The sequence below is a fragment of the Gavia stellata genome, chromosome 8 (assembly GCF_030936135.1).
Source record: "Gavia stellata isolate bGavSte3 chromosome 8, bGavSte3.hap2, whole genome shotgun sequence".
In the NCBI taxonomy this organism is placed as follows: Eukaryota; Metazoa; Chordata; class Aves; order Gaviiformes; family Gaviidae; genus Gavia; species Gavia stellata.
Genome location: NC_082601.1, coordinates 31334383 through 31449491, shown reverse-complemented (window position 1 = coordinate 31449491; position 115109 = coordinate 31334383). Strand labels below are relative to the sequence as shown.

Here is a 115109-nt window from a genome sequence, read left to right as displayed (position 1 = left end):
TGCCTCTTCAGGACTTGGGCCTGTTGTAAAACTGGAGGAAATGAAAACTCATTGTTTGATCTGGAGGAAGACACTGCCTTCTGGAAAGTATAAGGAGGTAAGTTTCATTTGATTGGGTTTCTATTTTTAAAGTTACATAAGGTTATTTGCTCTTTATTTGGCCAGAGTTTTGCAGTGGCTACAGTCACTTCCAAGTTGCCTTGTAAAGGGAAATGTACCAAAGGTATATAAGGTGTGCTGGATCAAATCTGTATTTTAAAGGGATTGCATAGAAACATAGGGTTTTGCAGCTTCAGGGCCACAATGAGAAATTGTGCCATACATCATATACAAGTTAAGAAAAAGTAGAAAAGAGAGACTCTACAGATGCTGTTTGCAGCAGATTATGAAAATAATAGGTTCATAAAGATGCATTTTCAAATAATGCCACTGATACTTACTGTGCGATTCCTTTGATTTACTTCATAGCATATTGTAACGTTAGCACATGGAAAGGTAGGATTTTCATGACGATTGCTGTATTATGGAACCCAACACTGTTTCTTATTTCAACCTTCCACATCTCTGTGAATCTTTGAATAAATTAAAACATTTTAACTCTCAAGACTGTCACAAAACTGTTTACTGTAAATTTACTGATTTCCAGATCAAATTTAGGAGCTAATGTCCACCTGAACTGATGGTAGCACTTCAGCACACATAGCCAGTGAAAGAGAATGTATGTGAAGGGCGCGTTAAAGAGCAAGGGATTTGGGGCTCAGAACAGATTTTGGGGAAAAGCATTTTATTAGACTAAAACACTTCCTTGCAATCCCCAGTCCTAATATTACCTAAACCAAACTAAAAGCGGGCTTGCTCATGTTCTGACATCGGAGACTCCTACCCTATAGCAAGCATACATACTTGCTGTAATATATTGGTTTTTAAATTTATCATTTTTGTTTTCATAACTGTCTTGATGACTGTCTGTTAATTTTTTTTTTCATCTGTTACTAATAGCTAAAGATCAACCAAAAAGAAATTTAACTTTCCCCTGAGAAGAAATTACATGGATTTCTCCTTTTAACCTAAAGGAACCCTTTGAACAGAAAGCCAAATACCTCAAACTCATCCTAAAAATCTCTTGACAGCCAGGTGGAATATCTGCAGTTCCCTAATCCCTTCCTCACAGTGTACTAGGATTGATGCTAGGTGTTTATACAATTAATATTTATTTTTAATTTTAGCATTATTAATGGTTGGTATTTAAAATGGTTTTGCAAAGACATGTAGTTGGAAAAGTTACACACATCCCACTCCTTCTTTTTAAAACGCCCAGGAATGTCACTAAAGAACTGGAACCGTGGATTGAAGGTTAATGGTTGACGCATATCCCAGCTCTGAAAAGAAATGTCTGTGACCGTATGTAAGAGTGCATGTGAACTAATTTAACATGGTTGATTTTGCATGTGCGTGACAAAACTGCTACAAAACTGCCTTTCCTCTTTTATCAACAGAGCATCACAAAAGATGCAGCAGTAGATGTTGGTTGTGGTGTAAATCCAGCTGCAGATACGGGACGGGTTTGTATCCAACCGTTACGGCCTGGCTACGCATTTTACCTTTGAGTTATGAAGGACAAAGTGTTACTGATTCTCAGGTAAGTTTGTAATCTCTTCGTGCTTTCTTGTATGGTTTTATTCAGGTGTCATCCAGTGATTTAATTCCAAGTGACTCTTCATAGGATATACAAGGCGGGCGTGGATCGGTTTGCAGGTTTAAGGCCGCGCCCTCTCCCCTGAGGCCCGGTTAGGGGCTCTTTGCCTCCCAGCGCCGCTGCCGCCTCCCCGCCAGGCGGGTCGGTGGGCGCGCGCGAGGGGCTCGGCCCGACGGCCGCTGGCGCCCGCGCAGCCGTTGGCGGCCCCTGGGCTGAGGCGGGAGAGGGCGCGCGCGTGCTGCCTCTTGCCTCCTCTCGGCTGTGAGGACGGGAGAGACCCGCAGGACGGCCGGCGGCGGGACCCGCCTCCTCCAAGCAGTTTGCCGGGGCACCACTCCCTCTTCTGCCTGTGCTGGCGGGCCGGTCTCTCTCGCAGTTTATTTAAATGTATAGCATTCGTAATGCAGTTTATTTACATGCTTCAATTTAAAATTTGTCCTGACAAAGCGAGAGCTGGTCTGGTCATACTGTGAAGTGATAAACCTTGGATTTTTTTCCCTTGTAAGTGTAAACTTGGATAGATAACTTGAGGGAACGGGCAAGATCAAAAATCTGTGATCCTTTTAGTCTTCGTGTTTATTAGTTAAATATTTTGCCAGTCTGTGATAATGTGACTTAAGTCTCAAGGAACAATTCATTAACCTGTTTGAATTAATCGAACAAAGGTAAAGACTGAAGCAATTTCCTCAGCTTCAGAGATAACAAATCCTTATAATGAAGGATTGTAATGAAGTAATTAAGTAATGAAACTTAATTTTAAAAAGTGTGAGAAAGTTCATGTATTTTTTGGGCATTGCTCTTTATAATGTACAGGTTCATTCTGATGATGGATAAAGAAGCAACTGCTAAATCATCTACCATTTTCACCTCGGATGTTAAAGGACATATGAAGAAGAGGCATGGAACATTACAAGCTGCAAAACAGAATGCTTCTTTAGCATCTAAAATCAAAACTAAATTAATAAGTGAGTCCTGTTAAAATAAAACTGAAGCCATTTACTGTACTTAGAATGTATGACTTCAAAAGGAATAGTAATTGTATTTAGCGTGACTTGCTGGATTGCTGCCTGTTAAAAATATTATTGTGGTATGTTGAGAATTTTAGGAGAGTCTGAAAATTAAAACACATGATTGTAAGTTGTTTATTTGTCTAATTTTCTGAGTATTTTCAGTGCTTGCTCTTTGGCATGCTAGTGTTTTTTAAAAGAGCATGCTCAAGTGCATTTCTAACATCCATGTCCATTTGGGGCATCTAAACACTGAGGTACCATAATCAGTAAAATCAATGACCTTCTAAAATATAGTTGCCGTAGTAAAATACCGAGTATTCCCATTTGCAAAATGGGATTTATATAAAACACTTTACTGAGTCATTTGCTGAATCAAGGAAAACTACAAATATTAATCTGCTAATTTAATCACTTGCCAGAAGGTGCTTTGTTTTTCCCCGTAAATCAGGATTAAAATCAAACATAAGTTTGTCTTGGTAGATGGTTGAGTTTTGTTTTGTTTCTGGCTCTGACAAAAACAGCAGTATGGAACATCTCAGATCCTCTTCTGCAAAAGGTAGGGAAACTATAAATGTGGTGAAACACCGCTATTTCAGGGCTCTGTAGTTTAAGCAGCATAGTTAAGTGAATGTTGACTTCTGCTTCTCTTTCTGCGATTGGTGTGGCAAGAAGTTTTGTTGTTTGTATATATATATTTACTTTTTTGTTGTTGTTTGTGTGTGTGTATATATATATTTGAACTTACTGTTAAAAATACTAATTTTCAGTGAAAAATAAACAGTATAGATGAATAATGCTAATGTCCTTTAGAAATCTCCACACTGCAGTAATACAAATAATTCACTAAGCTGAATAGTAATTTCAAAGCATAATGTTTGGATTAACAAGGTTCCACTGTTGTTGCATGTTTCCCAAAGCAAAGAAATAAGGCCTTGCAAATTTTGAATTACAGATCACAGAAGTAATAACATAAGACAATGAAGAGATGTGCTTGGAGCAGATTTCAAGCTAACCTTGCTCCTTTTTGTGCTATAAAAGAGTATGGTCAGACTTGTCTCTACTTGAGTTCAAGTTAACTTTGTGTATATGATGAATGTGAGGCAAAAAAAATCATCTTGGTAATATGCAGTGTCACTGTTAAGCTCCTAAAACATTCTATAACAAATATGAGTAGGCAGGTTTTCATTAGGACAGTGGAAGGTATATTTCTAATTTAAAGCTTTTATCTTTCGGTTGTCAAAACTCACATTTATGCTCGAAATGTTTGAATTTTTAATTTGTAAAATGTATATTTGTTTTTTAGAAATTTGGAAACATTTTTATGCCTGTGAAACTATCAATTTTTAAATGCTTTCTTCTTAAAAGAACCTTATTTTTAAAAATCCAGACTAGAGCACAATCAGTGCATGAAATAAACTTGAACTTGGAAGTTGACCAAGTAGTCATCAGAATGACAGCCAACAGAAACAGTTTTGTATTAGAAAGTGTTAGGCTTTGCTATTGTTCCTCCAAAACCTACAGATAAAAACATTGTAATATAGTGATAGTTCATGCAGACAGCACCTGGAATTGAAGCTGTTGAAAATAATACGATTTTGTCTCTTTTAGATAACTCATCCATGTTTAAAGTATCTTTAAAACAAAATAATAAAGCATTAGCTGTGGCTTTAAGTGTGGAGAAAGAAAATTCTCGGAAGCTAAAGAATGAGAAGATTTTTCTTCAAATGGAAGTAGAAAAGCTGCAGCTTCATAATATCTTGCTTCGTCGAAAACTAAACTGTTTGGTATGCTGCACATAATATCATTTAAACTTGGATCAGCTAAACCAAGCTTTTATCTTTTTGGAAACTTAATATTGCTTCTTAAAATGGTGGTTTAAAATGTACATCTCAGATTTGTGAAGTTATATCATCTGATAGTATAGTATTCACATTTGATTTTTCTTTCATAGGATTTTTTGTACTTGCTATTTTGTCCATCAGTGTATACGTCTATCCATAACTATTTTAGTGTCAGCTTCACCTTTATATTTACAGATATTGAGATGGTATTAAAAATCAGTTTGTGCTCAATTGAGTGTGTGTGTAAAAAAAAAAAAAAAAAAAAAAAATTACAATGTAGATTCACCTTTACATCTTGTCTTTTCTTAAGCCAGAAGCCACTTAAAATATATTTTTAAAATTACTTTCTCTTTTACATGCAGAATAAAACTCTTATAGAAATAGAAGCATTTTTGAAAGATAACCTCTTAACTGCAATAGAAATAAGCAGTCCTTCTGAGGTAAGATGTTTTTTTGAACTATTACCGTATTGAACTCATTTTCCAGGATAATATTTTCAAAGCATCTAAATGAGTGCTATGTTGAAATCATATATGCATTTTAGAACATTTACCCCAATTCCTTAAACTTGGGATGAAACCCCAGTCTAGTGAATTTTGCTGTTGCTTGCACTAAAAATGTAGGATTTAATCTTGTTTACAAAGTATCTAAAAGTTAAATATCAGTTAGCCCTGACAAAGTCATGTGGTTAAAAAAAAACAAGCACGTGGTATGTGGTATTCGTCACCCGTGAGCAAGCTACTTGCCTTCCTTGCTTAGTGTTGCAATAAACATCTTGCGTGTGGAAACTTTACCAGAAGACATAGTCCACGTTACTCCTTGTGTCATGGCAAAATTACAGTTAATTTTTTAAAAAATATTTTTATTGTCTGTTCTGAACAGTTGCTTATTGTTGGTCTGTACTTCTATATGTATAATGCACTTTGCATTAGTTATAGCTACATTTTTATACATTGCTTTGGGATGCAAGTAGGTTACAGATTTTGATAAGTTTTGCTACAAAATATTATTTAAAATTATTGTGTGTGTTTGACTATCATGCACTTTTCATCAGTACTTCTGTTTTTTGCCCATTCATTTTTTTTTTCCTGTGGGTATTTCTGATACTTAAAACATACGAGAATATTCAACAGTTTCTACTTCCCCCCTGTTCTTTTGAAAGAATCTTCAGAGTTCTCTTCCTCTGTCACCTGGTCCAAGTAGCCCTGCTGATGACCAGTTCAAGAGTAGATGTCAGTCTGCTAGGTAGGTTGTTATATTAAATGTGGAAGTTGATAAGTGTCTGTGGATTTTTTTTACAACTAATCTTTGTATATTGTCCTAGGTACTTTTGAGGTAATGAGAAACAACTTCCTGTCTAATTCAGAAGTTACCTATTTGTGACTTGGAATTTAGAGAGAGAGAGAGAGAGTAGTACACAAAACTTGGGTTTGAATAACTTGCTTCTTTCTTCATGGAATCTCACCAGCACAAAGCAGGATTCTCTATCATAAAAAATACATTTTCCTCTAACACAGAACCAGATTTCATACTTGAGTGCTTGTTTTCTGCTTTTATACATTATTAAGGGAATGTTTTAAAGAAGTCCCAAGTGACTAGTGATAGTACAAGAGGAAATGGCCTCAAGTTGTGCCAGTGGAGGTTTAGGCTGGATATTAGGAAAAAATTCTTTACTGAGAGAGTGGTGAAGCATTGGAACAGGCTGCCCAGGGAGGTGGTGGAGTCACCCTCCCTGGAGGTGTTGAAGGAACGTGTGGACGTGGCATTGTGGGACATGGTTTAGTGGGCGTGGTGGTGTTGGGTTGATGGTTGGACTTGATGGTCTTACAGGTCTTTTCCAACCTTAATGATTTTGTGATTGTGTGTGAAATGAATGTTATGTCATAAAATGTAATAAAAATCTTCCCAGTAAAATTTCCTCTTTTCAGATCTGTAGAATTGCCAGGGAAGCTTCCTTTAATTGCAACAGCTAATGCAAAACAGCAAGATAGCCCTTCTGTGTGTGAAATACCAAATTCTTATAAGTGTACCACTATTTTGTCAAAGGAAATGCATTCAGATCAAGTCAAGTTTGCGTTATCAGTGCTTTCTGGTACAAATAATAAAAAGTTAATTGAAATAGACCCGGTGGGAACAACCATTGACAAAAATATATTTTTAAAAGGTATGATGTATTTCTGTACAGGTGATGTATTTTTCAGAGCTGAGAATTAGTAATAATTCACTACTTGATGTGCGATACAGGAAGTATAGTAAGATTCCTAAACTAATAAACTAACAAAAAATAGAATGCTCACCCAAAGTGTAGGTGTTCTGACAATCACTTGTAGAATAATGTTCATTGAAATAACAGAGCTGAAAGGTAGCAAAAATAATGTGAACACAACAAAACTTTGATAAGATAACCAAATAATAGCTGAAGTAGCTATAGAAAAATAAATTTTTATTTATACCCAATTTCAAAAGTCCAACATTGATAAAATATGAAATTAGTTCTAGTTAACTAGATTATTAAGGACCAACCACAGAATGTGTGTTCAGTTAAAAAAAAAAAAAGCAGTTTGTAAATTTCCATGCTTCCAGTCCAGCCTTCAGTAATCTGTCTTATTCTGATAACTGTAGTCTATTCTTTCTTTCCCCAAGCTGCTGAATTTTTTGTCTGCAGAAAATCAATTATGCACAGAACTAACTTGCAATAGTGCCTTCCTGGCTCATGTCAAAAATACACAATCTTTAAGACAGTCTGAGGAGCTTACAAAACAATATCATGATAGTTCATTGCCATTCTGTGGAAATGTGATTGAAAGAAAGAAACATGCAGTACTTCATAAGCCAAAAAGTCAACCTAATATAAAGCATTTTGATAAAAATGTAGCTCAAATAATCTGCCTCATCATGGTATCAACAGCGGCAGCAACACCAATGACGTGAATTTGCAGGAAAGTTCAAGTGACTTGTCTCATATTATTCCTTCACCTCTTATATTTAGCAATGAAAGTAAGATAGATTTTAAGAAGCTGCTTTTTACTGACAAGATGAAGCCTGAAGAAACTGTTTATGATGCTGATATGGAGTTGACCGCAAGTGATGCAGGTGAACTACTCACAGTTACAGCAAAAGACAAACATAAATTACACCGAAATAAAAACAGTAATGCCAATTGTGATAAAATATTAGCAAATTTCAGAAAAATAAAATATTCTAAGAAGGATAAAGAGAAAATTAAAAGCAAGACTGAAGTCAGTTCAAATTTGTATGCAGAAGAAAGGCACACTAGGGCTGACAGTAGTGAAGTTTCAAAAACTACTGACTTAAAAACTCAGCTATTCCAAAGTCAGACAGAACAGCTACCTCCAGGAAATTCTGTAGGGAAACAGAGTTTGCTAAATATCAGCAAATATTATCAAGCACAAAATTGTCCAAGTAAAGCTAAAGATACTAGGAGGACATACCAGGTTAACTTAACGAGTCCAAGAAAACAGGAGACAATTAAAGAAACTTTCTCAGAAACTTCTGAAGACATGGAAAGCAAAATACAAAAAGCAGACTCAAAGTCATCTATGAACAAGATCCCACCAGAAGGTTACTGTGCTGAAATTTTACCATTCCAAGATAACACTTCTAACCTACTGCATTTACAGTGGGACTTTCTGCATACAAATGAGAAACATAACACACGGAAAATAAACAGGAAATCTTTTCAAAACCCTTCTAAAATGAACAGAGCAAAATACTGTAGAGAGGAAAATGGGCAGTATGGAGAATATATTTCAAAAAAGTCTCAAACAGAGATAGACCAACATGACAGCATGAGAAAACAAGACCAGAAGAATATTACAAAGAGAAAATACAACAAAAAAAGTAGTTACAGACAAAGTGGAGAAACTGAAAGTGACAGCATTCTTAAAACTACTCAGAAAGTAGACCAAAAGAGTAGCCATTTTTCTCCAGGCAGATTAAAACATACATTGGCAAAGGCTAGCCGGAAAACGTATGTAATACGAAAAGAAAATCTTACACAGTTCTCACTTTGTAAAAATGAAGAATTAAAAAATAAGGACGCATTGCATGTAGAGGCTGTTCGTGGAAATAAAGTAACTGAAGCTCAGCATATGCAGGTAGCTTTAGTTACCCAGAATGGTGTAGCTATGAATACACCTCAAGCTAAAGAACAAGTTGATGATGATTTTAATACATTAAAGAAAGTAGATTCCTCATCAGTGGCACATAAAGCTGCTCACATTAGTAATTCTCCTGATAATCAGATAAAGCGCAAACAGAGGTTTAGTTCTGATGTTACTGAGACCAGACCGGAAAAAAATTATTTCAGGCATATTGATCAGGGGGGACAGAATATTTTGGATGACCAGGAAGTCCATAATGAGATAGCTTCCTTTATGAGCAAGTTAAAGCCTATGGTTCAAAAATCAGAAATTTTAACATTCTTACCGGTTGAATGTTCTAAGGATATGCCATTACATGTAGATAGCATTTTCCAGGAAGGTCTTTCCAATGTGGAGCTCCCAGCTCTTGATAACCACAATGCTTCTGTGAACTTCTCTATACTGAAAAACTCTGAAGTCTGTGGGGAAAATGATCATAATAAAGCACTGGATGCTGGAAAAGCAGAACAAAAGCTGGATCATATTTCTGAAGAGACTTACAAAAAGACTCTCACACCTTGTCATGGTAAGTATATGAATGAGGAAAAAAAAAATGGCATTTTGAATTAGGTAGTGTGTGAAATAGTGGTAAGGTATTTTCTCTTAATACTATCCTAGTCCTATTGCGTGCTTAGAGTGGATAAAACAGGAGTGGAGAAAGGTAAGACTGAAAGTCACTAAAATTATTCATATTCTGTATCATATATCAGTCACAATATCTTTTTTAATTGTGGTAACTAATATCCTTGTTACTTTTCAATATATTCCAAGATGATATTTAGTTGGGCAGAGGTAAGTAGTCTACATTCTTGAGGAGCAATTGTAGTTGGAGCATGTATTCATTTTTCAAAGAATGTAATGGAATTGAGAAAGTTGAGGATAGAAAGGATACAATAGCTTGAGCTTTTATACAAGGGAAATAAGAGTGAATTACACTCCTCCCTTCATAAATGGAGACATAGCTGAACTTAAAGATTTCATTTGTATTTCTTTAGAAACATTACAATTCAACAGGAATTCTGAGATCTAAAAAAAGTTCTTTGAGCAGATTTTCTCTAGAATCTACCTATGAGCAAACTTTCATGTGACAACCTCTTTTTTAAGTAAGATGCATTAAGAAAATCAAACTTTAGAGTAGGCTGGAAGATAGGTTTAGAATCTTCTATCACACAATGAAATTACTGTAAAGGAGCTAAAGGAATGTATGACTAACACATCTGTGCTAGAGTTTAAATACGCTTTAAAATGTAGCTTTGAATTTTCGTAGCATGAGGGGTCTATTTTGTAAACACATTTATTCTCAACAAGTTCCTGTTTACTTCATTGTCTCTGAAAATGTCCCAACACCTAGACAGTTTCCCAACTCAAATTAATGGTTTGAATCCCAAACTATCAAGCAAATACTGCCTTGGCTTCATGTGAATGCTAGGACACAATGACAAAAAAAAAACCCTCCTATTTTACATGACCACAGAGTAGGAATACTGGCAGAATTAGACCATTGTGTGAGGTATTTGTCCTGGTGATTTGCAGTTGCATCATCTTATCTTTGATTCCTTCTTTGGAAGGTAGAAAAGGATCCCATAATTTTAATAGCTTTAATGATAAATTAGTAAACCCTTGTGATCAGCAGTATCAAAGACTACTGACATAAAAAGCAAGCTAATCATTTGATCTTCATCCATTTAAGCATAGTTCAAAAACGACTTCATTTTTCATTTTACATCCAAATCCGTATCTTGAATTAAAAGAAAGCAAGGAAATGCCATCCTTTCTGATGATGCCAGGTCTTCTGATCACTACCTTGAGCTGTATGTAGAAATATACCTTGAAAGTCTCCTGTAATGCAAGTCTCTATATAGTTAGATCTATATGAACATAAATATTCACACTCACAGGCATCCATCTTTCCTAAATAATGCAGACTTATAGATGTCTTAAAACTCTTACTGCTTAAAAAGAAGCTGACCTGATCTCTAACCTTAAGCTTTAGGAAAAGCTCAGAATAACGGTTTACTTTCACTTTAAAACTAGTACAAATCAAGATTGATTTGTGAGGCAGCCAAACTTGTGAGGCTTTTCATGATCGGAGAGCCCTCTCGTTTAAACCAAATGAGCATTGCTCTTCCTTAATGAACACCTTCAAAAGACAATGCTTTTTCTTTTGCCTTCATAAATCAGGAGGGACTTGCTGCAAGCACCCCAAAGTCACCTTAGTATGTCTCTAATACTTAGAAGTAAAGTTAGCAGAAATCCAATGAAGAACCTCTGACTTTATGTCTCTGCTTAACACATTTCAGAAGACTATTGATGAAATGATCAGTCTAACCCACTGAGATATTTTACTTGATCTCAGCACAGAATTCTACTACAGGGCAATAGTAATTCAGCACTATCAGCTTGACCATCAGTTAAGAGTGTGTATGCTAGACTGTACAAAGCATTCAGATGCTATAATAAGGAAAGAAGATCTTAACTTTTTTGACAGCTATGTAAATATACAGTGATAGAATTTATTAGTCTCAAGATAGGCACAACAAAAATTCATCATTTATCCCATATGTATATGAATTTCCTCTATGAGATCAATAGCATCCATTTGCTGCCACAGAGGATTAAAGGTAAAGTGTTCAAACTCAAGAAGTGAAGATAAAAGAGTTTTAAATTCAGTTGCTTTGAAAAAACTACATTCCAAATGTTCTCATCTGGATGCAGTAGATCTAAAACTTGACCTGTATCAGTGAGGAATGCACATTCTTGGAAGAACTTTTAAGGGATACAGATTAAGATTATTTATTTCATCTTGGATTGCTGTCTGCATTAAATCTTAGTGCTTTTCAGAGAGACTATGATCTATAAATGGTTTAGAGTTTTTTGAAATGTGGGCTAAATAATAATTTCGATAATTCTCCCAAGTTCTCAAAATATTTGTCTCCAAATTAAATATTGATTGTTTAGTCTGGCCTTCTGAATTGGTCTTAAAGGATTACAGAAAGCTGACACAAATACTGCTGCTTCTACCAAGGCTGGTTACTTTTTTTATGGAGTATTCCTCCTGGACACGTTCAGTGGTTCAAAATACAAGGCATTGTAAATAGTTCGGTACTATACAGTTTCGAAGCTAAGGACTCTCACTTTGTCACCTTGCTATGCTCCTTTTATGCACATAGGCCCAAAGAGCAGGCATAAAGTTGGAAAATGCAGTACTAGAGAACTCTTACACAGGTTGAATCTTCAGAGTAATCATGTATGCCCCCCCCCCCGCATTCAAAGCCATGAGCTGTGTACAGTTTTACTTTTTTAAATGCAGTAATTCTTGGGAGTCTTAAGAAGCTAGCTGCTAGCTGCAAATTACAGTGCTTACCGGGCTTTCTTAAAATGTACCAAGGGCCATGGCAGACCTCAAACATCTCCAAATTTGGGTAGGTTGAAAGATGCTGTAGTGGCATTTTCTTTGATCATCTATCCCATTTTTTGTTGAGCATCTTTAGAGTAGGAGCAGTAACCAAAGTACCTGAATTAATTAAAAATAATTATGAATTGAAAGGTTACTTAATGATTCAGAAAACATTTAAAATGAGGCATATAAACTACTGTATTCACAGGGAGAAAAGCTTTGCAAGACTTGACAAATACTAGTATAGGATCTCACACTTCCTTACCAAAATCCCCCAAAACTTTAGAAGAAAACTCAGCAGCACCATCTAGACGAGGAAGAGCCACTATTTGCTACAAAGAACCCAATCTAAACTGGTAGGTACATGTAAATTAGGGCTTTTGTTTGTTTTTTTGAGTACATAACTATCCCCAGTAAAGATTTGCTATTAAAACTCTGAAATAAACAGTTGAACTAGCTCTTTCACAAATCTCTATTGCAAAGATACTTCAGTGTTGATATAAAACATTTCCTGTTAGCGTGGCAGGATTTCCAAGTGCCAAAGTAAGACACCAACAGTATTCAAGTCTCAAAATTTAAATATAGCATATAATATAACTTTTTATACTAGTAGTGAATAATGGTGAATTCTTAATGTTTATCATTATATAAACCCTTTTAGAGGTGGACAATTGTAAATGTTAAACTTGAATGTATACTTATAATATATATATTATACATTATATATATAAAATAATGTCCTTGTAATATTGTCAAGTGGCAAGATAATTTATGCACTAAATAATAATTTGTGCACTATTGTATAATTCAGTCATTTTGCTTTAACTAGCTGTATCTAATATAAGAAATTATTTGAGTTTAAGATATATTAATTTGATAATAAGTTATTTACCTCTCAGTGTTCTTAGCAAATTTAGTGGCACAGGATTTCCAAGATTGTTAAAAGACAAGACATAAATTGTGTAATAACTATTGAAATTTAAAAGAGGATTTTAAAGCCAAACTTCCATTAAGAAAATTAATATATTTGCACTTACATGAATAGATCTAAATCCCAATGGACCTTTAAGTTGATTACTTCTCAGAATATTCTGAGAGTTTTTTGCCACAAAGTTGGTTGGGGTTTTTTGTTTGGTTTGGTTGGGGTTTTTTAAGTATAACATTGATGAAAAATTACGCTGTGTTGTTTGTGCATTAGTAGAATGCATATTCATGAGGTAAAGACAGTGTCAAGATTTCCCTGTAATAGTGTTGAGAGTGAAAGGATTATAGCAACTTACTTTATGACAAAGGTGTAAAAGGAATATGTCTTCCTTTTCTGGCAAAACTGTGGAAGGAGAAGAAAATAAATCCACAAACTGAAAAAGTGAGCACAATATTCTCATACACCCTCAAAATATTTTTGTTTACCTCTTTAAGTAAGCAAACAATTGAACCAATGAGACTGAGGACAAATAGGAGCTAAAAGTAATGTAGGAAGTGTCTTTTCACTTTACACTGGCTTTTCAGAAGTATTTATGCCAGATAGCTTATAAAAGAAATGCAGAGGGTTTAGAGTTACATTTTTCTTTTACTAATTGAATTGGATGCTAAAATGCTGTAATACTATAATATTGACACATTCTCCTCTTTTACTCCACAATGATAAGGTTCTGTATTTCTGGAGAGAAACAGTAACTAATAACAGAAAAAAATGTGGATGTCACTCAGGATTTTAGATTACTGTCTCCTATTTATATTTTATTGTCAAGTATGCAGTCCTGAATGGATGCTGTTAAGCTTTGGGTTTAAATTATTTCTGAGTTTTCTCTTGTAGGAATAAGTTATGATTACTCACATATTGATATAATACAGGCCACATAGAAAGACTACTATTTTTAGCATTATTTTGAAAACCAGTAGTTATCTATGCCTTACTATTTCAGACATATTTATTTTCCATAAATTTAATTTCTTTAGTGTATCAAGATTTCACTGAGAGTATTTAACATTTGGAATTGTTATTATAATTACATAATTATTGTAATTATCATTACATAGGTGCTTGGTGATATTCATACATGATGTCTTTTATTTCTTTTGTTTACAGCAAATTAAGGCGTGGGGATCGGTTTACAGATACACAATTTCTGGATTGCCCAGTCTATAAAGTAAAAAATAAAAGAAGTTTTAAAAGTAAATCAAAATTTATTTGAAGAAGACAAGAGAATTGCCTTTACAAACAATACTTCTAAAATGGGTACAATTTTTAATATATATATATATATGTTTAGCGGTATAGACTGCTTATTGTTCTTTGATTAGTAAAGATCTTCCAAAGTGGAATTTCCTGGAAAGGAGCCCCTATAAAAAGGACACAGAATACTTTACTGAGGAAGGCAAATACAGGTTAGGCTCCAATCTTGTGTTTTGCATTTCTGGTCAGTAATTTATAATCTGTTCAAAGGGTTTGCAGCACTTCTTAATTTGTTAGAAAAGTGTGCATTTTGATGAGAATTGAAAATAAATCACCTTTGGGAATTTTATTGTGAGTTTTTCATATTTACCATGAGTAGAACCATTTCTCAGTGCTGGCTGGAACAGACACAAGCATCCCAAATTTTGATAAAACTACTGAAGTAGATGGAGACAGTCCCTTTTTTTAGATAGTTGACTTTTGGATTTGAGAGAATCATACTGAAATTTGGTTGAGGAAGTCTCATTTTGAGGAACAGTAGAGAGAAGTCTAGTGTCCAGGGTATGTGCCAAAGGCAGCCAGAAAGAAAATAGCACTGCAATAGAAATTCAGTGGTAAATAGGATCCAGACAAAGCAACACCTTAAGTTTCCAACTGAGAGAGTGCTAGTATGACGACTAAACCGCATCATACCATTCAGCTATCAGGTTTTCGTACTGCTTCCCCTCTGGATTCTCATGAATCACTTCTGCATTCCATAATGCACTGTCAGCTGACAAACAGTTTTCTGGCATTATCTGAATCGTAGAAGCTGCCAGCTGCAGGCTATAGCTCACAGCCCACACAGCTTTTACAGATTACATCAAATAAGGTTCATGTTCATTTTGCAACCAAGATAGCCATAGCTCATTTTTAATGAGATACAAAGAAGTTAACTTTCTGGTTATAGAAGGTGGTTCTTCACAGTATGCAGTTATGTTGAGGAATTCCTTAGTACAGGAGTAGATGTTATTAGTTTACATGGGCTTAAAAATTGATTGGCCAAATTAATGGAAGAAAAATCTATGAGGAATTATCAGAAATGCCATTTCTGGCACAGGATGTCCTTGAATTGCAAATTGTTGAAAGCTGGAAGAGTTTTCTGGAGAAGCCTTACTATGCATTTGACCAATTTTTTTACTCCTTGCAAGGGCATTCACTTTTGAAACTTTCAGAGACCAGTTCTTTGGTTAGCTAGACCTTTGGTCTGATACAGTACACCTCTTGAAAAGAGGTGTAACTGATACTCTTAAATTTATAATATATTCTTAAAAATACCAAACCAACTCTACTCTTTGTACTTCGTTGTAGCTTCCTTTCTAACCTGGGAAGTTGATGGAGAAAATAGTCCTGGAAACTGTTTCCATACATGTTAAAGACAAGAAGGTGATGAGTAGTGAGCATTGATATATAATGGTGAAATCATGCTTTATTAACCTGATAGCCTTCTACAATGATATAAGTAGCTTGGTGGGTGAGGGGAGAGCAGTAGATGTTGTTTGTCTCTGCTTTAGTAAGGCTTTTGACATTCTCTCTGATAACATCCCACAGACAAGCTGACAAAGTATGTGTTAGTTAAGTGCACAGTGAGGTGGGTTGAAAACTGGCTGAACTGCCAGTCCCAGAGGGTTGTGATCAGTGGCATACAGTCCAGTTGGAGGCAAACACTAGAGCTCCCTGCGGTTTCACATTGGTGCCAGTGCTGTTTAACATCTTCATTAACAACCTGTTATGATGGGACAGAGTGCAGACTACAAAAATTTGCAGTTGATAAGAAACTGGGAGGAGTGGCTGAAACTGGATGGTTATGCTGCCATTCAGAGGGACCTGGACAGGCTGGAGAAATGGGCCAAGAGGAATCTCATGAAGTTCAACAAGGGGAACCTACATCCTTCTCCTGTGAGTTTCCAGAATTTCAGCTCCATATTTTGACAGGAAAATGAGTTGTACATATCAAAATTTACTCCTGGATATAGCTGTCAGATGTGTCCATTCTACATGTAAGTCTTGAACCGTAAACAGTAAGAGGCATAAAAGCATTATTAACAAATATTTAAGTAATACCACAATTGTTTTCTGTTGTGGTTTTTTTTTTTTTATGATGGTCTGTAGCCTCAAGGCAGCTTACCCAAGATCCTGTAGAACATTCTGTATATGAATTTGGAGTTAAATATGCGGTTAGTGAGGTAGTGTACATAGGGGACCTTTATACCCTGAACAGAGAGCTTGTCTAGCTGTGGTTACCAGTTCCAGAGACCATGCAAAGATTGTGAATGTACAGCAATAAGGACAGCCAGATGTTTTCATACAAAACCTCACCAGAAAAAAAAGTACTCCATCACTATGAAAATTCTTCCAATATGAAACTTAACTTATCACCCAGGCAATGGGATCTGTATTGCAAAACAGAGCTGTTAAAATTACTATCTGAGAAGTTTCAGCAAACAGACTTTTTCTTTCTGAAACATGCTGTGTATGTCACTACATCAGCAAGACCATTATGAAGAGGTGTAGAAATGGTTGGGAAGATAGATTCTATACTGATTCAATGTTATTTAAAAAATAATTACACATAGAATATTTTTATACGTTCTTTCTTGTATTTTTTACCAAGTTTGTAAATAATTGGGTTTTTTAAATTGAAATGTTCTTGCTAGCTTTCACTGTTTATCAACATCACCAGCTGTGTCATTAGCAATCCAAAAGAACTATCTGTTACAACTTGTGTTCCCTGTGCTGTCACTGCAGCAGCAAATGTGGTGGTTTTTTAAATGGTGGTTTCTCTCTAGCTAGAAACAGAAGCACATGCTTAATTTTCTCAGAAAAAAAATTAATTTTTTTGGAGATGGTCTTAGTTATTTTTTCAGTGAAGGTCCTGTTGTTCCACACAGCCTCAGGTGTTACCAGCTAGACCATTACGGTGTTCCAAATAAAAGCATGTAATTTTCAATAAAAATATAAAGCCTAGGGCTTTATGCCTTAGTTTCTTCTATTCCTTTTAGTATAGATATCTTTCAAAGTAACAAAGGATAAAGAAAATGACCTGAAGATGCGTAGAAGTTATTTTAAGTAACTCTGAAATTGTTGCTACTGTCCTTCTTTCCTTGTTTTCTCCATCCTTACTGTTTTTGTTGCTCAAATTGATGTTCTATACACAGAGAAAATTTACTTTGTTATTTTTTAGGATGCAGTTCTTTTAATTGTTCTGCAAAATGGTCGCTTACTTTAGGTACTGCATAAATAATGTTACATTGCCTGTTGAATCTTCACTAAATGCGCTTCTTTTACCAGATCAGTTGATATATTAGAAGCTCTTGCCAGGAAAAAGATGTAAAAACAGCTCATGATATTCCAGACAAAAATTAACGTGTAGCTGTCACGGGGATTAAGATTAGTTTGCTGAGGATAAGGTAATTTGAGCTTCTTTCTATAGCTTCAAAGTTGCTTTTTCTCATGTTTATTCAATTTTTTTTTTTTTACATTTAATATTTTAGTTTACCACTAATAAAGATTTTGTTTGTTTTAAAATTTGTAGGAAAATCAATTCTGTATATTTACATTAAACAGGAAGAAGAAAATATTTATGACTCTGTAAATCCTTGCTTGCACAAGCAGCCTTTACAAATGCTTATAATACCTGGAGGTTACTGCCGATTATTTTGTCAGTGCAAATTTATGCAAAATTCCCATTGGGCTCATAATCACCATATTGCTGGATTTTATCACAATTTAAAATTATCTTTGGAGATTTTATTGTTAGAAGGTAAGAGCAGTTCACGTTGCTAATGTTGCCACTTTGCTCTGGAGGAACATATGTGCCCTTTGAGAAAGTGTGAGGTATGTCTTAGTGTTCGAATATACCTTAAATGGACCCCGTAAATGAATTGTGTGGTTCGCTCTAAATGTTAAGAACAAGTGACTTGTAGCTTTTTGGGGCACCGGAGCGCAGCTTCTGGCGGCGGGGCGCGGGTGCCCCCGCGAGCTCCCCTGCTCTCCCCGCCCGCGGCTGCTGTGTCCGTCCCGCTGCGGCGCGGCCCCGCCCCCGCCTCCCAGGGATTCTCCAGCTGCGGCTGCTGCAGCTGCCCGGAATATCCTGCCGCTGTTGATTCCGGCTCTGGGGTACAATGTCTCTGCAAGGGGCGGCGGGGGCTGAGGAGCTGATTTTCTATGTGAATGGGAGGAAGGTAAGTGTTGCCCGCAAAGAGTGTGGAGAGAGGGGGGCTGCTGTTCCAGAAGTAACCCCGAAGGGTGTGGGCACAGTTTTGGTTTCCTCAGACTTCTTCCTTATGAAAGTATAACCGAATTCTCACACGAGCCTCCAGAAGTATTCCTTCCCATCTCCTCCTTGCTGGGTGAGAAGCGAATCAGCCTTCTCCAAGTATTACTTTAGCTATCTAACACTCTTCTGTGTACAGCAAGTTCTGTTAGAAGGGGAGAAGCACCAGAGGAGGACAAAGGTGATTACAACATCCTGTTTTAGCTAACTCTGCTGCGTTTGGGGGGAAAAAAATGTGTCAAAGTGAAATGGACTTTCAGCTCGGTATCAAATTTGGCTGGTGAGCAAGCTAGTTTTTCATTTGTACGTGCCTGGCTTCTCATCTTTGATGGTATCAGAGAAGAGGCATCGGATGGTATCAGATTTTCAGAGGCACAACAGAAAGTCAGCAAGGCTTATGTGCCAAAATACGGACTGTTAGCTAACACAAAGATAATATTGCAAGAACAAAATTAAACTGGTTGTTGATTCAGTGCAACTGGAAGGAACTAGCTGATTCTAAGCAACGGAATAAGAAATCCTGTAATCGATCAAGGATGTAGGCATTTCTGTTGCTCTCTGTTGTTAGTCTATTGCAGCAAGTGAAAGGTTATATAAATAAAGCTAGAAGAAAAGTGGTTCCAGCTGATAGCCTTACAGGCTTCCTCTGGTGTTCATTCCAGTAGGTTAAAGTGCCAGGGAGACTCTAAAATCTGCAAATCATTAATTCTTTATGCTAATTGTAGCAAAGTTCTGCTGCATTTTTATTTCTAGTGTGGCTGAAGGGAAATTCCCTCAGTATGACCTTTCACTGAGTAGCAGTTACTTTTAGTAGTTGCAAGGTGCCCTGGCCCTTCTTGCCTGGAAACATATCTGTCTGAGAAGGAATTTCCAGAAGGAGCTCAAATTTTCCTGTGATCTTTGGCAATTAGTTTAGTTCTATGAGAGGGAACCAGAGAAGGATTCTCTTCTGGCTTTGTGGGAATGTAGTCTGAATTTTGAAAAGCCTTGGTTTCTTCGTTAAACCTTGTTTTTCATTTCTTAATGCAGATAATAGAGAAAAATGCTGATCCTGAACAAATGCTGTTGTCTTATCTGCGAAAGAGACGTATCCTTTTCTTGTCTGTTCCCTTAAGTCACTCATTTGAAAGCCTTATTTCAGAAAAATTCTCATAATTGATAATTAAAAGGTGATTTACCAGGTTAAGAAAGTTGTGACTCCCTTAAGATAAAACAACTTTATTAAATAGTGTGTCTTTCTTAAGTCAAATACTCTTCAGTGAGCTGCTGTATTGTTAGCCTAGTTTCCTAAACAAAGTTATGCCATCACACATGATGTGTATATGTGTATCTGTGTTCCTCCCCTCTCCCCCCATAAAGAAACCTAAGAACCTTTTAGCCAGTATACATAAAGTTTGACAGAATAGGAGTCTCCAAGTTTTGTAAAAGTCTCTCTCCCAGGAAATGGGAGATCTCGTGATGAGACCCAGAGTCTGCTGGAATTTTGAGGTAATCTATTTTTTCTTATGATAAGAACTCCAAACAGATTTCTAAACTCAAAAACCAGGTTTAATAGTAAGTAAATATGAAGAAGTATGTTTTTAAAACAGAAAAAAATTGAATTAGTTAGACAAGACAGAACAGAAGTTGGGAGAGCTAGAGCTCTCACCCTGTCAGTTTTGTCTTTGCAGACAAAGTTCTTTCCTCCTGTCTTGGTTTCAGTCCACAGCTCAGTGGCTTTCTGGGTTGCTACAAATCGTGCAGCACTTGCTCTGATCTTTTCCTATCTTTCTCTTCACCATTTCAGAGGCCTGACTGTGTCTGCTCTCAACTGTTCTTAGGAGTTTTCCAAAATCTGCTGCGCCACAAGCTTATTCCAAGTGTTCATGAAGCTGTTGCGTAATATTCTGAACACATGTGTAGGGACTTACAGCCAGGAGCAGGGAGCAAATGTGGGGAAGAGCTGAATCTCTCTTTTTTGCAGCTTCCTAGACTGTCTCGTGAAACATACCCTGACAGGGCAAGTGATGTACCGTATACTATAGAATTCACACAGGAGAGACTTTTTATATTTGCCTAAAAAGAAAAACTTAAGTCAAAACACGTTTGTTACTGGTCAGTCATAAGAAGGAGTCTGGAGCAGAATAGGTTGCTGTAGTTATGGTGCTTATGAAATTATTCTTCAGTAATTTGAACAACTTTGGACTCCATCGGACTATAAAAAGTAGAATCATAGAATCATTTAGGTTGGAAAAGACTGTTGAGATCATCGGGTCCAACCATTAACCTAACGCTACCAAGTTCGCCACTAAACCATGTCCCTAAGTGCCCCATCTACATGTCTTTTAAATACCTCCAGGGATGGTGACTCAACCACTTCCCTGGGCAGCCTGTTCCAATGCTTGATAACCCTTTCGGTGAAGAAGTTTTTCGTAATATTCAATCTAAACTTCCCCTGGTGCAACTTGAGGCCATTTTCTCTTGTCCTATCACTAGTTACTTGGCAGAAGAGACAGACACCCACCAAGTAGCTCAGTACCAGCCCTATCACAAGAGTTCTACTTCATCGGTTAAAGCCCATTGGTGAGTGAGATAATGTAATTCTGCACTTCTTCTGACACCTTGAAAAATCATTTAACCTTTCTTTATCATTGTACCCTGCTTATAAAATAAGGATAAGATTAACTTATTTTCAGGAGCTAGTTGGTTTCACCATACAGTTTAAATGTCAAATTGTAGAATTCCTGCCCTCTGTTGCTTAGGTCTGTATGATGGTGTGCCATGTCCCGAGATGTGCCTGCCTGTCTGTGTCTGAGACCACTTTGTTAGCCAGATAGAGGAACTGATCCTTTTCACAGCAAGCCTCCACACATAGTTGAGTTAACATAGCTAGGGGGACAGCTAACTTTGGTAAAGAGACAAAAATTAATGTCAGGGAACAAAAATATAGGACAGGAGTATCTTATGCTGATGTTGCCAAACTCTTTATAATGTGAAATGATTGCCTGAGTGAGCGTGAGGAACTTTAGCATCTTCTAGTAATGTGTTTTATAATTGCAAGGTACAGTATAATACCTCTGTAAGCATCCTGTCATCTTTTTTTTTGAGACTAAATGCCATAGGAATTGGCATATCAGATCACTGTTAGTAACTGGAAGGCCCACTGTAAATTAACAAATAAATAGAAGTGCAAGAAGGGAAGAAACTGTATCTTAAAACATATTTGCTTTATCTGACAGGTTAGGATGACTGTGAAAGGACTCAGTAAAACACTTTACAGTGGAAAAACTTGTAGACCTTAATTAGATAAGACCTTAAAGCAATACATGCATCTCAAAGCTTTACTGCAAGTGAGGAGCGCTAACCCACACATTGACAAACACTTTTTTCTTTTGACAATGTGGTGTGAAAAGAAGGTGGCCTGTTTCCCCTCTATCATTCCTGGTCCCTGGTAGACAGTTGGAGCAGGTAATGTTGGGAAGAGGAAGGACAGAAGAGGAGGAAGAAATGGGGAGTAAGGCATCTTCCTTCTGGTGGCTGTAGAACATTAAATTAGCTGTTTGTCGATTCACAGCTTCAGATTGGCCGCTGTTCCAGATTCACAGAAACAAGCACTTCTCTCATAAGTGTGATCTTTCAGATGAGATGCAAGGTTAATAGCCTGATTATAAATGGACCTTCTAAGAAAAACTGGGATAGTGGTTTTAGTGTTTTGCTGGAACGTCACATATATAGCTTTTTTGCCCATTACATGTTTTTTCCTTTGATATTTTCACTTGGAAAACTATTTTTCACTTACTCTTTCTGTCCCAACTTACTCCTCTTTCACAAGAAGTCAGAGTCAAGTTTTCTGTTCTCTGGGGAATCAGATTTTGGTCATGTCATTCCTTAGCTTCAATCTTACTGTCACTGAAAATTTTAATCCAACGTAGAAAGGAGTCTGATACATATGCTATCATACCAAATCAATTCTATGTTCCTTAGCAGTTCAGGAAGAAAGGTGTCCTCAAGCTTTTGAGCAGAATAAAGACCAAAATGAAACCTGATAATTTTTTTCCTTAATGGCAGCATTTTCAGTCCGTCTTACAGGAACTAAGTATGGCTGTGGAGGAGGTGGCTGTGGTGCCTGCACAGTGATGATATCAACTTACGAACCAGCTTCAAAGAAGATACAGTATCCTTAGCAGAAAATTTTGAAAATGACACAATTTTATGACTGCAGATACCATTTCCAGATATGAAACTGTAAAAACAAAGTTGTAAAATCTGTACTTAATAGTGAAAGAATCCAAAGGAAGCATCACTTTAATACAAAAGAGAATGCTGTAAAAAATACTGTTCATTCAGCTGTGTTGTAAATTTGCTGAAATATCGTGCTCAAATGCTGAATTTGCTCATATATGCTGACAGCTTCTGCAAGGAGTTTTCTTTTTAGGAGGCATACATTTAACACCCTTTGTATTGACCACTGGAATGTGGCTTCTACCTGCAGCTCTGTCATATGACTGATGAGAAGATAGGGTAGGCAGAAGTTTGAGTCTTGCCAGCACTTTAATGCTGAACTCTCTCCCTACACCCCACCCACAAAAAGAAGGACTTTGAAACTCAAAACCAGAGTTTCATTAAACTAAAAACTGGAATAAATTACTTTTAAATTGAGAAAACTCCAGTCAAATTATTAAACGGTAACATTTCATTATCAATTGAATATTTTTTAGGTGGGGAAAAAGTAAAAAAGTTCCAGTTGTTCCTTCGACAATTACATTACATTGGAATGCAATGCAAGTGAAAATTGTTGAAGTTATTATGAGTTGAAATTAAAACAGTCAGAATGACACTTGAAAAGAAACATTTAAACTATACTAAACCAAAACATTTTATTGCTAATGATTAAAAGCTTTGAAAAATTTTCATTTTGGTATGTTGTTGCTATTTAGAATGATTATTTATTTTACATCAGAATTTCCTTTGGGTCAGAAATTTGATTACGAATTTTCAGCAGTTATTCTTTGCTTCCCGCAAATGACTACACCAACGCTCCCTTCCCCATCTTCCTCCTCCAAAACACACTTGACAGGTTGCTTGTGGGCAAGAGAGACAATAGGGCAATTAGAAAAGACTAAAGTATTAAGGAAGGTATAAATTCGACAGAACTGTCCTCATAGGTACAGTTTTTATACTGGGGACAAGACACACAGCTAGTAAGTGGTCCCTTCTATAAATCTTATTCTATTCTCATTCCAAATGATAATAATGAATGCTTTGTAAGTATAAACTGGGTCTTGATTGACCGCAAAATAATGCTAACTCATCTTTATTATCATAAGATAATATTTATGTTCTTTATTCTCCTTTATGTTCCAAAGACATTATTCAGCAAATGCATGTTTGCTTCCCATTTGCTCCTTGTACGGTGCGGCAGTCACCACAGTGGAAGGTGTTGGAAGTACCAAAACCAGGGTTCATCCAGTTCAGGTGAGAGTACAGTATCACTGTGAAAGAGGATTACTGATTTCTTCCTTTGTATGGGCTCGCTTGAGTTGGCAGTGCTTTTAGGGCATGGGAATTTCACACGATGATTATTCTCCTTGCTAAAAGATAACAGAAGTCAACACAAGTTTCTGCTGGTTGGTTGATCAAGGCTGATGAGATAGGACTCATGATAGATCTTGCTTTAATACCAACAGCCTGATGAAATAGTTGGTATGTAAGAATTGTTGGAGTGGGTCAGGCTTGTGCTCTATTTGGGATAACGGCTCATCTTGGACAATGTCCTTTTAGCTGATGTTTTAGTATGAATGCAAAAAAGACAGAAGTCCACTGAAGGTTAATTAGCTTCCTTAGTAAGATGTGCCTGAGCATCACACCCAGAATAATTATTCTCATTCGAGATTGCTTAAATTGTTTTACTTTAAAAGTCCGATACACTATGAAGACAACATTTAGTATGGCATCTATCATTTAAGAGAGAGCTCATCAGAATGGTGATGTACACTGGAAGGAGTGCTATTTGTAGTGTTTAATTTCAGGAAAGGCTTGCCAAGTGCCATGGCTCCCAGTGTGGTTTCTGCAGCCCTGGAATGGTGATGTCCATATACACTTTGCTAAGAAACCACCCAGAACCAACTTCAGAGCAGATGATTGCAGCTCTGGCTGGTAAATATTGCCACTTTTTAATTTGTAGGTATGTCCTTGAACCATTTTCTTCAGATACGTTGTGTATGTGAGTGCATGTCTGTATGAGTACACATGCATGCATGTATGTATGTACTCTATACAAATTGTGCTTCCCAGCAGAGTTGGTACTGGATACAGACCTTGTATTGCCTGTTATTCTTTTCTCCTGGAAAGTGAAGTGTGGAGCTGTGGATTGTTTCAGGGACAGGTGTTCAAAACATCCCCATATGTGTCTTTTGAAGTGCTTTAAATCAGACGTGCAAAAATGATGGCATATCGGAGAAGTAGCTGCATCTGAAGGTCTCTGAGATCCCATTACGTCTGGAGTTGAGGCTGTCATAGGCATCAAAGGAGTCGCCTTTGTGGTAGGAATAAAACAGTCAAATAAGGTAGACAGATGCAGACCATCTTTGCTTAGGGAAAGTGTGAGCATTTATTGCAGGTAAAATAGTCTTCTGTCATCTGTTGTGCTCTAGAGTCACAGTGGAGCCAAAGGCATTTCCTGTTACTATGAGGTGAACTTAGATGGAGGTGTAATGCTAGCCTTCTTCACTGTTAAGTATAAGTCAGGGGGAAGGAGAAAAACATTTTGAGTGGGTGAAGAATATTGTACGATCTCTTATTCTCCTGCATACTAAGCTGTAGTCAGCATTCCCTCTAGTGCAGCTCTCAAGTATTTCATACTCCCCTTAAAACAATAGCCTTTTTCCTCAGGAGCTGCAGGGTCCTAAGTCTTGTGACATCGATCTTTTTTTCTCTTGGAGAGCTAACACTTCTCTTTAAGCTTCAAAAACGCAAACCTCATATGAAGACATGACATTTTAAAGCCACATGCTTTAGAACAAAGCTTTTTCTTACTGATTTTCTTTTTTCAGGGAACTTGTGCCGCTGTACTGGATATAGGCCGATCCTAGATGCCTGTAAAACCTTCTGTAAGGTAAGCAGTAGGGATGATAGGAATACTAGATTGTGCCCATTAGTGTATATATGTATACAAACCATCAAGATTTTCATTAAGATTATCTCTTTCCTTTGTTAAGAGATGGAAGGTGTATAGTGGCCTAACCCATTACAAAAATTGATCAACACAAATGAACTTGGTGTCTAGCCTGGATTATGAATAGTAATCTGAAGTAACTCCATGGTTTTTACTGTGGGTCAGTACTGGCATAAATAAAAGCAGAATTTGGATTGATGTTCTTAGTAATTTATCATGTAATGCAACATGTCAGAAACCTACAGTGAAAGAAATGGGAGATGAACAGTGGATAAAAGAAATAAAGTAGACCATCTATGCGTGCTCTCACAAGCTCAACTGAATTTCACATAGTAAGAATGATTCCGTATTAAGGACTTCAACATCCAATGATTTTAAGTTATTTTTGAATATCACTTCTTTAACACATAGTCCTTCCAATTTAGCTTATTTTTAAACTTAATCTAGAACCGTATTGAAATATAAAGAGACACTCTTATTAGCTAAAGCAGGCTTTAACACATTGCCATTCTGGGCAATATTTCACTAATGGAATATTCTGACTTTAGGAATCCGTTTGTTGTCAAAGGAAAGCAAATGGAAACTGTTGCTTGGATGAGGAAGATGATTTGTTTGACAAGAAAGAGAAGGTAGGGTTTTAAGTATTTTACCTATCTATTTAGATATAAAAATTAGAGAAAGAATATTGCATGGCTTTTTTCTTGTAATTAAAGTAAATGCAGTGTACTCTGCCATTTTAGTCCTCCACCTTATTCACCTTACATAGTATCATTTGTAAAATAAGATATTTTATTATTCCTCACAAGAAATTTGGAGATATTTCTAAAAATTAAGGATTGTTTGTGTATATTTGTATGAGGAGGCCATAATGTGGCAGATAGTTGGTATAAGGTAGTTTGGATCTCCAGAGCTGAGATTTGAGCAGTTCTTCAAGTTCAGGAACATTAATAGTCTCAGCTCTACTCATACAGTGTTCATCATACTGTGCAAGGAATCAGGGCATATGTGGAACTGTCTTAAATCAATGATTAGCAATGATCTGAATATAGGCACTGATCTCTTAGGAATCTAACTGCTGGCTTGAGTCTGAAGAACTGATACACTTTTAAAAATCAGAGTCATGATTGTAATTTTATATGAAACCTCTTATCCATACGACTTTGTTCTCAATTTTCTTTCAATAATATCTGATCTACTTCTTTGCTTTTTGAGTACTGTAGGTTGGCATGAGACCAGCTACTTTCTTATAGTAGGACTACAGGAAGACTGTAGTTAGTCCTTCAGTTGCTTGCCTCTACACTGTCATTTGTATTAGCAGTGAATTTTGAGAAACTGTTATGAACACTTCCTTCACCTCGACAGCTCCAAATGATGCATGGTAATTTAGGACCAAATCCAAATGATATTGGAATTACTAATTTACTACTGACTTCAGTGGGACCCTCATGGTTTGTTTTTGGTTTTGGTTTTTTTTAATGGATTTAATGATGAGAGAAAATTCTTGGTATTTGCCTGTTTTCTCTCTTTTTAAGGTTTCTACCAGACTATTTTCAACAGATGAATTCCAGCCCTTAGATCCCACACAGGAGCTTATATTTCCTCCAGAACTAATGGTAATTTTTGCTGCTTATAGATTATTCTTAGGCTCTGTCTTCTCCTTAGTAGTCCATAGTTCAGAACTCATTCTGAAGTCCTCCTTAGCAGTAATTCATCAGAAGAAATGTCATAACATTTTAATACAAATCCAAAATTATATTCCTTTTTTTTCCAGTGAGATTATTGAATATTCACATACAAAACCCAATCATATTGGGAAAATTAAGTGGCAGAGTTAGGTATTAGGTGAGAAGACTAAGAAGTAACCTAAATTGGGTTTTCAGTGCAGCATATGAAGATACAAATGCTTCTCAGCAAACTGAATGGCAAACACTTTTTAACATTGGCAAAACAATGAGTTTTCCCCATTTTGTGGCTTAATAGTTTTGTTGGTATTTTCTGTCAAAATGTCAGCCTCAGATAGCCACCCAGACCAGGGGGTGTTTAGCCCCAGTGATTAAAGTATGACAAAGATATAGGCAGCTGAATTAAGGGCACTGGAATTGAAAGTGTCAGGCATCCTTAATTATTGATAGCAGTATTTGCCACAGAAAAACTGAAAGCTGTTTGCTTTACATTATTGTCAATCTATAGATTCAAAGCCAAATTCTCTGTAAATAGCTGGCTGCTTACAGAGAAAGGTTGATAGCTGTGGGACAGGGGTTCTTGACCATGTGTTTGTACCACCACTAGTTCACAAGCTATTTCCAAGTGATCAGTGAACAGTGCTAGAAAAGCGAGACATCCACATGCGTGCTTAATCTAGAAAGGGATGCTGCTGCCAGTGTCATTGGTGACCTCCAAGCAAGCTAAGTGTGCAAACACCTCCCTAAGTATTTTTTATCACTTTTTTAATAATTTCAGCAATTGCAGGATCTATTCCTATATTTTTTGCTTGGGGGCTATTTATTACCAATCTTGTTTATTAGCCCATTGGAATGAATTGAAGATGTTGCACCCATGCAGTCTAGAAATTCACCACTGCGCGAAGAGCCAGCATAACAGTCCCATTTCTGTCCAGTTAAGTAGAACTGCCATTGTTTAAGAACTTCTTTTGACTTCCAGTCTAGTGTCTGTTAGACCTTGCACCTGTCTATATGTCTAATTATTTAAATCTGCCATATTTCCCTCTCAGAGAATGGCTGAACATCAACCAAAAAGAACTCTGTTTTTTCATGGGGAGCGAATGACATGGATTTCTCCTGTAAGCTTAGATGAATTACTGGATCTGAAAGCTGCCCACCCCAAAGCACCTCTTGTGGTTGGGAACACCAGTGTGGGTATGTATACAATCAGAATGGCTCCTGTTGCCATAGTTCCAGTGTGCATGGGAGGAGTGGGACTATGTTTATCATTCTTTTTGCATTTTCATCCTTAAGCGTGCTCTCCACTATGTTGGAGTTGTTATTATGGGAAATGTCTTTTGTCTAAGTCTCTTCCTATCTGGTAGGACCTGAGATGAAATTTAGAGGCGTGTTCCATCCAATTGTTATTGCTCCTGCAAGGATCCCGGATCTGAATGTGGTGAAATGCACGAGTGATGGTCAGTAGACATTACTTTGTTCAGACATAGGAGATTCCTCTGCAGTAAGGGATGCTGCTCCATTCCATAGTGCTGAAGGTGTGAAGTGCTATGCAACTCATTCCTAAGCATGGAATTTCCCCGGTCAAGGTGGCTATGACCACCATCCCAGTGCATGTTACAGTTTTGTCTTCATGACACAGTGCAGTACTGACCAGCAATATTATTTTGGGCCCCATTAGTCATAATAGCGCAAGGGTAATTATTCTGGTAATACTGGTTCTGGTGCTAAGTCATGCAATATTTGCTTTGTGATCTCTGTACCATGCTGTGCTGTAGAGCAGAGAGAGACCCATGCAGAAGCATAGAAAGAGTTAGCAACATTGCATGCTTGTCTACATTAGAAAAAAAGGCTGTGATTAAACTGGCATAGCTAATATGCATTAACTAATCTTGTTCTCAATCATAACAGCATTAATTATTGTAGATTAATTACTGTAGATTAAAATTTTGTACCTCAATTTATATATTTAAGATAACCATGGATATTTTTTTAGTTAAATTTAGACTAGGTTTTAGTTTTTAAATAAATTCTATTGAAAATTAGAAATTCTATTGAAATAAGAAATAACAACTAGAAATAGGTTTACTTACCATAATAGCCTAAATTAATTAAATCTAAATTACATTGTGGAAGTTTACTGCCAAAGTTTTAAGGAAAATCAAACCCTCTCTCTGATGAAAATTACTTGCTTTATGCCTGAAGCCACTTTTTTGAAGTGGTAAACTGTATTTGACAGTTCTGTAATTGCATTTAGAGTATCTTCCTCATTTCAGATCACTCATCCACTTCTAGTCAATGACTAGTTTGTTCTTAGCTGAAAAGTGGTTGGGAATTGAAAGGAAGCGGGGAGAATGTCTACTGCTGCTTTTAATCGATAAATAAAACCTAGTTATGAGAAGGTGAGACTTACTAGTTCTAAAATGAGAGACATGCAGTTTAGTTTGCCAGCCAGAAATAGTATTTCCTCTCTTTAATCAGATTTAAATGTAAAACATGTTTTGATTAAATTTTTGTTTTAAAAACACAAAATTTAGTATATAATTTGATTTAAATTTTTGATTGAATTCCAGTGTTCATTCAAAACATTAATACATTACATAAATAAAGTCTATTAATAATTTTGAATAGAAAGGCACTATTTACCATTTATAATATTGAAATTTTTATAAAGTATAATCTTAAAAAAAAGTATAACTACTCAAATAAATGCATAGTTATAGGTTGTCTTTCTAGTGGGAAAAAAAATACCATATTCAGTGTTAGGACTGTTTGGGGTTTTATACCTTAGGAGAATAACTAGAAAGCAAAGCAAGATCAAATTATAATGAAAATCAAGTTTAAAAATAGGAGGAGCCTGTTGAAAGCATTTTGAAGCTGACTCAATTTTGGGTGAAACATCACCTAAACATTTACTCAATCAAAGTTGGTGCAAGGGAAACAGTTGGAATGGGCAGCTGGAAGCAGAGAAGTAGTAGAAGTGGTGAGCTATTAGCTCAATTTCATCATTTCATGGAATTTTACCCTCAGTCTCCTGAAATGAAAGGTCACAGTGCCTTTAATATGCAAAGGCCCCTCTCCTTATATCTGCCTGTATTCCACATAAGCAGTCCTAGCTCTATAGTCTGAACATAGTTTAAAACCCAGGCAATGAAGTAACATGCGCATTCCACTTTCATGATCTTTTGGTTACAGGTTTAACTCTGGGAGCTGCCTGCAGCCTCTCTCTAGTGAAAGACATCTTGACACATGCAATCTCAGAGTTTCCTGAAGAGAAGACAAAGGTTTTGTGTGCTGTCTTACAGCAATTAAGAACTCTGGGTGGAGAACAGATAAGAAATGTTGCTGTATGTTGTGTGTTACTTGCAATAACAATTGTAACAAATTGTAACGAATCTGAAATTGCTCCTGACCACATGTAAAACTTGCATTTTTAATTCTCTTTTTAGCAGTGAATTTTCAATCAATACATATTTTTTGAGCTTTCGATATGTATAAATTTGTGTACAGTCTGCATGTTATATTGTCACTTAACATAAAAATGTGAAGGTGATGGAGAAAGGTGACATAAATTTCTTTTTTTCAAGTCATTAGGTGGAAACATCATAAGTAGAAAATCAACCTCAGACTTGAATCCTGTTCTGGCAGCTAGCAACTGTATGCTCAATCTGGCTTCAAGAGGTAAGCAGAGATAGCCTCTCTCTATAGTAGTGCCAGAGGTACAGGATCCTGTTGTATGTCGAGAGGGGAAATAACAACAGGTGAGCATTTCTTAAGGGACCCTTTTCCCACTCTCATACAAGATCACATCTGCAAGAGAAGCAATTTGCAAATGAAAAACATGTGAAAGATTCTCATGTCAAGGGTAAGCATTCAGACCAACCAGATCACTTGTGCTTCTGTGGGCAGTGAATTGCTATAAGCACTCATAAAACCTCACAGATTGAGCAACTGCGTACTACCTCCCCACCTCTCTGGTAGTTTTTTTCTGTAATTGGTGCTTTGCCCTGGTTTTAAGATCACTCTCTGGCCCTGAGAAGAACTCTGGCTTCTTGTTCCTCACAGATACTTCTGATACAGGACCTTTTTCCATGCCCACTTCCTCAGTTTCCTTCCATCACTGTAGATATACTCCCCTCTACCTGCTCCTTTTCTTGTGCACTACCTTACCATTGGAAGGTTGATGAAATTATTGGTAAACGCGAGCTATCTGGTGGCCTGGAATTGCATGCTCTCCCTTCTAGACGGCTTATGTCCTTTTTGCCCTTAATCCAGACAGGGTGCATGTTGCCATTTCAGAACATGTAATACTCCACTCAGCACCCTGAAATACACATTCTTTAAGGGATTGTTTCTGAGCCAAGATTTCTTGGAACAGATACACAAAAACTTACGCTGTGTGATTTCCATGACTTCTTCCTGCATAGTTTGGCATGGAGAGGAAAAATACCTGTCCGAATGTTATTCTGACAAGTGAAAGTACAAACATTTGCATCTTTCTTTACCAAATGGTAGTCAGTGAAACATAGGAAAAGTGGATTGTTCAAGAAAAGGAGGTTGCAGAAACACCATTAGTTCTTAGTATTTATCTTAGATCACAGTGTAAGAGAAAATGCACCTTTCTAGATGCTGGCAGGCTCACAGGTGGGATTGGACAATAATCTTTATGTATGTAAACCAAGTGTATTCTAGATGGAATTGCAAAGGCAAAAATCCAGAAACACCAGTCCTGCTATTCCTAATAGTGTTATTTTTCTGATTCACACTTCAGCAAAATAAAATTCCTTTACTAAAGCTTTGCTGTCACACTAGTTACAATTGAGGAATGCAATTTTAATGCTAAATGATATTCTAGGATGATCAAGTTACAGTGTCATCATCACATGTAACATGAAAAACATGAAGAAAATAACCTTGCTGTAAAGCAGCCAGTCTTGAAGTATCGTATTGTGTTCATTGAATGTGAGGGGAGTATTTTAATATATGAACCTTTTAAAAATGGCACAGAAGATTATCTGGTTATAGAAAGTTTTGGGGTAGGTCAGGGCTACTGCAAGATAAATATTGTCTAGTAATAAGAAATTATTTATTTAAAAATGCATTGGACCCCTTAGGTAGCATGTGAAAAGTACAAAGGACACAGAAGACTAGTAAAAAATTTTGAAGTCAAAAGAATTCGACTTCATCTGTAAATACACATCATTAAATTGCATACTGGTGAATCACTGTGAATTTCCATCTGTACAATGTTTATGCCTCTGTGTTCTTGCAGAACAACAGTGCTACTTGACAGTTGTGTTATGGGTACAGTTGCAGTCCTACTAACAAAACTCCTTGAGCCAATGGAGCTTGTTTCACCAATGAATCAATTGTATGTGTTACAATTTTAGAATAATTTTAGAATTTTTATAATTTTAGAATCATCGACCAAAAAGAGAAGGGAAAAGGCAATAGCATTTATTCCCTTCTGGACTCCTAGAAGCATTCAGAAGCTCAGAACAACAACAACAACAACAAAATTTCTTTTTTACTTCTGCAGCTGTTCTCTCCCACTCAGTTTTCTTCCTCATTCTTTATGTTTTAGAAGGAAAGGTAGTGATGACAGCAGCTGCAGAGATTTGGAACAGATTCACAGGAATGGGGATGGGATCATTGTGACAGTATCAGAAGGGAGGATTACGGAATGGGGATTGATCTCTGGGTACTTTCTTAGGACTCCATTGTTGTGATACTATGGAAGATGGAGCAGTCCTTTGTATTTGTAGAGCATATCACTGATAATTTGTTATGTAAACTCTGCAGTTATTATTTACTCAGGAAGGCTGCAGGTATTTCTTGCCATTTAAAATATGATTGATGTATGTTAATTGCACAATTGTACAGAAGTTTCTGGATTTGGGATTTTTTTTAGGAAGAAAGCGACAGATTCCTTTGAGTGATATTTTTGCAGATGGAGTTGGTAATAATACCATTATGCCAGAAGAGATCTTAGTCTCTGTCCATATTCCCCATTCTAGGAAGGTAAGTTACTAGTGTGTTTAGATTTTCTTTATGCAGAGTTGAAGACTGTTAAATAAAGAGCAGGAGGGGGCATAATCCCTATGTTTAAAGTAACACTATTACTGCTCACTTTCTGAATTCCTCACATTTGATCCTGTCAGTGCCATACTATCTCCCAGTTTCAGCCAAAACTCAACAGGTAGTTGGTGATATATAAAGAGTGATATTCAGAAAAAAGTTTACCCTAAAATGACAAGGGCAATAGCAGTTGTCTAGACCCCCTACAGAGAGGGGTCTTGGACAAGCTGCCATAGTCCTCACCAAAGCAGGCTGCTCACCTGTGGTATGGTTGTCTTCAAGGTAGGTAAAGCATTGTCATCTCTTGAGGATTTTTCTTAAAGTGAGATAAGATAGGACACGTGCGTGGTACTTCCATAAAACTTGCTGAACTGAATAATAGTCTTTAACTGGTATTGTGTTTGCAAGAGTGGATATGGGATCTCATAAGAGAATTCTGGTCATATTTATGGGTCATAATTATGGGTCATAATTATAGGTTATGTTACTCTGGGTCATAATTATGGGGCACAACTATGTGTCATGTTATCTGAGTACTCAAGTTGGCAAAGCTTTGAAGCCTCTAAGCTTTTGGTCTTGTTATAAATGCAACTCCACTCCACAAGATCCCTGTCTTCCAGCTATCTACCATGAAAAAATCTAGGTCATCTGAACTGAGTAGATGATGGAGGATTGGGTATGGGCTGCCAGAAAATCAAAGATGGTAAAGCTACTGAAAGGTCAAGAGAAGAAAGTATATGGTCTTGAATGCTCAGGAAGTTGAATTTGTGCTCTTCATTCTTCATTCTCTTGCTTTACTTAGTGCAATAACAAGTTCTGCTTTCAGATACTTAACATGTCTGCAGGTTACCTACTTCTGTCTGATCTTGCTCAGGGGGAGTATGTCTCTGCATTTCGACAAGCACCAAGACGGGAGAATGCTCTACCAATAACCAATGCTGGAATGAGAGTCCTTTTTGAAGAAGGTACAGACATAATAAAGGATTTAAGCATTTTCTATGGAGGTGCTGTCTCGACCACAGTCTGTGCAAAACAAACCTGTGGGACACTTATCGGAAGGTACAATTTCTCTGCCTTTTCTATATTTCTGAATAAAGGGACTTTGAGAGGTTGGGTGTACTTCCTTGGAGCATGAAAGTACAGAAAGATTTCACTTGCCTGGCTGATGCCACGTATGTTCAAGTGAATGATCTGGTCAAACCTTAATGATGACTTTTCAGGATTGTTACATTTTGGAGTCTGCACATGGGTGAAAAGAGATATGAGATACGAGCTGTATCTCACGCAACTCCAGCGTGAAGAGAGATATGAGATACGAGCTGTGAGATAGGTGGATGAGGTATACGTAGTCAGTTGTGCACCTGAATCCAAGCATTGGTAAATGATGCTGTATTCTGTAAGTTTGATAATCCCCTCATATCAGTGTTCTCAAGTTCTTCAGTTTGGCTCTAATAGATACAAAGTTTGAGAACTTCAGAGGTGCCCAATAAACCTAGGAGCACAAGTCAAGCCTTAGCCTTTTCAACATGTCTTCATCAACAAGACCCTAATAATCTCTGAAGTTAATGCCTAACGCTCCCTCCTACTTTGCAGCATCTTTCCAAGGTTTGGAGGAAAAAAATTACAAATCATTCAAGCAGTATAAACCCATTTATCTAAATGGAGTCCCACTGGACTGTTTTATCATTTAATATGCAACTGTTTCACTAGTTGAAGTACTCATTTTTTGCTGCTTTACATGATTAAATTTATTCTAACAGATTTATATTTTGATATCTAGGGTTGTGTAACTATGGAAAACTAAATGTTGAGATACTTCAAGGATACAGGCTTGACAGAAAATGTAACAACTATCCAGCACTAATCAGATGCCTTGAAAGCACCTACAGTTTGCATCAATATTGTTATCCTCTTTTCTTCAAATACAGGACAGTATCTGCAGAATAGTGATAATCTGTAAGACTGTTAAATCAGCTTTAAAGCTGTAAGAGGTTTTATTTATTTATTTATTTTTAAAAGGCTGGCATAGCAGTCAATTCCATTGACTTAAGGGACCTCGCTTCTGTGAGCAACATTGACCTACACCGTTTTCAAAATTGCAGGCCATTACTAGAATCAATATTTTGGCTCCATTGTGAGCAGGATTATGCCTGTGGTCCATGGTACAAATGTATTACTGCAAATTGTATTTATTTTTTTGAGTCCTGGTCTGATTGTATCTATTATTCTTCCTGACAGACACTGGAATGAACAAATGTTGGATGAAGCTTGCAGACTAGTTCTTAAAGAAATTGGTCTTCCAGGCTCAGCCAGTGGTGAAAAAGTAGACTACAAGAAAACTTTGATAGTCAGCTTCTTCTACAGGTTTTTCCTGGAAGTATTGCAGTCATTAAAGACAATGGTAAATTAGTTCTCCGTGTCTGCTTTTGTGCAAGCAAATGAAAGGGGTTTTTCTATCTGTTGATGCTTGCAATTTGTACAATGTGCTAAATACTGTCTTTGAGGTTCAGAGCTACAGAAGAATGTAAGCTCATAACTCCCTAAGAGATTTAACTTTTAGGTGCTCAGACATCTTTACCTTGGACATTAGGCTTTAGAAAAAAATGAACTATGTTAATGCAACAATATATCAGTATTGAGCTCCCAGGCCCGAAGAAAATATACTGAGGTCTTACTCCATCTGTCTGTAGTTCAAAACATAAATAGCATAGAAATAAAGATTTTGCAAAGCAACTGTAGGTGTTAAATCAACCCTCCTTCCTGTATGAGTTGTTGACTGGGAGAGAAGGACTCTAAAATTTCACTTCCCAATACATTCTAGGTGTAATTTACTTATTTTTGTCTTAGATCTTTTTGTATGGGGAAAAATACCCCTTTTGCCTTTTTCTTATGTTACCTTGAGCTCTTTGCTCTGCATTACCATTACTAGGTAATTTACTGTTACCAGGAGTGATTCTGTGCCAGTTTTGATCAGACCTCAGAACAAAGCTCTTCTGACTATCCCTGCTTTATGTTGCTTACTTTAAACAAGCACGTTTGTTGAATCCAATATATTTTTAAATATTATTCAGTGAAATCTCAAAACTCTACATTGTTTTAAATTTGTTATTTTAGAGCCTTTCTCGCTTGTGAGGGTCTTGATGGAATTTCCTTTATAAAGAGTTTGTATTTGGCGATTTTGGTTGTTACCTTTTTTAATTTGAATGTTCAATATGTGAGTTTTAATAGTAATTCACTTGCTTTTTAGGATCCTTGCCACTATACTGGTATACCTATGGAATACAGGAGTGTCCTACAAGATTTCAAAACCAAAATGCCCCAGAGTATCCAAATATACCAGGCAAGTGATTTTTATCCTAAGATTGTTCTGTGCTTTACAAGACTTGGTAAAAAGTCACGGTTCAAGCATGACCCTTGCTGTGATGCTCAGGTACAAATTTTCAAAAGAATTGAAGGCAACAGGCTCTTACTGGTTGATTTTAACTGTATCTCAATTAGAAAAACCTTGTCTGTAAAAATAGACTTATATGGGTATACTCACCTCTTTTAAACAGTTCTTAAAAGATAAATATGCTGAACAAACTCCATTGTCAGACTGCTTAAACTTGGTATATTGCAGTGTGCAACCCAATTGGAACAAAAATAGAAGAAAATAAAAAAGATTGAAAAGCCCAAGTCTATAGCTCTCACTATAGTATTCTTGTCTCAAGATACACTTTTCTTAAGATCTCAGAGGGCTCTTAGGTCTTACTGTAGATTTAGGAATCAAGATGGATTTTGTGATTGCTATCTGATTAAATTAACAAGAGTGTTCAAGGAGAAGTCAGCAGTAGAGGGCAGCAAAGAACACCTTTTGGATTTTCTGAGGTCACCCTTGTAACTAGATCATGGTGGAAACTCCTGCAGGGATTTTGATACCCTCAATACGTAAGTAAAATCCTCAAGTTTTTTAAAACCTAAAGAAAATTCAAATGAAATCTAAGTAAACATCTTTTTTCATTTTCAGATATTCTTGAGACTAACATTTTAGCTTTAAATACTTTAAATTTGTGCAAGTTGTTACCTTCAGCTTCCTTCAGAGTTATCGTCAACAAAAGACACTACAGACTTACAAAAGGTGCCAGGATCAAAGGAACTAGTTCTTTATGACTTTTAGCAATTTATTCCCCACCTGCAAGAAAGTGACTAAACAACAGAAATGGAAACAATTTGTTATTCAGAACAGTTGGCACTGAGCAACAGAATTTATTTTGAAACCCAGAAAATCTGTTTTTTCACTTTAAATTTCTATCTAACTTTTGCAAGTACCTATCTTCTGTCTGGAGTTCTTCATCTGAACATTATTGAGCTTTTAAAATTAAGGAGGAAAAAAGAATGCGCATCCTGAAAGATAAATACCTGGTCATTCTGTTAGTGGAAAAGTTGAGATGATTTGGCTGAGACAGCGATTTGAGGAACTTTAGGCAGTCAAGTGAAAAATGTCTGTTCTTGGCCTTGGGCTAATAGCAGACAGTGTGCCAGAAAGTGCAGGAAGTAGAAATGTGTAGCCAGAACTTATGTGCTGGAAGCTATAGAAGAAAAAAGGTTTTGGTTGTGAGCAATTAACTAGTTCTAAATGTGGAAAAGGAAAAAGTTAGTGTGAACACTGACCCAGAAATTGGAAAAGTGTTCTGGAAGTTGGCAACAATTAATCGGTGTGCAGAATTAACTGGCAACTCTTTGTTTCAGGAAAGACTTAGCAAAATAAGGTTAATAAGGCACTAAATTCATACACAGGTGCAAGGAAGTAAAATTGGGAAGGAAATATTTAAACATGTTCTCACTGATTTACATTGATCAGTTGCAATCTTTCAGCGAGGAAGACAAATCCAAGAAATCACTGGAAATAGCTCAAAATACAACACCAGACACTGGTAAAATACAGAGCAGAATCTTGTGAGAATAATTTGGAAAATTATGAAAGCTTCATGACACCAATCAGTAAGGGAGGAAACTGTCATTCTGAAAAAGAAGTGCTGTTTGTATCACTTTGATGTAAATGATTAAGGAAAAAAATCCAAGTAGACAAACCTGTGCAAGGTTCTCAGAAGGCTCCTTAAGAGAAGAAATTGAAGAAATTCCCAGGAGCAGCAGTCAGGTCCTGCATCCACATTTGTTTTCAGTATTGAACCAGAAGATGATAATATGAACAGTTGTCCCTTCACCTAATTTTCTCATTACTGTAAGAATAACATGACTATTCTTTTTTTAACTGTTTGGGGGTGGGGGATGTGTATTTTTGACTGTACAGGACATAGAGGCGAATCAGTCTCCACAGGATCCTGTAGGACGGCCTGTTATGCACCAGTCTGGAATTAACCATGCCACTGGTGAAGCAGTTTACATTGATGACCTTCCTTCTGTAGATGGGGAGCTCTTCCTGGCTGTTGTCACTAGTTCCAGAGCTCATGCTAAGATTGTGTAAGTGTTCGAAGTGTATCTGAAGAAAGTGTTTTTATGAATTGCTGTCTGAGATTGTTGGAGCAGACTAATGAGTTATGTGTATACAGAACAGCATGCCTGATACTTGCACTGGCTCAGGTGCTGGAAGCAATATTGTCGCTCTAGTAGAAGGCTCTGTTTGGATTTAAGTGTCTCACTCCATATTACTGTAGTAATAAGGTTGAACTGTTTCTGGTCCACAAGCCAGCCTAGAGCTAGCCTAGGTACCTCCACAAAGTGCTGAGCTGTGCAGTGCAAGCGGGCACCGAAACTCAGCTTTACCAACATAGCTTTGAAATCTCAACTCTATTATGAAAAAGGAAAATTGTTTAAAATGTAGGAAACAGTGTTGCAATGTTGCATCAACAAGATAGCAAAGCCTCTATGAGGCCTTATAGCAGAAGTAGTTGGGAAGAGGATTCTATTTTGAAAAAAAACTGTTTTCACTTATGTTTTCATACTGGCAAGGTACACCTATTCTAGCAGTTTGTTCAACATTCAGGTACCAAAATGCACATATCCAAGTTGTCTGCCCAGCGTTCAAGCACCAAGATATATACAGGTGGTCTGATCAGGATTAATTGTGATGACAGAGAGGACTGGGGCTGCTAGTCCTTGTCATGTTATGGCTTATTCTTAGGTTGGTGGTAGTATGCTGGGTTTGGATGTGCTCTTTTTGGTACCATCAAGAAGGTAACATCACCCCCGTCTCTGTGAGTCAATAGGATTTATTCACTCTCCTTTGTCTTCTGATCTGGGTGTCCAGAGAAGATGCCTGTAGGTATGCTGGCACCTTGATGACTTGCTAAACTACATGCTATCAAAACAAGCCATTCTTTCTGATTCTTCTACACCCACACATTCCCATTCATTCTCCATTTCTTGCCATTTCTATTATAATTATACGAACTCTCTGTTTGTAGATGCTTATTTGTATCAGTTTGATAACTGTATAGGCTGTGAGGTCTTAGAAAGTTGCAATTGTAGCATCATAATTGTGCAGTGATTTTTATTAAATCAATGCAGTTCAGGCGGGATGATGGGACGATGATTTCCCTGTTGCATCTGGAGTATTTCCTAGAAATGAACCAGGCTAGTAGAATTTTAAATTGCCTTTGACCTGCACTTCTTTGCATGCCAGAGATAGAAGGAAAAGACATGTCTGCACCTATGAGCAGATCCTGGCAGTACAAGAAACACACCTCTGTATTCTGTTCCCTTTCTCTGTGCAACGCTTTGTAAAAGCAATGAATTACACTTCTCTCTTCCCGTATCCCAATCAGATCTATAGATACTTCAGAGGCTCTAAAAGGACCAGGTGTGTTCGATATCATAACAGCTCATGATGTACCTGCTACAAACGAGTTTTACTACTCCGATGATCCGGAGATTATATTTGCAAGAAACAAGGTATTACTACAATCTTTTTTGAACTGATTTTCTTCATTTTTACTGATTTTCTTTAGATTTTTATAATGAAATTTTACTTGCTGACTTGAATTTCTGTATTTTGTGTATGTCAGGATTTAGGCATATAAAAAGGTAAATTCTTACAATTTTTCCCACTCCCTTTTCAACTTCAAAATAGCTGATGTGCATTATAGTCTGCCTAGAGAAAAATATATAAATCAGGAGAATACAGATTAAACCTCACAAAATGATTGGAGTTTTTGGAAGAGTATATTTCATTGAAAGTTTGGCTCCAAAATCACTTACCCATTTTTGAATACTGTGTTTTCCTTGATTCCCCACTTATACCGGCATTTCTAATAATTTGTTAGCTTCATGGATGATCTAAAAATATAGAGATACTAAGTCAAAATAAAATTCTAAAAAGAAAGCGTGAATAGTGGTTACGCAAAAGAATAATATCACCAGCACATATGGGAATAATTTGAATCCACTGTTCTATTAAGTCATGTCTATTTTACAGGTGATTTGTGTGGGTCAGATTGTCTGTGCTGTGGTTGCGGATTCAGACGTTCATGCCAAACAAGCAGCTGCGAAAGTGAAGATAGAGTATGAAGTGCTGGAACCAGTGATCTTAACAATTGAGGTACTAATAACTTCTTCTCTCTTGCTTTTTTATTGTTTTATCTATATAATTAATGGAAGAAGCAGTTCACACTCTTCACTTGGTTTTTAAACATGATTTTCTAAGGAAGCAAGGTGAATATGAACATCCAATTAATTTGTCTGTCAGTCTCCCTATAAATAACTTCTCAGTCTTTTGGATCATTTTGACCACTTGTGATAGATAGGCAATAGTCTCAAAGGTATTAAGATCCCACAACTTTCATAATAATAATAAACATAAGAGTAGAAAAGGACTCTCTTAATGTTCCCAATGAGGAAAAGGCAACGAGCATGCTGGTTGTTTATAATTCTTTTGGTAGCTACCAGTTGGTCAATCAATGTGTGTATATTGGCTGAACGATTAGCTCCTGATTATCTGTAGCATTTTGTATCTGTTGTCGGGCTAGCAATCCAACAAAGTTAGGCTGGAGATGTAGGAAGTGTTGCGGGAATGTGTGAGGAAAGATGTTAGGGATATAGAACATTTTAAAAATGTGATGTGGGAGTCATAGGGGATATGGACTTATGCTGGGTTAATTAAATGAGTGGAAGTAAAGAACTAAGGATGCATTTGCAGGGAACCAGCATTAGTTCTGGTAGTCACTTTACAGCTTGTTTCCATAATGTGTGTGGGGTGTGACAGAACAGTCTTACTGGTATAAAAATAGAAGTAGTCTCTTTTTAAAGACTGGCAAATTTTACTAATATTTCATTATAGTTGAAACTCCAATGAAGTCTTATTAGAAATAAAGCAAATCATACTTAATAAGTAGATTCTACTTTTACTTAGTCCTTGTGATTTCTTCCCCTCTTAATAGCATCCCTTTTTGGATGATGGGGCTGCATTCTTATTCTGTGCTCTCATGGTCACTTGCTAGATGTATGAGAGGGAAGAGCAGGTTGAATAAACTGAATGCATTTCCTTCAGAAACTGCTATCATCAGTAAGACAAGATACATCAAGAAAAAATTGGTGGAATGGAATACACAAACTCATCAACAATGACAGTAAAGTGATGAAATACAGTTGTTAATTGATTTTGATAGCTGGTGGTTCAAACCTCTGAAGAGAATGGTGTTTCTCCTCAGAGTAAAATGCCACAACAAGCTGAGAACCTTTAAAGTACTTTAAAAAACTATTTCTATTTTTCTCCACTGCAGGAAGCTGTAAAGCACAATTCGTTCTTTGAGCCAAAAAGAAAATTAGAACAAGGAAATGTTGATCAGGCATTTGAAACTGTTGACAATATAATTGAAGGTAAACTGCAGAATACATTTGGTGAGAAGTTGTTGTCAGTATTTGGGTTTGTCTGTCTGTTCTTCAAGTCCCAGTTCTACCTTTTTTCCATATAGCCATTAGGCCTGAGAAATTTCATGGTCACCTGGAAGAAAGTGTGATTAAACCTAGATGTCTTGTGGTCCTGCTACTACCTTCAAGCTTTCTGCATCCTCTGTCCTTAAAACAGGATCGTGGAATAGTTAGGTTGGAAGGGGGTCATCTAGTCCAACTTCCCGCTTAAAGCAGGTGCAGTTAGAGCAGGTTACTAAGGGCCATGTCCAGTCAAGTTTTGAATACCTCCGAAGACGGACATTCCACAAACTCTACAGGCACCTACCTCTTCCAGTGTTTGACCACTTTCATGGTGAAACTTTTTTTCTTGTATCGAGTTGGAATTTCTTATGTTCATTGCCTCTTATCCTTCCACTGTGCATCTCTGAGAACAGTCTGGCTTGCTCTTCTCTATACCCTCCCATTAGGTAGTTACAGACAGCTATAAGATCTTCCCTTAACCCTTTTCTTCTTATGGATGGATAAATCCCGTTCTCTCAGCCTCTTCTGATACGTCCTGTGGTCCAGCCCCCTGACCATCTTGGTGGCCTTCTTCTTGACCTGGTCCAGTATGTCCATGCTTTGTTTAATTTATCTATGTTTTATTTAACATTGTCACCACTTGTAGGCAATATTGTTCTGCTATTAATCAAGTTCTATTGATGCCACTGGAACAAGACCAATTTAATCCTGCAAGGAGTTTCATCTGTGTTTGTATTTTAGATGTTGCTCCTTCACACAAGAAGTATCATAAGATTTGACACTGATTACCATAATTCACATTATGATGGTCAGTTAGTTCTTTCCTGGTTCATTTCTTCTGTCCTTTTCCCTTGGTAACACTTTTGTTTTTTTCTTTGGATCAGGGGAGGTTCGCATTGGGGGACAGGAACACTTTTATATGGAGACTCAGAGTGTGCTTGCTGTTCCAAAAGGAGAGGATAAAGAAATGGATGTGTATGTGTCAACACAGCATCCAGCAATTATTCAGGTAATAAAGAGCATTCTCAGAGAAAGTGGTTGAACCTGTGACAATAGAGCTTTTAAAGTTTGGTTTGCAAATCCATCTTCACAGTTTAGAAGCAGTAGGAACATGAAATTGCCCATCTGGATTATCCAACAACAGCTGCTTTGTACTGCTGTATCCTGATAAACACTGACCACTACACTGTGAGGATAAGGAGGAAGTAAAAGTCTCTTATTTCCCTTTAAACAAGGTACCTCATGCCTGTCATGGTTTAACCCCAGCCAGCAACTAAGCACCACACAGCTGCTCACTCATTCCCCCACAGTGGGATGGGGGAGAGAATCAGAAAAGTAAAAGTGAGAAAACTCGTGGGTTGAGACAAAGACAGTTTAATAGGTAAAACAAAGGTCATGCACACAAGCAAAGCAAAACAAGGAATTTGTTCATTACTTCCCATCAGCAGGCAGGTGTTCAGCCATCTCCAGGAAAGCAGGGCCCCATCATACATAACGGTTACTTGGGAAGACAAACGCCATCACTCCGAATGTCCCCCCTTCCTTCTTCTTCCCCCAGCTTTCTGTGTTGAGCATGACATCATATGGTATGGAATATCCCTTTGGTCAGTTGGGGTCAGCTGTCCCAGCTGTGTCCTCTCCCAACTTCTTATGTACCCCCAGCCTACTCGCTGGTGGGGCGGTGTGAGAAGCAGAAAAGGCCTTGACTCTGTGTAAGCACTGCTCAGCAGTAACTAAGACATGCCTGCTTTATCAACACTGTTCTCAGCACAAATCCAAAACATAGCCCCATACTAGCCACTATGAAGAAAATTAACTCTACCCCAGCCAAAACCAGCACAATGCTTCACTATTGTAGGCACGAAAATCTCCCTGTGGAATGCTGAGGCTGCTCCATTCCGTTAGCTTTCCATTGAGGTGAGGAGCAATCAGGACCCTGCAGAGTCAGAGTCTCTGAGGGTTTGATCAGTTCTAATAGCTGTAGGTGAGATTGCTGCTCCATGCCAAAATCATAATCATAGAATGGTTTAGGTTTGAAGGAACCTTTAAAAATCATCTAATCCAACCTCCCTGCCATGGACAGGGTTATCTTTCACTAGATCAAATTTCCCAAAGCCCTGTCCAACCTAACCTTGAACACTTGCAATAATAGGGCATCCACAACTTCTCTGGACGATCTGTTCCAGTGTCTCACCACCATCATTGTAAAAAATTTCTTCCTTATGTCCAATGTAAACCTACCCTCTTTCAGTTTAAAACTGTTGCCCCCTGTCCTGGCAGTACAGGCCTTGGTAAAAAGTCTTTCTGGTTTTTATAAGCCCCCTTTATATATTGAAAGGCTGCAATAAGGTCTCCCTGGAGCCTTCTCTTCTCCAGGCTGAACAACCCCAACTCTCTCAGCCTTTCTTTGTAGGAGAGGTGTTCCAGCCCTCTGGTCATTTTCATGACGGTAAATGGTAAAGCAAACGCTGACATAGCGTATGGTCTACATAGCAATAGCTGCAGTGCATGAAACTGATAGTATTTCAGACTCAACACTGTCATTTTGTGTTCAAAGCCTAGTTCAGTTCCTTTTATCATTTCCATTATTATTGTATTGCCAACAGACAAGAAGCATGAAGAAGTTTGTGTTTGAGGAAAATTATTTGAAGTAAGAATATTCCTGACACTAGCAAGACCTTAGATTATTAAATAAGAAATGGTTTTATTTAAAATAAAATTAAAAATTAAAATAAAATTCATGATCTTAGTAATAAAAATAATTAAAACTGTATTGTAATTCCTTTTTCTTATACCTGAAGCTTCTTACTGTTTATCTTAGTGTTATCTTACTGGATAATGAAATCCAATGGTATTATTCTTCACTCCTGTCCATGGTGATTTCACAGTTCCTATGGTAGAGATTTTAAATGTGAACATTGCTGAGTGTTGTTATCTTTTTCTTGCTTTTTAACCTAGGGTAAAGGAAAAAATATTTTCATCTGATCTAGAAAAAACAAACCTAGAAACATCTATGGAATCCTTTCCTAGAAAAGGTTTTTATTTCAGAGCCTAACTTTTAGGATTAGTTTGAGTTGGCATGTGAGATTAAAACTGGTTTTACAGGAGATGGTAGCTGCAAGTTTAGGCATTCCAGCCAACAGGATCATGTGCCATGTTAAACGAGTTGGTGGAGCTTTTGGTGGGAAACTCCTGAAAGCTGGCTTACTGGCATCAGTTGCTGCAGTGGCTGCAAACAAGTAAGTGCGGTATGCGTGTATTGGGATATGAAGAGAAAATGGGGTGAACAAGTTTTGCATTTTGGCTAAAATGCTTTCTCCTTTCCCAAAATTGCTAGCCAAAAAGTCATAAAATCCTGACTCTTCACATTTTATGACTGTTCAGTGCATTTCTTTGTTTTGTTTTGTTAGACTGCTTATGTTAAGCAGCTCTAGCCTCGACTAAATTAATGGCACTTGAAGAAATTGATATTAGCAGAAGCTAGAAATATTCTTGAAATGACTGAGCATTTCAACAGGACCAGTCCCTAACCACTGAGGCTTTCTATGTACATTCAAAATATGACATTAACCATCCAGATGTGATCTTCACTGTCACAGCAGGATGCAGCAAGAAGAGTTCATGAGTGGAACTGCTTTTAAGAACAAGTAGTTCAGTCCCCAACATCTTTCAGACAAAATTAGCTTAAATCTATTAGAGGCTATGTTTTGCTAATACTACTTGAATTAGTTAAGGAACCTTAACACATAAAGCTCCGTTCCCCACCCTCCTAATTTGGCAGGACAGTACTGGGAATTAGCTGTCAGCGGATAGTAACCTTTTTTATAAGCATAACCAATTTGCTGCAGAATGCACATCAGGCTACATCCTATCTTAGCCAAAATGATCATCTAAACGCTCAACGCGTTTCTCGTTACTACTGTCACTGTTTTACAAACTGCTCTTGGTTATTTTTTGGCCATGTTATCTGTGTTTTGGATTAACCAGGCCATGCTGAAGATAATCTTTGTATAGTTTAAACAATCTTTTTTTTTTATTGTTAGGATTTTATTTTACATCTTATGTCCATTTTTTCAAAAGTAACTATTTTAAATGGTGTATGCATTTGTAGACTAATTTTCATATTTTTATTATTATCCATGGTTTGGTTTTATTCCAGGCACCTATTTCAGTGCAATTCTGAATAGCTAAGAGGCGACTGCTTGTTGCTTAAGGTTGAATGTTGACTGCTGTTAGCTCATTTAACACAATTCAGTCTTAACACTGAAATAACAATTTCTTCAGAAGAAGTTTGCACTGAGTTATCTCATTGGCTTTCAAGACATGAAATGAAAATTCTGACATGATTGTAAATGCAAAAGATATGAACTCTGGACATAGCTTTAAGCATATATTTAAGCCTATTAAAGTTAAGTTTAATCTAAATGTATATTTATATGCATGGCTAGAACTGGATACATGATGAATAGACATCTTGTTATTAACATCTCATATTTTGACTGAAATTTGACTTTTGTTGATTTAGAACCAACAGGGCAGTCCGTCTTATTCTGAGCCGAGGGGATGATATGTTAATCACTGGTGGCCGACATCCTTTTATTGGTAAATATAAAGTGAGTGCCACAAGAATTCAGGGAAAAAATACCTGCCCATATTCTGTGAATAAGTATTTCAGTGTTACTGGTTAGTATTTGTCCTATTAATGAAAATTAGTATAATCAACTCAATTTTAAAACAAAACTACTAGCCAGGAAGCCAAGAGATAAAGTTGCTGTACAGCCATTTCTCTGCTTCTGCCTCTATGTCTGCAGGGGTTTGGTTTGTTTTTTTCTAGTCCCTTTGTGTCCTTTTCCTTTTATATTTTTTACTATTCTTTCTGTCTTTCTTTCTGGGAACGGGAAGCCAAACTAGCTCAGACTTCTTCTGCAGAGGTTTATTTTAAACCATCCATATGGTTAGGTTCACACAAAGGAGCAGCTAGTTTTTCACAGAAACAGTGTCATACAGGAAATCTCACGCTATGGAGCAAATTAATCTCTTCCCTGCTCATGCATTGTCATCAGTCATAACTATTCATTAGGACAATTTCTGCTTTCTTTTCCATCTCTACTTATAGGTAAAGTAAGAGAGGTTTTACAAGATGCTTCCCTTAAGTTGAAAATGAGCTGTAGCTCATGTTGAGAATTCAGGAAGTATTAGTGGCAACAGGTGAAAAGAGAGATGTGAGATAAAGATAACGTTTCTTCATTAAGAAAAACAAATGTCATACTCCCTCTGCCAGACACTGTTCTTAGAGTCAGAGCGGGATTTGACTTTGTCTACAGTGAACATTCCTAGATGATACACTTTATCAGCCACCTCATGCAATACACAAGAAGCCACTGTGCTTCCCTGCTTCCTCCTTTCCCAGTGGGCTGATGTTGCTTGTTATGTGCAGTACTTGTACAGATCACAGATGCCAGGTGGGAAAGTCAATCTCTTAGGAACATCCTTTCTTTCTCTCTTGCCCTTCTATAGTTTCAGTGAATGCTGCCCAGAAATTAATAGTGCAGTATGACCCTAATTGTGTGGGTTACATTAATTTTCAAAATATACAGGCACTGAAGAAATGAATGAATGCCAAAATTTAAATAGGTTATTGTTGATCCTTCTAGGTTGGCTTCATGAATGATGGTAGGATCAGAGCTGTGGATGCCAAATATTACATTAATGGAGGATGCACGCCTGATGAATCTGTCCTGGTAAGCATTTTATAAGCTGACAAATCTTATAACATGGAGGAATCAGCTGGAAATGATGAAGGCCAAATTCTCTTGCACATGTATTGTTAATCATTTAGCCTTTTGATGTAGGGACTGTGGGTTGTTGGAAAATCTACATCTAGTAGTTTAACCTTTCTTTTTTCAGTTCAGTGAAGCACTATGCTACTTTTTTATATTTTTCTACGCATTCACTTCATGAATGGTTTCTCAGGCTTATTTTGCCATTATAAACATGTCCACTAACAATGTATTCCTTTTAAAATACATAATACCTGCGTTTGTGCCTGCCTAAAGCTTTATGTCTACAAGGCAGGGAAGACCTTTCTTAGCCTTCAGAAAATTCATAGTGATAGTTGTCCTGTTACTATCTCTATACATTTCTGTACTGGGTCTGCATTTATTGTGCTGTATACCTCAGTTCCTCACTTATAGGTCTGCGAAGTATAAAATGATACTTGCTTTAACATCAGTCACTAGCTGTCTGTGTTTTCATAGGCTATTCTAGCTGTAACTGAAATGTTTGTTGAGGTCACTACCCCTGGTCTGATTGTCATTGGATACCTATGGGTATTTTCTGCACTCTGAAATGTGTCAGTGTAACTGCCCATGCTATTGTTGCCTAACCTGGTTCTGAAAAATAACCTGAGTTAGAAAAAATCCATTAAAAGCATGTACATTAATGCAGAACACATGTCAGAACCATCTTAAAATTAAATTCTACAATGATACAGTGAAGCTGGTGGTCCTAGAATTGGAGGCAGTGACAACCAGCTGAGTAATCTTTCCATGCAGCTCAGCTGCAGCTCGAGTAGCACATGTGATAACAGCCTAACTCTCTAATATCACTCTCTAATTTATTAGATCAATAACCAGTGGTCAGCTGCATGATTCCATATGATTCTATCAGGATAGCATTCATAATTCAACACTTTTAAAAGGAGAAATAGGTTTATTGGAAATAAAATTATAACCTTTACCAAACTTACAGTCCATTTTTTTTTCTGGATCAGTGTGATCTATCTGTGAGTTCCAAAATACTGAGACAGTATTTTGGGATTTATTCTTTTGTTAGAGAGGACCTTATTCTATGGGAGCCTAGCCCTAGAGAGGGCCAAGATGCTTGATGCTCATCGTAATAAAGATTTTTTTTTCATTCTGCAAATAACATTTCAACTTACATTTCCTAACTGAAAACGTTAGTATTATATGACATTATTCATATGCATAGTTACTACAGCAAAACTATCTTCAGTTGTTTCTATGCAGAAATGTGGGAACAGTAGGAATACAGGCTTAAATTTGCCTTTCTGAGAAATCTATTTAACATTGAAGAGAGCCAGTGGCCTCTTCATGAGGCATCAAAACACTTTTTAACTTACTTATTTTGATACTGACTCCTAGAGCCTAATTTGAGGTATCTAATATGGGATTTTCCTTTTCTTGTGTTTTTGTTTTTGTCATTTGAAATGTCTAGAAGAAAAATGTAAGACCCAGAAGACACTGTAGACGGCAGTACATATGCTTTCTGGTGGAACTAAACCTTAATTGTGAATTTCCATAGGATGTGATAATTCAGAATGCTTTTATCAGTTCCTTTCTTAGCTCCTATCGCTTTAAATCTAATCTGCCTATTTTTAGTTCTGTGTGGCTTTTGATATCAAAGTAGGAGTAAAATCAATCATAAAATGAAGTATCTGTTACATCCTTAACTAGTGACTAGCACTCAGCTACTGGTAACATCAGCTGTGTTCTGTAGATATCAAAAAAGAACTGAAAACTAATAGGCTGCATGAGAAATGTATGAATAAAATCTGTATGTGTGCATAAGAGTATTTTTATTGCCAGTGATTGACAGAAACCCAATTTTAAAGCTAATTGTCTCAAGTTAAGGTCTTTATATGAGATGAGGAAGATTTAAACGTGAATTTGAAAGAAACAGTCTTCTGACATTTAACTATACCTGTTTGTCCCCTACTTCAGGTAGCAGAAGTATCCTTATTGAAAATGGACAATGCATACAAGATTCCCAACTTGAGATGCTGGGCTTATGCCTGCAAAACAAACTTGCCATCAAACACAGCGTTCCGAGGGTTTGGCTTTCCGCAGTCAGCATTGGTGACAGAAACTTGGATAACAGGAGTTGCAGATAAAACCGGTTTATCACCAGAAAAGGTGATGAAATATAGGCATCTTCTCTCCTGAAATTAAGTCTATGCAGTTGGAAAGTTAAAACCTTTTAGATTAGCTCAACTGTTTGAACAAATCTTTTCTAAGTCAAACATAATCTGTGCTAAAATTCGTAATTTTTTTAATCAATGTCTGGTTGTTGAATGAATAGCATGCTCTTACAAACTGGTAATTGTTCAAAAAACGTATGGTAATCTTCTTGTTGTCTACTAGTCCCCTCAGATGGTCAGTCTGCCTTTAACAGGATTGTGTGATAGCTGTTAATTTTATTATTTCAGATTAGGGAAATAAATATGTATAAGGAAAATGAGCAGACACACTTCAAACAAAAGCTTGATCCACAAAACTTAATACGGTGTTGGAATGAATGTATGGAGAGATCTGCATACTACAGTAGGAAAACAGCTGTCAATGAATTTAACAAACAAAATTACTGGACGAAAAAAGGGATTGCCATTGTACCAATGAAGTTCCCGTTTGGACTAGGCACTCGTTATCTTTCTCAGGTTAGTTTCTTTAAAGAATAAGTGAGCTAAGCTTTTTATCCATAGAAGATTACAGTTACTCTACCTTAGGATACAAAATGTGTTTATCTTTCAACTTCTGTAAAACTATCATCCTCCTAATGGTTGTTCCCCGAAGGCTACGCTAGCTTCTAGCTCTCTTCAAGCTGAGATCAAAGTTGTTTGGTTTTCAGGACCCAGGCAGCTTGGACCCTACCTACTTAAAGGCCAGTCCCATCTCTTGTGATGTGGTATTGGTATAGATGAGTTGAACACTTCTACGAAAAATTTTTGAAGACTGATGGTTAAGTGTTCATTGGATAAGTTATCCATGCTAGAAATAGCTCTGAGCTTATTCTTTCTGACCATGGGGGTACTATGGGATGCTGTTCTTAAAGACTTAACCCTTTGATGTCATCAAAGACTTAAGTTTAAGGAAGAAAAGGAGGACAGTAATATTTTTGGTCTTTGTATTTTGTTTAATGTAGGTGTCCAGTGCTTCTGGAATAGACAGTATTTTATCAATTGAAAATTAATTGACTGGCTTGTATTATATCAAACGGGCTGTCTCTGTTCAAGAATAAAGTCACAGGGTCTTTGTAGTCTACAGTGCTACTTCCAACTGAGTCCAGGAGGAAAATCTCATTCAGAACCTTCCTGTTGTGTCTAATGCTGACAGCCTGCTGAACCCATGCAGTTGAAAAACCTGTGTCCAAAGGCTCTCAAACATCAATGAGAGAGAAAATGGAACTTGCAGCAATTTGCATGTACAGCTGCAAGATAATTCGAAATACACTTCAAAACTGTGTCTGTCTCTTTTGATTCATCAATTCATCACCATATACAACACATTTTTCACTAGTCTAATCTTGATTTTGTTCTTCTTTTTTAGGCTGCCGCTCTGGTTCATATTTATACTGATGGATCCGTGCTTCTGACACATGGTGGAATTGAAATGGGGCAGGGTATTCATACAAAAATGATCCAGGTAACAAATGATCCAAACAACTATTACCTTGTGGTTTATCTGTCATGCAGACAAACAGTGTGAAGGTTTTCTTCTTGGTTGGTTAGTGTACCAGTAGGGCAGTTTCTTTATCAGCATAGCCACTGCTTCTTTGCATTGATAGAGTCAGAAAGAAAAGATGCCTTCATTAAGAGTCATAGAGACAGCAGGAAGAAAAAAAAGATTTTTTGTTTTTTATTCTTCCAATGGTTCTTCCAGAGGCTTATTAGAAATAAGATTTTTTGGGGCTGATCCCATAAAACCCATGGTAAAAGAAGATAGTCAGTATTCAGATTAGTATACAGTCCAGATGATATTATTATGATCATATTTGTTTAATGGATAATTTAGAGACAGATCTGTAAAGATATTTATCAAGTCAATGAAAGCTTGGGATCTAGGCCTGCATAATTTGCCCTAAGTCATACAGGATATAAGCAGCAAAATCAAGAACTGAATGTTGGACTCCAGAGTCTCAATCCAGAGTTTGAGTACAGCTAAAACATTGCCCTTCTTTTCTGTTTCTTTGTACTGACAAACTGGGCAGAATCATTTCAGCTGGAGGTTGGAAGAGGACTTGCTAAAACTTTATCTTTCCTGGTATCGCTGACTTCTAGCAAGTACTGGGGAACTGTTGGAGTGTTTAGAATGTTTCTAAAACAGAGAAGAATATATTATTCTTCCTGAAACAGGTTGCTAGTCGGGAATTGAACATCCCCATGTCATGTATTCACTTCTGTGAAACGAGCACAACAACTGTTCCTAATGCATGTGCCTCAGCAGGATCTGCAGGGACAGATGTCAATGGCATGGCTGTGAAGGTAAAGAGTAGTATTTAGTTTAATAAAACACCCTATCCCTCATGATATTTGATGCTGGCCAAACTTTAAGCATTAGTGATCCCATAGAAATAAAATCTGAGATTACCAATAATACCACCGGAGATTGCCAAGAAGAAACATGACTTGTTCGGTTTCTCAGTCATGGTGCTTACGAGTTTTCAGAGCACGATATGAGCTTTCCTCAAAAGGCTTATGTTTGACAAAATCCTTGTTTCATCTAACAAACTAACTAGTCCCATACAAATCTTGTGTCCTGTTCATGTTCTAAATCTACTGATTCATGCAGATTCCAGCACTTGTAACTTACCCTTTATAAGGTTTTTGTCTATGCAGTTAAAATGACACCTCCTACCATACTTTTTCAAACCAAGATGACAGTAAAGCATATACCAATTAAGTACTAACTAGAACATATCTTGACTAGTAGCAAACATATCTGTGTTAATTTTGTGTTATATTCTCCTGACTTCTCACCAGGATGCTTGCCAAACTCTTCTGAAACGCCTGCAGCCTATCATCAACAAGAACCCAAAAGGGACCTGGAATGACTGGGTAAGACATGTGAATCCTACTGAATGCATTTTGTGTGCTTGCAGAAACTGTGATATATGTATTGTAGTCTATCAGTCTGCTCAGCTTAATAATCCTAAAGTTAAAAACAGCAGAAACAGGTTATTTCACAGAAAGATGGAGTGTAGGTGCTTGGTTTAGATATGTGGGAAACAATCCCCAGATCATATCTAGTAGGAAAGGAGGGGAAGCTATCTGTGAATTCACATTTGGAGGCACAGAAGTTTTTAATATACAAAAAATATCAGTCTGTGCAATAACATAACCCAGCCCTACTTATCCTCAGACAAGCTGTTGCCAAAAGATTGTCAGGGTATATGTGTACAGGGACAGTTTTCCTTCATGCTGTTCTTTATTTTTACCAAATCAATAAAGAGAAGCCTTCTCACCCTCTTCCTTCCATCTCTCTCCCATATGCAGTATATTACAGAACTGCAAAAAAGGTAGCAGGAATCCTTGCTTCCATTGCTCTAATATGTAATTAGTTATAACATTAGTTACATTTGCAGTAGAGTAGTACAGAAGTAGTGTTAAAGCTATTTATAGAAATGGCCCCTGTCTGGTGCCCACTTGAAACTGGAATAAAATTTTAGAGCTAGAAATGGAATTTTCTTAACTAAAAAGCTTTCTGCTATAATAGCAACTATTTTTATGAAGATATGACTGGGAATCTAGTCCTATGTATTGAGATGTTAAAAGAAAACCTGTTTGTTATGTCTTCTTATCCAGTATGGCTTGTTATCTACGGCCTAATGAAAAGGACAATCCCTGCCTTGAGGCATTTACATATCCAGTGGACTAGGGTGTTCTCAAGTGATTAAGTACTATAATAACTGCGAAAATGTAAATGCTTTCTTGGCAGTAGTAATTGGTAGCAATAGCAAATAATGTTGAAATACATGTGGTAGCTTGATAACTGACAGCTATATATGCAAAGATAAAATCCAGTTCTCCTCTAAGAGGTGCCAAATAAATTTGGATAATTCAGACACACCCAAAATATGAGCAGAAATGGCTGACCTAAGAAAGAATGTTAATATATGCAGAGAAGTAATTATACATCTTGCAAAGTCAGTAAATTACAATTCATTAAAAAATTTTTAGAAAATTAAATAACTTCTTGACATGTAAAGTGAGTAAATCTAACATGAGAATCACTGAAAGGGAATAGATATAGGACCTCATACTGTCATTTTTACCACTGGCAGAAGAACACTGCAAAGAGCATTTCTCTTGTCAGCTGTCATTTTTGTGCAAATAGGTCATGCAGCTCTTTTATCTCAGTAACTTATCAACCAGATCTGTTCAACTGACAAAGAGGGATCCATTTCTATTGAACTTGAGCAGAAAAATGGAGCAGGGCCCTTTCTGACTGTGGCGTTACCAGTAATAAAGATTCTGCAAGAACACCACTGTTGACAGGTCTATTCCTTATTATATTGCCAAAAGAATTCAGATTGCTCATTGAAAGGAGGTTCAGTTCTACAGTATTAGGCACCATGAGCAGCTAAACACACTTAACTCCACAGGTCTTCCTTTCTTTACAATTTGTTAGTTTGTTTTTTAAATAAATATATGTAAATTAAGTAAATATATGTATGCTGTGTTCCTTCCTGACTCCTTCCTTGGTTTACCACAAACACTGCTATATTTTACAGATTAAAGAAGCTTTTGAACAGAGTGTGAGTCTTTCAGCTACTGGCTACTTTAGGTAATATATTTTTGTTCCTTAAAAATGCATAGGTTAGATCAGGACTGATTTCTGAAGATAGCCAATGCCGTGAACAGAAGATCCTGTCCAATAGTTCTTTGTAATGGCTCGGCTTATGTTTTATGTTATTCTTTGATATATGGGGGGTTGGAGTATAAAGTTTAAGTGCTAATTTATGCCTAGCCCTGTGTGGACTCTCTAGAAACTATCAAAAGAATGTTTTGTCCCATCTTTGCTCCATGATTCAGCCATTAGCAAACCAGAAAGCATCCAGAAACTGACTGCTGTGCACAACAGTAGGTGTGCAAAGTGGGATATAGTTTATTTACTTGAGGCTGTATTGCTATAAGCTATAAAATATTGTTGTACTACAAATTATTTACACTTTTACGCACAAACATGATCACACTGAGATGCATGACAGGAAGTATGTATGAGTGGCAGCATTAGAATATTTATCCAGCACACACCTGTAATTAGTAACCAGGTGCACTTGTGCAAAATTAGGACCATTTAGTTCTAGATCTGAACCTTAAGTTAATTACTCTTGAGAGGAAGGAGAATTTAAAACAACTGGTTGACTTTAAGAGAAAGCTCATGGTAATTTTTTTAAAAAAAACTAACTCGGGAATCACATGCCATGATTCAGCACTAATTGAAAGCTAGGGGGGTACTTAGTGCTCACATGAGAAGTGGGGGTTGCACACTGTTGCTGGTTTTGGAATCATTGTTTTGACCTCTTTGCTTCTGGAGCCTCAGAAAATTCCCACCATATATACTCATAGATGTGGATTTATTCACAACAGAATACTATTGTAGGACACAGTAATCTTAAACACAGTTCCCAGTGCTCTCTCTCAGTGCAGTCTTGTGGTCCTTTTTCTCTGAATTCTTTCACAGCGTTTATAAAGAACCAGAAAGGAAAAATTCCTGTGTTATAACTCAGGTGGGATTCAAAGCAAAGCTTCTCTCTTAGCCTGCTATGCCTTACATCTTCTCTCCCTCCACCTGTATTTACATACTTATCAATAGCAACTTTTCAGGTATTCAGGCAGCCTGGAGTAAGTTGAAGAGGCACTTCACAAATCCATACTTATTTAAAACACCAATAAAAGCCCAAACAAAATGTCCCTTCCTGCTGTTAAGTCTGCTGAAGTATGTTTTCTGCTTATGCAGCCCTTTAGGAATGTTGGTATCTCCAAAGCAATGAGCAACAGTCATACTTTGCTATTGACATTTAATGGTGTCCAAAACCATCTGCAGATCCCTGAGCCTCAAATCCTGTATTGATCTAGCTCTTATCCAGTCATATTCGCCACATCCAAGAAGCTCCAAGCCAGCTGAGGTAGATGGGATGTAAGAAGATGAATATGTGGATTTTGTGTACCCTTTTTTCAATGCTCAGTTCAATGCTCTGAATTATACTATAACTGTTTTATGGGGTATAATTTTAAATATTCTCAACAAACACATTTCAGTCATACATGATCAGAAGATATGCCTTGGTCACATAGCTCACACGGTTGGGAGATACCGCATTTCACTGCCCTCTTGTGTCCACTGAATTTACCCCATCAGTCCTGACTACTATAGTCTCCTCAGTCAGTTCCACTCCCTTCTAAGTAATTACAACTTTATTTCAATATTCCTGTTTTAACCCTTTCACTCATTCTGTAGGCAGTTTCTGTAATTTTAACTCTTTCATTTATCTGCTGTAACTTATTCTTTCATAGGTCCTGACCAGTTTTCCTCCCTTTTTCTGAATTCCCTTATGTGCTATTACCTCAGCAACCATTACCTTAAATTTGCATTCTGTACTTGATTAGTATATTTCTGGGATTATGCTGGTTATAGACTCCTGAACTGAAATAGCTTGCTTGTCTGCTAAATTTTATATAAATACCAGCTCCGTCAAACCTAAACTACTAGTGCTCTGTAGGATTTCATGGAACTTAACTGTTGGGGTTCTGACCTCTTATTTAAGATTTCACTTGAAGTAGTTTCAAACTTTCATGTGCTCATCTGCTTTGTTACGATGCAAAAATTCATTTATTTTCTCCTTGTGGACTTTGTTTCTTCCATCAGAGGTTACAGTGAAAACATGGATTGGGAGAAAGGGGAAGGACAGCCATTCACATATTTTCTTTATGGAGCTGCTTGTTCAGAGGTTGAAGTTAACTGTCTGACAGGAGACCACAAGGTGATAACTGAGTGTCATAGAAGTTTTGCAAATAATGTGAATGAGGTTTATTTGTCTCACTGGATGCTTCAACAACCATTCAGGTTTTGCATTAAGTCACCTGCCTTCACATGATAGTAAATATATCAACAGTGTAAATGCACATTACAGGTGAAGCAGAATGAAAGCTGTGCAGTGTTAACCAGCTTTTGGCACATCTTTATTAATGTCATATGGGTTCACCTTTTCGGTTATGGTAGACATCTGACATGTTCTTTGTTTGTTCTCTCCCTGTTTGCCAGAAAACAAATTACACCAGAGCTAAATATTCTATTTCCAGGCTTTTGACCATCTAGACAGCTAAATGTCATAGACTGCTGATCACATACCCTCTATCTGTACTTATTTATGTGTGGATTTCCTTGTGCAATGGGAAAAATCTGGCAGGGCTGTCTCTGGCTAAACTTCTGTAACAGTTGAGACAAGCCTGTTTTGCTTGTAATGGGGTATTGGAAATTACTTTGAAATTGTGTACACAGAGGGGCCTATGTCTTAGCATATATTATGCCACTGAATACCAACTCTAACCCACATTATGTTCTAATGCCTCCACTCCAAGCATGTCAGTAATATGCATTTGAATTTTATTGACAGAACCTCAGAACAGACATTGTTATGGACATTGGATGCAGCATAAATCCAGCTGTGGATATAGGACAGGTATGTGCCAAGAATTTTCTGTTGTCTTATTTCTATTACATTGATTGCCTTATCTGAAGTGAAGATTATCTCATTAATTCAGAAAACATTAATTTCTTACTGGATAGTGTTAAAAGTCCTAGATTGTATTAGAAGGTCCTTTACTTGTAGACTTGCCCCATTTGAGTCAGTGTCAGAGCTTTGTAGATGTCAATGAAACTTGAATTTTACCCATGGTGTCAACCTGTAGTACTTCCTGCATGTATATATGCCCACTATCTGCGGGACTTAAATCCTGTTTGTGATCTACAGTCTCCAAATTGTCCTGTTGTTTGACCTGCCTTCCCCACTTCATAGCAGGGAAACACCTTTCTTCATTGCAGGCTGATCCACAGATCTTATCACTTCATCATGAAAGCATTTGTCTCTGCCTGGTATGAGGGAGGAGTGTGAAAGCTTTTCCCATCACGGTAGCCCAAAAATGTTGAAGAATCTCATTAGGCAAACAGGAAAGAAAATTGTCTTCTAACAGCTAGTGATACAAATCAGTTCTTGCCAAAGTTTTACCCATTTTACCAAAGATAAGAATGTAAATGCTATTTCTTTTCTTATTTAAAGATTGAAGGTGCCTTTGTTCAAGGCATTGGACTGTACACAATGGAGGAATTAAAGTACTCTCCAGAAGGAGTCCTCTATACTCGGGGTCCAGATCAGTATAAGATCCCTGCTGTTTGTGATATTCCAGAACAATTTAGTGTTTCCCTGCTGTCATCTTCCCAAAATCCTTATGCCATCTATGCATCCAAGGTAAGCAAACCATCACAGGGCCTAATTCATAGATCCCAGGACAAACAGAGAAATTACTCTGATTTAAAACATATGTAAGTTTTCAGTTCCTCTTCTTTAGCATTTCAAACAAGTGTCCATAAAATTGTTTTATTTACGCCATCAGGGAAGCTAATATGAAAAGATATAATGCGGGATACTGCTGCATATCCTTCATGGTTGGCAAGTAGTAATTTTAGGATTTTGTTAACAGATTATACACAGAAGCTGCAAGCCGAATTTAAAACCATACGTTTAAAATGTGGTGGTAAACTGAAGGGTTAGAATAAAAATACCAAAGAAATTGATGGAGAAATCATAATGATAATGAGAGTGTGCAGCTTATGTATGTGTGTTATGCAGTAAGAAATAGGACAGTATGTGTGTATTTATGAGAGATTGGCTCAAGTATTCACAGAATCACAGAATCACTAAGGTTGGAAAAAACCTGTAAGATCATCAAGTCCAACCATCAACTAACACCACCATGCCCATTAAGCCATGTCGCACAATGCCTCGTCCACACGTTCCTTCAGTTGGTATAATCATTGCTTCAGTTTACACCAGCAAATATTCTGGCCAGTTGCATGTAAGTAGTAATGGTAAATCAAGATGAAGGTAATTCTGCAGATTACCAGCTGTTTCAAGTATTAGGTATGCTTGTAGAATACACTAAAATAAAACAGCATGACAGGAGGAAAAAGCATATTTTACAGCAAAAGTTATTAAAGAACAAATAGGTCTTTTAAAATTATTTAAAGCTGTCTCAGTAATACATAATTAGAAAAGTATTTGTCTGAAAAAATATCATCTAGGTGAAGTAGTTAGATAGTTGATTTGGAGCTGATCTAGAGAGATGATACTAATACCCCTTTTCAAACAGAGCTTTTATCCTTTTCTGTGAATTTATCTCCTATAATTAACCTTAAAATTCACTCTGAGAAGGTTTGATTCTGTCTTCATGCACCATGTTTGGGGAAGACATTTCGGTCTCAGATTTTAGCAAGGAGATCAGTAAGTTTCAATTGCAATATCCCAAACCAGTCTAGATTAAAATGTTCAATACCACAGCACTGAGAGAACTATGGAATAAGGGTGGATTTGACCTATCTTTGAGATAAGGAACAAATGTGAATCTTATGTCAGAAGCAGTGAGAGGATGTGAAAGCCCACTGAGGTCAGTGGTGTTTGTCCACAGGGAATTATCATGAGTTCAGGCTTTGTTTCTTAGTTGTATCTGTACCTGGGTTTGGGTTGTTTTTATTTTATCTGCCAGATATTCTAAATTTCAGTTTAGCAATGAGCCAAAAAGATTCTAAAATCAATAGCCAATATTTGAAATTAACCTTTTTAGCTCCCTGGAAGCAGATACTATCAGAAGACTTCGTGTGAGCTAAGCTTGCTTCCACTAAATCTAAAATAAACTTCGTTACTGAAGGACAAAATAATTTGAGTCACTGACTTTTAAGATTTTTAGTTTATATTGATATGGCATGTACTCCTCTCATTTGCTCGAACCTACACCTATTTGACAACATTTTTTTTTTTCGTTTTCAGGGGATAGGTGAGGCAGGACTTTTCTTGGGATGCTCTGTGTTCTTCGCTTTGAGAGATGCAGTAACTAGTGTGAGGAATGAAAGAGGACTGAAAAAGGCCTTTGCACTGAACAGCCCTCTGACCGCTGAACAAATACGGGCAGGCTGCGCAGATGACTTTACTGAGATGGTAATAGGAAGGTGGGGGAAGGGTCTGTTTAAGTATCTCTGGGTAGAATTGCATACTGCTTTTGGCACCCTTGAATGGTGTGGTGCCTAATGATGTCTCCAATTGGTCATGCTTTGTATGCAGCAATATCATATGGCTCCTTGTAATTGAAATGTCTGGTAACAGGTCTCACTCACACAAATTATTCCAACAAAAGCCATTCAAGTATTGTATTGGAATTTCCCTGATTTTGTATAATCTTTTTTTTTTCTTTGGAATTTACATAATTTTTACAATCCCCTCTTTCCATGAAGCCTTCTCCTTTCTTCTGTATGTCAAATCCCATAGAGGATTAAGTAGCTCCTCTTATTGATATGAAATGGATCAGCCTCCAAGCTTCTTCAGTCTCCTTCCAGGTGCTTTACCCCACTGACTTGCACTCTGGCACTGTCAGCTCATTCTGGTACTCCTTGCTATGCCCAGTACTCTTTGGGAGAAAAATAGTTAACTCAGAGCTAACAAAAGGCTACAGAAGAAAAACAAATGAGGCAATACACTTCTTATAATGCTGATCCTTTATATTCCATGTTTTCTGCAACTGTTCACTGTAGTCATGTTCCCACTGCTATTACAATTCTTTTTCTGCGTAAGTTTTTATTTAGCCTACAACATCTGTGAAGCAAGGTCCTTGCCAGCGTATAAATCCATACCGTACTCTGAACCTCTGAGGGTCTGCCATGGAAATTCTTGAGCTCTCACTCACAGATTACTCCCATAGTTTTTCTGTGGTCGTGGTGGGGCATCATTGGCCCCCAGATCAATAGGTCCATGGGCATACTGTCATCGCAGGACCTTGTGTCAGGTGAGGTCCACCAGTGCAGAGACCATGCTTCTCCTGTTTGACCTTGACCCCACTTATCACTGATCTTCCTTCCAGCCATCTTGTGTAGGTATCTCCTGCTGAGTGACTTGGAGGCACCTGATAAGGACAATATTGGGAGCTTGCCAATCAAACAATATTAACAAATCACTTTCTTCATTTCTTTCTTGTTCTTTTAGATGACAAATGATGACTCTGCTTCCTCTACTCCTTGGGCCATATCTGTGTGAATGACAAACCAGAGTGCACAAGACCTGAATGGAATGGAATGAAAAACTGATTTACTGCCCCAATACACACTAATCAACACACAGATAAATATATTTTCTCATTTTCAGAATAGAATCAGCTACCAAAAATATGCACATTACATCTTCTACCCTTATATTCCTTCTCCATTCGGTATATTCATTACAGTACTTTGCTTAAATTACTGCATTTAATTGCTAGAAATACATCTCCTGCATTTGAAGCATATATATTCAACAAGAAAGATCTGCTGAACAGCTCAGCTCAAATGCTGCAGGAGAAGAAGTAGTAAAGTTGCTTTAGATTCTTCTGGCACAGACATCTTTGTGTTAAAACCTGCAAGAAACAAGAGTTATGATTTTCTTTTGCTATGCCAGGCAAATTGCTATGGCTGACTTACATATATAGGAGATTAATTTTATCCCAAAAGTTGGAAGAGTCATTTAGTTGTAATTTCCACTGGAAGCTTTCTTTTTCTCATGGAGCATGCCAAAAGCCTCTGAACTTAATGGGAAAACTCACATGGAGTTCAGCGTGCTTTGAATAGGAGACTGAATGAACCTATCTCTGGAAAGGATTCTCAAGCAGTGCTTAATCCTGTGCTCAGGAGTATATTGAGCCATGAAAGTACAGTTAAGAACTTTCTTCCACTCTTGGCCACTCCTGTGATAAAGAAGATGGAATGATAGTAATGAGATCAAAAGATGATCTGCAAAGATCAGTCATCCGATGCTGCCTAGAGTGCAGTGGGATTAGACCACACCCAAGTAGTAGCAGCTGGAGAAAACAGGAAAACATAAAGCAGTAGTCTATTAAATGGTAACAGAAATTCTGGTGTTATTAAATTTGAAGTATGTATATATTTTTAATCTAAAATGAGACCAAGAAATTACATAGACTGTATCAAAGTTAATATATTATGAAAGCTCTGGCCACAATACTCAGATTTCGGCATCAGAATCCACAGTATTGAACTGACAGAACTTCAGCCTTTCCTCCTCCTGAAGTGCAAAGCTGAGATTTCAGTTCTGTTTGCACACACACAAATACACAAATCTCCATGGTATTTGAATTTGGGACTTTGAGCTGGGATACGTCCTAATACAGAGAAAACACTTTTTTAGTAAGTGTACAGAAGTTACCCAAAGTAGCACCTGAAAAATCGCAGCAGGTTCTTTGGTAAGAAATTAGAACTGGGAAAATAGGTAGTTTGTACATTCAATGTGTGGTTTCAGTGAACCTCTGCATCAGTTATTCCTTGCTGAGCGTGGTGATTGCTCTTCCAGTTACTCATAGGTCAGGTTGCTCCAGAGCCATGAAGACTGCCATTTGTAATGAAAATAAATGGCTGTAATTTGTTTGACATGTCAGCCTGCAGGCTCTTATTATTTCACTGCTCCTCAATTTTCCACAGACTATTTTCTCTTCTTGCCTTCCATACCTTTTATAAGTCGATACTGTATCTGTGACAGAAATCAAGTTAGTAGGTTAAACTGTTTTTGCATTGGCTATTAAGATATGAAATCTTTATTGTTTCAATTTGTTTGTCTCTCTGTAACCACTATGAGTAGGTGAAATTCAGCTGCTTAAACATAGGTGTCTAGACCATTTTAGATGTCATAAGACAGCAGAGACATAGGAGAGCACAGGACTGGAAGTTATAACCTAGTAACTGGAGGCCAGGCAGGTTTTAGCAAATCATCTGAAGTAGCACTAAAAGTTGGTTTACGCCGCTGAAGCCCCACTGGGTTTTACTTCTTTTTCTTCACTTTCTTTGTATTACTTTGGCTTTTATATATTGTAAGAAAGTTAATAAATCAAATTAAATGTGAATGCTGCTGCCATAACTAGTTTTTCTGGTTTGAAGCATCTTCTTAAGTTTCACTGCATGGGCTTGTTAATCACAGCTCACAACCCCACGTGTCGATAACAGCTGCAAAACGTGAGTAAATCCTGGGATATGCTGAAGCAGGGAGCATATAGGTCTATTGAACTGGGGGAAGGTGCATTGTCTGTTGTTCTCGTATGTACCTAGGCATCAGCACAGGTGCTGGCTAGTTCCAGACAAGTCAAATCTTGTAAAAATCATGGCCCAACCCTTGCAGGCAATGACATCTCCCCACATGCAGCGCTGAGGTGTTTGTTCTAGACTCGCACTTTTTTTTCTGCAGTGCGGATCACACATCTGCTTGTCAGTATTTCTCAGTTATTATTAACAAAGATTCCTTCCTGCCTCTTTACAAGTGGCACTGTTGTCTGATTGTCTCAGTAAAATCTATACATGTACCAAACATGGGTTGTTGGGGTTTTTTGGGGCTGAAACATATTAAGGTGTCTCCTGGCTTTTAGGTGTTTGAAAAACTGCATGGAAACATCAACAATTAAACATCCTGACAGATGAGACTGTGGCTACATGGGATATTATGAAAGAGATTTTCTTAGACTATACAAGCGTTAAAGAAGGGTTTTTTTGTTACATTTTTAATATTGTTTAAAATGTGCAGACTCAGGGGGCTAGAAAAGCAGAAAGGTTAGGGCTTCAAAGGCACTGACACGTTGGATGGCTGCTGACACATTAAGGTGCACTGTACAGAAACACCCAAACTGGAGAGGGTTGAGAACTCTTTCTACTTGTTTTCTTCATGAAAGAAGTGTTTGTATAACTATCCACCCTCAGCACTCCCATTCTGTGTGTGTGTAAGCTTAAACACCTAACAAAAATACTAGGTTCTGGTTTGGAGACCTAATACTCTGGACATTAGATATTGGACTGCCAAAATCTAGTATTGGGTCTGGTTCTTTCTTAGTCCTTTGAACCTGCATCATTGTACCTACAACACATGTGCAATACTACAGCAGTGCTGCAGTTGGCAGGACCCATTAGGGCTTTTGCCTGTAGGACCTACTGACTGACATCACTTCAGTGTTTGCATTGTGGTAGCTCTCAGGCATACTTTAGGGGATAAAACACAAAAGAAGCAGCATATCTCTGCTGAGAATAATTTTTTTTCCTTCTAATGGGGAGTGGTAAAAGATCTGGGTCTGACTGCTTTGTGCTGCAAGCCTACGCTGACTCTAAATGAAATAGAGACCTTTGCTGTAAAATGTAAAAATAGTAAATGAAACAAAAGATGTATGTACACAATGGAGACTTCTGAAAGACATATACATAAGTCCTGTTTTAAAAAAAAAAAAAAAGAGAAGGCTAGCTGTAATAAAGCATTTAAAGATTAATGACCTTGTTTCCTGTATGCGCATCCAGAGAAATGGATAAGAATCTAGAATCCCAAATCTGGATTTGGGATTTCTCTCCCTAAGAACATGGTGTGTATATATATATCTTATAATGGCACCCGCAGCAGTCAGGGTATCGAGCTGGCATGGCACAGAGATAGCCAGAAGGAAATTTTAAATGTGTATGTAGTAATAGTCTTGATTTTGCTAAAACTTGGTCACTCTGCAGGGAAAAAAATATAGATAGTTCAGGTTAGTGACAAGCTAAAATGAGAAGCATGGCTCCACAGCTTAGCATTTGACATCCCACAGAAGTGGGTAATGTTGCACGTCCTGGATTCTAGCTTCAGGCATTCCTATGTATTCTAAATTCTTCAGTTACTGGATAATATAAAAAAACCCGAGGCCTGGCAGTTGTAGCTCAAACACAGAAGTCCCCCCTCACAGATAAGTGCCTTATCTCTTAGATTACAGGGTTAGAATTAGAGGGGCTCAAATTCTTTCCAGGTTATTTCAGCTCACCACAAAAGTGTTGGGGTGGGGAGTAGGTGTAGAACGTTTGGTGCGTTAATCCCTGAGAAATGGCATACATTACACTGGCTCCTCCCCATCTATTTAATTTGATGCTCAGTCTGCAAATAAATTCTGCGGGACAAAGCAAACTCAGTTGACCTTTAAGAGCATATAGCATTTCATTGATTTTGCTTGATGTCTAAATCTTTATTTTTCAGACTTTAATGCAACAGCATGGCTTGCTCCCAACAATCAGATGAGCTTGTCTTTTACGTGAATGGCAGGAAGGTAAGTTTTTAAATGCCTTTTTTTTTTTTTTTTTTTGAACAGCAGTGCTTTAATATTTACTGTTCATATTCAGGATGCTGTTACTCTGGAGCAACAGTTTATTCATGGATAATCATCTCTTGTCTTTGATCTTCCTTATAGCATCCTGCTTTCTACCACAGTTTTTACATAGTCTGAGTGACTTTGTATCGCCCCTCATATCACAGAATTTTTTAGAATTATAATTAGTTAGCTGTTTACTAAAACCTTACACTAATATGCTCTTGAAGTTGATATAGTTGGAGTAAATACATCACTAGTAAAAGAATATGCTGCTTACTAATATTGTTTCAGTAATTAATCAAAAGAAAATAAGTAGTTAATTTTTTTCTGGTTTTGATGCCAAAAGCTCACATTTCATTTTTTAAGACATTTTGTCACCTTTTCTTACTTTGCAGGTCAAGTGAATAAGAATTCCTATTAACAAAGACATCACCCAAAATATTTTATAAGCTGAAATGAAGGAATTTTATTTCTTTGTTAAAAAACAAACAAACAAACAGACCTTGCTACAGATATTTTTCAGTTGTTTGGTCAATATTTTTAAACTCACGAGAGAGGGTACTGGCTTTTTTTTTTTACCAGGTGAATTAAGGAAAAGTAATTCCATTTTTTTCTGTCAATTATGTTTTATCTGTCATTACATACCAACTGTGCTTAAAGGCATACTCTGAAACCTTATTTCATTTTGCAGTTCCAAACAAATTCCTGAGCTGGTTTGTGTTGTCTTACACCTGGTAAATTGGAGCTTGCTGCTGATATAGCAGAACTGTTGAGAAAAGCCTGAGGTTCAGTCTCTTTTCATTCTGCAGCAATGGGTCCTAAAAAATGTTTTCAAAGTTGTTTGTATTATCTTGTCTCCAGTAAGTTGAAGCATGCCAATGATACAGCAAGATTCTTGAGACAAGGCTAAAGCAAGTCCTGCGTAAGCCCCACTCATACATGCTAAACTTCATTACATTGAAAATATACTTAGTTACATATCCTCCCTGATCTTCTTATACTAAGATTTTCCTCTGCTTTTATGCTGATGGGTCTCTGCAAATGAAAGGGTTAATATCAACTTCAAGGAGGTAAAAATACACAGAATTTTCACACACACAAGTCCATGGCTTTAAAATGAAGGAATTTCTGATTCATGCTGATAAGAATCAAGGAAAGATCTTGTCCAAAGACACTTTTCTTTCTACTCTTGTCCATCCAATGCTTACTCAGCCTCTCTTCCCTTTCAGTTCTCTGAGTAAACTATTATTTCTATTCCTTTAAAAGGACATATTTGACCAATACTGCTTGACCCATTCATTTTTTTATCTTCAGATTGTAATCAAGTGACAGGATCCTGTTGCTGAACAAACACACCACATTAATCTACAATCACTGCATTTCAACATCATAGTTAATCCTTGTGAGAAGATTATATTATATCCCTCTCTAACCCATAATCTCTTTTTTTATTTCATAATGTAGGTAATAGAGAGGCAGGCAGATCCTGAAGAATTGCTGCTGTATTATCTAAGAAAGAAGCATATCCTTTTTTTGAACTTTGCTTTTGAGTTATACAATTCTGTAAATTACTGTGACTGGGGATTAAGATGATTTGTTTCACTTTTCTTTGGGAACCAATGTAAACAGAACAATAAGTAGAAATAACACAACTCTCCTTGTATTTGTTCTTGGCAGAGCAATTCAGTGCTGTATGTGCATTGTGAGTTAGTTACATGGCTATAACATTGTAAAGTTTGAGTGTAACTCTTCTAAATACTGCCCAAATCTTCTTTACAGCTTCCCAAAGCACAAAAAACCTTGCAGTGCATTTGTGATGAAAATAGTAACTAAATAAATCAACACAGAACTACTTCCATAGTAAATAATTTATTTAGGCCCTAGTCCTTCAAAGAGTTTTGCATAAGCTTATCTTATTATCTTTATTTTCTGTCATTTGAGACTCTTCAGGTTGCTAACTGCTGTCAGGGCTCTATTGACTTCCGTGGCGGTTATCCCAGCTAAGAAGCTGCCATGCAGGTTATAAAGTTAAGCAAGTGTGTTTAGCTTTGCTGTTGAGAGCCTTCTATACAGGAAGAAAAACAACATTAATTTAAGGATTAACTGGAGAAGGGCAGTAGTAGAAAGTAATTTATTAGCTGCAGCTTTTTTATTAGCTTGCATTATGCATTGTCCAAGCACTCAGTGGAATAATTAGCAACTCTTTAACAGTCAAGCAGTGTGATATGATTAGTCATATATTGATTACCAGTGGGAATGCACCAAGTGAATAAAATTCCACTGCGTTTAAAGAAATCTAGAAACATGGGGAAATCAGATGGAAGACACCATCTAGTACCTAAGCAAAATAAATGCAAGTGCACACACCCAGTGGGAAGAGTAATAGGACTACCTATCATTCTGAAAAGGAGCTAAAATGAAAGGAAATGGTAGGTTCCACTGGACTGCAGGCCACTGCAACATCAGGAGGAGGAGGTTGTGATTTGAGGGTTGAGCCTTTATACTGAGGCACATAATGGGAGGGAGTCCTTCCATACAGAATTTAGGTGTGTGCACTTGGGTATTGTGCTCCATTTTAAGTTACTATATTCCTTGGATGTTCAGGAAGCAGCACTGGAAGCATGCTGAGATCTGCTGGTACTGTTTTGCAAATGCAAGATACAGATAATTATGTGTAAGGATTAGGAAAGTATTATGAGTAAGGCTAACAAGAAGACCTATTGCTGTATTTGTTCAACCCATTCCACTTACAGGGTCCTGTTTTCAGTCTTTTGGGAATTTACCAGGTATTGACTGTAAAGACTGAAAAACTCTGTATTGGAAGTCTGCCTCACTCATTTCTCTCTCTGTCCTGACCCTTCTCATCTCTTTATGTGCTCCAGGACAAGAGCAAATGGCCTCAGTTGCACCAGGGGAGGTTTAGACTGGATATTAGGAAAACTTCTTCACTGAAAGGGTTGTCAGACATTGGAACAGGCTGCCCAGGGAGGTGGTTGAGTCACCATCCCTGGAGGTATTTAAAAGACATGTGGATGATGCGCTTAGGGACATGGTTTAGTGGTGGACTTGGCAGTGTTAGGTTAACGGTTGGACTTGATGATCTTACAGGTCTTTTCCAACCTAAACAATTCTAAGATTCTATGATTGTATTTTCATCTATCTTGTACACATTTTCTTTTCTCTGGAGCTATCTAGTCAGAATAGCCCTCCAATTGCACATAAAACAAGGGAGACTTAGAAGAATATAAAGAAAAATAACTTCTGAATGTTGTAATTTTTTTTCTTTAACGGTGTCCTTTGCAGTCCGTCTCTCAGGTACAAAATATGGCTGTGGAGTAGGAGGCTGTGGTGCCTGCACTGTGATGATATCCACATATGATCCAGTTTCCAAGCAGATACAGTATCCTTGCAATGATATTTGGAAATAGTAATTTAGTGTTTTGAGAAAACTGACATTCACTAGGAAGTATTTGGTTTCTTTCCATTTAGATGGATTTGGGGGAGTTCTGGTACATGTTTATAAGCCTTACCTATAGACTTGCTCTACAAAGGTGATTACAGGGTTGGCCTCACTGTCACACAGTAACAGCAATTTAGATCCTCTCTCTTCAAGCTTTGAAAAAAAACAAAGCAAAACAAAACAAAAACCCAACACCAACTCCCCCCAGTTTTCTGGGGAAATTGTGTTTTTGTGTTCTTTATGATTTGAGATTTCAGCAGCCCTTTTGTCATCTGACTCTTGTGCTTATTTGAGGATATGTCACTGTTAATAAGTCTTCACTAGATGTTTCATGTAATCGTTAATAAAATCTCCATGGACTTCAGCAATAGACACATTACATAGTAATTGTACAGTTTTGCCCACAGCCAAGTTAGGAGTTCTACTTTCTTTCTCTCCCTGGCTCTTGAAACTTTGTTCCATTAGAAATGCTGTGCCTGACTTCATCACATCTGGCTCTAGACTTTGGGTTTCAACAAAATATGTAGTACTGGTTTTCTTTTTTTTTTTTTTTAACTTAACCTTCCACTTCTTTAATTAGAAAAGCTTATCACTTAGTGCCTAAGTCCCAGCTGTAGGAGCAGGATGCACAGTCTCATGGTCCAAGTGCAGGATTTCGTACGCTTGCATATCCTTTCCCCCATGTCTTTCTGCTCTATCTGCGCATTCCTAGATTAGCTGGAGTATATATCCTTTCCGTCTTCCTCCCTGGACCCATATGACAAACCTTTTTAACACCACAGTTCTTCTTCACACCTCAAAGACATCATCCTGCCAACTCCTGCCTTCTCCCCATATGCTCACTGCACGGTGCTGCCGTCACTACTGTGGAAGGGGTTGGAAGCATAAAAACCAGGATTCATCCAATTCAGGTGAGAGTAAGCTGGACTGTATAGGGCTGCAAGATAATGAAATTTTCCTGTCCTATGTCTGTAATGAAGCTGGGATCTGTGAGAAGGTGCTGTGAGTCTATGCAATGTAGAGTCTCTGAAGGGATTCTAGAAACTCTGAATTTTGTCTGATCTTTTTAGATGAACAGGTGTTTTTAGGAATTAATACAGCAATTTCTGGGTTGTAATTGGCCCTGTATGGGGCATGGAAGGAGCTCCTCCTAATGTACTACCATGCAAGGAGCACATCACAATCTCCACAACACAGGACTATCCAACTGTATGCCATGTAGGATACCAGCTTTCAGAAGGGGATGGGGTAGAACAAAGAGCATCATTTTCATTTAGACACCAGCATGGCATCTGACCATCTCATTGAGGACAATGTACTGCGTATGTTGTAGTAAAGAATGGGTGACTCCGGGTGGCAACCAGACTGACAAGTATTAAATGAGACACATTTTCTCTGTGTGCCAGAGACCTCCCTGGGATTAGGTTGGCTCTTTAATTCCTCCATGCTGGCTTGTCCCTGAAAAGCACAGTCTGACCACATAGATTTAAGAATGTTTTCTAAACATCCTCTTTTTTCTCAATATTATTTTTGCAAGGGCCTGGACTCTGGGACTGATCTGTGCTGAATCTCTGGTTGAGGAGATGTTCTGTGTTCTGTCCTTCATGGCTAGAAATACATAACATAAGATTGATGTCTAAACCGAAAATCTTGGGTCTTATTCTGTTCTCATATAAAGGAATTAGGATCATGAGGGTCTAAACTGGAGCGAGTATTATCCTTTAACTAGGTGATTGCTCTGAGCATTTTCATCATGAATGGTCATATGGGGATAGTCAAAATGCTGCTAGTGGCCTACAGCTAGTAGATGACATACCTGAAGATGGCTATTCAAAAAGTCAGTGAAGCCATATCCTGGATTCAAGGCCTGTTGTTCTGTTTTGTTCTAGGAAAGGCTGGCCAAATGCAATGGCTCCCAGTGTGGCTTCTGCACCCCTGGAATGGTGATGTCCATATATGCTTTACTGAGAAACCATGCGGAACCTTCCATGGAGCAGATAATTTCTGCTCTGGATGGTAGGTTTCAGACAGTATATTGTAAAAAGTATAATAAAGGGGTAAATGTTTGATTGCCAAGGTCATAAGTATGATTTGACTCAAAGAGCAATAGATGATGTTCCAAAGTGGTATTTTGTCATAGCCGTGGTGGTTTAAGGACATCTCAAAATCATAAAAAGGTGGTTCACACTGGAGACTTCAAATGGGATACACAGTGGCATTTAGCACTGGCTAAATATTTCTGAAAATCCCTGCATTTAGGACAGCATGTTTTTATAGCCCTCCTACACCAGCAGTCTCAATATAGTGCAATATGAGTACAGTGTTATATACAGTGAAAAAGTAGGTTCTGTTTTGTCTGCAGTGTAAGTACTCACCTACCAGTAATATGAAGTCCCTAATACAGATTGCAGTTACAGGGGAAATAGATTATATGACGTTTTAGCCCACTGAAATATTGATTGCTTTTCAAGCAAGATTTACTACAATAGGTGAAGTAACTTCAACTCACTTTCTAGTCCCAAGTTTGCTAACACTCCTATAGCTCCCAAAATAATTGACTCCTCCCACCAGAATATTCTGACTTCATAAGGGAAATGCCAGAAACTCCAGTAGAGATTTTACTACTGCTATTAATTGTATATGAAAACTGCGATAGTGATGGATGGCAGTAGATTTTTGATTGGATTATAAAACCCAAAGACTGTAGTGGTAGTAGTAATCATAGTATTTACTTTTGGATGCTTTTCATAATTTGATTTTTTACATACATTCGTAAAAATAATTCTTATTATTATTAGAAATGGCCTTTAAACTAATAAATTTTAATCATAGATCATAATGACAAAGTAATATTTCTTATTTTTACAGATGTGATTTTGCCCATTTGAGAGCAGGGACATAAATATCAGCATTTCATATCTACAGGTTTGATGCCAGACCATTCCCAATTATGCCGGTGCTCCCAAACATTGTTCTGATTATCACATGTTTTTTTCAGGTAATTTGTGCCGTTGCACAGGCTACAGGCCAATTATAGACAGCTACACATCTTTTGCTAGGGTAGGTCAATATTTTCAAATGTGTTTCTTATTTTGGGACAGTTGGTGGTATCTGAAAAGGCTGAGCCTCCTTGAAGTACCTAGCTGGAATCTAGCTTCATTTGGAAATTCTTTTTGGTTGAGCCTTTGGAAAATCTAGCTCTTTTCATTTTTAAATGTGCTGGGCACTTACAGCTGCCACTGACTTTAGGTTTACATGTACCCTTTCAATGCACTTAAGAATCCTTTGTGCCAGTTCCAATGACTTGATCCTGGCACCACTGAAGTAATTTTGAGTTTTTTCCATTTACTTTATGGATACTTGGGTACTCAAAGGGAACTCTCTCCTAGGGGCCTTAAGAGGTCTCCTGGAGCAACTTCAAGTGACTGAAAAAATCTGCTTTGGAACAGGAAGAATCAAAATATTAATTTACAAATAAATCACAAAGCTGCTTCATTGCTTTTATAGAGTAGGATATGATTTCTTTAGGAGCCAACATGTTGCCGACTCAGAGAAACCAGACAATGTTGCTTGGGTCAGGAAGAATGTGTGTGTTCATCTTCTACAGAACGTCAGGTAAGTTACATTAGATTTTTTTTCATTATCTCCTGTTGGCATTACAAAATTTGTAGAAAAGGGCCATCTTGAACTGTGGCAGCAGCTACTTTTGTGTCCTTGGGCATTTAGCCCAGACTGAACTCCGTGCTCTGTGCTCTGGGTGCTGCAGAAAGGTAGCACAAGCATATCTGCATTGCTGTGTAGTCAGAATGCAGACAGGTTTGATCTATTTAGTGACATTTTCCAGTGACAGTGTGGATCTCAGTATTAAACATTGAAGTCTACTTTGTTTTGTGAGGAAGAAAACTGTTGATCAGAAACACCTTTCTTAAAAAATCTGGTCTTGATGTGAAGTTGAACTCCCTTAACAGAAGTTCTGCAGCCATCAGCATGGCTTGTTTCTGAGTGCTTGAGACACCAACTCTGAATTTCTGAAGATGAAACAAAGCTATTTGTGTGCAATGTCAGTTTGTACTTGTAAAGCTTTTCATAAGTGTTACTGTATGGTAGTGACTGAAAGATCTTCAGGGAAGAAGTGTCTCATTCTTCTGCATTCTATAGTAATTGATAGATATATTGGTATTGATTCTAAATGCACATTGTTTTATTCTGACTCTACATACGCACATTCTAAAATCATGTCACCTCATTTGTGTTTCTTCTGGCAAAGGTTCCACAATTATTATGTATAAGGTTACACATGGGAACTCTAGTACACATAAGGCCTTCAGAAAGGTCCTCCATTCCCTATGTGCATCTCAGAACTTGTTGTCTTTATCCACCTGCAAGAAGAGGCTAGAGTGCCCTAATATGACTCCATCTTGCTTCATGATGAGGAATTGAACTCCTTGGATAAATTTCCTCTGACACAAAAACTTTAAGGAGCCTCTAAAGTAAGATGTCTTTGGTGATTGGAGGAAAATTTGTTTTTACAGTGAAAAGCCTTAGAGCCACAGGAGTGTGACTGGATGTGTGTGTGTGTTTGTATATGTGTGTATTGTCTCTGCCCCTTTAAGAACTCAAAATTGTTGTCCAGCTGCTGCCAAGGTTGTCTGAAGCATGAACCTGGCAATGCAGCAGTTGCCAGTTACAAAACAGCACTTACTTTGGGTGCTCTCTTATTTAGCTTTCACTGATTTTCATTCCTCATAGTTGCTTTCATCCAAGTTAAATAGCTGGTGCCTAATTACTGTGAAGATCAAGGGAGAGCCAGAATTTTTTGCCATGTCATCAATGGAGTCTGTCAGTAGACTAGGTCATCCACAGCCAGATCTTATAGTTACCATGGCTGCGATCTGTTAAGAGTGCCCAGAGATAGTGACTGTTTGGGGAAGGGATAAGAGACTTCAGACTAGGATATGTTGATCTCTTTTTGTATTCAATATACTTGAGACCTGTTTTGCTACCTGGTCTGATAAGATTTTTGATTCTGAAAATGTATCAGTGAGGCAGAAAAAACGAACCAGTTCTGGTAACACAGCATATCCAGAGTCGTCTTTCAGGTAAGTTCCCAGAAGCTCAGAAAATGCGTAGCCTCACAAGAGGCCTCAGCAGAAAAAAGACATCTATAAACAAGTAGCAAAAGCTATTTTTTATAGTGTGTTGTCAGCATTCAGTTCTCACAGTGCTTATGCAAGGGTGGAGAGGCTCTCCTTAAGCAAAAAAGAAGTCTTTCTCATTGGATGGACTGCTACATTGTTTGTTGTCATGTCAAACTCTCTCTGTCAGAAAGCTCCTTAACAGGTACAGTTTATGAAAAGAACGTAACTATACATGCAGCACTGCATTTTCCCACAGTAGACATTTCACCCAATGTGGCTGCTACACGTTTGCTATAACCAGTTTCAGGAAATACTGCAAGATCTTTCTTGAGGCTAGATGTATTCCAAGCAAAGGCTTGACAGTGATTAGTATGATAGTCTTCTGTCTTTAGAGTAGTTTGTGAATAGCTATAACAGAACTAAACATTAAAAATCAATTTGGGCATTTGAATTTTTTAATGCAACTCAACCTATAAAGTGTCAAAACTCAATGTCACCTCAGGAAAGAATCTCATCTCTTGACAAAGACTTGCAACTTACTCTGAAAATATGCATGCTCCTTTTTTTCCCCCAATTTCTTTGCAGATTCATTCAGGTCTTTGCAATCCAGAAGAATTCCCCCCTGTGGATCCAACACAGGAATTCATATTTCCTCCTGAACTAATGGTAGGCCTTATTGACTTCTGTTATCATGCAAGCATGACTGAGTTCCTGCAGATGTTGAAAACATGATGGTTTTTTTAAGCTGGAAGATCTATCCTCAGATAAACAGAAAAGATCAGTTTTAGTCAAATATGATGAGGCATTTCGATGTGGATAATCTATATGTTGTCATTATTACAAATAGCTCATATTTTCAAAATAGAAATTGTTTGCCTGTCCAGAACCAAAACTGTTTCCAGACTTTTCCCAAAAGAACTCCTTACTCAGAACCAATTCATTTTGGACCAGTTGGCCTTTTTTGTGGAATACAGTATTTTCTTTGAAAGTTCCCAAATGAGCTTCTCCATGTTTTCTGTCTTGTGATTCTCCGTTGGATTCAAGTGACCACAGGACCCATTGTTCCCTTCCAACTGGTACATAGACCCTGGCAACCTGAGACCGGACTTACACATGGGAAATGCTGGAGGTCCACAGGAAAGGCAAAGGACTTGAAGAGGAAAGAAGAAGGTTTATTGCAGTAGTTATTGGAAAGTCACAGAAGGACAGATGGAAACTTGAAAGGAGGAGGCATAAAGTGCCCATGATCCTGCAGAGAGAGGCAAGAGAAGAGAACTGTGAAAATGGTAGTGCAGGATTTACCCAGACCAGACTAAGTAGAATCCAAGCAGGCAGGTCCAGGCTGTTTTTTTAATCCTAACTCATGTTTCCACAGCTTCTTGTGAAATACCTTGTTTGCACTCCTTTTGCAAATATTTGTGGGCACTTCTTGCTGCTATTACACAACCACCTCAGAGACTCAAAAGTTCATTTGAGTTCTCAGAAAGCATGGTATGGTTCTTTGATTTGTTACTGCATTGCAGAACACTATTTGCTGCAAGGCAGTTGGCTTTGTAAACATTTGTCATAGAGTATGAATTCCTTGTTTAATGATTGCCTCTCAGTGCAGAACCCGCATAATAAGGCACAAGCTCCTTTATGAAATCATGAAGTGGAAGGCACATTTGCCTTTTTGCTACTTGACCTGCCTTTGAGAGACTCGTGCTTTAAGAATGCAAGTATTAAATGGACATTTTGCAACTCTTGTACTTGGATTAAAGATCTTGGCTAAACTGCTGCTGGCTCAAAAAGCTCTTCAGCCAGAAAGGAGGTGCTGTCATCTGTTCTGCATATACAGGCTGAGTTGCCAGGAGGAGTGAACTGCTTCTCCAGGCTATACAAGGTCTTTTACAAGATCTTGGTTGATTATGCTGAGCTTGTTTAAATCCTGTTGGAGTCTGTTTCAAGCTCTCAGTAGATTTAAACAGGTTTGGCATTAAGCTCTGTGTTTAGAAATTAAACCTGCCTGGTGAATATGCTTTAAGTGTCTGGAGTACTGGAAAAAAGCATGTGAAATGCAGCTGTGAAGATATCTAGGCAGTAATACTTAGTGACAGCTTCTTCTATGGCAGGAGGGGTGCCCACACCACTAAGATTATGACTGGTTCCCCAGACACATAGCTCCTTTGTCATGTTTCAGGCATGTCTTTTACCTAGAAGGCCGGTCCATAATTGCAACAGTTCTGGCTTGTCCACTGGTCTGTTCATTGCATTGTCTGCAAAGACAGGTGTTTCTCAGTGATTGCTTTTGCATATTTTGAAACCATGATTCTACATGGCACTTGTTAAATATGAAAAGAACATATACGGTATTCTTAGGGGAAAAAAAGGATATATTTAGTCTTGTAAGAGAGGAGGTGCCTGAAAAACACTTTGATTAAATAGAAATGTAAATACCAATCAACCATCCCAAGGAGACAATATTTCTGAAAAGATTAGTCCTTGCAGACAAATGGGAAAGTAGGTACTTTAATTTTCAAAAACATTTTACATATTGTAGAAACTAATCTGGGTCTAGTGCAGTAGATACAAGACACTCAGCAAATGGGGATGCAATGATCCTCCCTGACTAAGAGAATACAGTTCTTATATTCTGTCATATATGCAGTGAGATTTTGGCATCCTGATTTCCCACAAAGTCTGGTCGCATTGCTTTATTGTTTACATCATATACAAAGGGTGTCTTTCAGAATCATCAGAGCAGGAGAAAGGAAAACATAAGGCTAATCTTCTTCTACCACTCATTTAGTGTGTCTCTTACCAAGTCATTTAGTTGGTTCTTCTCTCAGTTTCTCAAGCAATAATATAGTTAGGATAAAAGCTCAGCATTGTACAGCACTTCAGGAACCTCAGATGAAAAGCCCCATTAATGTCTCACATATCATGACAGTCTCCTAGTTATCAATATGGTGATTTATATTGACAGTAGTCAAAAGTACCAAATCTTTGTCCTTTCCACCACAGAGAATGGCTCAAGAGCAGCAAAGAACAACTCTGATTTTCCATGGCAAGAGAACAACATGGATTTCTCCTGCTAGCCTGAAGGAGCTTCTGGAGCTAAAAGCCAAGTATCCAAAGGCACCCCTGGTTGTGGGGAACACCAGTGTGGGTATGGAAGGACAAAAGATCTTTTGACACAGGTGTTACATTATGCAGTAGGCGCATAATCTTGCATTTTATCTTCTGGGGATCCTCAATGCATTCTCTCACTGCAATAATTGTGCTTCAATATTTAGGCCAATGTAATTTCCTCTGAGTTTTTGCAGCATGTCAATAACTAGATTAGGACTAATATCACCATCACCTGAGCCCAGGACTTGTGCTGCCTAACTTCTCCCAGTAACCTCAGAGAGACAATTTGTGTGAATAAGGAAGGACTCACTCATGCTGATGAGAGCTAAACACTTCACATCCACGTTAGCTTGAGCATCACAAAATCACAGAATCACAGAATGAATGACAGGAGTTGGAAGGGACCTCTGGCAATCATCTAGTCCAACCCTGCCGCCAAAGCAGGTTCACCTGGAGCAGATTGCACAGGAATGAGTCCAGGCGAGTTTTGAGTATCTCCAGAGAAGGAGACTCCACAACCTCTCTGGGCAGCCTGTTCCAGTGCTCTGCCACCCTCAGAGTAAAGAAGTTCCTTCTCATGTTACAAAATAAATAATGCCCATTAAAAGAGCACAGTAACCCCGTATGCCATGGTATCCAGGCACTGGCTAGTTTCTGCACATTATGGATATTGGTTTTTTTACTTTTATAAATTGTTAGTATACTTTTTTTTTGAGGGAGTAATCAGTCAGGAGGAATTTGGTAAGAATATTTCCTTCACTGTTGGGACAGTAAAGGCACAGATCAAAAGAGAACCCTTTGGGTCTTCTAGTTATCTGTACATTGCCCAGTAAAGGACATGGTGTTTGTTTAGTAATATACCCCCATGATGCAGTACTTGGCAAAGGACCAAATCTTAAGTCTAAAAACTTCAAGTCCCTTCACATCAAGGGAAAGATCTCTCTTGTCATCGGATCAGGCTCTAAAACATTTACTGCACAGTGAAGAGGACTACCATAGAAAGCCTGAGGTTTACAATAGAGAGAGGTCATGAGATAATCTAGTTACTACATGTAAAAACAAGTTTGGGAATAGTTTTTTTTAAAGACATTGCACAAGAAGAGAAGAAGGGTATTATGTAGCTTATATAAAAATGTGAAGTGAGTAGCTAGAAACATGATGAAGCAGGTGTGGAATTGTGTATAGCTCTGACATGAGAAGTGAAATCTGAATGTGATATAGAAAAGGACCAGAAACCAGTCCAGAGGAACAAGGAGCAAGAGTCAGGAAAGAGAATATTGGACTTTGGACTTCAGATCAGCCTTTGGACTGCAAAAGAAGCAGATGAAGTGGACCTAGTAAAAGCAGTAAAATGTGATATTCCAGATACTGCACAACAAAAAAACTTAAGACTTTGAAACTACTTAATTACAATGTTTTTGAACTTTTCAGTGTCCATGTCAAGGAATACAGTTAATTCTTTAATCAGATCTCCAATCATACTATCGTACTTTGCCTTTCAGGACTCAAAAAAAATCACCATGCTGTCTATCATCCAATCATTCTCCATCCTGTTAGGATTACAGAAATGCATGTTGTGAGTAGCACAAATGATGGTAAGTCTCCACGTTACCTCTACTGATGGTACAAACAGTGCTGACTGAATTAACCTGGGGTTTGTATTTTGAAACAGAAGCAATAAGAACTGTTGACTGTTGTTGGTGCGGAATGGTTTGGATTTTTTCTCTCTGTAGCAGTCATTTCACTAAGCTTTTTAACCAGTATGTCAGCTCACCTATGGTCTGGAGATGATGGATGGCAACAGACAATCTATAAAACTGTTCTACAAAAATATATTTGTTCAAATCTCAAATTTCTGCAGACAGCAAACATAGGGGAAGGCCCTAAGCCTTATTTTTTTATGTTTTCACTGGTCATGAGCCTTTGTATCATGACCATTGATCTAACAGAGTCCGCAGAACATTGATTGGGCTAGAGCTAGATTTTCAACACAAAATATTCAGACATAAAATTTCACAAGATTTTCTTTGGAGTAGCTGGGCAAGATTCTCAGCTAATAGAAATTATCACAGATGCAGTGACATCAAAAGGGCTGTGCTAATGTCCACCAGTCAAGAATCCAGTCTGGTAGGCACATCACCTCCATGAGTGAAGGCATTATACCTGTAGCAAAAGAATGAAATGCAGCATCTTCCCTATGGGAAATCAAGCTATTAAAAATTAGAGAAATTAACATTTTGTTACAGTTGCCTCTTTCTCTCCTTATGTTATCCTAGCTCCATGATTTACAGCAGCTACTGAATTGTAAATATTTTCAAATTATTATGCTAATATCAGTGCAACTCTGCATTTAAGCAGATCCATCGATAAAAGATTACTTTAGAACATAGCCCCTTTGTTGAGAAAAAATGCTACACAACACCTGAAGACTTCTCTGCAGGCTTACTCCAGTGTTCACTGAAGTCCATGATAGTGGCTTCTCTGATACTACTGGAAGTGTGATTGAGGGTTTGCTGCTTGGTCTGGGAAGATTCCAATAATTTGGTCATCCTTCATCCTAATGAGTCAACTGTTGTTCATGTCTTTGGGGATACATAGCACAAAAAATGGATATGCATTGGTGTGTGCAAATACACCATGCAAATTTGTCAGGTATGTGTGTATACTAGGAACCATTGCTGAATAAGCAAATAGTATCTGCATTTCTTATTGCATGTAATATAAAATGCATCTTACTATAAGTTCTCTTTGTCTTCCTGCTGACAAAAGCTGTGTACAAAAGCAAATCTTTAGACACCTTATCAGCTATATATTGCATTTATGTTGTGGCACTCTGATTTCACTGTTTAAACTCATTTGATCTCAGGGCTAGTAATAGGAGCTGCCTGCTGCTTGGCCCAGCTCAGAGACATCTTGACGGAGGCAGTCCCAAAACTTCCAGAGGAGAGAACAAAGATCTACCAAGCTCTCTTGCAGCACCTGAGAACTCTAGCTGGAGAACAAATCAGGAGCATGGCAGTATGTATTCAGCACTGACAGTAAATAAGCCAACACTACAGACATGTCTGTGTGAATGCCACTTACAAATATATGGAGAAAAGCTGGGTGAGGTTGGGATCATGCCTTGTAATGCTAAATAGTTAATACCATCACAAAAGTTGTATGAAATAACTGGGAGTCCTACGCTAGTTAGCAGGGGCAAATATGCAGAGGACTGTAAGCAGAGAAACTCCTGGTATCTCTGCTCACTGGCTGAGCAGAGAGCTAAAAGAGGCTGAGCAAAGAAGAAAAGTGGGGTTCTCCAGTAAGGTGCTCCACACCTTGCAACCAATCATACTTTAGCTTGACTATCAATGCTAGCTGTTTACCCATCATGTATTAGGCATCTCTGATCTTGTCCCTGATTTTCCTTTAAAATTCCCTTACCTTAATACCTTGAATTTCTTCCTTTAATTAAGGGAATGGCCATCTCTTAGGAGGGCAGGGGGCAGAAAAGTAAACCTGGCCTCTCTCAACAGAGATGATACGAGACACTACTTTTGAAGGGAACAATAAATTAAATCACATTAAAAAGAACAAATGTAGAACTTCAGTTAAGATTGAACAAAACAAATGCAAGTTCTTCCAACAGGCCTTTTAAGTGAATAAAATGAGGTTATGATACAGATTCCTGTTACATGTAAGAAGGGCAAGCCTAAAAATAACCTCATTGTTTGTTAAAGTCTTTAGGAGGACACATTGTAAGCAGGGGATCGACCTGGGACTTGAACCCAATCTTATCAGTTGGCAAATCTGTCCTCAACTTGGCATCAAAAGGTAAGGTTTGGACTCCGTGCCAAATGTCTTTGCTGGATGGCCAGAACACTGCAACAGAGAATATGACTATAGGTAATAGTTTTCAAATGAAACACTACTGTGCATGTCCTAGATGAATTAGAATGGTACATGTTGCTGAATGGAGGACAACATTACCCTGGTATTTGCCTGTCATTTTAACTGGCAAAAAGTGTCTGCCAGTAGAAAACAGTGTCTTTCCGTTTCACATGGCAAAATGAAACAATGTCTAGCAATCTCATGAAAGCAAGGCGGGCAGGCCTGACAGGTAGAAAGGTCTCCTTTCTACACTGCCTTTGGCTAAATTGCTCCAATTATCAGGCAGGGTAGCTTTATCTTGTAACTCCACCACTGTTTGTTTTTACTGTTTATGTCTCTCTCATTTTAAGAAAAACTTTCATTCATTCTCTAGGGCCATGCACCTAGAAACTTCTCTTGCAGTCACTGGTACTTCTGTGCATATATGTGTGTGTATAAATATGCATGATGTTTAAATAACAATTCCAGTAATCAAGCCCAAGCAAGTACCAACCTTGTCACATAGAATCTGTGGGTACTTTGGAAAATCTTGGCAACAGTTTCTACTGTCTTTGAACTAAAGATGTACAGGACTGATTCTCCATCTCATCACAGTGCTTGATAATCTCTTAAAAGCTTACTGTGCTTTAAGGGTTTAATGGTCTAAGAGCTTTTGAGCAGAAACAGAATAGCCATATTTAAACCTACATCACTAATTTTCTGACTATTATTAGCATTTGGAAGATGTAGATTTTCTAAATAGTATAAAATACTCAGTATTCTATGTGTGATGGGGGACTATAGCATTCATATAGGGAAATATATTGCGCTTAAAATGTATCATAAAGATTGGCCTTTCCACTCAAAGGATTTTGCAGTCTAAGGCTAGATCCTGAATGGAGCTGACTGTACAAAGGCCATAGTGGCCTTAATATATTCTTTTGCACAGATTCAATGAATCTGCAATGCGGAAATATTTCCTTCTTGCTCCACATTCAATAACAGACTACAGTTTTCTCCAACAGATGGTAAACGGCAGATTCTTTTAAATGATCAGTTTCTTGCTGGCTGTGAGCATGCAGACATCAAGCCCGAAGAGGTCATTGTTTCTGTTCTCATCCCATATTCTGTGAAGGTAAGAACCCGATGTTCCAGAGGTTTCATTCAGGTTCCAATGTAGTTATTAGAAATATTTCCATTATCTTCAGTAGGCATTGAAACATGCAAGTTACTATTGCTTTGGAAGTAGCTAAGAAAGCTCTGACATCCCTCCATCACCCCTCCCACTTCTTCCAGCTGGCCATCTTCGTCTACTTCTTCAGGCCGCTTACTGTTTTTCCCCCCACGCTCTTAAACGTGCACTTGTGCCCCTTCCAGATATAGAAATTTGGGCTGCCTGAATATTCCAGAAGAATGCCATATTGTCCCACAGTCTTCAGCAATAAAGCTAATTTCTGGCCTCTTCTCACTAACTAATTAGCGATTTACACTGAAAAGTCCTGAGCTGTCGTTGCAACTACTCACAAAATAAGGTCCTAACTACTGGGACCAAAGGTGGCAGCACGTGGCTGTAGGGGGTTAGGGGCAGAGGAAATGGTGTCATTGTTACTGTGTTCTTAGATATCCCTCTAGTGGATGTGAGGAAAAGTACGGGGCAAGTAGAGGAAGACCCAACTACAAGCTAGTATGTTGTGATTGAAGTCAATGAGGGAGTGACCACAAGAGTCTGCCAACCTTGACATCAGAGGGTCAGTCCTCAGAGTAGCCACCCGCTGCAATACAGCATACTAAACATGTGGCCTCATGCTGGAGGAGTGCTTCTGCCCATGAGTGGCTGGCTGGCTGTGGCAGGTTTCCCATGAAAACCAAGATTCCCATGAGCTCAAAACCTGCAAAAGCATAATCTGTGTTGGCAGCAGCAACAGTGCCTCTGCTGCCCAGAAGCTTTGAGCCTTAGTGGTGATATGAGAGACAAACAGCCTGGAAGAGAAAATTAAGGAGGAATGGGTTAGTTCCCTCCACAACGTAAAAGAAATCCCAACCTGCTTTTTCCCATGACAAGTTGTGCCACAGAACTAAAACTATCACAGAGGGTATTTCAGAGTCTTGCCTTTCAGAGAGAGACAGTTGCACCTAAGAACAACAGAGGTGGAGACAACAAAATTAACACAAGACAATAACACTGCTGGCAAACTCAAAAGGTCACTTTGAACAGCAGGAAAATTATGTCAGCCGTCACCTGAATAACATGTGAGACCAAGCAGCCTCACCACAGGAAATTAACACCTTTTTTTGGGGAGGCTGCTTCTTCCACTCACTTGCATGCTGAATCACCTTTTATAGTAACTCTGCTGACACAACAAAAAGGCACATGCACCCTTTTTTTGCAAGACTTGTCAACAGAAAGTGTAGATGGAAACCTGGCTGTCAGTTCTCCCTCTTGTTCCTGTCAGCTGCTGGCTTTTGGTTTTGGGTAGCTTGTGAATGTTGCTTCAGTGAAGCAAGGTAAATCCTGTTGAGAGGGTTTTCCATCTCTGACAAAACTCACTATTCAACATGAAATCGTGAGTTTTACATTTGTCATGAGAGTGTCACATACTTATAGTGACAGATCTAACCTGCTAACCTCTACTTTAAAAGTTCTGTGGCTGTCTGAATCTGAAGTTTCTTTCTGGGGCTACAGAAAGAGCACTTTATACACTTTCTTCAAAGGACTCATCTGTGCCTGAGCATGAATGAAATTGCTATTATGTTTTCTTTTAAAATATGTGGATTTGTCTCCAGAAAAAAATATTTCTGACAATAGAAAGCCCAGCTGTTTCTAGCATTTCCATCTGTAAATGCCATTACTGTAGCATAAAATGTAGAATCTCTGAGCGTAAAACCTTCAAAAAATCAGGTTCCTTAGCACAGTGGGGCCTCCATGTCCTGGAGAAGAAACCACCATTTTCTAAGCTGGAATTCAATTTAAAGAACATACCAGCCTTATATGAAGTGGCTTATAACAGGACTGCTTTTCCAGCACTCTGAAGTCATTAAACCGTTGATAAAATTTAAAATTTGGCATGTTTTCGTACATGTAGATAACCTCAAATAATGTCACCTCTTAGTATGTCTGTCTATGATTAGCTTAGTACTTCAAGAAAAATAAAAAGTTTACCTGAAACAGTAATTCTAGCAAATGTTCTTTAAAAATGTTTCTTTCTTCGGACAATGGTAACACCTAAAATACAAGGAATAATAGACTTGTTTTCGTTCAATCAATTTCTGCCACTGATGGAATTTTTGCTTCCTTTTTTTTTTCCCATTAGGATGACTTTATTTCAGCCTTCAGACAGGCTGTAAGTCAGAAAAATGCTTTGTCCATAGTGAATTCTGGAATGCGAGTACTCTTCAGTCCAGGCACAGACACCATTGTAGATCTGAGTATTTTATATGGAGGCATTGGCTCAACCACACTCAGTGCAAGAAAGTCCTGTGAGAAGCTCATAGGAAGGTACTGCATATCTTCATGTATTTAAGCCAAATGCAGGAGTCATGGTATGATGCATAGGGTCTGCTTAATTCTGCCAGTGGAGATCCCATCATCAGCCTCTCAAAACCTACATTTGACCTGTCCTCCCCAACAATAGGTTATTTCTTGGTAAAACATATGCTGATTCCCTTACTACTTCCCACATACTTCACAATAACTTTCGCTGCCTGTTGTTTATAAAGAAGTGTGTGTTCATGTCAGTCTGTTTTTCTACCAGGCAATGGAATGATCAGATGCTGAATGAAGCTTGCAGACTGGTGCTAGAGGAAATTTTTCTCCCTTCATCAGCTCTGGGTGGAAAAGTAGAATACAGAAGAACTCTGCTTGTCAGCTTCCTTTTCAGATTTTACCTGGAAGTGTTACATGGTTTACATCAGATGGTAAGGACTGGACAAGAATTGCACACCCACATCAGCATACAGGCTGCAGGAAATCTCTGCCTTTTTTTAAAGATCTGGGGATGTGAGAGGAAAGGGTAAAGGTGCTAGGCTTTACTTCAAAATACATGAGAGGAGTTTTGTGTTAGAAATAAGGGTCTGACAACACTGCTCTGACATCACCTTCCTTTCAGTATCCCTTCAGGTATGCTGAACTCTCACAAGAGGAGATAAGTGCTTTGGGAATGCTACAAAGTGGTGTTCCCCACGGTGTCCAAATCTATCAGGTGAGGTATGTTTGTAGCTGGGACTGCCACAGACCCTCTAATTTAATGAATATTTTGCCCTTCTAAATTTTCATTCCTAAGCCTCCACTAATTGTAATGTGAAGCTCCTGAAACCCTGTGGGAAATCTTTTATTGTTTTATAAATTTCCTAGTGTCTCAGGCTGCAGATGCATTCCTTGCCCTCAAGGTGTTGTTCAGCATCAGGCTGTCCTGACACAGCTGAAACAGAGGCACAGCTTTCAGCTATGCAAGAACTCAGCAGAATTTAGTTAAACTGTCCAGTGAGCCTCAGTACAAATAAATGGAATAACCTACTGCAGCGTATCTGTGATTGTTCGGGCCTTAAAGGTTTATTTGCAAAGCTACACTGTGAAATGGAGAGGTAGTTGGCATGTGAAAAAGTTTGTTCAGTAGAAGATTTCAAGTTTAAAAATATTCAAAATTCATCAAGAATTTTCACTATTTTTTTTTGTTGCAAAATTGAAAAACTTTTAAAATCAAGATTTACTGCTTCTCATCAGTTTTTCCACCAAAACTTTCAGCATCAGCCAAGAATTTGTTTTGTTCTCCCTTAAAAGACTGAGAAGATATGCCTTACAGAGAACTCTTCACTCAGTAAAAGCCCAAGCAAAACATAAATATTGGAAGATTTTCACTGTCCCTGATAATAGTCTGTTTCAAGTTAATGTGAATTATCAGCAATTCAACAACAGAGAGCACCAAAGTTGCATTTTCATTAAGTATGTCTGAAATGCTTTCAATTCCAGGCTGTCTTTGAAATAATAGAGGGGATTGTTGATGGGAATTTAATCAGCAAAAACCAGGATGAAACCATTTTTTCATCTAGTCAACACTGACCAGAATATTAATTTACCTATCTCTTAGGAAGATAAGCAAGAAGGAATTAAGAGTGATCCCTAAATATATTCCTGATTTCACATATGTTTTTTCTGAAGTAAACTGTGAAATATGATTGTTTGAAGCAGTGGTCATGCTGAACTCTGTAAAAGTGTGACTTGCACAAGGATGCTATCAGAAGCAGTATGAAGACAGCAGACAGGCTAGCTATGAGATCCAGAAGACTTTAGCTCTTATTTGTCTGTTATGATTCCACTGTGTCATTTTGTCCCTTTTACCTCTCTCTTTCTTGATTTTTATTTTTTTCCTATTTATTTAGTGCAATCTTTCTGCAGAAGAGACTGCCATTTACTAGAGATGTGGATGGTATCTAATGCAGTATATTTCTCAGATCTTTGTCAGGGCACCTTGGTGCCAATAGAGCACAAACTCTAAAAATTGAATTAGCCCTTTATAATGTTTCCCACAAATATTGTCATAAAATCTAGATGGTTTCCACATGGATTTTATGATCACAAAATGTATTAGAAAGTGTTTTTAAGTAAAGCTTTCTATAATTACTGTTCTGGCTTGAGGATGACATGTTCCTATCATGCAGGATGTTGACCCAGGACAGTCTCCACAAGATCCTGTGGGCCGTCCCATCATGCACCAGTCTGGTATTAAGCATGCCACTGGTGAAGCAGTTTACATCGATGACATTCGTCCAGTGGATGGAGAACTTTCACTGGCTGTGGTCACCAGTATTAAAGCCCATGCAAAGATTATGTAAGTAAGAAAAAACTATATGCACGTAAGTATGTTAATGAGTATTTTCTATTCTTATTGTCTGATTTGGCCATATTATGAGGTATGCATTACAAATGAGGTAAGAATTCCTTTACTATGTGCTTTAAATAGCATCAGATATGGACAGAAGAGTCCATATTAATGCATTCACCACTTTTAGTACAAAAAATGTAGAAAGAAAATATATTCTTAGATTTTGTATGTACTGGAACTAGAATTTGAAGAGCTGTTCTATGCCATGCACACACAGATGCTGATGCCTTCTCTTTATTTTTTCTCAATATGCTAGTCAACACTTTTCCACTTTCTTCTCTATGTAGAGATCTGTGGTGAGAATACCAAGTGGATTATCTTTCTGTCCTGAAGTTCACCAAATTACTTGTACTAGAGATGTTTGTACCATGTACTGTACTTATTTATGTACATGCTCTACTTTCCAGATCAATTGATGCATCAGAAGCCCTTCAGGTGCCAGGAGTGGTTGATGTAGTGACAGCAAGAGACGTTCCAGGGAAAAATGGCAAGGATGAGCAAGCATATGCAGAAGATAAGGTATTTCTTGCTTCTGGAGGACTGTCTGGACCATTTGCTTCGGTTATTTACAAAAAAGGAAAGTGAGTTTGCAAGCATCATCTTACTGCAATAAAATGAAAATAAGTCCAAGAGCTATTAATGCAGTGCCAGGCAGGCTGGGCTGAACAGAATTACCATTCCCCAGTGAGAGAGAAAGGAAAAGCTCCCTTAAATAGCTTGGGATTTAAATGAATCAACCATGATTCCTTAAGGGCTGATAAATGACTGATTGTCATGGATTCTGAGAAAGGATTAAATAGCCATGGCATTTGAGATTTTCAAAGATGAGACAAATAAAATGAGAATCAGCCAGTTGGAACCAATATGAAATTAATTGCCAGGTTATATACTAGAATATGGCAATGGGAGACAACACTTTCTTTTTGTTGAGCATCAACAGAGCTAAGAAATTTATAGGATCCATGCAGCCAGCGTGACTGTACAGGATGATCCAGGCCTCAGACTGTATCTGTCACAAGTGACACTGTTGCGTGGTATTTGCAATGGCGCAGGAATAATTCCTAATGTGTTGCTCTTACCTCTCTATTCCTTCTTGACTGCATTTCCTTCCTTTCTGAGTACAGACAAGGAAAACAGTCTGTGCCAGATGGGATTTTAATTGGCACGGTATCTGGCCACCTCAGGATGGACACAGGGGAAATGTTCATGACTACTGATGTCAGCAGCATTTCTAATGCCAGAAATATTGCAGTAGATGAAAGATCCTAATAGACTTCTCATCTAATGAAGATAAGTCTGCACTGGGAGTATTCTTATTCTATATTCTTAGAATATAAAAGTGGCATTTGAGCAGAATCTATTTCCACAAAACACTCTCTGCACAGGAACTTAACCACCCCTGTGTCCTTTCCTTGAGTAATACATTGGTGTGTTGCAGGTGATTTGTGTTGGTCAGATAATCTGTGCTGTGGTTGCGGAGACACCGACTCAGGCGAAGTGTGGGGCTGAAAAGGTGAAGATAGTGTATGAAGATCTGGAGCCGATTCTGACCATTAAGGTAACAATCTGTCTCTTCTTCCTTGCCTGATAGAGCTCTTAAGTCACCTCACTCACTATTTACTTCCTTGTGCAGAGCTCTGCCAGGCTTTGGATTTTTCTTTTGGCATGAGATATGACTTTATTGGTTCTGAAGATGAAGTGTAAAAAGTTTATAAATGGCCTCCAAAGTTTTATTTTTAGAAACACACAAAAAAAATCTTATTAGGTATCTGTTCATCCAGTATGTCAGAGACTGGTCTTTGTAGATCTAGGACGAAATTGCTAAAGAATATTCAGAAAGTTTTAAGTGAGCAATTCCATGCCTCCAGGAGCTAAACTCCCATCAAGAGTAGGTCAGAATAGAATTAAATTTGAGAGCTTATTTTTGCAGAAGTTCTGGAATCACACATCCTGCATCCATGTTCTGAAAATTTTCAAGTCTGGTAGGTTTTCTGTAGCAAGCAATCTGATTCTGAAATATTTTCAACAGCGCTGAATGCCATTAACAGACATTTAGTATTTGTAATCTGGGGGAAGAAGAGAATGATATGAACTACAAAAAATGAAAAAAATAGCAGCTGTGTTTTGTGGTGGAAGGGGAACAGCTATCCTGCTCTTTCTAATACTTAGCTACAACCATCTGTCCATCTGAAAAAGGATCATATGGATGATGAAAGATTGTACTACATAAAAATCATCTGACTTTCTGAATTACAATTAACATGTTTGATTTTCTTGTTTGCTGCAGGGCGCAATAGAACATAATTCATACATTACTGAAGAAAGGAAAATAGAAAAAGGAGATATTGAGAATGGATTCAAGTCTGCTGATGAAATCATAGAAGGTAGTTCATACATGCAGTGCATCAGGCAAGAGAGGGGAATTATGCTAGTTCAGAATCTGTTTCCAGATGGTGGCTGAATTTAAATTTCTATTTTCTCAAAAAAACCCTTACTCTGTTGCTGATTTTTTCCCCTTCACTGTGAATGGAGATGAAATGGTCACATTTAAATGAAGCTTAGCTAACACCTGCTAGCTCATGTTGACTAAACTCTACCATTTCCTTGTCTTAGAACTCAGCTAACTAAAATGAAGTGCCCTAATACTAGGACAAACATTACAGCTAAATAAGGCTTTGTTTATGGGTGTTAGCTAACTTAATTTATCCCATTTTAAGTTGTCTGCGTGTCTGAAGGCTAATCCCAGAAACAAGGGGATCAGAGTAAACTGGTTTGGAATACCACTCCTACAGTCACCAAATTCACCGTCTTCAAATAGTAAACAAGATGCAGTAGTCCCAGAGCACACTCTGTGCATAAGTATCAGACCTCTGTTTAAGAAGTATCAATGAAGAATATTCCACAGGCTTCTATTGTAGTTAGTTCTAGAGTTTAACTGTCCTTTTAAGTAGAATGCTTTTTTTTCCAATACCTAACCTAAATCTCCCTTCCTGCAAACTTTAAAGTTTCACCCTCTAAACAGAGTCCTCTCATCTTTTCCCCATAAGTTATGTCTGCTAATCTTTATCATTGCCACTGCTCACTTCTCCATTATCTCTAATTTCACTACATCCTACTTCACTATGGAAATATTTCAGATTAGGTTTCACCAGTGCCAAGTGGAGTCTCCTAGAAATTCTGTATAACATTAGTATCACAGAATGAGATTAGGGTTGTTGTGGTGTTATCAACTGTGGATATACAGTCAAGTTATGCTCCTCTGTAATCCCTGCTTAGATCTTTTTCAATAGTGCTATCTAAAGTACTGATGCTTACCCACACTGAACTTCATGCCATTGACTTTAGGCTATTTCTCCAGTACAGAAAAATCACTTTCAAAACTGAACCTGTCCTTTAAAGGGGTTGCAGCCCTTTCCAGTTTTATATTATTTGTAGTTTACTCATCAGTTATTAAAGCAACCATGGGGTAACATTAGACTCAGAAGAGACTCTTCTATGATTCTACATGCATCATCTTTGCAGCTTGACAGCCAAACTGCTTTCTGAGTGCAGTTTTCAATCAGTTGTACCCCTGATTTTATCTGGATTGTACTTCTCAACTTGCTTATGAGAGTATCTGTGGGACAGTGTAAAAATGTTTGTTAAAATTAAGGTATATGATATTAAGATATGCTTCTCTTAACATTGGCTTGGCTAGTGTTAATACTTCCCCTAATTCTGTGTTTTTAACACTTGAATGCAGCTCTGAAATTTGTTAGTGAGCACCTTATAAATGCTTAGACAACTCATGTATGCTTTTCTGATTGTCCTCTGATGACATATATTATCACACCTCCCCAAATTTCTGCAGCTGAGTTTTTCACTTCACTGAATAGTAACTACACATGAATTGACACCTGCTTGATCACAAGAGAGAACATAGCAGACCGTCAGCCCCTTTTCCTTTTTCCAACATCAATTCTATCTGTATCATGTTTGAAAGAATGATCAGATTTATCTAAGTTGTTCTTGGAGACGTCGGAGCATGAAGACTCTGCAGTCTCCCCAGGCGATTTTTTCCAGTGCTTCACCATTCCTGTCATTAGAAGAATTATCCTCATTGCTAACAATTTGCTGCAATTTAAGTACTACTCTGTTCCTTGTTCTCTCTACTGTGAGCACATAGCACAAACTATTCTCTCCCTCTTTGCAGCAGCCTTCCATGGATTTCAAGATTCATATCTTCCTTCATTTTTTTGGGCTGAGCCCCCTCAATTCTGTCAGTCTCTCCATGTAGGTTCATGACCTCTGATGATTTTTTCCTGCTCTTCTTTGGACTTCTTCCAACTGTTACCCATCAAATGTCATGTCACCTTCTAGTGGCTTCAGTTCTGATTCCTACTACTTCTGCATGAACATGTGTTTCAGGAATAACTGCTGGGGAGACATTGTCAGACCCAAGTTAAGGTTACATAAAGAATTTACAGACTTAGCTTTTATGCTGTGCTGTACTGTGCTGACATTTCCCTCTCTGTAAGGGAAACAGTACAAAAGTTAAGTGTTGGGTTAAAATGTGTAGTAAAAGTGTAATAGGAGAAGGTCATACTAATGGAAAGAGGATAAGAAAGGAAGAGGAAAGCTGTATTTTCCCTCACCGAATAATTCAGAAGAAGAAATTATAATCCTGTTATAGTGGAAGAGCTGTAACCTCCTAAAGAAGAAAAAGCATGAGATATTAAATTGATACTGATCTTCCTGGGGGGAAAAAAAGCTACACAAGGATTAAGCGATTGAGTAATTTCCTCTCAATAAACACAAGCCCCAGAAGGTGTAAACCTGAGATACAAAGAAATAAAAAATAAATGAAACTGGTTTTCTTCTGTGACAAAACTCTCCTTCCCTGCCATATATACAGGCAAATATAAATTTCCTCACAATTCATTTGAAACCCAGCTTAGATTTTCCTATAATTATATATGTAACAGGTGAATTGCACATGGGAGGACAGGAACATTTTTACCTGGAAACAAACAGTGTGCTTGTTATTCCAAGAGTGGAGGATAAAGAAATGGACGTATATGTGTCAACTCAGCATGCAACAGGAGTACAGGTAAAACAAAGTATTAATGATACCTGTTTCTTACCTTTCTAAATAACCTTAAAGCTGAACTACATGGCCAGGTGTTGCTTTCAGTCTTCTGTGCTTTTCTTGAAACTCCCTAATGGTGTTCCCAAATCAGATTAATTGATTTGAATCTTTTTATGAAAATAAGAGACCTGACTACTAATGATGAAGCTGAATGTAACAGTAGGTCTTGTGCTATTTGTATTATCCAATGCAGTGGAGACACAAATGAGCAGTATTACTATGGAATGAACAAAGGGTATCTTGGATAGATAACATGGGCTGTAATCTTCTTGTTGAGAAAAGACTAATTCTGTCTTAGATATATTGGCCAAATCCTCCTAAAATCGGTGAGAATCTTCAGTACAATCCTGGACAGTCACTTTTTTGCAGCAATGAGGGTCTTCAGCTTTAGAAAGAGTATTCAGACAATTTGCATTGCTTGTATGAGTAGTTGCATTGATGATGATGGGGTCATAATCATGTGTAAATAATGATAAATGAATACATAAATAATAACAACATATGAATCATATGAAATTATGTGAAAAAAGGTTAACAGGTCCTAGCTAACATCAGAATTGGACTGTAGGCCTGTAGAAAACAACAGTTTCAGAGAATATATGTTAATTTCTACATGTTTAGGATTAGCTTTTGCAGTTCATCACTGGCTTGCATTTTTTAAGCTTTCCCTGTCAGCTCAACAAGTTAAACCTCTATTTGCATCACTGGAAGCACTGTCAGAGGAGATATTTTCAGAATGCAATGGTTTGTCAGTATTTTAGCTACACTGGGTGCTGTAAACAATCACTCTGTTCCATTCAGTTTGATATTTTAGTGGATGCTTTATCTCCAGCCGAAGGTGAAACTTGCAGTTCTATATAGATATTATCATATCTATCATCAGATAATCCAACTAGTTTATGGAGCCATTTTTACATTTCCGCTGTTCTTTAAAGACTAGATTATGCTTTCATTAGCATCTTTACTTGTTGGAAATCTTTAGGGTTTTTTGTTTCTATAGCAACTCTAGTTTTCTGTCCAGGATTCTTAAACCTGTTAGCTTTTAATATATGGTTATCCATGGAAAATAGGCATTTTTAATGTACTTTGGTAGGTAAGAATTCTCAGTAAAATCCTGGATGTTCACTTTTGCAGGAGTTAGTGGCTTCAGCTTTAAACCTCCAGTCCAATAAAATTATGTGCCATGTGAAACGTGTTGGTGGAGCGTTCGGTGGGAAGATTACTAAACCTTCACTCTTTGCTGTAATTGCAGCAGTGGCAGCCAACAAGTAAGTTGACTGATTTAACTAAAACAAATTAAAGATGACAAGACTGAATGAAAAAGGAACTTCAGTCCTGAACCCTACTTGGGGGGTTATCTTGACGACATCATCTTTCTTATCTCTTTGGCCGTAAATCTTGGATAGAGGCTTGAAAATTCTCTGGGCTTTTGGCAGTGGACTTCATTTACTGTCTGAGAGCCAAAACAAAGGCCCCATGCAGTTTCTCTCAGGGCTGATCTGTACAAATCCCAACCATTCAGGCCTTTCCCAGGTACAGTGGCTTGAATCTTCAGTGGACATGTTTTCTATCCTCACATCAGGCCTTTGTGCCACAGCTCTTCTTTACTCTGGCTTCCTTGCCATGTCCTGCGCATACTTCACAGAACTTGCATCTCCCTGTTGAGAAGCCAAAGGGAAACCATGGAAAAGCTAATTTTGTCTACTTTGCAGAAAAAAAAAATAAAAAATCTGCTCAATCAGCCTAAACTCAGGCATGGTAGGTTAATAAGAAACTAAAACATAGAATGGACTGATTTATTGCCACCACTAGGAGTTTGTCCATGCGAATGTAATGTCTTTGCAATCTGCATAAATAGGCTGTAATAAAAGTGTATTTTTTTATGTTCGCTACAGGACCGGGCGTCCAGTTCGTTTTACCCTTGAAAGAAAGATGGATATGTTAATCACTGGTGGACGGCATCCTTTTTTTGGAAAATATAAAGTGAGTGAGAGAAGATATTTTGCTCAGTTACTGGGTAATAGTTTCTTCTGGGGCAAATCAGCACCATTTCATTGAATAGAAAGATGCCGCAAGAAACCAAACTTCTTCTCTTCTGAAATCCTAACCCAGCACCAACCTTGCCCCAGTCCTAAAAGTACCCTGACAAATATTATGAATCAAAACAACAGTTATTATCCTATTCCTACAGCCCATGCAATATCCAGAAAAAGCAGAGCTATCCATCCCTTTTCTTACTCCAAAACACTTCTAACATCAGCCCTACCCCATCCTCAGATGACAAGTACATAAATCAGAATTGAATACGAGCCACTTCTCAAATATGAAACCAGCCTGCAAGGTAATGCAAGATTCAGCTGGTAGCAAAACTCTTCCTTTTGACTTCTAAATCCTTACATTAAAAATAACTGGGTAAACAATGCCAGCACTGAAGTCAGCTTGGCAACTGGTGGTAGTAGGGGAAAAACCCTTCTCTTTGGTGTTGGTGTATGATCTGAGCACACTAAAACCCTCCAGGACAGGGTTTAAGGTTCAATATGGTTTGCATAAAGAAGGGCTGAGGAATTGGTTTTCCTGTTGACTCTTGCACGAGCTGTAGAGTTTGGCTGATGACTGTTTCTGGGACAGACTGGATATATTTTTCATTTTGCTGAAGATATTGCGCACAAAGATACTGTTGGATTCTGGTTATGATTAGACTAGATTTAAAACTGGTTTGGGAAAAGAAAGGAGGAAAGTTTCATTTTTGGTTAAATCTTGTATTAACCACAAGACAAGGAACAGGATTGTGACTGACAGATGTCAACAGCATATGTATTTCATATTCTTCTGGGTATCCATTACCTGATTATGGTTGAGTCTAAGATAAAATATGTTGTTAGGGGCAGGATTGTTGTTTGGGGAAAAGTGGTTAAACAGTTGGTTTATAATTGAGCCTTGCACGGACTTCAGGAACTAAGATAAGGGCTAGCTGAGTGAAGAGCTGCTATAGCATATATAGGTCATCTATATATATTTGATACTAGGACTGTGTGTATTAGGACTGTGGCTACAGAAAAAATGGAAGGAGAATTTTGGTCTATTTCTCCATCCTGCAGGGGTAACAGGTCCAAGTAATTGCATATACTGCATATGTGTATATCAATCACCCAAAACTTCCAGGCCAGGATATTTCATATAGCTGTGACCTGATACATTTGAAGATAGGCCTAATATAACCAGTTTCGTCCTCAGACTGAGGTGATGGTGATGTTTTAAGTGATGAACAGTTTATTTTAATTTCTATTTATTAATAGTTTATTGGCAGATACTGATAACAGTGACATTATTAATATTAGGATTTAGGCTGCAGATACAGGTAGAGATAAGGAAAAGACGGAATGGAAGGTGATTTTTGCTGAATCATCTATAAACTTCAAAATTCTGATAAGCCTTGCTTTTAGAAAAGGAAAAGGTTTATATTTCATTTTCATGCAGTTTCTTATTACCTAGATATCACTAATTGTAGTGTTAGGGTTAAAGTTAGAAACAAAGTTAAGAAAACAAGGGCTGAGATGTTTGTTATCTGAGTATCTTATAATGGGTGTTAGAAGTAGGACTAGGCTTGGAGGAAAGAAACAATGGAGAGTTTATTTTCCTGCTCTCCAATCTTACTTGGAGCTAAATATTTACGTATGGATTTAGAGCAGAAGAAACAGTTAATTAATCATATTAATTCTAGTGCCATTATTCATTAATTAGCTATCTTGAAGCTAGGATAAAGATTATGAATTATGACTAAGGTTATTCTTTTGGAGAAAAAAACAAGGAGGAATTATCCTTCTCCCTGAATTTTCGATAAGCTCCCATAGACTTCTGGTTCATGTTTTGTTTTGATGTGCTTACAACTTCCCATTTTTTCCTAAAGTTTGGATAACGGTTACAATTTTGAAGGAGAAGGAATGTTGATCTCGACCTCTCAAATCCTAAATCTAGCCCCAACCCTAACCTTTCCTTTACTTAAATGCAATAACTGCAAAAACTGCATGAATTGCTTAACTACATTAAGCAAAAACCACTCTTCTCATCAGTCCCATCTCTTAGCCTATCCATGCAGCTATGCAAGGTTTTCTCTTATTTTCTTATCCTTAATCCTGATGGAGCTGCATCAGTTCACATCATTTAACAAGTTGGTCTCCAGTTACTTTACAGTTTGATTGTTTCCCTTTATATATTATTCTATAAATGATGAAAAATATAAACCCACATATTACCTTTTTTTAAAAAAGTTTAATAGGAAGAAACCAGAACTAGAATTAAGTTAAATTTGGTAGATATTTCTGAACATGTAATCTGCAAAATATAGGCACCATTGGTTCATGATGTTATGTTGTCTAGGTGATGAAATAATCAGGATGAAAGATAATTACAAAAGGAATACTTCAGAAAGTAGAATAAGTGTAATCATAGTTAATATTTTCTTTAGTGATCTTGTCATCCTCTTTCTGGTCTCTGTTCATAAAGAAAACAGTGGTGAACAAGCTTTTCAGATTCTGTGTGAGTATAGTCAACGTCTACGTAGGAGAATAGCTTTTTGGACAGCTGAGGTATTCTGATGATTTGTGGGTTTTATATGTATTTTGTTCTTGGTTTGCATATTCAGATCCGAACTGATACCATCTTATAGACAGAAATCCATGCAGGTAATTTTTCCAATTCAGTGGAATAAATCCCATTGTGTTCTGTAGTCTCAACCTCAAGTGGTATTTGTTAACTGGTATTTATAATGAGAAGTTTGAAATACACAAGAGAAAAGACCACTAATGCATCTGTTGCTATATTACAGGTTGGATTCATGAATGATGGTAGAATCATAGCCGCAGATCTTCAGTGCTATATAAATGGTGGCTGTACAAAAGATGAATCTGAGTTGGTAAGTCCTTCTTCATTGATACCACTTACACTGACTGAACTGGTCACAAAAAAACAATAAAAGCTCTTTGTCACAATTTATTTCTCTTAAGAATATGTCTATTCTTGTTTAGTTCAACTCTCATCTGCCTAAAGTAAAAACACATCTGTGGCCCAGATGTCGATTACAGAATATCATTAAGGAGGTACAATATTTCCTGTCAGGTGATATTGGACATAGAAAACTCAGATTTAAAAAAGTCCAATGAAGACAGAGAGACAAGAAATTTTATTAGGTAGCCTGTTATCATAGAGTTATTCCTTCACTTCCCCAAAACTGCAGGTCTGATTTTTCCCTCAGTAATGCTTCTTTATGCTATTGTAATTCCTATGAGTTAAATGTAGTTTCTCTGATTTAAACACAGTTTCTTTACTTACATTGGTGTAAAAAATAGCAGAAGAGGCCTCCTGAGTATAGTTCTACTCCTCCTTAAAACAATTACATCTCATTGGTCTCTTGAGTGTCTTTCACGGGTTTCACTGTCTTTTTAAAGGGAATTGAACCATTTGAACAACTATAATCTCTTATTACAGGTGATTGAGTATATTGTGTTGAAAGTGGACAACGCATATAGTATCCCCAATCTCCGAGTCAGGGGCCATGCCTGCAAGACTAATTTGCCTTCTAATACTGCCTTCCGAGGATTTGGGTTTCCCCAAGCAGGTCTGTTTGTGGAGACCTGTATTGTGGCTGTGGCGACTCAGACTGGCCTACCACATGAGAAGGTAAAAGAACTAAGACTGCCAAATAAAATGTGGGAAAACAGAATTCTAGGACCTAGACTGCCAGAAGCTCCTTGTGCTTAAGCCAGTTCTTGTAGAACCAGAGCTATCAACTTTACTTGGGCTGAATGGTACTCTATTCAGCGCCTATGCTTCCATGGAATAATACTTGATACAATACACATAAGAGTGGAGAGAACTGCCCAAGACCTATTGCAAAATGTTTGTTGACTGCCATTAGTATGACCAGCTTCAGTCAGAACAGTATAAACTCTTGTACTATGTGACCAGTTTTAGATCACTTCGTGTACGTTCAGTTGTCACCTGCATCTCAGCCTCTCAGAACTGGACTTTCCATCTTTCCTATCCATTCATCAACAGTTTAGTTAGCTGGCTCCTGTCATCTCAGTTACCAGGTTGACACTTCTGGCTTCTCCCCAACCTTCAGAGACAGTTTCCCAACAGTTTTAATTGTTGCCATTTCCTCTCCAATCTTCAATATCTATCCTGAGACACTGCTTAGACAGTGTAAGCTTTTTCTCTTTTGTATGTACCAACCTCTTGTATATCCAAACTATGGTTTATAAACCATTTTACTTTCCTAGGATGCCAACCATCATGTCTTTTCCCTATTTCTTTGAATTTTTTCCCTCTCCCATTTACTTGCTGTTCTTTACCTCATTTCAGGAAAGCTTTCAGGCACATCTCCAAAGGCCAAAGAGCTTTTTTAGCTTTAACTTCTGCTTTGCTCCACACTTTTGATTGATTTCCTCATGTCAACTTAGTGCCTTGCCCAGAGCTGCTCTAAGGTTTCCTTACATGTCACGAGTGTTCTCTCCCCACTTTCAAAAGTCTCCCTGAGATTTACCAGGTATCCATTCTACTCTTCTTTCACCACTATTAAGCTTCTCACCCAGCTCCTGTTGTTATGTGATTTTTGTCCTGTCTTATTTACAATTTGAGTTTACCAACCTTTTTTGCATTGAGCAGTCCTTGTGAACAATCACTCTGTCACCACTTAAGTTCATAGGCATTTGACCTAAGCAAAATAATCAGGCCATTTGAGCAGTGATTTCCTAGAGAAAGGGATATGACAATATTTTTATTATATATAAGTAAGTATTAATTATATCACTATATGGCTTGTCATATTATATATAATATGTCAATATATTATAAGGCGATGTTTATTTTCAGCACTGTGTAAATGTGCTTGCTGTTTAGGTTAGGGAAATAAACATGTACAAAGGAATTAACCTAACGTCTTTCAAAGAAGAGTTTGATGCAGAGAATCTTTGGAAATGTTGGGAAGAATGCTTGGATAAGTCTGACTACTACAGCCGAAAAGCAACGGTGGAAGAATTTAACATGAAAAATTATTGGAAAAAGAAAGGGATTGCTATCATTCCCATGAAGTTTTCTGTTGGATTTAATGCAACTTACTTTCATCAGGTAACCTCTTTCAAAGAGTGCTTCTATTATCTAAGATCTCTACTTTTCTCTCCAAAAATAGAGGAAGTATAATCCTTACAGGCAGGAAGGAAAGAGAAAGAGAAAAGAATTCCAACATGCTGGACTAGCATAAAATATCATCCACTGATTATACTTTCTTTCAGAAAGACTATCACTCTCTCTGGCTGATCTCTTTACAAATGCTTACTCAGCATGAGATGGGGCTTTGAGCAACTTGATCTAGTGAAAGATGTCCCTAGCCACGGCAGGGGGGGGTTGAACTAGATGATCTTCCCTTGGTTGAACTTGATGATCTTCCCTTGGGTTGAAGGTCCCTTCCAACCCAAACCATTCTATGATTCTATGATTATTCACCTCAGAGAAACATGAATTTCTGATTCTCATCATGCCACCTTTATCCAGCAAAAAGCTAAATAATTCACTGTAAAAATGTGGAACTTGGAACCTTCCATAATCTGGGCCATAGTGAGAAAAATTATCACTCCTGTAGTTCAGATAGTCCCATTTATAAGACAGATTAAGCTCTGCTACTGGATTTTTTTATGGCTCAAGATAGTGGTATTTCTGAGGAAATTTTCCAGTTCTGATTTTTTTTTTTTAATTCATGCCTTGAGCTAAAAATGCTTTCAAATGAGTTTCAGGTTAAACGAACAAACATCGTTAACTTGTTTATGAGGGTACAATGCATGAAAAAGTAAATCCACATGTTTCGTATGTTAGTTGTTCATTCCATCTCTTGGTTGTTTCTGCACAAGTTTGTAGATTAAAAGCTCAGAGAGACATTAATATTTTTCATCCAACAATTTTCTCATGGTAAAGAAACATCTAGGGATCACAATTCATCTGATACAGAAGGTCAAAAAAGGCATAAATAATAGTTACATTTCACCAAAACCTTCAACATAAAGGTCAGGCATTGCATTGAATTTCCAAAAATCTAGATCTAAACATTAGAGAACAGTTTTATTGTTTAGTCTTGTCTCTGTCAGCTAAGACTCTAACTGACATCAGCAAAATGTTACCTGACTGCAAATGTCAAAAGTTGACACCAAAGAGATCACATGACCATTATTTCTCAATGTAGCATTAACAACAAATAAAAAGATGTCCCAGAGCCACTGTATTTCACAACACTTCTCAGGCTCTACTGTTTACTCTCTGAGTGTTGGTAGCTGATTGCACACTACAGAAAAATGTCTCTTTAGGGAATTTCTAGTTCTCTTTCATATCCACTTGTTGCTTCATAGGAGTGGATGGCTTGTATGGAATTGATTTCTTTCATCACCATTCCTTGGGAAGTTACTTGTTCCTGATTACACCATGAATGAAAGTTCATTACTTCCATTCCCACCTGCTTCTTGCATTTCCCCTGCTTAGGATAGCTATTTATTGACACGAGGGTGCACCAAAATACAAACAGAAAGTGAATTAGGTTCTAAGTCATCCTCTTGACAGCCTATGAGAGAGAATGGAAGAGCAGTTGTGTCATTGCTCCATCAAAATTATATACTAAGAACATCAGTTTATTATTACCCTGTATGGATACATGCAGACAAAAATGACTAGGACTAATCCCTCAGCTTCAGAAAAACAAGAGTACAATTCTGCTATTTTTTGTTCTAAAAGAAAAGTTCTGTAGATGTTCATAGTAGGAGATACCTTGCCATCTGTCCAAAATGCCTTTGATTCCAGGTTCAGATTCTGCTCTGTCCTCCTCTTATTGTGGATGAGGAGGGAATAGTATCTGGGGCTACACATACATTATAACTAGAGCCAGCATGTTCTTAATTTACCCAATTTCACGAGAAGAAAAATATGCTTTTCTGTTATTTGAGCCAATTACTGTTATCCCTGCAGAACTCCTGTGAATAACTACTACCTCATTTAGAGTCTATCCTGTCTTAGAGCAGTGAAATTTGTTATTGTCAGACTTCTGGAGAATTTCCATTCCCTTTTAATAATATACCAATTCTTGTGAATTAAATCTGTCTTTGCCTTGTTCTTTTTCTTATGCACCTTTTGTTCAGTGCAGTAAGAAAATTACGAAGTTTCTGTGGCTTTTCTTTAGGCTGGAGCTCTCGTCCATATCTATATAGATGGGTCTGTGCTAGTCACTCATGGTGGAATTGAACTGGGACAAGGAATTCACACTAAGATATTACAGGTGAGTTAGTTAGCATCTGAGGGTAATTAAAATACAACAAGAAAGATAACTGAGCCAAAAGGATGAATGGCACTAAGAAGCGCAATAGACAAAATCTATAGACATGAGAAAGCTAAGCTTAATATTGGGTCATTGCTTTTGAGTTATTGATGAAGACAAAACTTAGGAAAAATGTAAGCTATAATCAGAGTGATTATTTAGGGCTACGAAGATGATTAGGGGACTGAAACATCTTTCTTATGAGGAAAGGCTGAGGGACTTGGGTCTTTTTAGTCTGGAGTAGAGAAGACTGAGGGGGGATCTTATTAATGCTTATAAATACTTAAGGGGTGGGTGCCAGGAGGATGGGGCCAGTCTTTTCTCAGTGGTGCCCAGCGACAGGACAAGAGGTTACGAGCACAAACTTGGTCATGGGAAGTTCCATCTAAACATGAGGAAGAACTTCTTTACTTTGAGAGTGGCAGAGCACTGGAACAGGCTGCCCAGAGAGGTTGTGGAGTCTCCTTCTCTGGATATATTCAAAACTTGCCTGGATGCATTCCTATGCAACCTGCTCCAGGTGAAGCTGCTCTGGGGGGGGGGGGGTTGGACTAGGTGATCTCCAGAGGTCCCTTCCAGCCCTTATCATTCTGTGATTCTGTGATCTTTCACGACCTGGAAAGGAAATGAACATCTTTGTGGTAACGTCACTGTTATCAGGAGAGCTAAGGCGCAGAGAGCACATGGAAATATGGCCTAATGGTTTTTTGCAGAGGGAGCTAAAGCGCTGAAAATTTAACTTTGTAGTGTATCCAACACCAATGATAACTTCAGTTAATTTTTATACATTTCTGGTGTAAATAGTGATAAACAAAACTATGTGCAAAATAGGTCATTTTGGAGCTAAAATGAGGCCATTCCTTCAAAATGAGCTGAATGAACATTTGAATATTAGAACACTGTGAAAAACAATAAAGTGGGAACACAAACTAGCCAAGCCATTTCAAATGAGATAGGTAGAAAATAAAATACACAGATAAGATTTGAAACTCTATGAAGAAGAATAATTCATTGGTTTTTAAATTGGATTAAGTTTTCCATATGTAACCAAAACCTCATTAGAGAGAGCAATTAATTAGAGGCAAAACAGATAGTATTGCATTGTATTGTTTTACCTTATCTTTCATTTCCTGAATTATAAAATATTTATTTTACAGAATAATTGTTAAGGAATACTTCTGCATTTGTCCTAGTCATAGTATTACTGTTGAATTAGGTCATTTCTCCGTGTGTATATAGAGAGAGAGAGAGATAAATGGCACAATGAATTCTTGACTTGAAATTGCATCTTCAAGTGGGACTGGATATCTTTCTTTTTGTTTACTTTTATTACAGGTTGCCAGTCGTGAACTGAAGATACCATTGTCATATATACACTTCTGTGAAACAAGCACAACAACTATACCTAATGGCAAATACACAGCAGGATCAGTTGGGACGGAAATCAATGCAAGAGCAGTCCAGGCTAGACTTACTACCATTTTTTCACATAATCAGTGGTTCTGTTGAATAATGAATGTCTCTCTGAGGATTCATAACTTTGTTTTGGTTTTGAGCTGCTTGCAGTTCTTTTCTCTCAAAATCTTTCTTGCTAGTTTATTTTACATGCATAGTTTAAAGCAAGGCAAATTACAGAACACTGTTAAAAAGGGTCTCTTTTTTCTGCTTTACTATATCAGCTTACAAATATGGAGGTTTTTTTAGATTGCCGCTAGATAAATTTATGGCTCTTCACTTCATTCTGTATTTAAACACAATTTAAAGGAAAAATTATCATAAGGTATATTTCAAGTACTCTTTTTAATTATAAGACTTTTTTATAAAGTCTGATTTTTAATAAACATCCTTATCCACTTAAATGCTTTGGGACCAATTCTGCTTTCATTTATTTTGTAATAAATCATTCAAGCCAGTGGTTTTCTATTTAGTAAATCAAAATAGGAGGAGAGTCAGGTCCTTTATCATCTTTTTGTTGATGGTTTCAGTGATAGCCGGTATATGAATACTTCAGTTACATTAGAGCAGATGCCAATGCTGCTCTTCACAAAGTGCTACTTTCTAGCTGGCAGTTAGCAGAATAAAGAAATTGTAGGTAAATGAACAGTTATGGCCACCTTTTTCCTCCCCAGGATGCTTGTCAAATCCTTTGGAAGCGTCTGGACCCTATACGAAGAGACAATCCTAACGGCAAATGGGAAGACTGGGTGAATATCTCTCTGTTTCTTACTTGAAGAAGGTTTTACTTGATTTGAAGGGGGAAAGGGATAAAACCAGGCTCACTAGAGGTAAGCCTGGGGGCGACATGCCAATGTTTGAGGGACGGTGTGCTAGCAAGGTCCTTCGGTCTGCAGTCTCAGTGGAGGTAGGGGATGGAGATCCATGCAGCAGCCTGTTTAGGAGACTGGTTGACAGAGTCCCGTGGGAGGCAGTCCTGAAGGGCAAAGGAGTCCAGGAAGGCTGGACATTCTTCAAGAAGGAAATCTTAAAGGTGCAGGAGCAGGCCATCCCCATGTGCTGAAAGACGAGCCCGCATGGAAGAAGACCAGCCTGGCTGAACAGAGAGCTTTGGCTGGAACTCAGGAAAAAAAGGAGAGTTTATGACCTTTGGAAGAGGTGGCAAGCAACTCAGGAGGACTACAAGGATGTCATGAGTTTATGCAGGGAGAAAATTAGAAGGGTCAAAGCCCAACTAGAGCTTAATTTGACTACTGCCGTAAAAGACAATAAAAAATGTTTCTATAAATACATTAGCAACAAAAGGAGGGCTAAGGAGAATCTCCATCCTTTATTGGATGAGGGGGGAAACATAGTGACAAAGGATGAGGAAAAGGCTGAGGTACTTAATGCCTTCTTTGCCTCAGTCTTTAATAGTCAGACCAGTTGTTCTCAGGGTACCCAGCCCCCTGAGCTGGAAGACAGGGATGGTGAGCAGAATGAAGCCCCCACAATCCAAGGGGAAATGGTTAGCGACCTACTACACCCCTTAGACACACACAGGTCTATGGGGCCAAATGGAATCCACCCAAGGGTACTGAGGGAACTGGCGGAAGTGCTCACCAAACCACTTTCAATCATTTATCAGCAGTCCTGGCTAACCGGGGAGGTCCCAGTTGACTGGAAGTTAGCAAATGTGATGCCCATCTACAAGAAGGGCTGGAAGGAGGATCCAGGGAACTATAGGCCTGTCAGTCTGAACTTGGTGCCAGGGAGTATTATGGAGCAGATCATCTTAAATGCCATCACACGGCACAGAGAGGACAACCAGGTGATCAGGCCCAGTGAGCATTGGGTTTATGAAAGGCAGATCCTGCTTGACTGACCTGATCTCCTTCTGTGACAAGGTAACTCTCTTAGTGGACGAGGGAAAGGCTGTGGATGTAGTCTACCTAGACTTTAGTAAAGCCTTTGACACAGCATTCTCCTGGAGAAACTGGCTGCTCATGGCTTGGACGGGCATACTCTGCTGGGTAAAAAACTGAATGGATGACCAGGCCCAAAGGGTTGTGGTGAATGGAGTTAAATCCAGTTGGCAGCCAGTCACAAGTGGTGTTCCCCAGGGCTCAGTTTTGGGGCCAGTTTTGTTTAATATCCTTATCAATGATCTGGACAATGGGATCAAGTGCTCCCTCAGTAAGTTTGCAAATGACACCAAGGTGGGCAGGTGTGTCGATCTGCTCGAGCGTAGGAAGGCTCTGCAGAGGGATCTGGACAGGCTGGATCGATGGGCCGAGGCCAATTGTATGAGGTTCAACAAGGCCAAGTGCCGGGTCCTGCACTTGGGTCGCAACAACCCCATGCAACGCTACAGGCTTGGGGACGAGTGGCTGGAAAGCTGCCAGGTGGAAAAGGACCTGGAGGTGTTGACTGACAGCCAGCTGAATATGATCCAGCAGTGTGCCCAGGTGGCCAAGAAGGCCAATGGCATCCTGGCCTGTATCAGAAACAGTGTGGCCAGCAGGAGCAGGGAAGTGATTGTACCTTTGTACTCGACACTGGTGAGGCTGCACCTCGAATACTGTGTTCAGTTTTGGGCCCCTCACTACAAAAAAGACATTGAGGTGCTGGAGCGTGTCCAGAGAAGGGCAACAAAGCTGGTGAAGGGTCTGGAGCACAAGTCTTATGAGGAGCAGCTGAGGGAACGGGAGTTGTTTAGCATGGAGAAAAGGAGGCTAAGGGAAGACCTTATCGCTCTCTACAATTAGCTGAACGGAGGTTGTAGCGAGGTGGGTGTCAGTGTCTTTTCCCAAGTAATAAGTGATAGGACAAGAGAAAACAGCCTTGAGTTGCACCAGGGGAGGTTTAGACTGGCTGTTAGGAAAAATTTCTTCACCAAGTCTTGTCAAGCATTGGAACAGACTGCCCAGGGAACTGGTTGAGTCACATCCCTGGAGCTATTCAAAAGAGTGTAGATGTGGTGCTTAGGGACATGGTTTAGTAGTGGACTTGGCAGTGCTAGGTTAATGGTTGGACTCAATGATCTTACAGGTCTTTTCCAACCTAAACGATTCTATTATTCTACTATTAAATTATGATAAACCCGTGAGTGTAGTGTGAAAGCTGCCATTCTTCTGCAGGGAGGAAGGGGCCTCCCTGCACAAAGTAAACTGGAGGAGAGGAAGAGAATAAACACTGTAAAATCAAGTGGTGCAACACAATGTCCTGGTAAATCTGGCCAACTTTAGAGATTTTGCAATGTGTCCCTTCCTAAAGATATGACGAGGGCACAAGGGAATGTAAAGCTTTTACTTAGGGTTCTTTTTTCTTTAAAATGTATTTTTTAAAGTTTCACTTTTTCTTTAAATATGACATAAAGAATTTTTAACTTTCTCTCTTTAATAATGAGTATACCTTTTGCAGATCAGTGAAGCTCACAAGCAAAGCATCAGTCTTTCAGCTACTGGCTATTTCAAGTAAGGAAAGCCATTAGTCTTTTTTAATTTCATGTCACCAGAGGTGCTACTTTGTCAATAAGTTGCAGGAAAGATAAAACTGTCCCCATTCAACCTTCTCAAGGCCATATCAGATGCAGCACACAAACCATTAAGAAGTTGCCTGGACCAAAGACTGCAGTGTTTAACAAGAGGAATTCTTCTCTTCAACCCATATCAATTTCAGAAGCACTTTATATCCTTGGTTAGCTAGTTTGATAGTTGATGCACAGAGTCTTCTCCAAGGTCAACTACAGTAGGACACAGGACGCCCACAAAGAATTTCATTACATGGCCATCATGGTTTGTAACCCTCCTATCCTCCCAAATCATTCCACACAACATATATTTGTCAGTGGTGCTACACCCTAGATTGTCTTTGACTACAGAGATCCTATGAAAATAGTTAGCCTAGAGAGTTTATGATATATCACATTATATGATTCCTGTAGTGATCTCAACAGTGAGGACAAGGATAGGGTGTGGGGGATGTCTTGATCAAATTCATCTAATCTGAGGGATGTTCTTACTTCCTCCAGAGGTTATGTTACAAACATGAACTGGGACACACAGAAAGGCCATGCGTTCCCATATTTTCTCTTTGGAGTTGCATGTTCTGAAGTAGAAATTGACTGTTTAACAGGAGCCCACAAGGTAATGTCAAAAAATACAGTGAACTTGAAGTAGTTGGGTGAATTTTCCACCATCATATGACCTTTTTTTTTTCTTTTGCTTCTTTTGACTTAGAATAAAGACATAGTCTGTTGGATGTACTCAACAAAATGCCAGCAGAACAATAAATGGCTATACTGCCATTTACAATATAATTTGTTCATCCTGTTCTTGTGATATAAGTCTGATGTTGACCTGAAGAATAAGAAACACTATGAGAACAGCAGAAAATAAAGAAGGTCTAATGTTTCTACCATATAAGATGGCTTTGAAATTCGATTAGACCTTCTGAACATCTCCCTACAGGTTAGGTCTTCAACAAGAAGACCGTGTATCATTAGTTACAGTCCCCTTTTTAACAGATATACATTTAAAAGAGGTGAAGCCCCAGTCACATAACATGACTTGATGCAAAGGGGATTTAGTGCAGGGACAGCTCTCAGCAGCATTGTGTGGAGACCATCCAATGTCTTCTGGCTACTGGGGAAGGACATTTGGCTGCAGTGACTGCCAGACATCTAGTAGACCATGAGGAGCTAGACTCCGAAATCACTGGAGTCTGTGAAACTCCTCAAACTATACCAGGCTGGGATTTAGGAGAAGAAGCCACTGGACCTTGTATAAGAATAGTGCGGTAGACATTCTTCCTTGTCCCCTCCTTTACATAAGGAATTTCTGTTCAGGTGACTGTGCTTCCACACTCACAGCAAAGCATAGAAGTAGCTAAACATCACTTCAAGCAATTCAGTTTCTATAGGAGGACAAGCAACAAAGCCATTCTTGAATTCGTGATCATCCTGTTACTCATGGAATGTGCATATCACATTCCAAGTTTCAGACAATCACCAAAAATGCATTATCTACATGAACTCTCTATCAACACAGCCTGTCTCAAGTAGCTTTCATGTTTCGGAATAAATTTATAATACTTGTGGTGACACATCTTTCATGGTTGAGGCTATATATTGTTTAGCATCCCTTTGTTGATGTGTATCTTAAATATAACTTTATAACACCTTTTATTTTTTTAACAGAACATCAGAACAGACATTGTCATGGATGCCTGTTTCAGCATAAATCCAGCTATAGATATAGGACAGGTATGAACTTCCATAGTTTTGCTTTGTATTAGATGTTAGGGAACATTCCTCTTTTTGCCTAAATGATTGCTGTTATTGGACAATTTAATAGCCACCAAAGCCTATGAGACACTATCCATTAACATTCAAGGATGCTGGATTGACAGATGTACTAGTATTTGTTATTATTTGCAGCTATAAATAATACTAGGTTAAGTTTTCTACTTCTTGTTCATCTTCAGAGCAGTCATGAGAAAAGCAGATCCAACAGACTTTGGAAATGTCTTAAAGGATTAGCATCCTGAATCTCCTTATGACTTTTTCCTGATCAGTTTACCCCAGAATTACTGACTGAGGGCTAAATCTTAACTAGCTGCAGAGCACTGTTGGCTTCAGCTGTAATGCAATTGAAAAAGCTATTAAGATAGAACAGACCTTTCTTTAAAGGTCTGTTGTCTCCATAGCTTTGTATTATGGAATCAAATACCTGTATCTACAGACAAATTCAATAGTGACAAAAGTGGTGTCACTCACTAATAGTTTGTAAATAAAGTAGTAGTAAACTCAGAGTGTAAAAAAGATTTGTCATTTCTTTGCAGAGTAAAAGCAAATACTCCTAAAATTATTACCTACATTTAAAAGCTTTCCTTATCCTGCTTATTTATCCCATTACAGGCTCACCCTCATATATTTGCCTTTTGCCTTAAAGATTATATCCATTTTGCACATTCAAGGATTGCCAAATTTGTCAAATCATTCTTTCTTAGCAGTTAAATTCTATGTTCACCTTGCACCAGTGTTTACGTCACCACTGTCATAGCCCAGGTGTCTACTCAGCAGTTGTTCCTTCCTAATTTAGGTTGGCCTGTTATTTTCTCTTGATATCCAACCTATCATCTATTTGTGTCTGAGATGAGATATTTTTCTCTAGAAGAAATTTCGGTAGCTATCTGCAAATCTTTTCAAGCAAATATCAGATTGAGCAGACTATTTATGTCATAGTCCCTGGGCAAATATCTCCTCACTGGAGTTCCTGTGAGCAATAAGCTTGAAGTCAGTGGATTTGACTCAATTGTCTTTGGCAATTTTGCCAAAGCAAATCAGAGGTAACTGTACTAGTTACAGTGAGTTTAGCCAGGAATAAGGAAGAGTAGAACTTGAGCCAATGAAAATATTTCTGTAAGTCAGATGAGAACAGCTTGGTCCTATTTTGGTCTATGTTGTCTGATTTCTACTTTTGGAAGGAAAGATGCCAGTTCATGTGTAATCTTAAAAAGTAAGTCTAATTGTATATATATTTTTATCTTTTGAAATGACTGAATGAGATGTAAAAGTTTACCTTTTTTTCTTTGCTCAGATTGAAGGGGCCTTCATTCAAGGGGTTGGTCTTTATACATTAGAAGAAATCTACTTTTCCCCAGAAGGAGAGCAGCTCACTCTTGGCCCAGATACATATAAGATCCCTGCCATCTGTGACATTCCTGAGCAGTTCCATGTCTATTTACTGCCAGATTCACACAACTCAATTGCTATCTATTCTTCCAAGGTAAATATGCCAAACTTACCATTTGCAAGCACACCAGGTGATTCTGCTGCAAAACCATAAGTGACTGTAGTGTATGGTAGACTTCTTTTTTTTCCCCCAAAAAATAATTCCAGTTTCAGCTATGGAACAAATTGTATTTAAATGGTGAAACACTGATGTTCTGAGTTTTTGAACTAATTTTCTCCCTAAGATTTATTGGTATTACAGTAGCGCTTAGAAACCCTAATCAAAATTGAAATTTTTTTGTACCTAGCTGTTGTGCTATACATCAGAACTGAAAGAGTTCATCTTGAAGAGCTTAAACTGCCTAGACAGGAGAAAGAATGGAAGAAGGAAATAATTATGATCTTTTTTAAAGTCAGAGAAGTCGTGAGACAAGAGATTAAGTGACTTTCTAGAATCTTACAGGAAACCTATGATAGGTATGGGAATAGAGCCGAGTTCCTCCATTAGCCATTGCAGAGCACCATTCTTTCTGTTTTAAGGGTACATCATCCTCTGAGGAGGCACCCAGTACTACGACTGAGCACTGCTCCTAGCCTCAAAATAAGAGCAAAAAAAAAAGCACCTCAAAATAAAAGGAGATTTAAAGGGGAGTGTAGGCCTTTGGCTACTAAAAGACAGGAATGCCCACTGTTCCAGCCTCGAATCTAAAGCAGGTATGACAAAGTGTTGTGGTTCAACCCCAGTCAGCAGCTCAGCCCCACACAGCCGCTCACTCACTTGCCCCCAGTGGAATGGGGAAGAGAATTGGAAAGGTAAAAGTGAGAAAACTTGTGGGTTGAGATAAAGACTGTTTAATAGGTAAAGCAAAAGCCACACACACAAGTAAAGCAAAATAAGGAATGGAATTAATTCACTACTTCCCATTGGTAGGCAGACATTTAGCCACCTCCACGAAAGCAGGGCTCCATCACCTGTAATGGTGGTTACTTGGGAAGACAAACACCATAACTTCGAATGTCCCCCCCTTCCTTCTTCCTCCCCCAGCTTTTATTGCTGAGTATAACACCATAAGGTATGGGATATCCCTTTGGTCAGGTAGGGTCGGCTGCCCTGGCTGTGTCCCCTCCCAGCTCTGTGTGCACCCCCAGCCTACTCGCCTGTGGGGTGGTGTGAGAAGCAGAAAAGGCCTTGACTCTGTGTAAGCCCTGCTCAGCAGTAGCTAAAACATACCTGTGTTATCAACACTGTTTTCAGAACAAATCTAAAACATAGCACCATACCACCTACTATGAAGAAAATTAACTCTATCCCAGCCAAAACCAGTACACAAAGGAATGGGAATTTCCAGAAGAAAGTCCACTCTATATGCTTATGGCCTTACATGGTGTAAATGAGTAAACAAACTCTTCCACAAGAAGAAAATAGATTGAGACAAAGGGCACATTTCTTATCCAAATTGAACAGCACAAACTTTATCGATGCAAAAGGGGCTAAGGGGGCAGTGGGGGTGGGTGTTTTTCTTCCTCTGTTTCATCATGTAGAATTAATTCCACTTGGATATAGAAAAGGTACTTTATGTGAAAAGTCATTATTTATTTCATGGCTTTATAACGTGAGCACTGAAGTCCCAGCAGGAAGCTTTTTTCATAGTGTAGCTGTATTGTGAATTTGAGAATGATCCCCATCAGACAAATCCTGGTCCTTGATGTTTTTCCAATTTGAAAGTTCTCAGAGATCCAAGGAAAATTGTTGAATCCAAATATGCTGGACGTGACCAAATACTGAGCTGGTATGATTCAGTGTATTTCAGACAACTACAGCAGAGATGTGCTGATTTAACTCTTTGCTGTCAGTTTCTAAGGCCAGTCTCTCCGGCTGCCTCTCTCCTCTACCAGGGCATGGGCGAGGCTGGATTCTTCTTGGGCAGCTCAGTGTTCTTTGCAATACGAGATGCAGTGGCTGCTGCACGGAAAGAAAGAGGACTGCCCCTGGACTTCACACTGAACAGCCCCTTGACTGTTGAGCGGATTCGCATGGCCTGTGATGATATCTTTACTGAGATGGTAAGGTTGTTTTCATTCCTTTCGTGAGCTAGCCAACTCCTCAGTTCTCTTTAATCTGAATGGACTGTGCACATAGACTAATCAGTGAGCCAAATATCTTTTCTTCAACATACCACAATAAGCAGAGCTTTGCACTTTATTTAAACAGTGCCATTTTGCTCAGCTCTGTTGACAGAGTAACATGAACTGACAGTCCAGAACTGAGGAACCTGTGCTGTTTCCTTAGTGGTAATGTTTCCAATTTATAGATCTCCTTTAATTTAAAAGCCCTTGAAAGTACTTTTCAGATTGTACTCTGACTTTATCTTCAGTGTCACTTTATTTGCATCTCTATTAGGAACTGTGACTGTCTAGACACAGAGTAGGTGTGTTCCATCACCTGTCCTCTGCTCCTGGTCTAGACTGATTCCACTTTGAACGATGTACCCTAGTTTCCTTCTTCCTTCAAGACAGTGAGATGGAAATACAGGCTGATACACATCTAGGTCTTGTCACAACATGGAGTTAGAACACAGTCTGGGTGTACAAGAGCACTCCCAAATAAAACATTTTAGATGTATGTTTCCATGCAAGCATCACCATTGACAGTAGCATCCACAGAATCTAAGGGTGCAAATTTAAGATAGTCACTGTAAAGGCCTAACCCATCTAGGTCCCAGTTACTTCATATAAGCTCATTTTCTGTGTCATGATCTGAGAAGTATTCCTAGAGCTGCTTGAGTGAACAGATCCTTGATTTTTATAAAAAAGCAGAGGCTAGCAATGATTCTTCCCATTGTATGGTCCATTTCCAGCTGGGTTTATGAGAGCCCTCCACCTTGACCTTCAGGTCATGCTATTTCTTCTTTGTTTTCTGGAATGAAGAAATGTTCAGCAGACACTGAAATGATGGGGCCTAAGAAGAACAATGGATTTTAGATACCCTGATCTTCTGCCCTTTTTTTTTTTTTTTTTACAAACATGCAAGATGCCCATTTTCTGCCTATCTCAGGCACTGTAATTACTTTGTAGATTTGATGTATAGGTTTGAGAATGGTACAGCTCCCCACTCTGAAAGTGCAACACAGTGCCAACTTTGGCTGCTTTTGACATGCCACTATCTTCTAATATCTTCCCTCTCACACAGATGGAACAGGTACCCACAGCTGGTGGACTGTGCCCTTTTATTGCAATTTCCCCCACAACCACTTTAGTTATTTGGATAACCATCTGTGTGCTTTGCCTCTGCTTTCTTCAAAATGAGAATGGCAAGAAAATATACCCTTACCCTTGCCGCTCTCTGTGTATTTCTTTCCAGAGTAGTGCCCTCAATCTGCTCTTCTTGCATCTTGCACTTCCCTCACTACAAGGGGTTGGCAGGACAGAGCAGTAGCCTGCTGGAGGATACTTATTTTTCTAAGACTATAAGGCAGGAGCCAACTTCCCTCCCCCATCTGTCCTAGCCAACAATGATCACGCAAGAGTTTCTTCAGAAAGGAGGGCAAGATGGGAATGATGACTTTGTTTTCTGACTTAATAGCTTCAGCCACTTCAACAGGTTTTCCGCTGCACTCATCCTTTTGGCATTGTAAAAGTAGATATATCTGGAGTTGCCTAATACATTGTGACTTGCCCAAAATTTCTGTTTATGTACAAGTTGAAGAGAAAAAGAAAAAAAAAAAAAGGAATAAAAAAATGAAAGGAGTAAAGCATAGGAGTAATTATCAAACAGAAAAACAGCAAAAGTTTAGCAGCCATTCTCCCCTCAATCCATACCCAGTCAGAAAGCAAACTAAACAAAGGCTGTGGGGGCTTGAAAAACAGGAAACATCAGACCAAACTGTGACAAGGTCCATTAATTAAAGCTTTCAACTTAAAAAGCCCCACAGACCTGAGTTTGAGCAACTGTGTTGTACCCTAGGCTGAAAATTTCTCTATGGAAAGGGACACAAACTGGGTGAGGCAAGCCTGCAGGCCCCTATCTCTTCTAATGGCAGGGAGCTAGAGACCCCCTGACCTCAACCTGCCTGGAGGTTGGGGCTGTGAATTCCACATCCATCCACTTCTGTTTCCTTCTGTGCAGGATATCCAGTGGTCAAGTCTTTCACCATGATAGAATTTCTCATATTAGTAGAAGTCATAACCGAGATCAAGAACCTTTGTGGGCTAGGTGTTGTGCAAACACTGGGTAACAACTTGGAATTTAAATAAAGGTGAAGTTGTTATCCAGTCATCAGGAGCTAATGTTCTATCTCCAGGCCTGCCCTCAGAAATGTAGGATTTCCTTACAAGCATCATGGCCTCCATGATTTAATGCAGTCTCATTAAACCATGTTGCATAATAGAACTTCATATGTCAGTTCCTCTAATCTGAGCCTTTCAGGCTGTGAGCTCACCTGTGCGCTTAATTACCTGTTCAATTACAAGTATGCCACTGTTGACTAGAGCTAAGTTGGTTGATTTCACAACCCTTTATAACATGACAAAGTGGGGATTTGTGTGTGCAATGACATTTAAATGGCTGACAAGGAACACGCATTTGTGAATTACAGTAAGTTTTCTTTCCTCTTAGCAAAATGATGTTGTTTTCTTTATATTTTCTTTCAGATTCCAAAAGATAAATCTGGAACATATAAGCCATGGGCCATCAATATAGATTAATATTGCTTTCCTAAGTATCAAACAACCAGGTGACTCCTTCAGCCACTTACTGAGTGAAAACATTCCTGCAAGACGGAAGTAGAACTGTAATACTTACACACAGAGATAGATAGATAGATAGATAGATAGACAGACAGACAGACAGATAGATAGATATCTGTCTTTGTAGAACAAGATATAAGCACCAGTTCTATTGTCCTGCCAAGTAAGAGACCTCTCATTTTGAAACATACATTTATTTCTAAATGAAATTGTGTTCCATGCTACACTGGAATAGTTCTGGAGTTACCTCATGAACTTCAAAGAATTTGCATGCAATTTTGAAAATATCTGCAATGAAGAGCAGATCACAAGTAGTGCCATTTTGCCACTTGTACATTGAGTTTGAGATTCACAACTGTTGTTATCCACTCTTTCTGTTCTTCTAGTACATGAAAATCACAAAGATCAGAATTAGAGACTATGAATTAGTGATGGGCAATGTATCAATATTACAGTAGAACAGAGATTCTAAAAGTACATACTGTCAAATGTTTTCTAGACACTAATATATTATTACTGCCACAGTAACTGCAGTAATACTCTAGTATAGCTCTCTGCTTCCTGGCAGCCCATCTCAGGCCTGCTCCATACCATTAGTTCTCTCTGAACCACTATTGACTTTGAGCTCTCTCAGAGCTGGAATAAAATCACTACTATTCACTGCATTATCAGTGCTCACTCCTCCTCTCCTTTGCCTTACCCACTG

At 38.0% G+C, this 115109-nt stretch overlaps 2 protein-coding genes across 2 annotated transcripts; both read left to right on the top strand.

Annotated features, from left to right (window-relative positions):
* The first annotated feature begins 18446 nt into the window (after window positions 1-18446).
* On the top strand, window positions 18447-62718 carry LOC104251139 (aldehyde oxidase). The gene is made up of 35 exons (XM_009812887.2): window positions 18447-18506; window positions 19628-19685; window positions 22655-22751; window positions 23944-24052; window positions 24607-24733; window positions 25630-25691; window positions 26300-26380; window positions 27284-27364; window positions 28483-28627; window positions 28798-28890; window positions 30626-30777; window positions 31018-31111; window positions 33342-33451; window positions 34383-34567; window positions 35747-35909; window positions 36756-36848; window positions 38799-38968; window positions 40273-40399; window positions 40923-41045; window positions 42226-42322; window positions 43261-43385; window positions 45482-45615; window positions 46902-46989; window positions 48031-48117; window positions 50119-50310; window positions 50604-50831; window positions 51721-51816; window positions 52527-52655; window positions 53154-53228; window positions 54905-54957; window positions 57043-57157; window positions 57791-57856; window positions 58454-58642; window positions 60218-60385; window positions 61424-62718. Exons 1-35 carry the CDS (start codon window positions 18447-18449, stop codon window positions 61472-61474), a joined length of 4023 nt encoding a protein of 1340 aa, XP_009811189.2. The 3' UTR covers window positions 61475-62718.
* Window positions 62719-65474: 2756 nt separating this feature from the next.
* LOC104251026 (aldehyde oxidase 3) lies at window positions 65475-114361 on the top strand. The gene is made up of 35 exons (XM_059820576.1): window positions 65475-65528; window positions 67035-67092; window positions 68874-68970; window positions 69833-69941; window positions 70920-71046; window positions 72029-72090; window positions 72559-72645; window positions 74754-74834; window positions 77172-77316; window positions 78782-78874; window positions 80146-80297; window positions 81002-81095; window positions 82157-82266; window positions 84443-84627; window positions 84884-85046; window positions 85238-85330; window positions 86787-86956; window positions 87418-87529; window positions 88449-88568; window positions 89298-89394; window positions 91975-92099; window positions 93273-93406; window positions 94034-94121; window positions 96964-97050; window positions 97623-97814; window positions 99036-99263; window positions 101353-101448; window positions 102823-102951; window positions 103617-103691; window positions 106345-106397; window positions 106955-107069; window positions 108122-108187; window positions 109524-109712; window positions 111554-111721; window positions 114308-114361. The coding sequence occupies exons 1-35, from the start codon at window positions 65475-65477 to the stop codon at window positions 114359-114361; spliced, it is 4008 nt and encodes a 1335-aa protein (XP_059676559.1).
* The last annotated feature ends 748 nt before the right edge of the window (window positions 114362-115109 follow it).

Bases quoted from the DNA above. Each gene is read 5' to 3' on its own strand.
- LOC104251139 (XM_009812887.2), top strand. From the start codon at position 18,447: ATGTCTCTGCAAGGGGCGGCGGGGGCTGAGGAGCTGATTTTCTATGTG. The intron at 48,118-50,118 runs GTAAGCATTTTA...CCCCTACTTCAG, and splicing joins CGCCTGATGAATCTGTCCTG to GTAGCAGAAGTATCCTTATT. The intron at 54,958-57,042 runs GTAATATATTTT...TTCTTCCATCAG, and splicing joins TCAGCTACTGGCTACTTTAG to AGGTTACAGTGAAAACATGG.
- LOC104251026 (XM_059820576.1), top strand. From the start codon at position 65,475: ATGGCTTGCTCCCAACAATCAGATGAGCTTGTCTTTTACGTGAATGGC. The intron at 89,395-91,974 runs GTAGTTCATACA...TATATGTAACAG, and splicing joins TGCTGATGAAATCATAGAAG to GTGAATTGCACATGGGAGGA. The intron at 109,713-111,553 runs GTAAATATGCCA...CTCCTCTACCAG, and splicing joins TTGCTATCTATTCTTCCAAG to GGCATGGGCGAGGCTGGATT.